Below are 144,179 nucleotides of genomic sequence, written 5' to 3'. Positions count from 1 at the left end.
CCGGGACTATGCCTCCGAGGGGCCATGTATATACTTTGTCTGTTCAGGAAAACTCTGTTCTAGAGGAGTATATTCAGGAGAATTTAGAAAAGGGATTCATCAGGAGGTCTTCTTTTCCGGCCGGGGCGGGGTTCATTTTCATTAAGAAGAAGGATGGCACGCTGAGACCTTGTATCGATTACCGAGGCTTGAATAAAATAACTGTCAGAAATGCCTATCCTATCCCACTGATTACCGAGTTATTTGATCGTCTTAAGGGCTCCAAAATCTTCACCAAGTTAGATCTCAGAGGGGCTTACAATTTGGTGAGAATCCAGCAAGGTCACGAGTGGATGACGGCATTCAATACTCGGTATGGCCATTACGAATACACTGTTATGCCATTTAGACTATGCAATGCTCCTGCAGTATTTCAAGAGTTGATTAATGAGGTACTTAGGGAGTTTCAGCATGATTGTGTTATTGTTTACCTGGACGACATACTAATACACTCTAAGGAGATTGAGACTCACCATAGACAGGTCAGAAAGGTGTTACACAAACTTCTGCAACATGGTCTATACTGCAAATTGGAAAAATGCAGTTTTGATCAGTCTCAGGTAGACTTTCTTGGGTACGTGATTTCTGGGGAAGGTTTTAAAATGGATCCTGGTAAACTCCAATCTATTTTAGACTGGCCTTTGCCCAAAGGACTCAAGGCTATCCAAAGGTTTATTGGTTTTTCCAACTACTATAGGCGCTTCATTAAGGGTTACTCCTCTATCATTGCGCCTATTACCAATATGACCAAACAAGGGGCTGATACTAAGTTCTGGTCTGAGGAAGCTCTTGGTGCTTTTAAGACTCTCAAGGAACTTTTTGCCTCAGCTCCCATTCTAGTTCATCCTGATACGACTCTGCCTTTCTTGCTCGAGGTCGATGCTTCTGAGACAGGAGTTGGGGCTGTTCTGTCTCAAAGGTTACGGGTGGATAAACCGTTACACCCTTGTGGTTTCTTCTCTAAAAAATTTTCTGGGCCTGAAAGCAGATATGACATCGGGGAGAGGGAACTGTTAGCGGTCATTAAGGCTTTAAAGGAGTGGAGACATTTACTGGAAGGGACACTACACCCTGTTACTATCCTAACGGATCATAAGAACTTGTCTTATATTGGGGAGGCTAAGCGCTTGTCCGCCAGGCAGGCTCGCTGGGCTTTGTTCCTCACTCACTTTAATTATGTACTTACGTATAGACCTGGTTCTAAGAACTCTAAAGCCGATGCTTTGTCTCGTCAATATGAACCATCCACTATAACTGAACCACTTCTGTCCTCCATAGTTCCTAAGGGGAATATCATCGCGAACACGAATCTCAGGATTCACTCTCCATTGCTGGCTGAGATCATGAAGTTTCAGCATTTGGCACCCAAACAGACTCCTGGGGATCGACACTTCATTCCTGCCGCTCTCCAACTGGAGGTGCTACGCTGTCTCCATAACAGCAAGGTGGCTGGGCATCCTGGCATCCGCAAGACTTATGCGCTGGTCTCTAAAGATTTTGGGTGGCCTGACTTACGCAAGGATATTAAAGAATTCATCGGGGCATGTGAAGTTTGTACCAAAACCAAGCTACCCCATTCGCTTCCATGCGGATTTCTGCACCCTTTAGAGGTTCCTGAAAAGCCTTGGTCCTGCCTGGCAATGGACTTCATTGTTGATTTGCCTATCTCTAAAAAGCAGACTGTCATCCTCACTGTGGTAGACAGATTTACTAAAATGGCTCACTTCATTGCCTTACCTAAACTCCCATCTTCGCCCGAATTAGCGGAGATATTCGCCAGGGAGATTTTCCGTTTGCATGGGATACCTTCCCAAATTGTCTCTGACAGAGGCTCTCAATTTGTTTCCCGTTTTTGGAGATCATTCTGCTCCCAACTAGGCATCAAATTGAATTTCTCCTCTGCCTATCATCCTCAGTCCAATGGAGCTGCTGAACGCACTAACCAAAAAGTTGAACAATATTTACGTTGTTTCGTTTCAGAACACCAGGACGATTGGGTCGGTTTGATTCCTTGGGCGGAGTTTGCACATAACAATCTCATTTGTGATTCTACACATTCTAGCCCTTTTTTCTTGAATTATGGCTTTCATCCTTCCATCCTTCCTTCGGAGTCTTCTTCTCAAGGGATACCGTCGGTGGATGTTCATGTTGCCAATTTAAGAGAGTTGTGGGATCAAACTCGACAAATTCTTTTGCACAATTCTACACTGGTTAAAAAACACGCTGACAAACATAGAAGGGCAGCACCGGTGTTTGTTCCAGGCGATAGAGTATGGTTAAGTACTAGAAACATTCGGTTAAAAGTGCCGTCCATGAAGTTTGCTCCTCGATATATTGGACCTTACAGGGTACTGTCTCAAATTAACCCAGTTGCATATCGTTTAGCGTTGCCTAATGCCTTACGCATTCCTAATTCATTTCATGTTTCCTTGCTAAAACCATTAATATGTAACAGGTTCTCCTCCACGATCGCCCCTCCCCGCTCAGTTCAGGTGGAGGGTCAGGAGGAGTATGAGGTCAATTCCATCGTTGATTCTCGAATCTCCCGGGGGAAACTGCAATATCTGGTCGATTGGAAGGGTTATGGTCCTGAGGAGAGAAGTTGGGTACCTCAGGAGAAGGGTGCATGCTCCCCGTCTCCGCAGGGCGTTTCACTCTCGATTCCCTTCTCGCCCTGGTGTATTCCGCCCGGTGGGCGTATCTGAGAGGGGGGGTACTGTCAGTGTACCTGCGGTCTCTACCTCCGAAAGAGGTAGAGACTTAGCTGTTCCTTCATCCAGACGGCCTGATGACTCCCTTTCCCACGGTCTATCCGGTCATGCAAGGCCGGCCGCGAGGGAGTGACTGCCTTTTACAGCATCTAGGCAGGAAGTTGTCATCAGGACACTCCTCCGGAACGACCTGTCACTCAATTGCTGCAGGACCAATCAGGAAGCCTCGGAGGCGTGGTTACTGCTCTGAACAGGGTATTTAACAGAGCTTCTTTCATTAGCTCATTGCCCTGTCGTGGTTCTAGCTTGTTCTAGTCACTCAGTGCTTGTGTATTCTATTATCCCTTTTGGTTTTGACCCGGCTTGTTTACCTTACTCTGCTTATCTCTGTTACCCTTGATTCGGCTTGTCTCTCGCTTACCTGTCTTCTGTTACCCTCGACCTCGGCTTGTCTTTGACCATTCTATGCTGTACTACTTACGTTAGTCCGGCCATTCTAAGGTCCGGTATACGTATCTGGCTACTGTTTGTACTCTGTGTGTTGGATCCCTGTCCCGATCCTGACAAAAGCGTCCTGTCCTTGCCGGCGTGGTCGTGGGAGGAGGAGGAGGATGACTTCCACCTCTCCCCCTGTTAGATTCCCGTTGTGCTGTGACATCACCCTTATACGCTGTGTAAAGCATACTTTTTAATTTATTTTGCAAATGCTGCATCCTTTCCGACTTGTTGTAATTCGGTAACATTTCCGCCACTTTCTGCTTATACCGGGGGTCTAGTAGCGTGGACACCCAGTACAGGTCGTTCTCCTTCAGCCTTTTTATACAAGGGTCCCTCAACAGGCAGGACAGCATGAAAGACCCCATTTGCACAAGGTTGGATGCCGAGCTACTCATTTCCCGTTCCTCTGTCAGGATCGGGACAGGGATCCAACACGCAGAGTACAAACAGTAGCCAGATACGTATACCGGACCTTAGAATGGCCGGACTAACGTAAGTAGTACAGTATAGAATGGTCAAAGACAAGCCGAGGTCGAGGGTAACAGAAGACAGGTAAGCGAGAGACAAGCCGAATCAAGGGTAACAGAGATAAGCAGAGTAAGGTAAACAAGCCGGGTCAAAACCAAAAGGGATAATAGAATACACAAGCACTGAGTGACTAGAACAAGCTAGAACCACGACAGGGCAATGAGCTAATGAAAGAAGCTCTGTTACATACCCTGTTCAGAGCAGTAACCACGCCTCCGAGGCGTCCTGATTGGTCCTGCAGCAATTGAGTGACAGGTCGTTCCGGAGGAGTGTCCTGATGACAACTTCCTGCCTAGATGCTGTAAAAGGCAGTCACTCCCTCGCGGACGGCCTTGCATGACCGGATAGACCGTGGAGAAGGGAGCCATCAGGCCGTCTGGATGGAGGAACAGCTAAGTCTCTACCTCTTTCAGAGGTAGAGACCACAGGTACCCTGACAGTACCCCCCCTCTCAGATACGCCCACCGGGCGGAATACACCAGGGCGAGAAGGGAATCGAGAGTGAAACGCCCTGCGGAGACGGGGAGCATGCACCTCCTCCTGAGGTACCCAACTTCTCTCCTCAGGACCATAACCCTTCCAATCGACCAGATATTGCAGTTTCCCCCGGGAGATTCGAGAATCAACGATGGAATTGACCTCATACTTCTCCTGACCCTCCACCTGAACTGAACGGGGAGGGGCGATCGTGGAGGAGAACCTGTTACATATTAATGGTTTTAGCAAGGAATCATGAAATGAATTAGGAATGCGTAAGGCATTAGGCAACGCTAAACGATACGCAACTGGGTTAATTTGAGACAGTACCCTGTACGGTCCAATATATCGAGGAGCAAATTTCATGGACGGCACTTTTAACCGAATGTTTCTAGTACTTAACCATACTCTATCGCCTGGAACAAACACCGGTGCTGCCCTTCTACGTTTGTCAGCGTGTTTTTTAACCAGCGTAGAATTGTGCAGAAGGATTTGTCGAGTTCGATCCCACAACTTTCTTAAATTGGCAACATGAACATCCACCGACGGTATCCCTTGAGAAGAAGACTCCGAAGGAAGGATGGAAGGATGAAAGCCATAATTCAAGAAAAAAGGGCTAGAATGCGTAGAATCACAAATGAGATTGTTATGTGCAAACTCCGCCCAAGGAATCAAACCGACCCAATCGTCCTGGTGTTCTGAAACGAAACAATGTAAATATTGTTCAACTTTTTGGTTAGTGCGTTCAGCAGCTCCATTGGACTGAGGATGATAGGCAGAGGAGAAATTCAATTTGATGCCTAGTTGGAAGCAGAATGATCTCCAAAAACGGGAAACAAATTGGGAGCCTCTGTCAGAGACAATTTGGGAAGGTATCCCATGTAAACGGAAAATCTCCCTGGCGAATATCTCCGCTAACTCGGGCGAAGATGGGAGTTTAGGTAAGGGAATGAAGTGAGCCATTTTAGTAAATCTGTCTACCACAGTGAGGATGACAGTCTGCTTTTTAGAGATAGGCAAATCAACAATGAAGTCCATTGCCAGGCAGGACCAAGGCTTTTCAGGAACCTCTAAAGGGTGCAGAAATCCGCATGGAAGCGAATGGGGTAGCTTGGTCTTGGTACAAACTTCACATGCCCCGATGAATTCTTTAATATCCTTGCGTAAGTCAGGCCACCAAAAATCTTTAGAGACCAGCGCATAAGTCTTGCGGATGCCAGGATGCCCAGCCACCTTGCTGTTATGGAGACAGCGTAGCACCTCCAGTTGGAGAGCGGCAGGAACGAAGTGTCGATCCCCAGGGGTCTGTTTGGGTGCCAAATGCTGAAACTTCATGATCTCAGAAAGCAATGGAGAGTGAATCCTGAGATTCGTGTTCGCGATGATATTCCCCTTAGGAACTATGGAGGACAGAAGTGGTTCAGTTATAGTGGATGGTTCATATTGACGAGACAAAGCATCGGCTTTAGAGTTCTTAGAACCAGGTCTATACATAAGTACATAATTAAAGTGAGTGAGGAACAAGGCCCAGCGAGCCTGCCTGGCGGACAAGCGCTTAGCCTCCCCAATATAAGACAAGTTCTTATGATCCGTTAGAATAGTAACAGGGTGTAGTGTCCCTTCCAGTAAATGTCTCCACTCCTTTAAAGCCTTAATGACCGCTAACAGTTCCCTCTCCCCGATGTCATATCTGCTCTCAGGCCCAGAAAATTTTTTAGAGAAGAAACCACAAGGGTGTAACGGTTTACCCACCCCTAACCTTTGAGACAGAACAGCCCCAACTCCTGTCTCAGAAGCATCGACCTCGAGCAAGAAAGGCAGAGTCGTATCAGGATGAACTAGAATGGGAGCTGAGGCAAAAAGTTTCTTGAGAGTCTTAAAAGCACCAAGAGCTTCCTCAGACCAGAACTTAGTATCAGCCCCTTGTTTGGTCATATTGGTAATAGGCGCAATGATAGAGGAGTAACCCTTAATGAAGCGCCTATAGTAGTTGGAAAAACCAATAAACCTTTGGATAGCCTTGAGTCCTTTGGGCAAAGGCCAGTCTAAAATAGATTGGAGTTTACCAGGATCCATTTTAAAACCTTCCCCAGAAATCACGTACCCAAGAAAGTCTACCTGAGACTGATCAAAACTGCACTTCTCCAATTTGCAGTATAGACCATGTTGCAGAAGTTTGTGTAACACCTTTCTGACCTGTCTATGGTGAGTCTCTATCTCCTTAGAGTGTATTAGTATGTCGTCCAGGTAAACAATAACACAATCATGCTGAAACTCCCTAAGTACCTCATTAATCAAATCCTGAAATACTGCAGGACAGAGGCGGCCCTCTAATTAGGCGGTTTAGGCGGCCGCCTAAGGCCTCGCGCTGGCTGGGGCCTCGCGGCCGCCTAAACCGCCTGTTGGCAGAGTGTGTCAGGTCCTCGGTCAGTGACCGAGGACCTGACACCAGGAGGGGGCCCGGCGGCTTGCCCGGTATGCCGCCGGGTGCGAGGCCCCTCCTTGCTGCCAGGCCGGCTACCATCGCAGACACTGGTCTGCAGCTCCGCAGTGTGCAGAGCTGCAGACCATGTGACTCGCGAGATTTGGCCAATCAGAGCGTTGCCGCGGGTTACCACGGCAACGCTCTGAAATCTCGCGAGATTACATGGTCTGCAGCTATGCGGAGCTGCAGACCGGAAGCAGTGGCCACCGGACCACCAGGGAACCCACTGGACCACCAGGGAAAGGTAGGCTCTCCCTCCCCATCCCCACCACCCTCACCCCCCACCACCATCACCACCCTCAGCCTCACCCCCACCACCCTCAGCCTCAACCCCCACCACCATCACCCCCCACTACCCTCAGCCTCCCCACCCTCACCCCCCACCACCATCACCACCCTCAGCCTCAACCCCCACCACCCTCAGCCTCAACCCCCACCCCTCCCCACCCTCACCATCACCCCCCACCACCCTCAGCCTCACCCCCCCACCATCACCCCTCCCCACCCTCACCATCACCCCCCACCACTCTCACCATCACCCCCCCCACCACCCTCAGCCTCACCCCCACCACCATCACCCCTCCCCACCCTCACCATCACCCCCACGACCCTCAGCCTCACCCCCCACCACCATCACCCCCCACCACCCTCAGCCTCACCCCCCCACCATCACCCCACCCTCACCCCCACCACCATCACCCCCTACCACCCTCAGCTTCACCCCCCACCACCCTCAGCTTCACCCCCCACCATCCTCAGCCTCACCCCCACCACCCTCAGCTTCAGTTCCCACCACCCTCAGCTTCACCTCCCACCACCCTCAGACTCACCCCCACCACCATAACCCCCCACCACCCTCAGCCTCACCCCCTACCACCATCACCCCTCCCCAACCTCACCATCACCACCCCCACCATCACCCCCACCACCCTCAGCTTCACCCCCCACCACCCTCAGCTTCACCTCCCACCACCCTCAGCCTCACCCCCACCACCATAACCCCCCACCACCCTCAGCCTCACCCCCCCACCATCACCCCTCCCCACCCTCACCATCACCCCCACCACCCTCAGCCTCACCCCCCACCACCATCACCCCTCTCCACACTCACCATCACCCCCCACCACCCTCAGCCTCACCCCCACCACCATCACCCCTCCCCCTCCCCACCCTCACCATCACCCCCACCACCCTCAGCCTCACCCCCACCACCCTCAGCCTCACCCCCACCACCCTCAGCTTCACCCCCCACCACCCTCAGCCCCACCACCCTCATCATCACCACCACCCCCCACCACCCTCAGCATCACTCCCCCCACCACCCTCACCATCACCCCCCCCGCTCCCTCTCACCTTCACCCCCCCCGCTCTCTCTCACCTTCACACCCCCCGCTCCCTCTCACCTTCACAACCCCCGCTCCCTCTCACCTTCACACCCCCCGCTCCCTCTCACCATCACCCCCCGCTCCCTGTCACCAGCACCCCCACTCCCTCTCACCATCACCCCCCTTTCACCATCACCCCCCTTTCACCATCACCCCCCTTTCACCATCACCCCCCTTTCACCATCACCCCCCTTTCACCATCACCCCCTCTCACCATCACCCGCCTCTCACCATCACCCGCCTCTCACCATCACCCCCCCCATACACACAACACACTTCAAGCAGCTACCCCATACACATAGGGTCTCAGACAAAAACGCAAACATGCTCACAGAGACATACATTCGCACACACAAGGATACTCTCTGTCAGACACACTCTCAGGCACATACACAGGTAGACAGTGCATCAATGTGTATATGTGACACTTTTTTGTTAGTGGGGCCTCATGTTTGCATTTCGCCTAAGGCCTCATAAAGTCTAGAGCCGCCTCTGCTGCAGGAGCATTGCATAGTCCAAATGGCATAACAGTGTATTCGTAATGGCCATACCGGGTATTGAATGCCGTCATCCACTCGTGACCTTTCTGGATTCTCACCAAATTGTAAGCCCCTCTGAGATCTAACTTGGTGAAGATTTTGGAGCCCTTAAGACGGTCAAATAACTCGGTAATCAGTGGGATAGGATAGGCATTTCTGACAGTTATTTTATTCAAGCCTCGGTAATCGATACAAGGTCTCAGCGTGCCATCCTTCTTCTTAATGAAAAAGAACCCTGCCCCGGCCGGAGAAGAAGACCTCCTGATGAATCCCTTTTCTAAATTCTCCTGAATATACTCTTCTAGAACCGAGTTTTCCTGAACAGACAAAGGATATACATGGCCCCTCGGAGGCATAGTCCCGGGTAGAAGCTTAATTTTACAGTCAAATGACCTGTGTGGTGGCAAAGAATCGGCATTCTTCTTGTCAAAGACTGCCCTTAAGTCTAGGTAAAGGTCTGGTATTTGTCTTTCTGTGGACTGAGTAGGATTCTCCTGTATGTTAATATTAGCTAATGGAGAAACCTTGCACAAACACCGATCCTGGCAGCCCTGGCCCCACGAGAGTATCTCCCCTAACTCCCAATCGATAATAGGGTTATGTTCTTTCAACCATGGATACCCCAGAACTATGGGAATGGAAGGAGACTAAATGAGCAGAAGAGATAACTTCTCCACGTGTAGGATACCAACATTTAAATCAATGGGTATGGTCTCACGAAAGATAACAGGGTCTAGTAGTGGTCTACCATCTATGGCCTCAACGGCCAAGGGTGTCTCCCTTAGCTGGGATGGGAAATTGTTTTTACTAGCAAAGGCTTGGTCGATAAAATTCTCAGCAGCACCGGAATCTATCAAAGCCATAGCCCTTACTACTTCCCTCCCGCAAGTTAAGGAAACTGGTAGCAGAAGCCTGTGATCTTTATAATTAGGAGTAGAGGACAATATAGAAACACCCAAGGCCTGTCCTCTAGAGAGACTTAGGTGCGAGCGTTTCCCGGGCGGTTAGAACAGTTCGAGAGTAAATGACCCTTAGCTCCACAATACATACACAAACCCTCTCTTCTCCTGTACTGTCTTTCCTCCTCAGAGAGGCGGGTATACCCTATCTGCATAGGTTTAGGAAGCAAAGATACCGTGGAGTCAGGACTTGGAAAAGCGGGGGCTAACCTAAAAGAAGGTCTCCGGTTCCTCTCTCGAGTGTTCTGTCCACCAGTGTTCGGTTCTCCTGTTTCAGACGCAACAGTAATCTGGCTGCATTAACCTTTCTACCTGGAGGGTCAAATGTTCTTCTAAAAGCAGCTACAAAGGCGTTATAGTTATAAACTAATGGGTTATCGTTCTCCCATAATGGGTTGGCCCATCTCAGAGCTTTCTCAATAAGTAGGGTGATAATAAATCCTACCTTTGCCCTATCTGTAGGATAAGAGCGAGGTTGCAATTCAAAGTGGATACTAATTTGGTTTAAGAAACCACGACACTTCTCAGGAGCCCCACCATAGCGAGAAGAAGCACCCACTGTGGCTACCTCTAGACCTGAACCGACAGGAGAAACAGGGGTATTACGTATCTCCTCTGGTGGGTTATTGGCACAAGATAATAGAGCCTGTAGCGCAAGCGCTATCTGATCCATTCTGTGATCCATGGCCTCAAACCTAGGATCAGGAGAAGCCAGCTGACTGTTTGTACTTGCAGGATCCATTGGCCCTGTCGTAATGTCAGGATCGGGACAGGGATCCAACACGCAGAGTACAAACAGTAGCCAGATACGTATACCGGACATTAGAATGGCCGGACTAACGTAAGTAGTACAGTATAGAATGGTCAAAGACAAGCCGAGGTCGAGGGTAACAGAAGACAGGTAAGCGAGAGACAAGCCGAATCAAGGGTAACAGAGATAAGCAGAGTAAGGTAAACAAGCCGGGTCAAAACCAAAAGGGATAATAGAATACACAAGCACTGAGTGACTAGAACAAGCTAGAACCACGACAGGGCAATGAGCTAATGAAAGAAGCTCTGTTACATACCCTGTTCAGAGCAGTAACCATGCCTCCGAGGCGTCCTGATTGGTCCTGCAGCAATTGAGTGACAGGTCGTTCCGGAGGAGTGTCCTGATGACAACTTCCTGCCTAGATGCTGTAAACTCCCTCGCGGCCGGCCTTGCATGACCGGATAGACCGTGGAGAAGGGAGCCATCACGCCGTCTGGATGGAGGAACAGCTAAGTCTCTACCTCTTTCAGAGGTAGAGACCACAGGTACCCTGACATCCTCCTCCTCACTGATGTCATTGAAGGTATGTTCTTCCCCCCAGCCACGTACAACACCACGGGTACCAGATAGGTGACAACGAGCACCCTGGGATGCCTGTTGTGTTTGGTCTTGCTCCTCCTCCTCCTCCTCCTCAAAGCTACATTCCTCCTCTGACTCCTCTTCCTCACAATCCTCTTCCAGCGTTCCAGCAAGCGATGCTGATAAGGCTGTTTCTGGTGGTGATGGTGACCACAACTCTTCCTCTTCCTCTTCACGCTCATCTACAGCCTGATCCAGCACTCTTCGCAGGGCACGCTCCAGGAAGAAAACAAATGGTATGATGTCGCTGATGGTGCCTTCGTTGCGACTGACTAGGTTTGTCACCTCCTCAAAAGGACGCATGAGCCTACAGGCATTGCGCATGAGCGTCCAGTAACGTGGCAAAAAAATTCCCAGCTCCCCAGAGGCTGTCCTAGCACCCCGGTCATACAAATATTCATTAACAGCTTTTTCTTGTTGGAGCAGGCGGTCGAACATTAGGAGTGTGGAATTCCAACGTGTAGGGCTGTCGCAAATCAAGCGCCTCACTGGCATATTGTTTCGCCGCTGGATATCGGCAAAGTGAGCCATGGCCGTGTAGGAACGCCTGAAATGGCCACACACCTTCCTGGCCTGCTTCAGGACGTCCTGTAAGCCTGTGTACTTATGCACAAAGCGTTGTACGATCAGATTACACACATGTGCCATGCACGGCACATGTGTCAACTTGACCAACTTCAATGCCGCTATCAAATTCTTTCCGTTGTCACACTCCACTTTGCCAATATCCAGTTTCTGCGGAGTCAGCCACTTTTCCACCTGTGCGTTCAGGGCGGACAGGAGTGCTTGTCCGGTGTGACTCTCTGCTTTCAAGCAAGTCAAACCCAAGACGGCGTGACACTGCCATATCCGGGATGTGGAATAGTACCTGGGGAGCTGGGAGGGTGCCGTTGATGTGGAGCAAGACGCAGCAGCACAAGAGGACTCAGCCGAGGAGGTTATGGAAGAGGATGGAGTAGGAGGAGTAGAGGAGGTGGCAGCAGGACTGCCTGCAATTCGTGGCGGTGTCACCAACTCCTCTGCAATGCCACACATTCCTTGCTTGTCAGCCGTCAGCAGGTTTACCCAATGTGCAGTGTAGGTGATATACCTGCCCTGACCATGCTTTGCAGACCAGGTATCAGTGGTCAGATGGACCCTTGCCCCAACACTGTGTGCCAGACATGCCATGACTTCCTTTTGCACAATCGAGTACAAGTTGGGGATTGCCTTTTGTGAAAAGAAATTCCGACCGGGTACCTTCCAAAGCGGTGTCCCAATAGCTACAAATTTTTTGAACGCCTCAGACTCAACCAGATTGTATGGTAAAAGCTGGCGGGCTAATAGTTCGGACAAGCCAGCTGTCAGACGCTGGGCAAGGGGGTGACTTGGTGACATTGGCTTCTTACGCTCAAACATGTCCTTGACAGACACATAACTGTGGGCAGATGAGCGGGAACTGCTCAAGGCGGGAGACGGAGTGGCGGATGGTTGAGAGGGGGCAAGAAGGACAGCAGTGGTTGACGTGGCTGAAGATGCTAGACCAGGAGGAGGATGGCGGCTTAGAGTAGGCGTGCTGCTTGTACTCATGTGTTGATCCCATAGGCGTTTGTGATGTGAGATCATGTGCCTACGCAAAGCAGTTGTACCTAGGTGGGTGTTGGACCTCCCACGACTCAGTTTCCTTTGGCACAGGTTGCAAATGGCATCGCTGTTGTCTGAGGCAGACACACAAAAAAAATGCCACACTGCTGAGCTCTGCAATGACGGCATTCTGGTGGTGGACACCGCATGCGTTGATTGGCGTGCTGTCGGGCTGACCCCGGGTGCCAATGCATGCTGTCTGACTGTGCCACTAGCTCCTTGCGACGACCCCCCCCCTGCTTCCAACTCGTCTCCTCCTCCTCTCTGTCTCCCCATCTGAACTTTCGCCCTGTTCTTCTTCTTGCCGAGCGGGCACCCACGTGACATCCATGGACGCATCGTTATCATCAACCGCTTCGCTTGTATCTGACAACTCAGAAAAGGAAGCAGCAGCGGGTACAACATCATCATCATCACACCGTACCTCCATGTGTTTAATGCTGCCTGCCTGATACATATCCCTGTTATCTACATCCTCTAGCAATAATGGTTGCGCATCACTCATTTCTTCAAACGGGTGTGTGAATAACTCCTCTGACATACCAAGTAAAGCGGCTGTGGTGCTAGTTTTGGTGGTGGCGGCAGGCGGGTGAGTGGTATCTTGAGAGGTGCCTGAAGCTAAGCTGGAGGAGGATGGTGCGTCAAGGTTCCGAGCGGAGGCTGTACAAGATTGGGTGTCCTGTGTTAGCCAGTCAACTATGTCCTCAGAACTTTTCAAGTTCAGGGTACGTGGCTTCTGAAAACTGGGCATTATTCTAGGGCAAAAGGGAATCACAGCACCACGACCACGACGGCCCCTGCGGGGTGGCCTGCCTCTGCCTGTCATTTTTTGGGGGATTAGTGGTACTATAAGTGCAAGCTACTGTGAGACCAGATATGATTGGCAATGTGAACTGTAAGAGTTCTGCAGAGCACACACTGTAGGCCTGAGACACCCGCTTGAAGACAAGTAACTGCTATTCAATCTATAACAGTGAAAAACAAATTTTGGTTTTAAAAGCACGCTATAGAGACACCAGATATGATTGGCAATGTGCACTGGAACAGTTCTGCAGAGCACACACTGTAGGCCTGAGACACCCGCTTGAAGACAAGTAACTGCTATTCAATCTATAACAATGAAAAACAAATTTTGGTTTTAAAAGCACGCTATAGAGACACCAGATATGATTGGCAATGTGCACTGGAACAGTTCTGCAGAGCACACACTGTAGGCCTGACACACCCGCTTGAAGACAAGTAACTGCTTTTCAATCTATAACAGTGAAAAAAAAATTTGGGTTTTAAAAGCACGCTATAGAGACACCAGATATGATTGGCAATGTGCACTGGAACAGTTCTGGAGAGCACACGCTGAAGGAAGGACTGACAGAGCCGCTTGAAGGACACTGACTGGCTGCTATTAGCTTACACTAGAAAACTTTTTTCTTTGTAAAAGCACGCTAAAGAGACACCAGATATGATTGGCAACTGTCAAAGCACGCTGGAACAGGTCTACAGAGCACACGCTGAAGTAGGCCTGACACCCAGACGCTTGCAGACAACTAACTGCTCTTCTATTACAGTGAAAAAAAAATATTTCTTTTAAATCTAAAGCTTAAACTATTGTAAAAACAGATATGAGTGGTGGCACTGGGCAAGAGGGCACAGTATCCACTGTGAACCTCACACAGAAGCTGGCAGGCAGGCAACTGCTCTTCTATTACAGTGGAAACAAAATTTTGGTTGTAAAAGCACGCTATAGAGACACCAGATATGAGTGGCAACTGTCAAAGTACGCTGGCAGGGTTGTGCAGGGCACACGCTGAAGGAAGGCCTGACAGAGCCGCTTGAAGGACACTGACTGGCTGCTATTAGCTTACACTGGAAACCTTTTTTCTTTGAAAAAGCATGCTATAGAGTCACCAGATATGAGTGGCAATTGTCAAAGTACGCTGGCAGGGTTGTGCAGGGCACACGCTGAAGGAAGGCCTGACAGAGCCGCTTGAAGGACACTGACTGGCTGCTATTAGCTTACACTGGAAACCTTTTTTCTTTGTAAAAGCACGCTATAGAGACACCAGATATGAGTGGCAATTGTCAAAGTACGCTGGCAGGGTTGTGCAGGGCACACGCTGAAGGAAGGCCTGACAGAGCCGCTTGAAGGACACTGACTGGCTGCTATTAGCTTACACTGGAAACCTTTTTTCTTTGTAAAAGCACGCTAAAGAGACACCAGATATGATTGGCAACTGTTAAAGCATGCTGGCACAGGTCTGCAGAGCACACGCTGAAGTAGGCCTGACACCCAGACGCTTGCAGACAACTAACTGATCTTCTATTACAGTGAAAAAAATGATTTCTTTAAAATCTAAAGCTTAAGCTATTGTTAAAACAGATATGAGTGGTGGCACTGACTGTGCAAATGGGCAAGGCATCCAACCTGACACAGAAGCTGGCAGGCAGGCAACTGCTCTTCTATTACAGTGAAAAAAAAGTATTTCTTTTAAATCTAAAGCTTAAGCTATTGTAAAAACAGATATGAGTGGTGGCACTGGGCAAGAGGGCACAGTATCCACTGTGAACCTCACACAGAAGCTGGCAGGCAGGCAACTGCTCTTCTATTACAGTGGAAACAAAATTTTGGTTGTAAAAGCACGCTATAGAGACACCAGATATGAGTGGCAACTGTCAAAGTACGCTGGCAGGGTTGTGCAGGGCACACGCTGAAGGAAGGCCTGACAGAGCCGCTTGAAGGACACTGACTGGCTGCTATTAGCTTACACTGGAAACCTTTTTTCTTTGAAAAAGCACGCTATAGAGACACCAGATATGAGTGGCAATTGTCAAAGTACGCTGGCAGGGTTGTGCAGGGCACACGCTGAAGGAAGGCCTGACAGAGCCGCTTGAAGGACACTGACTGGCTGCTATTAGCTTACACTGGAAACCTTTTTTCTTTGTAAAAGCACGCTAAAGAGACACCAGATATGATTGGCAACTGTCAAAGCACGCTGGCACAGGTCTGCAGAGCACACGCTGAAGTAGGCCTGACACCCAGACGCTTGCAGACAACTAACTGATCTTCTATTACAGTGAAAAAAAATGATTTCTTTAAAATCTAAAGCTTAAGCTATTGTTAAAACAGATATGAGTGGTGGCACTGACTGTGCAAATGGGCAAGGCATCCAACCTGACACAGAAGCTGGCAGGCAGGCAGGCAACTGCTCTTCTATTACAGTGAAAAAAAAATTATTTCTTTTAAATCTAAAGCTTAAGCTATTGTAAAAACAGATATGAGTGGTGGCACTGGGCAAGAGGGCACAGTATCCACTGTGAACCTCACACAGAAGCTGGCAGGCAGGCAACTGCTCTTCTATTACAGTGGAAACAAAATTTTGGTTGTAAAAGCACGCTATAGAGACACCAGATATGAGTGGCAACTGTCAAAGTACGCTGGCAGGGTTGTGCAGGGCACACGCTGAAGGAAGGCCTGACAGAGCCGCTTGAAGGACACTGACTGGCTGCTATTAGCTTACACTGGAAACCTTTTTTCTTTGAAAAAGCACGCTATAGAGACACCAGATATGAGTGGCAATTGTCAAAGTACGCTGGCAGGGTTGTGCAGGGCACACGCTGAAGGAAGGCCTGACAGAGCCGCTTGAAGGACACTGACTGGCTGCTATTAGCTTACACTGGAAACCTTTTTTCTTTGTAAAAGCACGCTATAGAGACACCAGATATGAGTGGCAATTGTCAAAGTACGCTGGCAGGGTTGTGCAGGGCACACGCTGAAGGAAGGCCTGACAGAGCCGCTTGAAGGACACTGACTGGCTGCTATTAGCTTACACTGGAAACCTTTTTTCTTTGTAAAAGCACGCTAAAGAGACACCAGATATGATTGGCAACTGTCAAAGCACGCTGGCACAGGTCTGCAGAGCACACGCTGAAGTAGGCCTGACACCCAGACGCTTGCAGACCACTAACTGAACTTCTATTACAGTGAAAAAAAATGATTTCTTTAAAATCTAAAGCTTAAGCTATTGTTAAAACAGATATGAGTGGTGGCACTGACTGTGCAAATGGGCAAGGCATCCAACCTAACACAGAAGCTGGCAGGCAGGCAACTGCTCTTCTATTACAGTGAAAAAAAAAATATTTCTTTAAAATCTAAAGCTTAAGCTATTGTTAAAACAGATATGAGTGGTGGCACTGACTGTGCAAATGGGCAAGGCATCCAACCTGACACAGAAGCTGGCAGGCAGGCAACTGCTCTTCTATTACAGTGAAAACAAATTATTTATTTAAAATCTAAAGCTTAACCAATTGTTAAAACAGATATGAGTGGTGGCACTGACTGTGCAAATGGGCAAGGCATCCAACCTGACACAGAAGCTGGCAAGCAGGCAACTGCTCTTCTATTACAGTGAAAACAAATTATTTATTTTAAATCTAAAGCTTAACCAATTGTTAAAACAGATATGAGTGGTGGCACTGGGCAAGTAGGCACAGTATCCAATGTGAACCTCACACAGAAGCTGTGTCAGGGTTTCTTTGCTGTTTTAAACAGCAACCCTTTTCTGTTTCAGTGATTGAGTTTCAGCTGCAATTACTATGAGCTCCTTCTGCTTGTTGCCACGGTTACTCACCTGTGAGTAGTAATCAACCCTGCTGCTAATCAGTTCTGCCTATTTAAGCAGCTAAGCCCAGAACCTCCTTGCCCTTGCGTGGTTTCCTGTTTCCCAGAAGTCTCCTTGTTCCTGTGTTTCCTGTTTGCTCCTGGTTCTTGACTCCGGCCTTGTTCCTGACTCCGCTGCTCTCCGTGCTCCTGATCCTGGCTTGTCTGACTACCCGCTCTGGTGACTGACCCCTGCTTGATTCCTGGACTTTGCTTTTGTTTATTATTTGTTATTTATTAATAAAGGTGTGTTTGCATCTACTTCTGTCTCTGTCTGGTTCCTGGTCCCTGACATTACGCAAGGGCCATGAATACAGATGGTACAGGCAAGACACCTATACCTAACCTGCTTACCCAGTGGGACCAGCAGAACCACAATTTGGACCAGTATGCCCATCTGGATCCAGTACCCGGCCAGCCTGCGATTGCGGCCGCCTCTGCCTCACTTCCTGTTCTAGCACCGGTTGTAGCCTCCAAACCTGTAGCGGCTAGAGAAATGACTGGGTCTGTCCCGCTCCCTCAGTATTTTGGGGGCAACCCAGCTCAGTGCAGAGAATTTATAAATCAAGTTAAAGGATACCTTAAAATCCTGCCCCAGGCATTTCCTACAGACAGTGACAAAGTTCACTTCATGATTTCTTTGCTGTCTGGAAAGGCCCTAGCTTGGGCAAAACCTCTCTGGGAGGCAGAGAGGCCTATTATTTACAATTACCCTGAATTTGTTGCGTCCTTTAAAAGGGTTTTTGATATTCCAGCTCGCTCCACCCCTACTGCCGAACTACTCATGCCTAATGCTCAGGGCACAAAAACTATTGTCGAGTATGCCAGTGAATTCCGTACCATGGCAGCAGAGGGTTACTGGAACAACGAGACTCTCGTGGCTGCCTTTGCACAGGGTCTCTCCGATGTGTTTAAAAATGAGATTGCAGCCAGAGAGTTACCTAAAGATCTCGAGGAACTGATCTCATTTGTCACCCTCATTGACATCAGACTCCGAGAGAGATCCTCATCCAGGGAGCGCCTGTGGAGGCCTCCTGTATATTTGGCACCAAGCTTTTCTTGCCCACCCAAACCTCCCTCACCTCCTATGCCTCCTGGGCCTGAGTCCTCTGTCTGTGTGGAGCCAAGGCGGTTAGGCTTTTCACGCCTCTCGGTCGAGGAGAGAGCCTTTAGGAGGAGGGAGGACCTGTGCTTATACTGCGGACACCACGGTCACATGTTAAAGTTTTGCCCGATCCATCCGGCAAAGGGGCAGATCTTGGGTGGTCTTACTGCAGACCCAGAGATATGTGTGGGCAAACCCTTGGTGCCTATTAGCCTCTCCTGGCCTGATTCATCCATTGAGACCTGGGCATTTCTTGATTCTGGGGCCGCAGGCTTGTTTATAGATTGTGCATTTGCAGCAAAGCACTCTATACCCTTACAGTCTCGCAACTTCCCACTGGCCTTCGAAGCCATCGATGGCAGACCAATACAGCCAACCCACGTGACCCAAGAAACCGTGCCCATATCTCTGGCTGTAGGGGCTCTACATCATGAGACGATCCAATTCCAGGTCATTTCCTCTCCATATTACCAGGTTGTTTTGGGATACCCTTGGTTACAGAAGCATAACCCCACAATTGATTGGCGCAAAGCTGAGATATTATCATGGTCCCAGCAATGCACATTGTCCTGTCTCCAGAAACCGGTCAACGTTTTGGGCGCATGTTCTGCCTCTTCCTTACCCGCTAAGTACCAAGAATTCCAAGATGTATTTGACAAGGGTCAAGCCAGCGTTCTGCCACCACACCGTCCGTATGACTGTGGTATCGAACTCCAACCGGGTACCAATCCTCCCCGGGGCCGGATTTACCCACTGTCTGTAGCAGAGAATCAAGCCATGGAGGAGTATGTTACCGATGCACTGTCTAAGGGTTTTATTCGGAAGTCATCTTCTCCTGCCGGGGCCGGCTTTTTCTTTGTAAAGAAAAAAGATGGCGAGTTGAGACCCTGTATCGACTATAGGGGTCTCAATCGCATTACTATTAAGAATGCCTACCCCATTCCATTAATCACGGAGTTATTTGACCGCCTCAAGGGAGCAACGGTCTTCACCAAACTTGATCTGAGAGGGGCATATAATCTCGTTCGGATAAAAGAGGACCACGAATGGAAAACCGCATTTAACACCAGGAGCGGCCATTACGAATACCTAGTAATGCCCTTTGGTCTTTGCAATGCTCCGGCGGTTTTCCAAGAATTTATAAATGACGTCCTGCGAGATATGCTGCAGCAATGTGTGGTGGTTTATCTTGATGATATTCTGATCCATTCCACATCTCTCGAGAACCATCACGAAGACGTTTCTCGTGTTCTACAGAGACTTAGAGAAAATAGTCTGTTCTGCAAATTGGAGAAATGTGAGTTTCACTGCAAACAGGTAACATTCTTGGGATATGTTATCTCAGATGCTGGATTCTCTATGGATCCGGAGAAACTTTCGGCTGTACTAAAATGGCCTCGACCTACGGGTCTTCGCTCTATACAACGTTTTCTGGGCTTCGCCAATTACTATCGGAAGTTCATACGCAACTTTTCTTCCTTGGTTAAACCTCTCACGGACATGACCAGGAGAGATGCTGATCCACAGCATTGGTCACAGGAAGCCATTACTGCCTTTGAGTCTCTCAAAGTCGCCTTTGCTGCTGCTCCTATACTGGCACACCCTAACCCTGCCTTACCATTCATTCTTGAGGTCGGTGCGTCTGAGACAGGAGTGGGCGCCCTCCTGTCTCAACGTCCTAACCCAGAGAGCTCCAGGCATCCGTGCGGGTATTTCTCGAGGAAATTGAACTCCAGATTGGTGATAGAGAACTTCTAGCCATAATTTTAGCTCTCAAAGAATGGAGGCACCTTCTTGAGGGTACTTCAGTGCCAATCCTCATACTCACAGACCACAAGAACCTAACATATCTTTCTGAAGCTAAGCGACTTTCCCCCCGGCAAGCTAGATGGGCTCTCTTCCTATCAAGATTAAATTATGTGGTTTCTTACTTGCCCGGTACAAAAAACATTCGGGCTGATGCCTTGTCTCGACAGTTCTCCCCTCCATCTAGAGAGGAGAGAACCCCTACTCCTGTGATTCCTCCGGACCATATACTGGCAACCATCCGTACTAACCTCACCTCACCCCTAGGCGAGGAGATTCTGGCTGCACAAAGTAATGCTCCTCCAGAGAAACCTAATGGCCGTTGTTTTGTACCTATTAACCTCCGTACGAAACTATTGAGTACATACCACGACCCCAAAGCAGCTGGACATCCAGGCAAAAAACAGTTAATCTGGTCCGTATCCCGGCAATTTTGGTGGCCTAGTCTACGTTCGGATGTCACCGCTTTTGTAGCTGCCTGTCCTGTGTGCGCTCAAAATAAAACCCCACGACGCCCTCCAGTGGGTCTCCTGCAAACCATACCTAATGGTGAACGACCCTGGACCCACTTGTCCATGGATTTTATCGTAGATCTTCCGGTCTCCCGTGGCAATACAGTCGTTCTCATGGTTGTTGACCGATTCTCGAAGATGTCGCATTGCATTCCCTTGAAAAAACTACCAACTTCCCAGGAACTTGCAACAATTTTTGGTCGGGAGATCTTTCGTTTGCATGGGTTACCCAAAGTGATAGTCTCAGATAGGGGTAGCCAGTTCGTGTCCAGATTTTGGAGAGCTTTTTGTACGCAAATGGGAATTCAGCTTTCCTTCTCGTCGGCCTACCACCCGCAATCCAATGGTGCAGCGGAACGATCTAACCAAACACTGGAACAGTTTCTGCGTTGCTACATTTCTGACCACCAGAACAACTGGTCTGATCTGCTACCCTGGGCGGAGTTTGCCCACAATAGTGCGATTAATGCCTCCTCCCGGCTATCCCCATTCCTGGCAAACTATGGGTTTCAACCGTCCATGTTGCCTGATACGTTCTTGCCACAGGAGATACCGGCATTGGAGGAACATCTCAGGGAACTCCGTTCCACTTGGGTGCAGGTTCAGAGTTCTTTGCAACGCGCAATGCAGAACTACAAACTCCAGGCCGACCGCAGACGCCTTCCTGCACCTACCTATCAGGTCGGAGAGAGGGTCTGGCTGTCTTCCCGCAACCTACACCTCCGTGTTCCCTCACAAAAACTGGCACCCCGATACGTTGCCATTTCGTATACTTCGAAGGGTTAACCCTGTAGCTTACGCACTTGACCTTCCTGCTAACATGCGCATCTCAAATGTTTTCCATGTTTCCCTCTTGAAACCGTTGGTTTGTAATCGCTACACCACCTCAGTTCCACGTCCACGTCCTGTTCTGATTGACAATCATGAGGAATATGAAATACGCAGCATCATTGACTCACGGGTCTTCAGAGGACAGATCCAATACTTGGTGCACTGGAAAGGATACGGTCCAGAGGAACGCTCCTGGGTTCCAGCCTCTGATGTCCATGCACCATCCCTCCTTCGTTCCTATCACGCCCGCTTCCCCATGAAGCCCGGACCCACCAACAGAGATGGGGGGAGTCGTTGAGGGGGAGGTACTGTCAGGGTTTCTTTGCTGTTTTAAACAGCAACCCTTTTCTGTTTCAGTGATTGAGTTTCAGCTGCAATTACTATGAGCTCCTTCTGCTTGTTGCCACGGTTACTCACCTGTGAGTAGTAATCAACCCTGCTGCTAATCAGTTCTGCCTATTTAAGCAGCTAAGCCCAGAACCTCCTTGCCCTTGCGTGGTTTCCTGTTTCCCAGAAGTCTCCTTGTTCCTGTGTTTCCTGTTTGCTCCTGGTTCTTGACTCCGGCCTTGTTCCTGACTCCGCTGCTCTCCGTGATCCTGATCCTGGCTTGTCTGACTACCCGCTCTGGTGACTGACCCCTGCTTGATTCCTGGACTTTGCTTTTGTTTGTTATTTATTAATAAAGGTGATCAGATGAGTCCTTCAGGATTGTAGTGGACACTGAATACCCTAGCCTAGCTATCAATTTCCCTATCTAATCAGCAGCAGCTAAACTTTCCATCCTCTCACTAAGCATGCAGCTTCAGAATGAATCGAAAATGGATGCTGGGAGGGAGGTTGGAGGGTGTGGAAGGGAGGGAGTGCTGCTGATTGGCTGGAATGTGTCTGCTGACCGAGAGGCACAGGGTCAAAGTTTGCCCAATGATGACGAATAGGGGGCGGATCGAACCGCCCATGTGTTCGCCCGCGGCGGCGAACGCGAACACGCTAAGTTCGCCGGGAACTGTTCGCCGGCGGACAGTTCAGTACATCACTACATACAAACATACTTACACTGACTGCTTAATAGATTCATGCATACACACTGCCTAGCATACAATCATACGCACAGACTGCTTAATACATTAACACACACACATATGCATATGTTATATATTTGGGGTTTTAATAAATTATTATATTATTATATAAGATGCCAAAATACAGTATGCAATACAAACATATAATACAATGGTGAGAGCACACTAAGCACATAAATATTACCACATATAAAAATGTGTATATTCCTGTAAATTAAAAAGACATTAAAAATGTTGGGTAATAACGTTAAAACAGTGAAACATTAATTAAAATCAGTCTCACTCACATGCTCATGAGCCACTTAAATAAGCCGGCTCAGACTAAAGGCATTGAATGGATAAATGTAGGTGGTCTCAGGATAAATAGCTGCAGCTTTCTTGTTGTTCTTATTTATATTCCCATAGAGAATCCAGGATGCAGGATACCGAGAATAAAATATTTATTTGAACATAAAATTTAACAAATAGCAGAAGATGTGCCTGAAAGTGAAAGGTGCAGGTTGACTGAGAATAGCCAGAAAATGGAAATAAACAGGGGAAAGTCAATAGCTAGTTAAAAAAAGAAAAAAAACAAGCAGAGCAGGGCATGCAAGTATATAGCTGCATATATGTATATATAAATTGATCCAATAAAGGTGAAATGAGAATATTGAAAAAAAAACAAAAAACTATATAAGACATTAAGATGTGTGTTTATAAAAAGTTTTGGTAGTATGTTATAAACACACATCTTATATAGTTTATTTTCAATATTCTCGCTTCACCTTTATTTGATCAATTTATATTTGCATGCCCTGCTCTGCTGTTTTCTTTTTCTTTTTAACTAGCTAATTGACTCTCCTCTGTTTATTTACTTTTTCTGGCTATTCTTAGCTAATTTGAACCTTTCACTTGCAGGCACATCTTCTGCTATTTGACACCCCACTCACTCCCTCTCCCCCCTTCTCTAACATCAGTTGTTTTAAGTGTTAAACTCAGATTGATCAGTATTGCTTCAGACCTGAGACCTGAAAACTCTGGAAATCTTGTCTTTGAAATATTATGTTAGTCCAATAAAAAGGTATCATTGCATACTGCAATACTCTGGTATCTTGTCTACTGGACTAATACGGCTAATCCAATCTTCACTATATTATATAACAAAAAAGTTATAGTGGGGAAACAATCTGCACACCAGTCAAGCCATAAGACTTGCTTTTCCCACAGAAATCACACATTTGCAGATTTGCAGTGATGTTACTACACGTCCAGTGTCAGTTAGGTGACCAAAAGTCGCCTAACCACACAAAAGTGTCTCTAGTGGAGACAATCTCTGGTAGACAATCACTAGAGGTGGCGTTAATCCAGGCTGGTAATTATTGCAGTTCATTAAAAAACAGCAATCATTACAACTGCAATGTTAAGGGAACTGGGACACTGCACCCAGTCCACATAAATTAGCTGAAGTGGTTTGGGTGACTGTAGTGTCTTTTTAACCTAACCCCTTGTCATCAAGGAGTTAATAAGTTCTGAAACCACATTTGTGTGACGGACCTCCTGGCACCCCGACCAGGTACCTCCGTCAATCGCTGCTTCCTAGTACTTGAGAGCACCATAAGCACTGTACTGGAACACCATAACCACTGTAGACCCCACGAACCACCGCTTCTTGGTTGGGGTCTCGACGTCCTCCACCCACCCTGGACCGATGACCAGGATCCAGCTTCCAGTGGGTAGATCTCTCCTAGTCCAGAGAGTGTAGCAGGAACAGCTCTTATAAGAGCTAGTGATTATACTGAGGGGAGTGTTGTGATATAGTTTTCCAATCCCCCAAACATGAGCCAAGACTTCATGAAGGGGTAAACAAATCTCTCTTTAATGGGAGCCACACTTGGCCTTATATGACAATCCCCATGCAAGGGGTACACCCACATGGACCTTGTGGGGGACTGATTTGCAACTTCACAGACCAATAACAATAATTTTACAAAGCACAACACTCCCACACAGTCCCTCCCCTCTGCTTGGGAGGTAATTGGATCATTAACTGTACTAATTTTAATTCAATTATCTCCAAGCACAGAAAAGAAACATACATTTTCTTTTTAAAACATCCCACAAGTACCCTAAAATACATAAAACCCCACAAATGTTACATCCTCTAATAGCCCTGACCTGGGTGACCAACATGTCCAAAAATCACCCAGATCAGTCCAGGGGTTCAGGAATTTCCTGGAAGTCATTTATTTGACCGACCGCAGGCATGGTCCCATTGCCGAAAATAGTTCCATAGAATCACAGCTAAGTACCGCTAGAGGACTGACCGGTGAACCGCGAAGTTTTCATGCCGAAAATAGTTCCAGGGTTTGCGGCTAAGTCCCACTGAAGTCTATTCGCGGTTTTGGTCCATGCGAACAAGATGGCTGCCACCTCGTGGTCGTCCATAGGAATTGCGGCCACACAGACGAACACTTAAACCACTGCAGTTTGTGCGGCTGTTCGGTAAGCAAATTATATAGTCCCAATTGTATGAACAGGGCCTGTTTAAAGTATTTTAGCCAGGTTTGTTGCAGGGGCCATAGTAACAAGACAGGAGGCTGGCAAAAAGGTCCCCTCCAAAAGCTAGTGGCGTAGTTACTTTCATCACAATTTGGAAAAAAAAAAAAATATTTTCTACTTTAGAAAATGTACCCATCAAGAAGTAAACAGAGACTTTATTCTCCTTCTAACTCTGATATAGGGACAAGAAGGCACACATTTCAAAATGGGTCTGAAGCCGTCCGTATGTGAGAATCATCAAGAATGTGAATTCAAAATGGATTCCAAATTTAGAGCAAAATACCACAATTGGAAACATTCTCCAAGTAAGCTATGATCCAAGTTCAGCTATTTTGCCTTTAAAATTTGAAAATACACTATGAATTCACTTTGACTTCTTGACATGTCTCATTTTAGCGAATGACCCTGTATGTGATCTATTTGCCAATGAAAGGAAATTCGTGTACATTTTACTGTACTTGAAAAATATTCTAGGATTTAATTAATGAACAATAATTTGAAAACCGACAGCAGCAATCTCTTAGCAGAGCAAGGATTTATTCTGCTTACTGAATAGCAATTTTCCCCTAGACGTCAATGGAGGCATTTCTCTTCAGTAATCAGACTAAACTCATACCCTGCTAAGAGAATCCAGACCATGCTTTTCAAAATACTTAAATTGTGTGATTATGGATAATACTCATTTAACTGAGTATTCTATTAAATTTTGCTTCCTTAATAAAAACTTCACTCTGTAAAATTTTACATTTTATCCACTCTCCTCCATCCTAATGGCAAGGAAATGTTTTGCTCTTTGCTGAATAGAAGATATTACCTCCTAATCTTTGTCACAGATCCATGTGAACATCATTATTTCAGCTCCAGGCTCTCAACGCTGGCTTAACACACTGTATTTATGATTTCTTCCTTCTCTGACATACTGTAATGGGTATAATTGAAGTCAGTAGGCTCCAACTGGCTACGTAAGATATGTCTTTGTTTCAGTGTCTGGGTCAGTGGACAACACACGAGACTGCTGTGCTCAGTGGCATTTCAAATGTTTCTTTGCGCATCTTTAGCTAATCATGTCCCTGGGGTCTACATGACCAGAATTTAGAATTTTAAAATCAATAAGGGCCTCGATTATATCTGTGTATCTCTGTCCAAAGTTACTGTATGTGATTAAGCCATGAACAACATCACTGTACAACAAACATGCCAGATTCTATTTAACTCTACATAATTCTACTTTCTCGTTCACCCTATTTTCTTCCCTCAAACATTATTTTTGGGTCGCAACTGAAATCAAAAAAAGAGATCAGGTGCAGTGGGTCCAGGAGTCAGTTCATTCAGAAAGGCTTATTCTAATGTATTCTGGTGATTCAGAAGGAGCACAGCACTTGCATATATGGGGTGTATGTCTTTAAATCTGCTAAAGGCAGAGTCAAATTTTGCTACACACCAAATAATATACTTTTGATTTAAAGCTCCAAACAGGAAAGGATGCTATAGGAGAACAGTATGAGGAACTGTTCCCTATTTGTGTCAAAAAAACTTGAAATAATTATATATGGTGTATACGTCTTTAAATCTGTTATAGACAGAGTTAAACTTTGTACTAGAGATATAAAACTCTTGTATTATGTATACGGTATATATGGCTGTATTCTATAATGTAATATAAACCATATCTCTTTAAAACCGTTAAAAAATATATATAAAAAAAGGAGAAAATGAATAAGTGAATAAATGCAGTAATGTGGAATTTATTGGATATAATTTTTCAATCAAAAGTAAAAACACTAGGAATTTATAAAAATAATAATTAGTATTAAAAGTATAAAAATATGAGCCAGGAACGTATAACAAGGATATTACCAGCAGTTTGGCAGTTCTAAAATCGAATAAACCGCAGGGACCTCCAAGGATGGATGTAGATACAGTGTTGCAAGAAACTGTAATCTTCTGGCTGTCGGCTGTGAGGTTGGCGTGCGTCCCAGACCTCACTCTGGGTAATGCGCGCTGTTGGCCGATTGGTCCCCAGATCTTAGGGTGCACACTCTCACTAGTCGGGAGAGGAGAGGGAATCCCTTGTTGCTGGTTTACAAAGTCCTGTGTCCGTATCCTGCTCAGTACTGGTGTGGTCTAACGCGTTTCGTGGGTGTTAGCCCCACTTCATCAGAGACAAGATAAAGATTCAATAGCCAGTAAAGGTTTATATATGTATCCAGCTGATTGTGATACGAATAAAACTTAGGGATCCCTCAAACATTGTTTATAGATTTCATTGTCACTTTTGCTCTTCTATTCTGTAACACTTGATACTTATTTCCATCATGTATAACATATTCAAGCCCACTATTGTATTGTAAATGATAGCTTTGTTACATAACAGGATGCCTCAATCATACTCATTGCAGGTCATATGTACAGATCCAATATCCCCCACCCGAAAAAAATAAAAAATAAAATACTAAAGTTTTTGACATCTGAAATATCAATAGGAAGCAATGTGTTATCAAATTCTGTATATCACTGGGTCTAAATATCCTACGAGCGGGACTTTCTTAGAAAAATAATGGTTACTCTGCTTAGTGAATAGCAATTCTTCCTCTGAAAGTCTATGGAGAAATCGTTATTCAATAAGCAGAGTAAACCCTTAGTCTGCAAAGAGAATCCTGCCATAAATCTTTTAGTAATATTAATGCAAAAATATACAGTTTTCCTTCTCAGCTTAAGTCTGCACTCTTATTTTCCTAATTTTAATTCTGTACGTTTGTACAGTTTGATGCTGCATTGGAGACTTTTATTTTAAGGCAAGAAGAGTGTCCGTTGCCCCTAGAGTTATTTAATAACACTGTACAATAGAAACTCCATTGTATATGCAGAAAATAAATCTACGTGAATGTGGACATTTTACCATGCGAATATGATAATTGCGTGCACATAGACAATTTTTAAATTATGTTAAATCTTAATAAATTGGTTATACTAAAATTATATCAATAATACATCTATTTATCAGATGGATGGGGAGGGTGGATGGATGGATAAATAGATAGATAGATAGATAAATATATATATTTAATGTTATATAACAGTGAACCATGTATTATAGGAAAATAGCATGATCCTGGAGACATTATAATAAGCTATGAGACTGAAGGTCGTGGTTTATACATTTCTCCAACACCCCAAGATGGTCTTATATTTTTGTTTAGTGTTAATATAATTATTAAGGGGTTAATGTTACTGTTAGTGTGCTAGTATGGTGTAGAGATCAATGTTTAGTGTAATGTTAGGGTCAATATTTTGTAATAGTGTTAGTGTAGTGTAGCGGATACTATTTACAAGGTTTTTTACTAAAGTGAGATTATAAAGTGATTTCAGTAGCCAAATTGAAAGTATAGGTACTTAGAGAATGTTTCAAGTTTGGCTATTTTGACCTTAAATTTGAAATTCACATTGCATTTACTTTGAATACTCACTTTATTTAATAACACTATCTGTGTTGAGTTAGGGGAGATCTTTACCAGTAATGGCAGCTTTTGGACCTATATACCCCAGTGCCATTACTAGGAGCAAATGTCTTGGGTAGCAGCTATTTAAATGACAGAGGCACATATTCACCAGTTAGCCTTGTGATTAGGTTTTCTACACTGCATAGAAGTGATCTGTGCATTATTTCATGTTCATTATGGGAATGATCTCACAAATGACATCACCATGCATTAGTTGTGAGATTCTAAAACATGCTCCTCCATTTGAAATAATGGGCAGATCGAATAATATATTAAACATATAATAATATCTATAATATATTAAAAAAAATTAAGATTAGTTTTATATATATATACACATACAGTTGTTTTAAAATTATTTAACCACTATTCAAAATCAGGTTTATTGTCAAAATTTACAGCCTTTCAGTTGTTTGCAAAAAAAAAAATCAAACAAAAACAATCAAAATGCTTCAAGTGGCTTTCTTAAATTTAAATGAAAATGTAACTTATAATGACTTCTCCAGTCTCAAAATTATTCAACCCTCTGAACAGAAAACCTCACAACAGCACAAATATGCAAAACAAGTGTTGTCTCTAGCAAACATGAAGCAACAAATCAAGGGCTTCATTAGTTGCACCAGGTGTGTTTGAGCTGAAACACTTGAAATACCTGAACTGGCTAGAAACATAGAATGTGACAGCAGATAAGAACTATTCGGCTCATCTAGTCTGCCCAATTTTTTTAAATATTTCATTTTTTTTTTATTCTTTATTTTTGTATTGACATAAATGTACAGACATTTGTTCCATAACAAAACGCCATATACAGCATAAACAGTTTGCGAACATCTGTCATACATAACCATTTGCTGGGCGCTACCCAATCTTATAGTACATGAGTGTATAATTGTCATACCCATTTCACATATCCAATGTGTGCGGCTCGTATCCATCTCTACGGTTGCTTTATGATAATCAATACTATTGTTTGTTTAATCTAAGACGTAAGAAGATAACTAAGCGGAAGGAGTTATCTAGCACCTTGTTACGCCTTGACCTTTATGATTCCACCGGGACTACTGAGAGCTAGGTCCATGCCATATGTCATCTCTGATGCTGTGTCTGAGCTCAATATCTGCATGTTTTACAGTTGGGTATCCCTTTGGTCGCACGTCAGCACTCTAGTCTTTTACATATCCTATGGTGGCTACTTGAATTCACTCTCTCCATAAGTGGAGAGCACTTGGTATGCCCTATCGGTGTTCCGTCCTGTGGTGCAATCTTTAGCCTGTGCTGGCTCTTCCCCTGAAGAACGTATTAAAGAAGTAAGGAAGGATAGCAAGGATAGAAAAGGCTGGGACAGAAAGAGAGGTGGGGGGTTGAGGTGGGGTGGGGTATGGGGCGTTCGATGAGTAGGGTAATAAATTTGTCTGGCTGGTCGCGCTCATGCCTAACTTCAGTTTTACCAAGGTTCCCAGATGGTCTGGAAATTTTTTGAGGTGCCTCTAATCCTAGCTGTTAGATCGTCCATTAAGTGAACCTCTTTTATCCTATTTATCACTCCTGCTAAGGATGGTGTGCCTGGTTTGAGCCACTTCGAGGTTACGGCTTTCCTCACTGCTAATGTAATTTTGTGTATGAGCTTTTGTTCGTACCTGGTCCATCCATCTATGGGCCTGCTTAATAAGTATAACCATGAATCTAAGTCAGGGGGTCTTGAAAAAAACCTGTGTCAGCAGGGCCTTTATCCGGTTCCAGAAAGTAGCCATCTGTGGACATTCCCACCACATGTGGATATACATCCCCCTCAATCCACAGCCCCTCCAGCACACATCCGTAGGAGTTTTTTCATTTGATATAGTTTGACTGGAGTGGTATACCAACGAAGCATTGTTTTGATTAATTGTTCCTGGAGGGTAACACACACAGAAGAGGTATGGTTAGCCTCCCAAATCTCCTGCCACTCTATACCCTCTAACACCTCCCCTAGGTCTCTCTCCCACTGATCTGCGTATGTCAGTTTACCCCAGTCCCTGGTGTCTGAGCAGAGGTGGGCATACATGAGTGTAATTAGGTCCATTGGTATGGTTTTATGTAGGCAAATACGTTCAAAGAACGACATCTTTTGTCGAGCCGCCACTCTTATATGTGGAAGTTTAGAAAAGTCCTTAATTTGGATATATCTGAAAAAATCAGAAGGGGTGAGGTGTCCCCTCTGTCTCAATGTGTCGAAAGGGTTGACTTCTGCCTCTTGGTATAATTGGCAGAGGGATTGTAACCCTATCCGCTCCAGGTTTTTGAATTCTCTGGCTGCCATTCCGGGGATGAAAGCCCCATTGCGTAGGTATGGCATATGTGGGGACGGGTTAGACGCTAAGTTGAATTTGTGGTTAAAGGAATCCCACACTCTCAGGGAATTAAGGATAGTCAGGCAGGTGGCCCTGATCATGGGTCTGTACTCTTTGGGTACCCACATGAGGAGTTGTGGCAGGTCTGTTCCTGTCATGAGAGATTCTACATCTGCCCATTTCCTTTCTCCTGGGGGGGAGTGCCACATTGCCATCTGTGTCAGCTGAGTTGCTATATAATAGTAATATAAGTTATGGAGGCCCATCCCCCACCTCGTCTTTGGTCTATATAAGATGTACCTCAAAATTCGGTGTATTTTATATTGCCAGACAAAGGACCCAATGGCTTGCTGTAGGGGCTGTAAATGTGATCTGGAGACGCGAATAGGCAGTGCCTGGAACAAGAAAAGGATCCTAGGCAAGACATTCATTTTAATGGCATGAATTCTTCCTATCCATGAGATAGGCATGTCAACCCACGTCTCCATCTCCCGGACCAGTTGTTTCATCAGTGGTGTATAGTTTTGGTCATATGCCTAGGTATTTAAGTGCCTGGTGTTCAATGCGTATGTGGTGTGTAGCATGTATCAATGTTGTTTCTGTTGCTGGTACTCCTATGGGGAGAGTGCTAGACTTTGCCATATTAGCTTTATAGACCGACATAGCCCCATAGTCCCGTAGCACCTCCTGTAAGGCCTCCATCGAGTTCACCGGGTCAGTGAGCGCCAAGAGCCCATCATCCGCATAAGCCGAGACCAAAAATTCCCTGCCTCCAACGTCGACTCCCTTTATGCCTGGGTGACGCCGCAATGTCTGAAGTAGGGGTTCTAGCAATAAGATGAATAGAAGGGGAGAGAGGGGACACCCTTGTCGATTACCATTGAAAAGCTGAAAAGGGGCCCCCGAGATCTTTACCTGTGCCCTTACATTGCTGTACATGGCCCTTATAGCAAGGCTATAAACTGTTCAGGGAAACCAAGGTAGTTCAGGAGCGTGAACAGGTAAGGCCACTTCACTCTCTCAAACGTTTTTTTCCACGTCGATGGAAACCAGCAACGTTGGGGTCTGTGTGGCTACTTGCTTCCATATCCACATTCCTTAGAGTATTTTCAAATAACTGCCTACCCGGTATAAAGCCTACTTGGTCGGCATCGATCATATTCGCCAAGAAGTGGGTTAAGCCTGTCTGCTTGTATTTTCGCTAGAATTTTCATGTAATGGTTTATGAGGGATATGGGCCTATAACTTTCCGGAAGCAGGGGGTCCTTGTCTGGTTTTGGCAGTAAAACAATAGTAGCTAAAGACATATCTAGGTTCGGTGTGCCTCCCTTCCGAAACCCATTAAATACTGTTGTTAAGTGAGGGATGAGTTCCTCTCAGAACGTCTTGTAATAACTGCCATCGAACCCAACTGGTCCAGGAGCCTTATTCCTTTTAAGGTGGTGATCGATCAATCAATTTCGTCCAGGGTGATTTCCGTATCTACTGCGTCCTGTGGTAACTTGGGCAGACCAAGGTCGTTAAGGAACCTACATGTCAAGTCCTCGTCTCTGAGTTTGGTAGTGATTATATAGGGATTTATAGAAGTCCATGAATACCTCTGCAATATCTTTGGGCATATTTTTAACAGAGTTATTGGGGTGTCGTATGGATGTAATGTGTCCTCATCTCATTCTGGGTTTAAGGACCCTTGCTAATAGGGTATCCATCGTATTGGCATGTTCACAAAACATCCTTTTGTACCATGTCATGTATCGTCTTATAGCATACGTTTTGTTGCGTATGTTGTGTCGCACCGCTTCCAGGCATCTAAATGTTTCGTCATCTGGGTGTCCTTTGTGTCTTTGTTCTAACGTCCGAAGGTTAGTCAGCAGTCTCTCCAGCTTTTGGAATTTCAGCCTCTTTTTAGCAGTTGCTATCTTTATAAGGGACCCCCGTATGACGGTCTTATGTGCTGCCCATATGGGCTCTGGCTGCAGATCCGGGGTAGTGTTGGTGTTGAAGAACTCCGAGATGTCTACACGGAGCTGCTCTACAATCTCAGGATCCCTCAACAAGGATGAGTTTAGTTTCCACGTCCGTGGTGATGTGGCACATAAATTGCCCAGTGTAAGGTGAACATCCGCATGGTCAGACCAGGATCTCCGAACCCGTGACCCGGGCCAATGTCCTGTCATTGATGAGGAACATATCTATTCTTGAGTAAGTGCCATGTGGGGCTGAGTAGAAGGTAAAGTCATTAGTGCTCGGATGATGTGCTCTCCAGACGTCCACCAACCCGGTATCTGCAATGAACCCATGGAGCAATTTATCCTGTTCCCCCGCCCTTGGGATCTGGGAACCCCTCTAAATGAGCTATCTACAGCAGGACTTGATATGACATTAAAGTCTCCTCCCATAATGATCAGTTCGTGAGTCAGAGCCTGTATTTTGGTCTTTAGCATGTCCCAAAATCCGGCGACGGATTGGTTCGGGCGTAGACGTTAATGAGATTGATTGTGTGTGAGAGTAATGTGCCTGATATAACGATGTAGTGTCCGTGATGATGATGAGGATCGCCACCCTGTTTGCAGTGCATTCTAGCTTCGTAAGTCACGCCGAATGCATGGTCTTCTAATTTGAATTTAACTTGTTTCGGTAGGTGGTTTTCTTGTATGAAGGCTACGTCGGACTTCATCCTTTTCAATTCTCTGAAAAGGAGACGCCTCTATTGTGTGTGTTGAGGCCCTTTACATTCAAGGATGTGAGTTTCAGTGCCATAATCTTGCCCCAAGAGTGTCGCTTTTTGTTATGCTCACTTCTGCTCCCCCAAGGCTCTGCACGCTCCAATTTGTGGGCTCCCACCCCCAGGAAAGGAAGGGAAAGGTAAGGGTGGAGGGAAAAGAGGGGATACAGAAAAGAAAAACATAAAAAGAAAGTTGAGCCCTACTGGTGCTCAACCATAGTTGTCTGGACTTACCAGTTGCCAGACCGATATAGGGTTCACGATCCCCCATCTCGCCCGCGGCCAGCACTGGAAAGAGATGTGAGTCCATGAGCCTCTAACCTTACAATGCTGCTTTGCCACTTCTTTTTTTTTTTTTTTTTTTACTCTTTATTTTTTCCAAAGCAGAAAAACTGGTACACAGCACACATAACAATATGAATACAATTTAAAGATAGGCATAGACGCAGCAATGTTTGGCTTACAACGGTATCCTTACAAATGCACATCCCAATTGTTATATATTACAGAATTTGTAATCATACAATGCGTTTTTGCCTGCAATTTCCTAAGTGTGGTTAATTTCTTTAAGTATCTCAAGACATCCCACATGGTGTTTTTATGTTAAGAAATAAAACATGTAACTATCGTGCTTTAACTTGTACTAAAAACAGTTAGGGGTACCATGTATAATCGCACTTGCTTCTCCAGCTGTACTGCGTACCCTTGATAGTCCCATTATGCTCGATCTTACAATTGTAAGGAAAATGAAAGATAGTTCAGAAGATTAAAGCTAGAAAAAGAGAAAGCATCCTCGAGGGTCCAAGGAAGTAAAGAAAAGCAGTTAGGGGTGAATGTGGGAAGAATGGAAAAAAGAGGGGGGGGGAGGGGGAAGCGGTCCAGTGAGAGCTACCGAACGAGAAGTGTCACAAGGATTGCATTGCCTTACTGACTATTAATCCTAATCACCTCTTTGAGTACCCTCAAAGAAAAATGGGTTTGGGTGAAGCGGTCTGAGACTTATCTCTTCAGTGCCCTTAGTGCTACGATTTTATGGTTCATGTGTTCAGTCCAGTCCGTGCTTTTAGTTACTAGCTGTGCTATTGATCCAAGGGTCCCAAATCTTTTCAAATTTCTTTGTAGTCCTCCTGACCTGAGCTGTCAATTTGTCCATTAAAAAAGTGTTGCTTTGCCACTTCTGTAAGCGAATATTGTGTTAGGAGAACTACTTTTTGCTATTGTGTAGTTAGGTTGTGAGTCGGTATTTACCAATCTACTACCATCATGTACAGACAGTTAAACATTTTTGCAAATGAGAAACAATAGGAAAACAACAATAAGAAACCATAATATATCATTTAACATGTCATAGCCCAGACAGAGTATCGGAAGCTTACAGTGCCATAATGGGTTCAGTCGGTCTATCAGTCGGTGGGGGCGATCCAAAACCCATCAGACAGTGACCTCCACACTTGTTATACCCCCACAGTTCCCTGACAATCGGTGGCTCTCACCTCCCCACCTTAACCTAGGTTTATCAGAGGCATCCCCCGGGGACACAACCGAGCAGTACAAGTTCGGCATTGAGATTCTGTGGGATGGCGGCGATGCATAGTGCACTAGTTACTCCCCTTCAAGAAGCCGTCATACTCGTGGGCAATATTTATCGTCCCCGCCAGGTGCTGCGGTCCTCACTGCACCCTCCTCCGATAGGAGAGCCGTGCACCTTCTCCTCTTGCATCCCCCATCTAAAGTGCACCTTCTCCTCTTGCATCCCCCATCTATCCTGACACCTCCTACCAATGGCTTCAACTCTTCTGTGGAGTGGCCCTCCCAATCGGCAGCAGGCATTCATATTGGGCAGGGAGTCTCAGGCCCGCTAGATGCCCCTCCAATTAGGCCCGATCAAGGGGGTATCCCGATCTATCCTCTCCCCCCTCCCCAACAACTGAAGACCACCCCCCACAGCTCACTCCATACAGCCCCATGACCCGGTTATGACCCAGGGTGATAATACAATACCCGCATCAGCCGTCAGCACCTCCGAGCTCCAAATTCCTGCCAGTCCGTTGGTAGTGGGCTCAGCTACTCTGTAGCCACCGGTACCGTGGATATCTGCGACCGGGGTGTTACTCCAAGGTCTCTCAGGTACCTCACTGGATCCCCGCCAGGTGCCAAGACATGGGCTCTCCCTTCCTGGAATGCCAACAACTTGAATGGGAAGCCCCACGCATATCGTATGTTAGCTCTTCTTAAGGCCTCCATTATGGGCTTCCACTCCCTCCGCCTCTGGAGGGTGCTAGGGGCCAGGTCCTGATATAGCTGTAGGTCCGACATTTTATTTTGGATCGCTTCCTCCCTGCTCCTCTGCACCAGGGCCTCCTTCATCTGGAGGAAGCATATGATTACATCCCTTGGGGTGTTGGATTCCGGCCTTCTAGCGTGGAGATATCTGAGGGCTCGCTCGATGTACCACTGTTCAGCCAGTAGGTTAGTCAGCAGCGGTTTAAATATGGCGAGGAGTATGTCCTGTAAGGGTCCCTCTCCTTCTTTCTCTGGGAGGCCCCTGAGGCGGAAATTGTTCCTCCTGGATCTGTTAGCCATATCTTCCATGGCCAGCTCCATTTCTGCCACACAAGCCTCGATCCGATTTACATATGTCACTACCAGATTATGTGCCCGGGAGGTGTCTTCCATATGGTCCTCCAGTCTTGCGGTCCTTGTGCCCAGGGTAGAGATCTCGGCCCGTAGGACTGCCTTCGTTCAATCTCCCCTGCCAGGTACGTTTGCACTTCGGGCAGCCTGGACAGGATCTGAGACGTGTCTGAAGGAAGGGTGGTTACCCTACTATATATATTTATTCTGTCCATATCCATGGTAGTACACCAATGGGTAATTTTTCCCTATCCCAATTTAGACAAAAACCTCTCTTATCTCTCCAACACTTTGTCAAGTGTTCCTGTCCTATCCCTGTACGACAATTTAGATCGTTTTGACTATTTTTACCATTTTCTTTTTGGCTTACCTTAGGGTTGTTACCCTCTGCCCCAAGGAAGTTCAGAATCTTTTCCTTGGGAAGCATCAGGATATAGCCCTGCACAAAGTTGTTCCCAATGAAGGCTCTGCTTTAGTGACCAGGGAATAGCTTGCAGCCGTTTATTCCCCTTTCTTTTAGTATTTACTTGTCCTTGTTGGTGGTCCTGTGGCTATACATTGTTTTCTTTGCTGCCGTTTTGTTGTATTGTTGCGGTTTCCCTGGGCCTTCAGGTCTCTGAGATCCGTTGTTTTGCTGCTACGGATAGGAGCATGATGTTGTTTTTGCGCAATGCGCAATGCGCAACTTTCAGACTGGTGGTCCTGTGGCTATACATTGTTTTCTTTGCTGCCTTTTTGTTGTATTGTTGTGCTTTCCCTGGGCCTTCAGGTCTCTGAGATCCGTTGTTTTGCTGCTACGGATAGGAGCATGAGGTTGTTTTTGCGCAATGCGCAATGCGCAACTTTCAGAAACTGCACATGCTCCATATCTTTCTCATTGATGGTAACAATTACATCATCTATGACATTATGGATCCTTTTTAAGCACTAATTAGGAGAGGTGTTGTTTGGCAAACATCTTGATGACTGTATCCTAAGAAAACTGATATTCAGAATCCCTCTACTAAAGACATCTAAGAGTTCTTACAGTCTGGTCTGGAAAAGGGTCTGAGTTAAAATACCCTGAAGCAGTGACGAAACTACCGCGGTCGCAGAGCTATAACCTCTGGGGCCGCGTTGAAGGGGCCAATCAGGTGGCCCATACTGTTAGGAACACCTGATGGCAATGAATTTCCAGGAGGCCCGGTTAGTGCTGCGACTTGGCCCTCTGTGATGAGGACAGAGGCTGCCCTGGTAACTTCCTCCCAGCTATCATAGAGAGCCGTGTGGGAAAAGGGAGGAGAGGAGGGAGTCAGAGTTCCCACTCTGACTCCTATTAGCCTGAGCCACCACTGGACCCCAGAGAAAGTCACCCTCCTGCACCTAAAAGGTAGGAGACAGGATAATGACTAAAACATTTTGCATGTGTGTGTTTGTGTATGTATGTGTCTCTGTTTTTGTGTGTATATGTGTCTATATGTATGAATGTGTCAGTATGTATGTGTGTGTATGTATGTGTGTGTCTGTATGTGTGTGTATCTCTATATATGTGTCGTGTGTGTCTGTGTGTGTGTGTGTGTCTGCATGTGTATCTGTTTGTCTGCATGTGTGTCTATTTGTGTATCTGTATGTCTGCATATCTGTATGTCAGTGCCTGCCTATGTATCTGTATGTGTGTCACTGCTTGTATCTGTATAAGTGTCATGCTGTTTGTATCTGAATGTTTGTCATTAAGTGTCTGTGTATCTGCATGTGTGTCCGTGTATGTATCTGTATGTGTTATAAGATGTGTATCTGCATGTATGTCAGTGTGTGTTTGGCTGTTTATCTGCATGTGGGTCTGTATAACTGTGACCCCAACACACACACACACACACACACACGCGGTCACCTCCCTTCACCCTGCCACACTCACAATAATTCCCCAATACTGTCACTCACCCATGCCATACTCGCCTCCCATCACTCTGCCATATTCACCCTATCACACTCACCTTCTCTAGCATTGTCACTGTTCACTTCCATTTTACTGTTCACTTCCATTCTCCATAACTCTGTCACACTCGCTTCCTTTCAACCTATCACATGAAACCTTGCAATTCTGTCATACTTGTCTTCCCAAACATGCCACTCTCACCCCTGTGGGCCGTGAATGAAACACATGGAGGGGCTGGGGGGCGGGGGAGTGGATGTGACACACGGAGTGGCTATGGGGTGAGGGGAGGGAGGAGAAGCCAGGGGCAATTTTTGCACTGGGGCCCCATAATTTCTAGTTACCCCATGGTCAATGGCAGCACATTACCCCATCCCCTGTTGAAAATTATTAGTGCCCACCCATACCCCCAGTTTTGACTGTGGTATCTTATGTGCCTTCTTCTATATATTGTTCCTAGAATCGCCACTGCTTCAATGGCTCGGTTGTGCCCTGTGGTGCTTTAACAGCGCAACTGGGTCCCTGTAATAATGTAATGACAGTGCTGGGAGGAAGTGAAAGCCAGTCACTTCCAATCAGCTAACACTGAGTTGCGCCGGATGGAGGGTGGAGTGGATTGGGAAAGAACCAGTGCCCAACTCCCAACAGCCTCAGCCAGCAGAAGCTGCCCTCCTGTGTCTAAAAGGTAGGAAACAGTAGGATGGCTGAAAATGTGAACATTTTAAAGTTCACCATTATATAAAACTACACCGCTGCATTCAAAAACCACACTACGCACAAACACACCCCTACATTCACTTACACATACTCTATACAAAAACACGCTTACATTGAAATGCACAAATACTGCTCGGTGCTAAATACATTTTAAACATTTGCGGGTGTTTTTTACATTTTAAAGTTGGGGAGGAGAGGGGGGGGGGGGGCAAAAATAGGACCCGCCCGAGTTCCAAATGCTCTAGGTGCGCCCCTGGTAAGAATTGAATCTTACACCTCTGGATCAGGTGGGATGTTTGAAGTTTATTATCGATCACAATGGCATATTTTGCAAAATCTGTTTGTGTACCTAAGGGAGTTAAGTAGGTACCAGACTCTTATACTTCCAGAAAGCCTGGGATCAGATTCAGGATGTGTGGGTAAAAGCCATAGTGTCATCCGGCTACACCCAGGAATTCAAAGATGATATTCCACCTCCTCGATTCATAAGGTGTACCTTCCAACCCTCAAAAGAAAGAGGTGTTATTGCATTACGTTTGGTCCCTTCTTCTACAAAAAGTCATACTACCAGTACCAAAAAAGGAAAGATTTCAGGGTTTTTATTCCCCTCTCTTTCTAGTAAAAAAAACCAGGAGGGAAATGGAGAATGATTCTGTATTTTCATCAGCTCAATCTCTTCCTCAGAATAAGGAAATCCTACATGGGGTCCTTAAGATCCATCATACCGGTGATTCATCAGGGGGACTGGATGATTTCAGTAGACTTAAGGGATGCATATTACCATATCCTGATTGCCAGTCCTCATAAGAGGTTCTTCAGATTTTGCATGTGCAACCATCACTTCCAGTTTCAGGCCTTGCCATTCGACATAAGCACAGCTCCAAGAACTTTTTTTGAAGGTTCTGGTTACGATTATAGCCTTGCTAAGGAAACAAGGGGTCTCAGTCTTTCATTACCTGGACGACATTTTGATAGCAGCATCAGAATACAACCTGTTGATTCAACATTGGTCCCTGGTTCTGGAGACTCTTTCTCATTACGGCTGGTTGATAAATAATGAGAAAAGCCAGCTGAATACATCCAGGGAACTGATTTTCCTAGGTACTCATTTCAACACCAAAACAGCAGTTGTCTCCTTAGCACACGACATGAAGATCAATCTGTTGGAGCGTGTGCGGCAGTTTCGTCAAAGATCATCAGCTCCTGCGAGGTACTTAATTAAGTTACTGGGCACTTTATCATCAAGGATAGGCCTTGTCAGGTGTGCACAGTGGAATACTCGTCCACTTCAAAAGTACCTTGTAGACCACTTCAATGCCAGTTCTCAAGAATGGGGGACTTCCCTTTCCATTCCAAGTCATCTGAAGCAGGATCTCGAGTGGTGGCTGTCTTGGACTCACATATCCTGGGGATTTTCTCTAACAAACATAGACTGGTGGATCATAGCTACAGATGCGAGCCAGTTGGGCTGGGGAGCACATTTCAGAAAAATGTTTGTCCAAGCATTACGGCCTCTTAATGCTCGTCAATTACCATCCAACATTCGGGAACTAAGAGCCCTTTTTTGTGGCTCTACTGCATTTCCAAAGTCATCTGAAGGACAGATGGGTGAAAATAAGGATAGACAACAAATCCGCAGCTGCTTATATCAACCATTAAGGCGGTACCAGGAGCACCTCACTGAAGAGAGAGATTCATCCTATCATGGCCTGGGCTCAGAAGAATTTAGCAGGAGTGTGTGCAGTTTTTCTCCCAGGGAAAGACAATATGGTAGCGGATTTCTTGAGAAGACACCAGGTAGAAGAAACAGAGTGGCAACTCTCCAAAAAGATATTCCTTCAACGAGTCCAAAGGTGAGGTCTTCCCTAAGTCGACCTTATGGCCACAGCAGAGAACGCTCAAGTCCAATCCTTCATCTCAAGGCGATTTCATCCCAGGGCTATGGCCGAAGATGCTCTCTAATTAGAATGGAACTTCGATCTGGCCAACATCTTTCCACCGATACCTCTGATCCAGATGGTGCTCAAGAAAATATCCAGGGAAAACTGCAGGGTGATAGCCATCCTACCATTTTGGCCTCAAAGGTTCCCCCTGTTGAAGAGATTAATGATGGACCATCCTTGGGAAATACCGATATCAGAGGATCTGTTATTGCAGGGTCCTCTTGACATCCAGAACCACACAAACTCAGGCTACAGACCTGGCTCTTGAAAGGCAATCCGTAATCTCCAAGGGAATTCCAGAACAGGTGGTGTCTACTGTGTTGTGTTCCAGGACAATTTCTACCTCTCACACATATCACAAGATATGGCAAAAATTTTCAGACTGGCTGAAGAAGGAAGTTCAATCCTTGGACGATGTCTTGACTATAAAAGTTTTGGGATTCTAACAATCTGGACCGAACAATGGCCTCAGTCTCAATATGCTTAAGGTGCATTGTTCAGCATTATCAGCCATATCAGGGATAAGATGGGCTGAAGATCTGATGGTAATTCAGTTTTTTTAAGGCTGTCATCAGACTCAGACCTCCAATCCGTACCTTATGGCCGTTGGGATCTTCCTTTGGTTTTTACACTCTTACAGACTCTCTTTTTGAACCATTGGATGAAATTTCTATCACCATGCGGTCTCAAAAATTTAGCTTCTTCTCACATTAGTATCAGCCAGGAGAATCAGCCAGAGTGATATTAAAGCCCTCTCCATTGAAGAGCCTTACATATCCTTCCTTCATGACAGTGTAATACTTTGTCCAAGACCTGAATTCATACCCAATGTGGTCACATCCTTTCATTTGAAACAGGAAATTGTCCTGCCCGATTACTTTCCTGATCCATCCTCTCCTGAAGAAGAAAGATGTCATATGCTTGATCTAAAGTGTAGCTTATCATTCTACATTCAACGTACTGCTTTATGGAGAAAATACAAGCAATTGTTCATCATTCCTTCGGGATCACGTAAAGTAGAAATCGCTTCAACTGCTACTCTCCATTCCTGGATTATCACAGCATTACTAGAGCATATAAGACACAGGATGTTCCAGTGCCAAAGGGGATCAGGGCTTATTCTACAAGGTCCATTTCTACTTCATGGGCTGCAGTAGCTGGTGTTCCAGCAGAGAGCATTTGTAAGGCGGCAAATTGGTCTTCACTCAAGACGTTTCTTTGGCACTATAGGCTGAATGTGGCGTCAGTGGCTGAATCTCAATTTGGTCTTTCTCATAGGCGTGCGCACGGGGTGTGCCGGGTGTGCCTGGGCACACTCTAATCCCCGCGGCACGCCTATGTATTGAGACCGGCAGGGGAGATCTCAGGATCTCCCCTGCCGGCTCATGCAGAGCCGGCGCTATCCGAGCGCCGGCTCTGCTCTCAGCCTCCCCTCACCGGCTCACTGGCATGGAGGGAGGCAGGAGAGGACTCGGGGAGCTATTGCCAGCAGCTCCGCCGGGTTCCTCTCGCGAGATCTGAGCGTTGCCGCGGCAACGCTCAGATCTCGCGTGAGTGAACTCTAGCCCTGCGGGGCTAGAGTTCACTCTCCACTGGACCACCAGGGATGGATGGCGGCAGCAGCAGCAGGATCCCCCCTCCCAGGCATAAGGTAAGAAGGGAGGGGGGATAACTGATCTGCCCCCACCTCCACTGGACCACCAGGGAAAGCAGCAAGGAAAGATCCCCCCTCCCTACATAAAGTAAGAAGGGAGGGGGGATATTAAGTAATGTACCTCCACCCCCCACAATCACCCACACACATACACAGCACCCACACACATACACAGCACCCACACACATACACAGCACCCACACACATACACAGCACCCACACACATACACAGCACCCACACACATACACAGCACCTACACACATACACAACACCCACACACATACACAGCACCTACACACATACAGCACCCACACACATACACAGCACCCACACACATACACAGCACCTACACACATACATACACAGCACCTACACACATACAGCACCCACACACATACAGCACCCACACACATACAGCACCCACACACATACAGCGCACACACACATACAGCACACACACACATACAGCACCCACAGACATACACAGCACATACACACATACAGCACCCACATACATACACAGCACCCACACACATACACATCGCCCACACAGCACCAGCACACATACACAGCACCAACACACATACAGCACCCACACACACATACAGCACCCTCACAAACACACAGCATTCTCACACACATTACACAAACAGCACTCTCACACTCACACAGCACACTAACAGTACCCTCACAAACACAAACAGGACCCTAACAAACACACACAGCACACTACCAGTACCCTCACACACAAACATCACCCTCACACACAGTACATTTACAGCACCCTCACAAGTGCACACACACACACACAAACAGCACCCTGACACACAGTACATTCACAGCACCCTCACAAGCACGCACACACAAACACCCACATAGTACACTACCAGCACCCTCACACAGCACCCTCACACAGCACACACACACAGCTTTGTGTCTGTGTGTGTATATATGTGTATATATATATATATATATATATATATATATATATATATACATATATACATACATACATATACACACATATATATATATATATACATATATACATACATACATATACACATATATACCGTGTTTCCCCGAAAATAGGACCTACCCCGAAAATAAGCCCTAGCCGAATTTTCGGGGTGGGCTGCAATATAAGCCCTACCCCGAAAATAAGACCTAGGCATTTTACCTTTGCGGCCCGGCGGGACTTCCATCTTCTATGAGGAGGAGGGGGAGGAGCGTTGCGGGCCGCGGCATCGCGCAGCATGATGACGACGTGCGCAGCGTGATGACGACGTGCGCAGCGCCGTCAGTCTGCCTTCACGGATCTTCAGCGGAAGGATCCATTCTGGGCGGTGAGGCACCCAGTGGTCGGACTCTTTGAACTGTGAGTAGATACCGGTATTTTATGTCTGGGACTTAATTAATTAAAGGGGGGTGAATTAATTAAAGGGGGGGGTGAATTAATTAAAGGGGGGTGAATTAATTAAAGGGAGGGTGGATTAATTAAAGGGGTGGTGAATTAATTAAAGGGGGTGAATTAATTAAAGGTGGGTGAATTAATTAAAGGGGGGGGTGAATTACTTAAAGGGGTGGTGGATTAATTAAAGGGGGTGGATTAATTAGAGGGGGTGGATTAATTAGAGGGGGTGTGGGGATTAATTAGAGGGGGGTGTGGATTAATTAGAGGGGTGTGTGGATTAATTAGATGGGGTGTGTGGATTAATTAGAGGGGGTGTGTGGATTAATTAGAGGGGGTGGATTAGAGGGGGTGGATTTATTAAAGAGGGGGGGTGGATTAATTAAAGGGGGGTGGATTAATTAAAGGGGGGTGGATTAATTAAAGGGGGGTGGGTTAATTAAAGGGAGGGTGGATTAATTAAAGGGGTGGTGGATTAATTAAAGGGGTGGTGGATTAATTAGAGGGAGGGTGAATTAATTAAAGGGGGGTGAATTAATTAAAGGGGGGTGAATTAATTAAAGGGGGGGTGGATTAATTAAAGGGGGGTGGATTAATTAAAGGGGGTGGATTAATTAAAGGGGGGTGGATTAATTAGATGGGGTGGATTAATTAGAGGGAGTGGATTAATTAAAGGGGGGTGGATTAATTAGAGGGGGTGGATTTTTTAAAGGGGGGGTGGATTAATTAGAGGGGGTGGATTAATTAAAGGGGGGGTTCAATGTACATACCGGTACCGTAAATAAATAAGCCCTACCCTGAAAATAAGCCCTAGTGTGTTTTGTGTGACTAAAATTAATATAAGACCCGGTCTTATTTTCGGAGAAAAACGGTATATATATATATATATATATACACGCCGCGTGTGCTTGTGCTTTAGGGTGCACACCCTAATGCAATAGGCTGCGCACGCCTATGGTCTTTCTGTTTTGAATTCTGCACATGTTTAATAAATATTTGGCATGATTACCCTCCTTGTAGTTTTTACTGCTTGGGTATTCCCATTGGTTAAATTCTGCCACGATTAGCCAGGATTAAAGGACCACTCTAGTGCCAGGAAAGCATACTCGTTTTCCTGGCACTAGAGTGCCCTGAGGGTGCCCCCACCCTCAGGGACCCCCTCCCGCCCGGCTCTGGAAAGGGGAAAGGGGTAAAAACTTACCTTTTTCCAGCGCTGGGCGGGGAGCTCTCCTCCTCCGATCCTCCTCTTCTCCTCCCCGTGGGCTGAATGCGCACGCGCGGCAAGAGCTGCGCGCGCATTCAGCCGGTCACATAGGAAAGCATTCACAATGCTTTCCTATGGACGCTGGCGTGCTCTCACTGTGAAAATCACAGTGAGAAGCACGCAAGCGCCTCTAGCGGCTGTCAATGAGACAGCCACTAGAGGACATAGGGGGAAGGCTTAACCCATTCATAAACATAGCAGTTTCTCTGAAACTGCTATGTTTATGAAAAAATGGGTTAACCCTAGAAGGACCTGGCACCCAGACCACCTCATTAAGCTGAAGTGGTCTGGGTGCCTAGAGTGGTCCTTTAAGGAAAATGTATCTATACTTACCGTCATTTTCTTTTCCTGGCTATTATTCATGGCAGCATTTAATGTTCCCTTAGGAACTGGGGCTGACAGGGATCATTATATACCTGCCCACTTAATTGTTTAATTAAGTTTTTTCCTGTCCTATTGGCTACAGAGAGGAGCTAACCCATTCCCATTGGTTTAATGCTGCCATGAATAATAACCAGGAAAAGAAAATTATGGTAAGTATGGATACATTTTTCTTATTTTCTTGTAATTTCAGTTCCTGTCTAATTAGGGATGGGGAGGAGCTACCCATTGTTGTGCTGCAGTGGTCTATGTGCAATGGATGGATTTACAGGCACTGGGCATACATGCTAGTGGGAATGGGGTATAGTGACACAAAAGGGTAGGGGTAGAAAAGTAGGTTGCAATAAAAGTATTCACTTGGTGCTTAAAGGGTTTATATAACATAATAATAATAAGTGTATGTATATATATATATATATATATATATATATATATATATATATATATATATATTGTGATGTAATTCCAGTAAAATACAAGTTTAGCAGGCTAAGATTGCCACAAGGCATATGTATGTATATGTGTTTGTAGTATCAGTTAGTTAATAACACGTAGCTAAGATACTGTCATCACTGTACTGACCAGGTGCAGGAATGTAAGAACTGGAATTACGCGTCCCTCTCCTTTGTATCAGATGAGCCACGTGGTTAGACCGGATGGATGAGTTTAGACTCTATTCATTAAATAGGTTAAGGGTATGTGTGGGTGTAGTTAATTGTGGGAGGAGCTACAGTGCTATATAAGGAATGTACTCTATGTATTCAGTACTCAGACTTTGCTGTATTTTGGTGACGCTAGTCCCTCTGAGTCCCGATCGGTGATCCAATAAAGAATCTCTTCCTTCCTGAAGAAACCTGTGTCCATCTCTCTGTGCTTGGCTTCCGTCAGTTTCTCCGGTATCATTTGGTGCATTGGCCGGGAAGCTCATCGTTCAACGGTAGCTGAGAGGCAGAGGCGTGAGACGGTCTATCTTTGCCCACGTTCTCTACGGCTGCACCCCTGAACTTCTGCGTGGACCTCCCTTCGTCTCGGCGCCACTGGTCTGTTGTCCAGGAGATCATCGGCCTCTACGTGAGAAGTGCTGGGGTGTCCCCGTCGATGAGTGTGAACTCAGGTTCAGGAACGAGGAGGTAAGATAACTGCTGTTTTAGACGGCAGGACCCACTAGGGGTATACCGATTGTGCGGTAGGCCCAAAGGGGTTTTGAATCTGTGTATCTGCCCCCTCTGTCGGAGGGAAGGAGCGAAGGCGCACCGCTCGATCGAACGCTCTTTAGTCAGACCGTTTGATTTGGTTAGTCAGGCGGGGTCCTGGTGTAAATAGCCCTAGCCGGACACCGGTGTCTTGTCTAGACTAGCGTTCTAGGGTGTATATTACGTTCGCTAGGTCGGAGGGACCGGGAGACTAAGCGGCGCCTGTGTAAATTCGGTTCGCTAGTTCTCATCCTATCTGGGCTAAGTGGGAAGGCGTGTAAATTTGGAACCCACTAGACTTTTGATAGTACGACTAAGAGGCGCCTGTGTAAATTCGGATCTCTAGCTCGTTGTATAGTGCGACTAAGAGGCGCCTGTGTAAATTCGGTTCTCTAGCTCGCTATGTATATGTGGTGATTGGGCAGTGTGGCTAACCAAAACGGGTGTATATAGTTTTAGGTAGTCCATTCAAGGTACTGGCCAATAGTTTAGTTGGGAATTGTAAATGTGTTAACGATTGTTTTAGTAAAGTGTATATCTTGTTAGATAGCGCGAGCTCAGCCGTCTAGCGAGAGTGTTAATAGTGTGTTGCTGTATTATAGTGCACGGTACCATAACCCTGTATATTTACTGACATTATATAATAAGTACTAATCATTGTCGTCCATTGCATGTTTAACACCATAACCACTAATAATTGTATTGTGACCTTAACTTGTGCTTTGACCTATGCTAACCGTACTGTAACCGCTATTTGTAAAAGACGATGTTACTGGGGTGTGTTATAGACGGGTAATTCGTATATAGAGAATTATAGCGTGGGTGACTGTATAGTTACGCCAAAGGGCATAATATTGATTATATAGTGACTGGTGTAGCAGCTGTGTGTGTACGGGAATTCCCTGAGTGTTTATTGTTATTGTGTACGTTTCACTTGGTAACCGTACCACGTGGTGCTGTTGCCAGAGGAAACGGGTGTGACTGTTGAATAGTACGCGTGTATAGTATTCGTTGTCGACGACGTTCCATTGTTAAGTATGGGTGCGTCGCAGTCAACGATTCCGGATCCCTTAGGATGTATGGTTAAGAATTTTAAAAAGGGATTCAAAGTTTGTGATTTTGGGGTAAAGATGTCTCCTGTACGTTTGGTCACTTTGTGTACTAGGGAGTGGCCTACTTTGGTTGCGGCATGGCCGCCACGTGGCAGTTTGGATCCAACTCTGGTACAGCGCTTACACGTGGCTGTATCAGGTAGGCCTGAACTTTACGGCCAGTTTCCTTATATTGATTGTTGGAGACAGGCCGTAAATGACTCGCCAAAATGGCTCCAGACATGCCACGAGGAGCAGTGTCGCCTCATGGTAGCTAGGACTTGCTCGTCCACTAGGACTGGTGTTAGGCCCATTTTGGACACGCCCCCTGAGTCCGAGATCCCTTTGCCGCCCCCTTACTTTCCGGTAAGAGGAAGTGACGCAAATACAGGAAGTCCTGTAACCCTTCCCTCATTACCCTCATCCACTTCCGCTTCCTCCTCCAGTACAGGATCCACCCCCCCTCGTACTAAATCTCCCCTTCCGGAACCAGAACCCACCCCCATTAGAAACGAATATCCTGATTTGGCGCCACTTCAGACTTCCGGTCAAGCTTCATCTAGCTCGGCCCGAAGTGTTCTATTTACCACCTTTTCCCAAAACCAACCTCCCACATCCCCATACCCTATCTCTCCCCGACCGGAACCCATGACTGACGCCCCTCCACGTAGCCCCATACAGACCCGACAGTTGACCGGTGCCCAACAATTGAGACACTATCAGATGCCTCTTCGTCTGAATCCCGGGTCAGCTTATATCGATGCCGCAGGTCAAATGGCACACGCTGACCCTGTCTTCGTATATGTCCCTTTCACCACTACCGACCTTTTAAACTGGAAGACCCATAATTCCTCGTATACTGAGAAACCACAAGCCATGACTGATCTGTTCACCTCAATAGTACAGACGCATAATCCGACATGGGCTGATTGCCAGCAGTTACTAATGACTTTATTTAACAATGAGGAAAGGACAAGAATAAATCAAGCAGCCATTAAAGCATTAGAAGATAGAGCCCGTGCTTTGAACCAAGCTAATCCAGCAGCATGGGCCGCAACACATTATCCCAACACTGATCCCGATTGGAACGTAAATGGTGCTGATATGGTTCAACTCAGAGCCTATAGAGACGCTATAATTGCTGGCATGAAAGCCGGAGGAAAGAAAGCCATTAACATGTCGAAGACAGTTGAGGTGATCCAGAAAAGCGATGAAGCGCCCAGTGTCTTTTATGACCGATTATTGGAGGCGTACCGCTTGTACACCCCCTTTAATCCGGAAGACGCAGACAATTCCCGAATGGTTAACTCCGCCTTTGTCAGCCAAGCTTACGGAGATATTAAGCGCAAGCTACAAAAGTTAGAAGGGTTTGCAGGTATGTCAATCTCCCAACTAATGGAGGTAGCTAATAAGGTCTATATGAATAGGGAAACAGAAAGCAAGAAAGAGGAGGAGCGCAAGATGCGTAAAAAGGCTGATATGCTAGCGGTAGCGATCGCAGGCGTAGATAAACGGGGCCCAGATAGAGGCAATAATAGATGGAGTAGGGAGCCTTTGAGTAGGGATCAGTGTGCGTATTGCAAGGAAGAAGGGCATTGGAGGAACGAATGTCCGCAAAGAGAGCAGTACGAGAGAGACCAACCCAGGGCAGGCTACGGAAACTTTAGAGGTAGAGCGAGAGGTAGAGGAGGCCCCGGAGGGAGTAATGGGTATAGAGGGAGTAATGGGAACAGAGGAAGTGTTAGGGAAGATAGGTATATTCCAGCAGCGCAAAGGTCCCGCGATAGAGAAGGTAGGGACTTTGTAGGATTGGCTGACACTGTCATGGAGGACTATTGATACCGACCGGGCTCCTTCCCCCTTGGTCGAGCGGAGCCTATGGTCGATGTATCAATAGGGGGGAAAAGGAGTGCGTTCATGATCGACACTGGTGCTGAACATTCAGTGGTGACTAATCTAGTTGCTCCTCCATCTGGAAGGACTATTACTGTGATAGGAGCAACTGGAAGAAGTGCTGAAAGACCGGTTCTTAAAAGTCGACTCTGTACATTGGGAGGCCACGTAGTAAAACACCAATTCCTTTATATGCCTGAATGTCCAGTCCAATTGCTGGGACGTGATATGCTATCCAAATTACAAGCGCAGATTACGTTCCTACCAGATGGAACAACATCTTTAAAGTTTAATGGACCTTCAGGTATTATGACTTTATCCGTACCAAAGGAAGAAGAGTGGCGACTTTATACAGTGTTGACTAGCCAAAACCCTAGGAGTGATGAGACATTGTTTAACATACCAGGAGTTTGGGCAGAGAACAACCCACCAGGACTGGCCCGCAATATTCCACCAATAAAAATTGAACTGAAACATGGGGTTTATCCAGTGAGCCTAAGACAATATCACATTCCGCAGAAGGCTAAGAAGAACATCCAATCCTATCTGGATAAGTTCATACGGTATGGTATCCTAAAATTCTGTACTTCCCCCTGGAACACCCCATTGCTGCCTGTTCAAAAGCCCGGCACAGATGAGTATCGACCTGTGCAGGACTTAAGAGCAGTCAATGATGCGGTTGTTAGTATACATCCAGTTGTACCCAATCCATATAACCTGCTTGCTTTAATTCCGGGCGGGGCTACTTACTTCACAGTCTTAGATCTCAAAGATGCCTTCTTTTGCCTCCGAATTGCCGCAGAAAGTCAATGTATTTTCGCTTTCCAGTGGGAGAACGCTGTAACGGGCTCAAAACGCCAAATGACTTGGACAAGACTGCCCCAAGGGTTTAAAAATTCACCTACCCTATTTGGTTCAGCCCTAAGTCAAGATCTATTGGATTTCGAGTCCATCCCAGGAGAGTGTGTATTGTTACAATATGTAGATGACTTGTTGATAGCAGCAGTTACAAAAGAAATCTGTCAGCAAGCAACGCACGATCTACTACATATTCTCTGGAAGGCAGGATACAAGGTGTCCAGGAAGAAGGCTCAGTTGTGTTTGCCAACTGTCAAGTATCTGGGATTCCATATCTCTGAAGGTCAAAGAATTATGGGGCCAGAGAGAAAAGAAGCTGTCTGCCAAATACCAATACCCAAGAATAGAAGACAAGTGCGAGAATTCTTGGGGGCAGCAGGCTTCTGTAGGATATGGATTCCCAGCTATGCGATACTAGCAAAACCTCTGTACGCAGCTATCAAAGGTACAGAGCACGACCCCTTCTTATGGACCCAAGAACAGCAAACGGCATTTGAAGATGTGAAGAAGGCTTTGATGAGTGCCCCAGCATTAGGTCTACCTGATCACACACGACCATTCTACTTATATGTACACGAGCAAAGAAGAATGGCTGTGGGAGTATTGACACAGTACTTGGGATCATGGCAAAGACCTGTTGCCTACATGTCTAAGCAACTGGATGCAGTGGCCAGCGGACTTCCACCTTGTCTAAGAGCCGTAGCTGCAGCCGCCCTGCTAGTAGCTGAAGCCGATAAACTCACTCTGGGTCAAGAACTTTATGTACGAGTCCCACATGCAGTACAGACGTTGTTGGATTACAAAGGAAATCATTGGTTTAGTAACAGCCGTATGACCAAGTATCAAGCAATGTTGTGTGAAAACCCAAGAGTGCATTTAGAGACTGTAAACACCTTAAATCCAGCTACCCTTTTGCCGCAACCTACTGAAAGTCAACATGATTGTTTGGAAGTAATGGATGAAGTATTTTCAAGTAGACCAGATCTTCGTGATTTTCCCATCCAGAACCCCGATGTTCAATATTACACCGACGGCAGTAGTTATGTGAAAGAAGGGATCCGCTATGCAGGATATGCAGTGACAACAATAGACAAGGTGATAGAAGCTCGGCCACTGGCAAAAGGAACATCAGCACAAAAGGCAGAATTAATAGCACTAACACGAGCGTTACAATTGGCTGAAGGTTTAAGAGTAAATATCTATACGGACTCTAAGTATGCGTTTTTAACCACTCATGCCCACGGAGCTTTGTATAAAGAAAGAGGACTACTGAATTCAGAAGGCAAAGAAATCAAGTACGCAGCTGAAATCCTACAACTATTGGAAGCAGTGTGGGAGCCGAAAGAAGTCGGTATCATACATTGTCGAGCGCATCTGAGAGGAGATGGTGATGTAACCAAGGGAAATCGGATGGCAGATAGTGCAGCTAAGCGTGCTGCTGAATCAGGAAGACAGGAGTATGTGGGGCATATAGCTGCTCTTATACCAACTCCACTGTCCCAATGGACTCCAGTTTATACAGCTCAAGAAGAGGAGTGGTTAAAGACTGAACCGGGAAAGTATCTGGAGAACAAGTGGTATCAGCTAGAAGATGGAAGAATAGTTATACCAGCATCGCTAGCGGTAGAAATTGTCCAAAATTATCACAACGGGACACATTCTGGGAGAGACAGTACTGAAGAATCTCTCAGGAAACATTTCTACATACCAAGATTGTCCAACTTGACTCAGGCCATTGTACGCAGATGTGTAACGTGTGCTAAGAATAATGCAAGACAAGGACCAGTAAAAGCCACCAGGAGTTCAGTTTATGGGGGGACTCCCCATGTCCGATCTACAAATAGACTTTACAGTGATGCCTAAGTCGGGTGGACATCGTTACCTGCTGGTAATTGTGTGCACCTATTCAGGCTGGGTAGAAGCATGTCCTACTCGTACAGAGAAAGCAGGAGAAGTTGTGAGATTCCTGCTACGAGAAATAATACCCCGATATGGACTACCCTGTTCTATAGGATCGGACAATGGTCCAGCTTTTGTTCACCAGTGCCTACAACAACTGACTCATATGCTTGGTATAAAGTGGAGGCTTCATACTGCATATAGACCCCAGAGTTCTGGTAAGGTAGAGAGAATGAATAGAACTATAAAGAACCAGTTGGCTAAAATGTGTCAGGAAACCCAACTTAAGTGGAACGTTCTCTTACCCATAGCTTTATTGCGAATCCGCAGTACCCCTACCAGAAGGATGGGCCTCTCTCCTTTTGAAATCATGTATGGGCGACCACCTCCCGTACTTGGTAACTTAAGGGGGGACTTGAGTCAGTTGGGAGAAGGAATTACCCGGCAGCAGGTTGTAGAGTTGGGTAAGACTATGGAGGAGGTACAGAAATGGGTACAAGATAGATTACCTGTGAATATTTATCCCCCTGTTCATAGTTATCATCCAGGAGATCAAGTGTGGATTAAAGAGTGGAATAATGTACCGTTAGGGCCCAAGTGGAGAGGTCCTTATGTTGTTCTTTTGTCTACCCCTACAGCAATAAAAGTAGCAGAAGTGACTCCGTGGATACATCACTCCAGGGTTAAACCAGCAGCAGTCGATTCTTGGCAAGTTACAGTAGATCCAGAGAATCCCTGCAAGATCCGGTTAAAACGCACTACTCAGTCGGAGTAACGAGGAATTATTGTGGATTACAAATTTTATTGTTACAGGTGTGAGTGAGAAGGCCATAATAAAGCCTGTCCGCTTACCATCACATAGTGTATAAGCCAGGCAAGTCTCGAAGGGACACCTGTGAAGATGAGCAGAACTCCATTCCCTGCAGCCCCTCACATCCTGGAAGCTGAGGCGCCATCGCACGGACGAAGACTGAGGATGACGGCGAAAGATGTGCTTTTGATAGTGTTTATTTATATGTGTTTTTATATTCAGGAAGGTAGAGGTACCGACACTCCTAGCTGTGAGGTATGCATTAAGACTACGAGAACAGGTAACCATATTTCCCAAACCCTAATTTGGCATTCACAATACGAATGTAAAGGAGATGTATCGAGATGTAAATACTTAAATATAGATTATAGTGTGTGCCATTTAAGAGTAGGAGAACCTAAGTGCTTCAGTCCGGAGTATCAGCCTCGTACAATCTGGTTGACTCTCAGGAATGGAGATCCTCAGGGGACCCTAATTAATAAGACGGTGTTAGAATCCGTACATTCTTCGGGTGTTCTGCTATTTGATGCATGTAAGGCGATATCAAGTGGTAGAAAACCGTGGAATGTATGTGGGGATCTTAGATGGGAGAGGACGTATGGGTCTAATGATAAATATATTTGTCCCAGTAGTAAAAATAAATATGTGAGTCCTAGATGCCCAAATAAAGACTATAACTTTTGTCCATATTGGTCTTGTGTGGGGTGGGCGACTTGGGGACAGACAGTAGATAAAGACATGATAGTGACTAAGTTGCCGACTAGCCCTTATTGTAAGTCTATGGAATGCAACCCAGTCCATATACTTATTAATAACCCCGACAAGTTCTTAGATAAGTATGGAAATTTATTTGGGTTTCAGATATACGGGACGGGTTTAGATCCTGGGACATTATTGTTTATAGGAATAGAGACTGATACGGTATCCTCCCAGACTCATCAAGTATACCATTCCTTTTATGAAGAGATGAGTATAGATAATAAGATCCCCCATAACGCTAAAAACCTGTTCATTGACCTAGCTGAAAGTATTGCCGGTAGTCTTAATGTTACCAACTGCTATGTGTGTGGAGGTACTAACATGGGAGACCAATGGCCTTGGGAAGCAAAGGAGGTAATGTCCGGTTCTGAGGCAGTTGACCAATTAATATCTACACAAGCCGATTATCATATGAGTGTTAGAGGTAAATCTGAGTGGAGATTAAAGACCTCCATCATAGGTTATGTTTGCATAGCAAGGAAAGGAATAATGTATAATACTTCTGTAGGAGAATTAACTTGTCTAGGGCAAAAAGCTTATGATGATGATACAAAGAATACAACTTGGTGGTCGGCTTCAAATGTCTCAGAACCATCTAACCCGTTTGCTAGATATGCCAATTTAAAGGATGTGTGGTTTGATCTATCCATCACATCTACCTGGAGAGCCCCAGCAAATTTGTACTGGATCTGTGGTAAGAAAGCCTATTCGGAGTTGCCACAGGACTGGGAAGGGGCATGTGTGTTGGGTATGCTCAAACCATCCTTCTTCTTGTTACCGATTGAAACAGGTGAGACTTTAGGTGTTAAAGTGTATGATGTGAATCATAGGAAGAAAAGGGGACCCATAGAGATAGGCGCCTGGGAAGATAATGAATGGCCTCCCCAGCGTATCATAGATTATTATGGGCCAGCCACGTGGGCAGAAGATGGTACCTTTGGTTATAGAACCCCTATTTATATGCTCAACCGTATTATAAGATTACAGGCGGTGGTTGAGATTATCACAAATGAGACATCACAAGCGCTCAATCTTCTAGCGAAGCATAACACCAGGATGAGGACAGCAGTGTACCAAAATAGATTAGCCTTGGATTACCTTTTGGCAGTAGAGGGAGGTGTATGTGGGAAGTTTAACCTGAGCAATTGCTGTCTTCAAATAGATGACGAAGGGCAAGCAATAGCTGAGCTTACTAGCCATATGGTTAAACTAGTGCATGTGCCTACTCAGGTATGGAAAGGGTACAATCCAAGTAGTTGGTTTGGTAGCTGGTATGAGTGGTTTGGAGGGCTTAAGGCAGTGGTAGGTGGAGTCCTACTGATTTTACTGTTGTGTCTACTCCTACCGTGTCTTATACCCTTAGTAGTTAGGTCTGTGCAAAGCCTGATAGGAAGTATAGCAGAGAGGAAGGCTGCTGCACAGATAATGGCGATATATAAGTATAAGGCTCTAGATCAAGGAGAACCAATGCAGGAAGATGAGTGTTAAAAGATTCACATCATAAGATAAGTCTGGTCTGGTTCATGGTAACCTGAGGTATATGCAAACCAAGGTTAAGTGATGCCTCAAGTAATTGTGAAATATCAGAGGCATCAAAGGGGGGAATGTGATGTAATTCCAGTAAAATACAAGTTTAGCAGGCTAAGATTGCCACAAGGCATATGTATGTATATGTGTTTGTAGTATCAGTTAGTTAATAACACGTAGCTAAGATACTGTCATCACTGTACTGACCAGGTGCAGGAATGTAAGAACTGGAATTACGCGTCCCTCTCCTTTGTATCAGATGAGCCACGTGGTTAGACCGGATGGATGAGTTTAGACTCTATTCATTAAATAGGTTAAGGGTATGTGTGGGTGTAGTTAATTGTGGGAGGAGCTACAGTGCTATATAAGGAATGTACTCTATGTATTCAGTACTCAGACTTTGCTGTATTTTGGTGACGCTAGTCCCTCTGAGTCCCGATCGGTGATCCAATAAAGAATCTCTTCCTTCCTGAAGAAACCTGTGTCCATCTCTCTGTGCTTGGCTTCCGTCAGTTTCTCCGGTATCAATATATATATATATATATATATATATATACATTTTTATTAATTTTTTTCTCCATTTAATTTTCTTCCATGTATCTCTGTTCCAGCTCCCTCCTTCTGTTTCTACTTCAAATACAAATTCTCCTTTAACATACCAATCTCCCAGTTCATTTTCATAGCTCTCTCTCTACTCTTTCGATATCTGTATATTTCCATAACGCTGCCAGCAATCTTTTCCCATCCTCCAAATCAGTTCTTTCCTTTCACAGCAGTCACTTTCTCATTAGCAATCCTCTTGTTCTTCATCATATTAGTTCCTATTCCCTCTAGAGTCTCCTCTACAGTTTATCATACTTATTAGTAAATCATCAATACTAGCTGATTCTTTCTGTCTGCTCCTGGTCTCTAAGCTGATAGTGTATGTACAGCAATGTTCTATCTATCTATCTATTTGTTTGTCTATCTGTCTGTCTGTCTATCTGCCTTCATCCATCTCTCCATCCATCCATCCATCCCGATTTTCTAAAAAATCCTGATTTATGTGGCTTTGTATAAGTTACTAACAAAACTAAACAAAACTAGATAACAACAATGTACACTATAGCCCAGCTCCATTACAATTAGTAACAAAACAAAAAGCTATAAAACATGAATGTATTTCTCTGATTTTCAGAAACACCTCACATTTCCCATGTGCATTCTCCACGTATATGTACATCAGTGCACGCATGTTTCTCATTGATGTAAATTAAAATGGTCGTGGAGCAGCTGCATGGGTCATTGAAAGGCCCTGAAGCATGTCAAAAGAGGATAACAGCAGTGTCAAGCTATAATTTACGAAATTAATTTAACTTTTTGCATCTGTCCAATGTCATTCCCACCTGTATAAAAACACAGTGCCAGGGCATCTATGCCAAAATTCAGGTCAATTCAGTAAAATCACAAAAATCATACTAGAGGATCCAGTCACCCAACAAAATTCTATTTACCATGTGTAACTGAGCTCCCTGTACCCCTGGCTGGGTACCTCCGCCAAGGGCCGCTTCCTAGCAGGAACATGGGACATACCACAGCACTTCTGCCCACAGTCTGGCTTGACTGGGGTCCTGGAACCGCTCCCTCATGGAGCCGAATGGGGAACTCACTCTAGCACTGAACGACACTCCTGGGAGCTTTAATCTGGCCAGATGGCCTGCTTTTATACAATTTAGACACAGTCTAACACGCCCATAACACTCCCACACAAAACAGGATAATCCCTCCCCCTGGATCTGAGAGGAGGCTAGTTACAAGCAAACATCTAACAAAATACCTCCCCGGTGCCTGAGAGATAAATACCTGAGCACACAAACGTATAATTGAATTATCGCTCAGTATAGAAACAGGCAATATAACAAACCCCCCAAAATACCCCCAAAACACATAAAAACCCCACAAAGAGTTACATCCAATGATAGCCCCAATCTTGGGGACCAACATATCGAAAAATCACCCAGATCGGTTCAGGGATTCAGGATTTTCATGGAAGTCATAATTTTGACCGACTGTGCATATGGTCCTATGCCCAATACAGTTCCTTTAAATCAGTGCTAACGGTCGATCAAGTTTGGTAGCCTTTTACAGGTTTCCCTGCAGGGCCCATAGTCTGTGGGCAGGAGACTGGCAAGCAGGCTCCTCCAGGAGCTCGTGGTAAACTCACGTGGGAAGTGGAGTTTGTCACACCACGTACTAATGTGGTACCAACCAATGAACAGTCTGCTAAGTATAGGAGTGACTAAAGATTCAGATAAAAAGAGCTAGGTGGAAATAAATTAGTCATTGATTTTTTACATGAATTTAGTAGTTGGAAAAAAACAATTTATCAGTAACAATATATATCTCAATTCATTACGAGGCTAAGAAAGCAGCTTCAAAATAGTTTACTTGGAAATAGCCTTTTTTCTGCAGACAGCACTGCAGTTAGAGATACCAGGTATAAGATCCAAATACAACAACTTCAAAATAAATGCACCCCTTCCATTTAAACTCTTGGTGACATGGTTACTTATTATCAAATCACTGTCAAATGACTGTCAAACATTCACACCTCTATATCAATCTCTTCATTGCTGTTCAAGATCATGATGCTATTTTCATGCGCAACAAATGCACAATCAAAATTCATTTTCTATTTCTTGAGTCAAATTTTAAAGCATTAATGGTTCCAACATCCTCACCAACTTATCTCTATCTCTTTATGACTCATCACATGGTACACATTGTCCCTTGTAACTGCCCCATCTGAATGTATCTATTCTTCTCCAATCTAAGTCCATTCCTTGTGCACATTTTTAACATCTATCTCTCGAATCACCGATAATCTAATTGACATATTCTATTATGCCTTTATAAAACCCAATCATGCTTCTTTTTTACTCCATCTTATCAGACACAGTTGCACATAAGTCATTGTTTAACCTTATTTCATCTAATGATCTTCATAATAATCTTCAGTTTGACTTTTGACCCCTTCACTTACTAGAGTTTTTTTCTGAGGTATTGTTTCTATAACTTATCATCTTTCCTGCTCGCTCCAAGGATCAGTTCATGACTTTTCTTTGTTTATACCTGTCCTACCCATAGCATTATAATATTTGTTTTTAAACTCCAACTCGAATATAATATTTACAAATTGTTTACATTTTTAACAACTTCTGATATCTCCCTACTAACCGAAACATGTAATTATTTTCAATGATATTATTAAATTCCAAGCTAACCCAGCATGATGTCCTTGATGGTTTGACTCAGCTGTCTCTTTTTTTTTTTTTTCTTTCTTTTTTTTTTTCTTGTGCATGGAGTTGACATTCTTGTACTCTGTGTACAGTAGAAGCCACAGGGAGTCCATCCCCTCCTCAGGCGATATCTTCATTGGGGCGAGGAGTAGAGGATACAATCTTGTTCACGTCCCAGGTGCGGTTCGGCCCAGCAGTGCTGTCTGGAGGTGAGGTCAGTCCTAAGTCCCTTAGGAAGGCTGAGGAGTCCTCTGCGGAAATAAGCTGGTAAGTGCGGCCTTCTCTGGTACCCGTGATGGTGCGAGACTGACCCCATTTATAGGAGATGTTCGCCGTTCGCATGACCATCGTGACTGGTTGAAAGGCTCGTCTCCAGTCTAAGGTGGATCGGCGTAGATCTTGCAGAAACTGGAGCTGCATTGTTTTGAATTGAAGTGGCGTTTTGTTTTTCACAGCTTCTTGGGTTGCTAGTTTGTCCCGAAGTGCGAGGAAGAGTACTAGGACATTTCGGGGGGCCCCAGCCGGAGCCCAACTAGACTTTGCGAGGCAGACGCAGCTATCAATTTGGATGCCCCTTGCAGAGCGTTGGGGCAGCAGAGAAGACAGGAGTCACCTAATTAGATGTGGCAGTTCTTGCTCATCAATCTTTTAAGCTATACCTCTAATTTTGAGGTTTTTGCGTCTCCGTGCATCATCTAAGGTATCAATTCTGATCTGCATGTCTTTGTTTGTTGCCAGGAGTTGTTGCATCAGCTCTTTGGTGCTTGTCTGCTGTTGTGGATGGAGTAGATGTTGTCCTCTGTAACCTGTACTCTGGCAGTGACCACTGTGATATCTTCCTGTATTATATCTAAGTCAGCATTGAAAAAAGGCATGGATGTTGTTCATTAGTGCCTTGATGTCTCCCTTGGTGGCTGGGGCTGTCAGATCTTCCCCTTGTTGTGGGGAGATTAGGCCCTCCGTGTGGGGTATTTCATCATAGGCATCGAGGGTTACTTCCTCAGAGGAGGAATAGCATGGGGCCAGCTGCGCTGCCATTTTGGGCCTAGGCCACAGCTGCCGGAGGACGCTAATGTGGCGGGAGCCTTCCCCTGCGATGGTTCGGAACATTTTTGCTCTCTTCCCCATGCTGCTGTTGTGTGCCAGTCACTAGCTCAGGTAAGTGCAGGGTAAAACACAGGTGAAATAGGTCTTTTTGAGCTGTGGGTAGCCGGAGCTCAGCCGACATGTGTCCGCTCCGTTCAGTCCAGAAACCACCCCCCCTTATCCGTCTATTTTATTCATTATACCATGTTACTTACCGAGGAGTGCTACCTTATGCCTTAATAAATATTTATCAAACATGCTAATTTCTTTCTAAAGATGATACATCTTTTTGCCATCCTTCATAGCATTGGGCACATTTAATGCTATAACAAATACTGCCACCTTCTCTATCTATATGTCATGTTTGTATACCCTTCCCATCTTTCTAACTTGACTTTTCAGCTTTTCCTAACTCTACTCAATTCTCCTCCTTTTCACGGTTCAACCTTCTGCTCTTCTCATGGTGTAAAGGTATTTCACTTTCTTATCAAATTGTGCGTCTCTTAGTTTAATTTCATGAGCTGACCTACATTTCTGGCAACCATTACAATGTGAACTTCCACACTCTCCTTCTCCACTTTCAAACAATTTATCAAAGTTAATGTCTTTCCTTCTACAGCATCTATCTCCACTGTCCAAATTTATATCCAGTAAATATGTTTGTCCTACATTTCACCAATGATACAAGTTCTTACTTGTCCAATTGTCCTTTTGACTAAATAGAGACAAGACTATTTAACCAACAGCATCAGTTTTTTGTCTGTTGTATTATATCTTTTATTCTGCATGACCTCTGTATTCCAGTGCTATATTTAACCTTGACCTGCAGAGAGTCCTAGGAGGATGCATTTCCCATGTAAGTAGATTAATCTTATAAGAGCAGGCATAAGGCTGCTAGAGTAGGACGATGTGGCAGGCTTTTGCAATGTATCATCATATACTGTAATCAAATCCCCATTGTTTTTTGCATAGTGTTTTTAAATAAAATATTACTTTCTGTGAGACTTGAAATTGCTGTTTAGTGAATGAGCGAGTGCGCTGGATTTTGTATATTCTGTATACCTAGCAATAAAAATGTTGGCAATAATGTCAGTTGTTAGTAAATTAACAAACAAATATTAAGGATGGGTTGATTGTTTTATAGCCTTTTGTGTAATGTGATAAGGTTCACCTTAGCATTGAAATAGTCAAATAATAATACACACTACTGAATTCAGAGCGATACATTGGTGCAGAAGGAGTACTGTTTATAAAAAAAAAAAAAAAAAAAATAGGAATCACGGTATTCTAATTTATAGCTGTGATTTAGGCCCTGCAGCTGTTTGGGTGTGGGTTTGTAATGATCCTTAGCAGAATAGCTCAAGGAAAGTAGAAATTAATTTTATTCTCAAGCATACATTATACATTATTTATTCAGTAATTCTTTTTACCAGGAAGCATAATTTGTGATTTCTCTCATTTTCATTGTATATTGTGGGATGCTCACATTTTACAGGCATTATTGGCTTACATATATTTTATACAGGATGCCTCTGATTTTAAATGCTTTAAATGCCCCCTTCTTGTTTTTTTATTAATTGTCTTTCCTTTATTCTAAACCACATATGTTTTAATTTGTTTCTTTTATATTTATTTATATTCAGTGAGTATATACTTAGAAGTGTGCATTTATAATATTTGTTTGAAGATATTCCATTAATCCTCCGTGTTTTTTTCCCCCACAAATTAGTTTATGCCAGTCAATGAGTTGTAAAGTTGCCTTTATTTTATTGAAACAGGCCTTTTTAAAATAAGATGTGTTTTAGCACACCCCATGCACCTTTACTTTTTTTTAGTTTACCTGTTTTAGTGTGATCTCTATTTCCCAAGTTTTCACTTTCTACAATGTTTGACATAAAGTAACATTGTTGATTGTTCTAGTTGGTGCTTGTACCAATTTTGACGACACAAATGTGCAATTTAACATGTTCAAAAAACATTTTCCCCCAGCTCAACCACAAGCCCCTCAATTCCGATTAATGTGTGGGTTATAAAACATTCCAATAATTAAAGTGTTGCCCATATGTGCAACTTTCCCAGTGTGTTCTAACAGCTGTTCCTTCTCATCATTCTCAATATTTGATATTCCAAATGTTTCCCCAAGCGTGCATGTACCCACAATGCTTCCACATTTCCTCCATCACTTGCTTAACCCCTTAATGCTGCAGCTTCAGATGCTGGACATATACTTAAGGTCACAAGCAATTTTTTCTGTCATATGGTGGCAGTCACATATGGGTTTTGCTCCTCCCTGTGGACAAGACTTTTAACAAGCTTATTAAAAAGGATCCTCCCCCTTTGGGTATAAAGGCTCAGACCGCAAAACCTACCCCAGTCTTCTTTCTTGTCCCGATAGGGATGGACAGGACTTCGTCGTTGGTGAGACACACAGGTTGCTGTCTGGGGGATCCGGTCCGAGAGCTGCCCGGGTGGTAAGCTGAGTGGCCCATGCTCCGTTTTCTTAATCGTTACGGAGCATACTGAGGTCTGTAATTTATGCCGAGAAAGTTTCCGGCAAATACTTCCGGGAGGCGGAGCTCGCTCTGAGCAAGCGCACAGCGGTGGAACGCACGCCCGGGTGGTGTTTGCGTTCCACCTAAGCTTCCGGGTGCGCAAAGACGCATGCGCAAACGGAAGCTTAAAGAGATATTGCAAAAAAAAAAAAAAAAAACGCGAAAATTTGAATTTAAAAGCTGTGCTAGTACCCACTGACAGCATGATGCAGATCAGAAGAGGTACGCCGTGTCACCTGCCCCCCCACACGGCTCAGAGGTATTTTGAGGTAAGATTTACAGAAAATAGATCTTTACTTTGAAATACTTTCTGAAGGAGAAAATACTTTCTAAGGAGTATCCGTTTAATTTTTTCAGATATGTCTAGTCCACCTGAGATGGATAAAGAGAAACTAACTCCCACGCCTAGAAAGGCTACGGTGAAGTCCAAACATATTGTTTGCAGCGAATGTGCAACTCCCCTCCCAGACGGGTCTAGGAAGAAAATATGCAGTCTGTGTACTGCAAACTCGTTGGAAAGAGAGAAGCAAAAGGATATGCAATCTTTCCTATCCTGGTTCCAGGAGAGTTTGTCCCAGACCTTGGACACGATTAAGGATTCTAAGAGGGTAGAAGCCCCCAGTCAACGAAAGATCAATAAAAGAAAAAGAGATTCCTCATCTGGATCATCTTCAGGGGAATGTTCTTCTTCTGTCGAATCAGAGGATTCGGGTTCCTCATCCAGTGAACCAGTGGGTTTTCCATCAGAGGCAATCCGTAAATTTGTTAAAGAAGTGAATCTGACCATCCTACCTCAGGGAGCAGAAAATCCTAAGAGAGGTTTTTTTGTACAACAGAGCCTAGTTGATTCTATTTTTAGGGAATGGAAAAACCCGGAAAAACGTGCCTTTATTTCCAGACACTTCAAGGACATCTTTAAGCTGGCTAGCGACGTTATGTGGGAAGATCTCCCAAAAGTTGATGTTCAGGTGGCACAGATTGCCAAGAGAACCACGATCCCTATTGGAGAAACTGCAGCATTAAAAAATCCCATGGATAAGAGAGCCGAAACCTCGTGTAGGCGAGCTTATCAGACAGCCGGTTTCCAATGTAAAGCCCTTCTGGCAGGGGCAGCAGCAGCCAGAGCGAATGAAGTTTGGCTAAATCTAGTACAAGAAAATTTTTCATCTGGCCAGGTCGTTGATCTTAGTCACATGTTTCAGAACATGCATTTAGCGAATGAATTCCTTTTGGATATGTCAGTAGAAGTGATAAAATTGGCCTCCAGGATCATGGGTTTGACTTCGGTGGCAAGACGTGCCCTATGGTTGAGGTCTTGGTCGGCAGATACGGCGTCCAAGGCAGTCCTTTGTGAACTTCCTCTGGAAAAGGCTAAATTGTTCGGCGCTCCCTTAGAGGAAATCATACGTCAGATGTCTGAAACCAAGAAGGCACTTCCTCAGGATCGAAAAATTTCCTGGAGAGCAGGCTACAGGAATTATCAATCCAGGGGTAGACGACCCTTTCAGGAAAGACCACACTATTTTCAAAGAAAAGAAAAGAACCGAAAATTTGAACAGAGTAACGAAGTCAAGAGAAGCTTCAGAGACAAAGGGAAGCGTTTTTGACGCCAGAGGTGTAGGAGGACGACTCCAATATTTTTTACCGACATGGGAACAGACCACAAAGGATCCTTGGGTTCTAAGGATTATCCGAAAGGGACACAAGATTGTTTTTCTGGAAAAGCCAAGATCAAGGTTTCTACTTTCATCCTACCAGTCCAGAAAGAAATCTCGAGCTCTAGATTGTCAGACCAGGATGCTTCTTCACAAAAGGGTAATAGAAAGAGTGCCACAGAAACGGGAATTTCGAGGAGTCTATTCAAGACTGTTTCTCGTTCCAAAACCGGACCACTCATTTCGGCCCATTCTGGATCTGAAGAGGATAAATCAGTTTATCCCTTATCACAGATTCCGTATGGAATCAATCGCATCAATTTTTCCCCTATTGCAAAACGGAGACGTTATGGTAAAAATCGACTTAAAGGATGCCTATCTACATGTTCCGATAGCCACTACTTCAAGGAAATATCTAAGATTTGCAATAAGAAGAAGAAGTCACACCGTTCATTTCCAGTTCAGGGCTCTACCTTTTGGTCTGTCCTCCGCTCCAAGAATCTTTACCAAAATCCTGTCTCCTCTAACTGCTCATTTAAGGGAAAAGGGTGTTTCAATTGTCCCATATTTAGACGACTGGCTACTGGTGGCACATACCGAAGATCAACTGCACGAGGATCTGCGGATCACTATAAAGTTTCTTCAGGACCATGGTTGGATTTTGAATCTAAAAAAATCAGTTTGCATTCCAACAAGAGTAATAGAGTTTCTCGGGTTCAAGATCGATTCAACCACCATGTCAATTTTTCTGCCCAGACGGAAGAGAATAAAGATCCGAAGATCGATTTCCAACCTCCAGAGAATGAAAAGTTGTTCATTCAGAGAGGCCATGAGTGTGTTAGGGCTTCTTATGGCCACTTTTCCCGCAGTCAAATGGGCAAGATCAAAGGTCAGACCTTTACAGTGGAACATCCTGACGTCTTGGTCAAAGAAGGAGGAAGATCTAGACGAAAGATTCCTACTGTCCCCTCAGGTGAAAAAGCAGCTAGATTGGTGGATAACCTCAGAGTGCCTGTTAAAAGGCTTGTCCTTTCTACCAAAGGTCTGGCTGATAGTCACCACAGACGCTTCAAACTCAGGTTGGGGAGCCCACTTGGGTTCCACCATGTTCCAAGGAAAATGGTCTTCCAAAGAAGCAGAGGAATCCACAAATTTCAAAGAATTGTTGGCGGTTCTGTATGCTCTTCATCACCTCAGACCTTGGTTACTTCAAAGAGCGGTCAAGATACAGTCAGACAATCGTACGGTAGTCTCTTATATCAATCGACAGGGAGGAACCAGAGCGAGAAGGCTTTACAGTCTTTGTACAGCCGTTATGGAATGGGTGCAGAGAAATCTGGAAGACATTACGGCGGTCTACATAAGAGGCAGCGACAATGTTATAGCCGACGATTTGAGCAGGGGAAAGTGGGACCAAAAGGAATGGTCGCTAAACCCGGACGTATTCAGAATCCTAACTGGGAAATTCGACGTACCAGAAGTAGATTTGATGGCAAGAAGATCAAACAAGAAGGTTTACCACCTCGCCTCCCTATTCAGAACGGATCGACCCAGTTGGATAGACGCTCTATCAATAAGGTGGGATTTTCAGCTGGCTTACATCTTCCCACCTCTGCCCCTGATCCCAAAGGTTCTCCTCAAGATACGAACAGACAGGGCAAGGATATTGGCAATAATCCCTTATTGGCCAAACAGAGTCTGGTTTGCCGCCCTAAAAGAGATGACCATCAGCTATTGGGAACTTCCAATGTCAGCTCATCTCATTGTGAACAGGAACCTACCCTTGAAAGTACTAGAGATGTTCAGATTGACGGCTTGGCTACTGCAAGGCTGATCCTTCGAAACAAGGGATTGCAGGATGAGAGAATAGCTGTCTTACTCCGCGCCACTAGAGTATCGACTTCTAGGATATACTTTAGAATTTGGTCCAAGTTTCTGCACTGGTGTAGGGATCACCGGTTCCCGATCTTACAACCATCAATTGATAACATTCTTCAGTTTTTGCAAGAAGGCTTTGACGCTGGCCTGGGAGTCTCAACTCTCAAGGTCCAAATATCAGCTTTGAATTTTTTTCTTCTAAAGGATCTGGCAGCAAATGTTTTTATCAGAAGGTTTTTTAGGTCTATCAGCCTCAGGAGGCCTCCTAAACGATCAGTGTTTCCATCATGGGACTTAGCCCTAGTCCTTCAAGCCCTTAGTGCTACCCCGTTTGAACCTTTGGAGGAAGTTCCTTTAAAAATTTTATCTCTTAAGGTTTTGTTTCTGGTGGCCATCACCTCAGCCAAAAGAGTGGGAGAACTTCACGCCCTATCCTCCTCAGACGAATTCACTATTTTCCATGAGGACAAGGTGGTTCTTTACCCGAGACCATCTTTTCTTCCTAAGGTTTTATCTTCAAAGAATGTGAATCAACCTATTATTTTACCTTCCTTTTTTAGTGCGCCCTCATCCCTTCAAGAACACAGATGGCAAAAGTTGGACGTAAGAAGAGCGTTACGTATATATTTAAACAGAACAAAGGAATTCAGAGTGTCGGATCACCTGTTTGTTAATTTTCAGGGTCACTTAAAGGGTAAGGTATCTTCCCGTGGTACTTTATCTCGTTGGCTTATTCAGGCTATCGATTTGGCATATTCTTCCTCAGGTCTTCAGTCGCCTGCTGCTATCAAGGCCCATTCTACTCGAGCTATGGCTACCTCATGGGCAGAAAGAGCACTTGCATCTCCAGAAATCATTTGCAAGGCAGCATGCTGGTCATCTTACAACACCTTTATCAAGCACTACCGGCTAGACATTTTCTCTGCCTCTGAAGCTGCCTTTGGGCGTAAGGTGTTACAAGCCGTCGTGGCATAGGTCCCGCCCAGAGGGATTCTTGCTATATCCCATATGTGACTGCCACCATATGACAGAAAAAACAGAAATTTTTACTTACCGTAAATTCTTTTTTCTTAATATGGTGGCAGTATTATAACCCTCCCTCTTTATTAAAGTAATTTTGCATTGGAGATTGGATTTGTCTGGTTTCTTTACTTGTCACGTACTGGGGTAGGTTTTGCGGTCTGAGCCTTTATACCCAAAGGGGGAGGATCCTTTTTAATAAGCTTGTTAAAAGTCTTGTCCACAGGGAGGAGCAAAACCCATATGTGACTGCCACCATATTAAGAAAAAAAGAATTTACGGTAAGTAAAAATTTCTCTTTTTTGCTCTTTGTGTTCAACCACAATTTACACTTTTCCTTTCATTTAATGCACCACCAAATATTATATACCGTTTTTTAAAGGACAAAACTGGCTTTATTATTCTCATTTATTATAAAATAAAAATGCAACTGTCTGCCTGTGATTGTGTGTGTGTGTGACTGTCTGCCTCTGATTGTGTGTGTGTGACTGCCTGTGATTGTCTGCCTGTGATTGTCTGTGTGACTGTGTGTGTGTGACTGTCTGCCTGTGTTTGACTGTCTGCCTGTGATTGTGTGTGTGACTGTCTCTGACTGTGTGTGTGTGTGTGACTGTATGATTGTGTGTGTGTGTGTGTGTGTGACTGTCTGCCTCTGATTGTGTGTGTGTGTGTGTGGCTGTCTGTGATTTTGTTGTGTGTATGTGTGACTGTCTGCCTGTGTGACTGTCTGCCTGTGACTCTGTGTGTGACTGTCTGTGACTGTGTGTGTGTGCCTGTCTGCCTGTGATTGTGGGTGTGTGTGTGTGAGTGACTGTCTGTGACTGTGTTGTGTGTATTTGTGACTGTCTGCCTGTGACTCTGTGTGTGACTGTCTGTGACTGTGTGTGTATGTGTGACTGTCTGCCTTTGTGATTGCCTGCGTGTTTGACTGTCTGCCTGTAACTGTGTGTGAGTGACTGTGTGTGGGACTGTGTGCATCTGACTGTGTCTGACAGTCTTCGCCCTGCAGTGAGCCGGCAGCCAGGATATGATGTCATCGCGGCCTCGGCATCATTACAGGGCGTGCGATGGACCTATGCAGAAAGAGCACAGAGATCCCAGCAGCAACCACTGACCACCAGGGACTGAGGATCCACTCCAGCCCTTCTAGAGCAAGGTAGGAAGGCTTGGTGGACCTCATAATTATTAAATGTGTGAATGTATGTGATGTTTGTGTGTGTATGCGATTGTGTGTCTGTGATTGTATGTGTGTGGGTCAGTGATTGTGTTTGTGTATATCTGTGATTATGTGTGTGATTGTGTGTATCTCTGCATATGTGTTTAGTAGATAGCTCCCTTATTTCCTGTCCTTAAATATTGCAGTCCCACCTAAGGATAACAAATAAGGGATTTATCTACTGAACAACTGAAAATAAGAAGAGGGCGTTTTTTTTAATTTTTTTATCCTTTAGCTGTTTAATAGATAATTCCCTGAATTGGTGCCCGTATGAGAGATTTCCATATTTAAAGATACCAAATGAGGGTGCTGTTTAGCAGATAGCTCCTTATTTGGTGTCCTTAAATATGGCAATCCCACAAAGGATAGCAAATAGAGGAGTTATCTGCTAAGCAAAGATTGACATTGAGAGGCTTCAGCCAGCCCACAACAAGAAATCTGGGTGGCTAATGTGAATTATATGCAAATGTGTAGTCAGATGCCAGCATGCAGAACACAGCATGCTGGCATCAGACAGCCAATGACAGCATATTACCCCATCCCCTAGTAAGTTTTACTGCTCCCCCTCCTGTTTTGACTGTTTTGACTGTGCCCCCCCACATATATTGTTCCTAGAGTCGCCACGATGTCTGCATGTGTATCTGTGTGTGACTGTGTTTGTGTGTATATGTATCTGCATGTGTGTATGTCCGTGTATGTGTATATGTGCAGACATCTAAAAATCTCTCCAACACTACACACAAATACACTCATGCATTTCAACGTTAACACTACATACAAACCCCACCATTATATATAACCATACCACTGCATTCAAATACCACACAACACACACACGCCAACACTACATACAAACACACCGCTACATTCACTCACATATACTCCATACAAAAGCATGCATACATTTAAACACACAAACACTGCTTAGTGCTAAATACATAAAAAAAAAATTTTGGTTGTTTTTATATTTAAAGTTGAGGGGGGGGGGGGGGGGGGGCAAAGGGGGGTGCCAAAAATAAGACCCGCCCCGGGTGCCAAATGCTCTAGGTACGCCCCTGCCAGTTAGTACCAAGTATAGTAGTACTAAGCATTTTTTTGTGTCTTTCTGTATCTGTATGTGTGCTACAGTATTTTTACCCCTAACTAACATTACACTAAACTCCCCAATTTTCCACAAAGTATGACCCACCCCAGTCAGAATTTTTAACAGAAGAACAACAATAACAAAAATATAAATTGCACTGAGAGCTTATTGACCCTGAGTATGGAATACTTTAAAGATCAGTTCTTTAAAGGTCACTCCCCTCTGGTAACACATCCTGCACCTGTTCTGGGGGGGGGGGTTCTTTTTAAGAGTTGGTGATATCTGAAAGCAGAAGAAAACTGTGCCAGCACCTCTGCTGCTAGGCCCTGGTGATGGTTGCCCACTGTGGCCTTAGTGAGCAACTCAGAAATAAGCTGAAACTAAAATGTGAGGAAGGTACATTTCTGTTCAGCATTTGCCTTTCTGAAAAATATGAAGGCATTGTGGGGTTACATACATACCCACATTTTTGTACCATGCCCTGGTCTTTCTAATTATTAGATATGACTGCAGCAGTTGGTCGGACATTTAAACTTCTCCCACGTGTACTGTTTAATGCAGACTGGCAGCAGATCAGCAACATAAAATCCTGTGAGCTAAAGTTGTACTGAATCCCTGAATTTCAGGAATGGCAGTGAACACAGGGATGCTGGGTATGAAATCTTTAGATGGTAACTAGTTATCAGCTCCATGATCAGGGGAATTGGCACTTTTCACATAAGTGTCTGGCAAATAGTCACCAGCTTCACCCTCTGAAGCAGTGTCTGTTTTCTCTGTGAGTCGGTCAATGCTTACACTTAGCAATGCAGAAAAACATGAGCTTCAACTAAATAACTTGTTTTTTTTAAAATAAAAACAACCTTTTTTAAAACTATTTTCAACTTTTTTTTTACGTTTTAAATTTTTTTCTAAATTTTTAAAACCGATTCAATCTAACATAAGATTTCCCAATTTTGTAAAAAAAAACAAGATTTCCATAAAACACAATGCTTAAACTTAGCAATGCAGAAGTGCTTCAAATAAGAACATATCTGTTTCTTTTGTAGTGTTTTTTTTTTACTTTTTGAATACTTTTTTTTACTTTTTAAAGCTTTCACAACTTTTTTAGTTTTGAAACCTTATTTAAAACTTTTCATCCATAACTAGCCTAACACTATGAACCCCTATTTCCCCGGATATATCCATGGCAGTACTACGTATGGGTATAGCTCCTCCCCTTCTCAATTGGACAGGAACACCTCCTAAATAAAAGAGACTCCCCCCTATACCCCCTCAGTCTTTTTTTCCTGTACACGTCTCAGGGACAGTGGAGGTTGCATCTCCTAAAATTTTTATTTTGTGACTTATTCGGGTCTAATTGTACCCCTGGCCCATGGGGAGTTCAGCCTCTCTCCCCATGGAAGCCTCAGGATATGGCGCATCACCAAGGGCGACCCCCTGGAGGATTCTCCCCTTAGCGACCGGGGAGCTATGCTGCAGTGACCCTATAGGTAGCAGCTGGATGTGCCAGACCCAGGGAGGTGGTAATTCCCACAGAAGGGTTCACCTAATTGCTGCAAAAAAGTGTTGGGCTTCTTGGCTTTCCCAATAATGATGGCCTGCCCTATCCTCAGGATGTAAGTGGCAGTGAATTAAGAACTTACCTGACCGGGGGTGGGCTTCTGTTTCCTTGTAGCTGATCCATTCCGGTCGTGGAACGCATGGTGGAACGCACGCCGATTTGCTAGCACTTCCGGTTTCGGCACTTCCGGTTTCGGCACTTCCAGTTTTTCGGCCTATCTTTTCCTTCTCTCCAGCAGTGGAACGCAGGTGGAACGCACGCCAGAGGAGGCCAGTAGCAAGGGATTTTACTTCCTGGTTCGGCATCCTATATTTAAAGGGTAAGCACCTTTTATTTTGTCAGTATGATGTTTGATGTTTTTCTGCATAACTGGATTAAACTTCTGTCTTCTGGCTGCAGGTAAGTTACATTTCTTGTCCTTTTATTATAGTTTCACTTTTCCCCAGTCCTTTACTAGGCAATAATTGGTTGCTGGAAATTCTAATATTTTTTCCAGCTGCCCTTACTATGGATTCTCCCGGTCAGGCTTCAAGAAATAGGTTGCAATCTAGAGGTTCTGAGTAAGTCACTATAAAAATTTTAAAGACACAATACTTAAAAAAAAAAAAAAAAAAAAAAAAGAGTGCATTTCAGACTTCTGACTGGAGGATTTTCAGTTCTGCCCACAGGTCCTCATACCAGAAAAAGAAGGATAAGACCCCCTTTTGTGAAGCTTGTGACGACAAGGTGCTTCCTGGGAAAAGACTCTGCTTAGCTTGTCTTAAAGCAGCAGCAGGCCATGCTGAACCGGATCCAGATGTTCTCTCTTAAATCCGTCAAGCAGTTTCAGAGGGTCTTCGACAGTCTGAGAAGGCTAAGAAAAGACGTAGATCTTTTAGCCCAGAGGAATATGCTGACTTAAGCTCTGACGAATATGTACCCCCGGTTTTTGAGCAAGACGAGCTGTCATCTCAAGATGAGGAATATGGGGCCTCTCCTGTCTTTATAGACAGTGTGAAAATAGAAGCTTTAATCAAGGCAGTCTGTGATACCTTGGAGCTTAATGATAAGCGAGAAGAGGAACCAGCTTCTAGTAAGCATTTTGCTGACCTGAGAAGGCGCAATCCTACTTTCCCATTGCATGAGACCATTGAGGACCTCATTAAGCAAGAATGGAAGAAGGCTGAAAAAAGAATCACTGTTCAGGGTCGTTTTTCTAAACTATACCCTTTTAAAGCTACGGACAGTAACCATTGGGACCTTGCCCCCAAAGTCGATGCAATTGTCCGACTAGCCAAAAAGACCACCCTTCCATTGGATGATGCCGGTACTTTAAGAGATCCAATGGATAAACGTATGGACTCAAATTTGTCCAAAGCCTATATAGCCTCTGGCTCTGGGCTTCGTCCTGCTGTAGCCTTGACATCTGTCTCTAGGGCCTTGAAGCAGTGGATGGATGACCTCGAAGAGGACATATCAAGTGGAGTCAGTAGAGCCAGGCTGCTGGAATCCTTAAGGAAAGTTAAGCTGGCTATTGATTTTTCATCAGAAGCTTCCATAGATTTGGTTAAAACCATCTCCAGAAGCATGGTCCTTACTGTAGCATCAAGACGTGCTCTTTGGCTACGTAATTGGGTGGCAGATAATTCCTCAAGAAATAGCCTGTGTTCCCTTCCCTTTCAAGGAGAGATGCTCTTTGGCAAATATCTGGACGAATGTATAAAAAAGGCAGTAGAAGGACGTAAGGCCTTTCTTCCTCAAGATAGACGTCCTAAAAGATCCTTTCCGCAGGACAGACGTTCCTTTTGGGACAAGGACTTTAGACAATACAGACCTGGTAGAGAGTTTTCCAGATTTCAATCCTGGAAAAGTGGTCTCTCCTCTTCCAAAACCACCCGAGGACGTGGTGGCAATGGTAAGCCTTCAAAGCAATTCTGATGGGACGCCAGTCCAGCCCTTGGGAGTAGGAGCAAGACTTCTTCACTTCTACGAGGTCTGGGCTCCAGCAATACAGGACAAGTGGGTTTTGAAGTCTCTAAAATCCGGCTACTACCTGGAATTCTCGACAATCCCTTATCCCCGGTTCATGTCTACAAGCATGCCTATGGAAACAGAGAAAGCAATGGCCATTCGGTCTTTTGTTTCTTCCCTTTCAGCAGAAGGAGTTATATGTCCTGTTCCTGCAAAAGAAAGAGGTTTGGGGGTTTATTCCAGACTATTTCTCACTCCGAAAACATCAGGGGAGTGGAGACCAATTTTGGACCTTCACGAATTAAACAAAAATCTGTATGTGAGAAAATTCAAGATGGAATCCGTAAGTTCCATTATAAAAGTCATCTCCCCTGGCGACTGGTTAATCTCCATAGACCTTCGAGACGCTTACTTTCACGTTCCCATTGCTCCACCACACCAGAAGTTCCTGAGATTTGCGATTCACCATCAGCATTTTCAGTTTCAAGCCCTTCCCTTTGGCCTGAGCACAGCTCCCAGGACTTTCTCAAAGATTCTGGTTGCCTTAATAGCACATATCCGTCTGGAAGGCATCTCAATATTCCATTATCTCGACGACATCCTGATTCTCTCACACAGCAGAGATATTCTCCTTCTTCATCGAGATCGGGTTCTTTTAATTCTTCAAAGATTTGGATGGTTGGTAAACCTCAAGAAGAGTCAGCTTTCCCCCTCTCAAGTTATGATATACTTAGGGGCAAGATTCGACACAATCCAGTCACAAGTCTCCCTATCCTTGGACAGGGGGCTTCGGATTCAATCAAAGATCCTTCGTCTTCTGCCTCTGAACTCCATCCCGGCCCGGGAATTTATGAGCCTCCTGGGAAGTTTGTCCTCTACAATAGGCCTTACGAGATGGGCCCAGTGGCATATGAGGATTCCACAAGAAGGGTTTCTATCCCAGTTTGCAAACAAGGATCTGAATCAAGCAATCTCTTTATCATCAGAGATCAAGAAGGAACTGGCATGGTGGCTGATGAACGAGAATCTATATCAAGGGTATCCTCTGAACAATATCCCTTGGGTTACTCTCACGACGGATGCTTGCCAATCAGGTTGGGGAGCTCATTTGGACCTTCTTCATGTTCAGGGGCAGTGGGAAAACAAACAGTATCCTCTATCCTCAAATGTTTTAGAGTTGCAAGCAGTCTTCCAGGCTCTTCTGCACTTTCCTTGTCTGAAACAAAGTTGGGTGAGAGTAAGGATAGACAATACCTCTGCAGTTGCTTACATCAATCATCAAGGAGGTACAAAGAGCAAACGCCTATTGAAAGTGTTGTCCCCACTTATGTCCTGGTCAGAGAAGAATTTGAAGGGGATAAAAGCAGTTTACCTTCCGGGAAAGAACAATCAAGTGGCGGATTTCTTAAGCTGAGTAACCCTGGATCCCACAGAATGGGAGTTAGCCCCTCTGGCATTCCAAAGCATAGTCCAGAAGTGGGGTTTTCCTCAGGTAGATCTGATGGCCACAGCGAAGAATCGCAAAGTGGGAAGGTTCTTCTCGCGTTACTTCGATCCTTTGGCGGAAGACCAGGATGCTCTCTGTTGCGAGTGGAAGTTCCATCTGGGGTATGTTTTTCCTCCGACTCCTCTGATATTACCCCTGCTAAGAAGGATCCTGCAGGAGCAAGCGACGATTCTCGCAGTGATTCCCTTCTGGCCCAGACGGCCTTGGTTTCCTCTGCTGCAAAAACTCTCTCAGGACATACCTCTGAAATTCCCAGATCAACTCAGTCTCCTACAACAAGGTCCGATCTCTCACCCGTCTCCTCAGTCTCTCAATTTAAGGGCTTGGAAATTGAGAAGCAACGTCTCTCCAGCAAAGGCTTCTCATCTTCAGTAATTTATACTCTTCTGAATGCTAGGAAGAAATCCACTTCTTCAGCTTACTATCGTATTTGGGACATCTTCTGTAGCTGGTGTTTGGCACATAATGTTTCTCCTTTGTCTCCCAGTATCTGTGACATCCTTCAATTTTTACAGGACTGATTTGACAAGGGTTTGAGTCGCAGCTCCCTAAAAGTGCATACTTCAGCTATCTCTGCTTTGTTAGATCGGAAATTGGCATTTGATCCAGATATTGCCAGATTTTTTCAAGCCATTCTCAAGCTGCGCCCTCCAGTACGGTCTTGCTCCCCTCCTTGGGATTTACCTCTGGTTTTACAGGCCTTATCTGATTCTCCGTTTGAGCCCTTGGAGAGTGTTTCTATACTTACTCTTACGTTGAAAACCGTTCTGTTGGTTGCCTTGACCTCAGGTAGAAGAATCTCGGAGCTAGGCGCTCTCTCCTGTGAGTCTCCCTTTTTGATTCTTCAGGAAGGCCGAGTGATCCTTCGTACGATTCCAGCTTTCAGACCCAAGGTGGTTTCTGCTTTCCATATGAATCAGGATATCATTTTGCCAGCCTTTTTCCCTCATCCCTCATCGGTAGAAGAAGAGAAATGGCATTGTTTGGATCTGGTGCGCTGTTTATCTACATACCTGAACCGGACTTCAGACATAAGGAAGACATCTAGACTGTTCATTATTCCTTCAGGTTACAAGAAGGGTCAAGCCGCTTCTTCATCTCAAATTGGCCGATGGATCATCTCAGCCATTGGTCAGGCCTACTCAGCCTCCGGAGTTCCTGTCCCTCAAGGCATTAGAGCTCATTCTACCAGATCCTTGGCCGCTTCTTGGGCAGCTGCAGCCAACATTTCTGCGGATCGCATTTGTTCGGCAGCAACATGGTCCTCCTTCAACACGTTTATCAATCACTATCAGTTATATGTAGTGCGCTCATCTACCATAGAATTTGGTAGAAGTGTCCTCTCTGCTGCCTTGTAGTTTATGGATCAATAAACCGTATTTGCATGGATTTATGTGTTGTGGTGATTATTCTCCCTCCCTTACTCCTTTCAGCTTGGGTATAACCCATACGTAGTGCTGCCATGGATATATCCAGGGAAAACAGAAAATTTATGCCATACTTACCGATATTTTCTTTTCCCGGATGTATGCCATGGCAGCACTGCGATCCCACCCTCTTCTGAAATCTTATGTTGTTTCGTGGCTTTAAACTAAGACTGAGGGGGTATAGGGGGGAGTCTCTTTTATTTAGGAGGTGTTCCTGTCCAATTGAGAAGGGGAGGAGCTATACCCATACGTAGTGCTGCCATGGCATATATCCGGGAAAAGAAAATATCGGTAAGTATGGCATAAATTTTCTGTTATAGCAAGCATGCTTAAACTAAAGAACAGATTTTATTTTTTTAAAACTTTTTTAAACTTTGTGACTTTTTCAGTTTTTAAAACTTTTTACCCCTAACTAACCTAACACTAGATTCCCCAATAACTTCCACCCACGCCAGCTAACTAAATAAGTTAATTAAATTTATAAAACATTAGATTCAATAAATGTAACCCCTGAGCATTAAAAAATAATAATAAGTTAACTCCTGAGTGTTAAATCTGATGCAGGTAGATATGAAAGAGTTAATAATGGATAATCATTTCTAAACAATTGGGTAAAGGAGGTTTTGATATTTTTTAAACACTTTTTCTTTTTCAGGGACACAGTGTAACAGAACAATCTGTCTATTTCCACTTCACAGCATACACAGAGGTTGAGGGAGGCAGATCAGGAGCACAGCGATCGCTGTGACTGGCTGTCACAGCAATCGCATGTTCTAGGACAGCTTGATTGGCTGCTGCTGGTCTGCCTTAGACACGGAGGCAGATTGGCTTTAATCTTGACAGAAAATTTTCATAGAGCATCGCAAAGGGGTAATATTTGGCTTTAACTCGTAGTTGGCATGCAAACATACCGCATCACCTTCCTATTTTTTTATCCTTTCTAAACAATGTGTAATCATTTAGTTAACTGCCTAGTCATGTTTCTCTTCCCACCATGTTTCCGTTATGCCGATTATGTCCTATTGTTCACTGCATGTTATTTCCTCTAGTTCTCCCATTTTGTTATTTATGCATTAGTAAGCACATATTTAATATCGTCACAGTCCTGTATGTAGATTTATATTAGATACTTCCTCTGTTTTGATCTTACTCCTCCATCCATGCATTAATCTCCCAAATTACATACTGCCTTTCAGGGGCGGACTGACCACTTGGGCAGATCGGTCATGGACCGAGGGCCCGAGGCAGTCAGGGGCCCGGCTGGCTGCATAAACATGCTCTGGCTGGGGAGATCAGATCACATATCTCCCCAGCCAGAAACAAACAGAATTGTACATATTTTAGCGATAGGTTGCTCCTGCAACCTCTCTCTTTCTGTTTCCCCCCTCCGCCTCCGCCTCCCCTCCACCCCCACCTTCTGAGACCTGGCAGTGATCCTGCAGCTCCTGCCAGGTCTCCTCCATGTAATGACTGCAGAGCTCCGTGTGAGGGGAAGAGGTGGGGCCGAAAGAGGGGAAGTTACCTCACTTCCTGTTCTGCAGAATCTTATAAGTAAATATTTTTTTTTAAAGCTAATATCCCCCTTCACCCATCCCAGCCCCTGTGCCCCCTTCACCCACCCCAGCCCCTGTGCCCCCTTCACCTATCCCAGCACCTGTGCCCCTTCACCCATCCCAGCCCCTGTACCCCTTCACCCATCTCAGCTCCAGTGCCCCCCTTCATCCATCTCAGCCCCTGTGCCCCTTTTCACCCATCCTAGTACCTGTGCCCCCCTTCACCCAGCCCAGCACCTGTACCCCCCTTCACCCAGCCCAGTACCTGTACCCCTTCACCTCTCCCAGTACCTGTACCCCCTTCACCCATCGCAGCCCCTGTGCCCCCTTTCACCCAGCCCCAGTGCCACCTGCACCCATCCCAGTGCCCCCTTCACCCATCTCAGCTCCAGTGCTCCCTTCATCCATCCCAGCCCCTGTGCCCCTTCACCCAACCCAGTCCCTGTGCCCCTTCACCCAGCCCAGCCCCTGTGCTCCCTTCATGCATCCCAGTACCTGTGCCCCTTCACCCATCCCAGTACCTGTGCCCCTTCACCCAGCCCCTGTGCCCCTTCATCCAGCCCAGTACCTGTGCCCCCTTTACCTATCCCAGCCACTGTGCCCCTTCACCCATCCCAGCACTGTATAAATACCAATAATAATAATAATAATAATGATAATAAATAATCAGATTTGATCATTCAACTACAACTGTCTACCCGTTGCTGGTGTCAAATTCATTGTCTAAAGTTATCAAATTTCTGGATCGCATGTTGCCATCAGACTGGCTTTCCTAAATTCTTCCATCACCTCCACGTATCCCAGAGATTAAAGGGACACTCCAGTGCCTAAATACAAGTTTTCAAAATCACTATTTAGTAGATATACCCTGAATGAAAATATGCATGCATTTAATTAGATGCATTTTTTTTTAGTGGAGGATATCTAAAAATATCTTGCAAAGCAGCAGTTTTCTTGTCTCTTGCATTTGCAAGCCCTCCCCTTCTTCCCTAGTCCAATTACAGACTTTCCAATGCACCTCAATAAGATGTCTTTGCAAGGCAAATGTTCTAGACTATTGCCAGTCCCTTGAGTCTAGCTCCACCGAATTAAACAAACCAAGAAGTAACAGGACCTGTTGTCTGCTTGAAAGCCAAAGGAGTGTAACAAAGTTAAGATATAACAGTGTCAATTTCTATTACAATCCAAACTTTTTGTTAAATGAAAAAAGGAGGATGCATTCATCACACATAAACCACAGCCTCAAACTCGATTATAACTGGTTTTTCTTTTTACATCTTATGAACATCCTAAATATGCATGATCCAAAGGACAAGACTATACTATCCACTTATCTACCAACAATTTTCTATCATGTATTAACAAATTTCTGTTTTCACCTCTCTTTAACACTGTGGCCCCCACTTTGATTCATATATCTGAGCATGCCGTAATGGAATGTTGATATTAGCTACCCTTATGCATTTAGTCAACCGAGGTTTCCCTCGCACCTCACATACCCCTTCTTGATTCGAGTTGTTTTAAAAAAATAAAGCAATATAAGAAATGTTTGGCTTTGGTGCTGCTTATGACACCGCAGCAAAGACAAATAATAAATGTTCCTTGTTTTGCTGTTGTGCTTTTAATTTATCCTTTCTAATTCCCAGCTAAAATCTCTGATCAGTACGATGACAACTGATGTGTCTTGTCCACATTAGAGAATGCTAAGATTGAAATGTTGTTGAAATGTTGCTTGCCTGCTTTACTGTTAAAGTCAAAGATCGGTATCTCCCCGTGAACAACAGTTAATGAGTCTTTATTCTGGGCATATCTGGGAGTTTCTCCTCTGACACACTCTGTGCCTGCTCACGAAGTGAGGAAATGCCTTGAAGCGGGTGTCAGACACAGTTACTGTGACACATGATATTTATAACAAAGTGCGGAGTAAAATGTCTCTTTGCATTAGCGTAATTCTCCACAATTGGATTCACGAGGTGGGATTTAAGGATGAGGGCTTTGTGCCATTGCAATGTGATAAACAAGAGGTGAGTAAGTGCCAGTGACACACCTAATGTTTCAGTCCAGGTTAGCATAATCAGCTACCAAACACGTGGCTACTAACTTGCGATTACCCAAGCAGAAAAGCAGCATTCCTCCGTCTCTGGGTTTATGACAATTCTATGTCATCAGACCATAAAATGGATTCCATGAAAACCTGACGGTTATGCATCAAGAATGTAACATTACACTATGCTCATCATTGGGAGAATTGTCACAAGAAACATATTTATTATACAATAATTAGAATAATGTTTTTTTAAAAGGAGCTTGGCATTAAGATAAAACTGCATGTCATACGTTGTAAAATTTTGTATCTCTTGCAGCTTGTGTACAAGAAATTCACAAAGCTCACAAGAGTATGAATTTTCAAACTGAACAGACAGATATTTTACTGGTGTTTCTCATGAGAGAATAGCTTAAGGTTTTATCAACATGTATTCTTGTATTTTTTGCCAGGTTTTATTTTATCTGTCTTAGCACATTTGTAATATCGGCAGCTATTTTTCTTTTTCTTTTGCTTGAAAATATGAGTCATCAGTACAGATAACATCTTAACTTATAAAGATTTCAGAGAAGAGGCTGAAGAGTACAACGGAAGGTTTTTATATATTTTTTCAGCCAAATGGTTAAAATTATGTTAGAAATCAAGCATTGAAATAGAAGATGTTTTTCAATCAATTTTGGAGCAAATTGGCTGTGTTTTGTGACAAATTAAAGACTTCATGAGCCTCGTGCAGACAATTTAGTTTTTTTATAGAAACGTATAAAATGAAAAACACATTTTTTTAAAATGCAAGCTACAATTTCAGTTATGTTTTGACATAATAGAAACTTATTACTGTAGTAAAAAGTAGCACTGTAGTGGTTATGATGTCAGTCGTGCTATGGCACAGTTCCACCTTAACCTGTCAATATGCTTTTTCATGGTGTGATGTTTACCTGGGAGCATAGGCGTGCGCACAGGGTGTGCTGGGTGTGCCTGGGCACACCCTAATCCCCGCGGCACGCCTATGGATTGAGACCGACAGGCTAATGCTGAGCCGGCGCTATCCGAGTGCCGGCTCTGCTCTAAGCCTCCATGGGCCGGTGGGGAGATCAAAGATCTACCTCATCGGCCCACAGCAGCATAGAGGGAGGCAGGAGAGGACCCGGGGAGCTCTAGCCAGCAGCTCCGCCATGCTCCTCTTGTCAAGCCGGAGCGTTGAGTGAGAGTGAACTCGCGAGAGTGAACTCTAGCCCCGCAGGCTAGAGTTCACTCTCCACTGGACCACCAGGGATGGCACATGGCAGCAAGGATCCCCCCTACCTACATAAGGTAAGAAGGGAGGGGGGATATTTACTAATCTGCCCCCACCTCCGCCCCCACAATCCCTCCAAGCATACAGCACACACACAGCACACACACAGCACACTAACAGCACCCTCACACGCACACAACACACAAACAGCACACTCACACACAAAGCACCTACACACATACAGCACCCTCACAAAAACAGCACCCTCACACACACACACACACATCACACAAACAGCACCCTCACACAGGACCCTAACAAACACAAATACACAAACACCCTCACACACAGCACACTAACAGCACCCTCACAAACACACACACAAACACCCTCACCCACATAGCACACTAACAGCACCCCACACACAGCACCCTTACTCACACACACACACACACACATACAGCAGTGTATGTATGTGTTTGCGTATATATATGTGTGTGTGTGTATATATATACACATATACACGTAGCGTGTGTTTGTGCTTTAGGGTGCACACCCTAATGCAATAGGTTGCGCACGCCTATGCCTGGGAGTCGCTGTGAGCTCACACTGCTCGGTTCTCTAAAAGTTAAATGTCAGTTTTGTGCAAGATAGGATTTCATTCACTTGCTGAGAGCATCAGCTGATACTATATAAGCCTCTACCTTACACAAAGTTGATATTCAGCTTCTGCAGGTTAAAGACTGCAAGCAGTGTGGGTCACTGGCGGATCCAGGGGGAAGGGGAAAGCACCAGGACAAATGCTCCCCGTGAAATGCAAGGGGAATTTATGTGTGGCTTGTTAAGAGGTCACCAACACTTTGTTCGCAAATGTCTGCATCCAATTTGTTAAAAAAGTGCTAGGGCCACCACTTGTTAAGATTGCTACACATACATGGAAAGGAGGCATTTAATTGACATGTCAGGCAGGAATCAGGGGATCAGTGTCAGTGTCACAGGAGCCTAAATAAATGTAGGTATTTGAAGCTATTCATAATGTAAATTTGTAAAATTATTTTATGGAATTGTGATATCCCACTTGTCCCCAGCAGGACTCAGGCAAATGCCAAAACATAATAAAACAGTTTGACAGATTAAGGTGGTGTATTCAGTGTATTTGAGTGAGTGTTAATGCAATTAATGTCTATGTTCAGCAAGTATGAGAATTCTTAGGATGAAAATATAATGTCCTCGCTTTATAAATCACTGGTAGGAACACACCTTGAATAATTTTGGGCACCTGTTCTAAAGAAGGATATTATGGAACTAGAAAAAGTGCAGAGCCAGGATACAAAATGAATGAAATAAATAGAGCCTTTTAGTAATGAAGAAAAGCTAACAAATTAAATCTGTTTAGTTTAGGAAAACTGTGCCTCAGAGGCAGGGCCGGTGCTTGGATTTTTAGGTACATAGGCGAAGATGCATTTTTCCGCCCCCCCCCCCAAAAAAAAAAAACATCTTCACCTATGTGCCTCTTAACCATCCCCTCTCCCCTCCCTGACCATTAATGGTCCCTTCCCTGTCCCTTAGTGTTCTTCTCCCCTACCCCCTCTTTTCCCTGTCTCTTGGTGTTTCTCTCCCATTCCCTCCCTGTCCCTTGGTGCACCCCACACCCCTTTAGTGGTCACACTCCCCTTCCTGGTGTGTCAGTGTGTACAGAGTGGAGCGGAGCGGAGCGCGGTACAGGAGCTTCAGTTTTCTGTACCCGGCCGAACTGACAGGGAGTGCTCTCTCTGTGAGCACCTCCTGTCAGTCTGGCCAGGTACAGGAAACAGAAGCTCCTGTACCGCGCTCCGCTACACTCTGTACACACTGACAGTCACACAATGACAAACACACAGACGTCACTGACAGACACAGACTCATTGACAGACACACTGATAGTCACACACAGACTCAATGACAAACATACTCTCACTGATTTGACAGACACACACTCATACACTGACAAACACACCCATCATACACTGACAGAACCACTCATACACTCACATGCATACACACAGACGCACTCACTCACACACACGCGCTGTCACTCACAGACGCACACACTCTGTCACTCACAGACACATACTGTCACTCACAGACGCACATGCTGCCACTCACAGACGCACACACTGTCACTCACAGACGCACACACTGCCACTCACAGACGCACACACTCTGTCACTCACAGACGCACACTCTGTCACTCACAGACGCACACTCTGTCACTCACAGACGCACACTCTGTCACTCACAGACGCACACGCTGTCACTCACAGACACACACGTTGTCACTCACAGACGCACACGCTGCCACTCACAGACGCACACGCTGCCACTCACAGACGCACACTGTCACTCACAGACACACACTGTCACTCACAGACACACACACTGTCACTCACAGACACACACACTGTCACTCACAGACACACACTGTCACTCACAGACACACACTCTGTCACTCACAGACACATACACTCACACACAGGCACATACACTCACACACAGACACATACACTCACACACAGACACATACACTCACATACACTCAGACACAGACACATACACTCACACACACACAGACACATACACTCACACACACACATACACTCACATACACTCACACACACACATACACTCACATACACTCACACACACACATACACTCACACACATACACTCACTAATTATTTTATAAATAAATATTTTCCACCCAGCCTCCCTACCTGGAGAGCTGGTGTGGATGATGAATCCTTCCCTGGGGTCCAGTGGGGCTGCTGGGCGGCGTGCGGCTGTGCTGTAATCAGACGCGGCGAGGGAGCTCTAACCTCTCTGCTCTGCTCCCTTGCGTGCTGTCTGCTGATACCGCGGGAGCCGGAATATGACGTCATATTCCGGCTCCCGCGGTATCAGCAGACAGCGCGCGAGGGAGCAGAGCAGAGAGGTTAGAGCTCCCTCGCCGCGTCTGATTACAGCACAGCCGCACGCAGCACCAGGGGCCGAGATGGTGGCCCGGCAGGAGGGAGAGCTTCCCTCCTGCCGGTCACTGAAATCTTGCGCCCCCAGAGCCCGTGCGCCCTAAGGCGGCCGCCTGTGCCGCCTTATGGACGCGCCGGCCCTGCTCAGAGGGGTATGATAACGTTATACAAATATATGTGGTGCCAATACAAACCATTGTTTGGAAATCTATACCCAGAGAGGACTATGCACAGGACATGAGGACATCCATTTAGACTGGAAGAAAACAGATTTATTCTAAGGCAAAGAAAATGGTTATTTAAAGTAAGAACAATAAAGATGTGTAAACAATGACTGGATTAATTTTTGCAAAATTATAAAATTTAGAGAAATAATATTTGTTAAATTTAATATATGGGTTAACAACTTCCTGTTCTAAGGTGAGATTGGACTTCCATTCTAGGGTCAAGGATACATTTTCTTCCTAGTTTAGTGAAATACTGCAAAGTGTTTACATTTTATTGCATTATTTTGTATCCACAGCAGAAACATGAGAAAGGCTGAACTTAAAGGACCACTATAGTGCCAGGAAAAAAAAACTTGTTTTCCTGGCATTATAGTGTTAATAGGTCCCCCCCACCCTCATGGCCCCCCTCCCGCTGGGCTGAAGTGGGAGGAAGGGGTTAAAATCTTACCTTTCTCCAGCACCGGGTTTCCTCGGCGCTGGGGACTCTCCTCCTCCTTCCGACGTGGCAAGAGCCACACGCACATTCAGTCAGTCCATAGGAAAGCATTCTCAATGCTTTCTTATGGACGCTGGCGTCTTCTCACTGTGAAAATCACAGTGAGAAGTGCGGAAGCGCCTCTAGCGGCTGTCAATGAGACAGCCACTAGAGGCTGGATTAACCCATATGTAAACATAGCAGTTTCTCTGAAACTGCTATGTTTACAGCAGGCAGGGTTAACCCTAGATGGACCTGGCACCCAGACCACTTCATTAATGGCCACATGTATTTTTGTAATTGTTTCTAAAAATAATGCAATGTGTTACATTGCAGGGCAGGGCCGGCGCTACCATTTAGGCGAATAAGGCATTCGCCTGGGGCGCCGGCCTCTGGGGGGCGCCCACTGGGAGGTTTCTGCTGTCTGGGGATGCTGTGCTGGGCGAGCAGCTCCTTAGCCACCCCCCCCAGCGCAGCCATTCAGCTGCTGGGCTCCCTCTGCAGCCGATTACCTGCTCAGGGAGTGGGGTTTACTGTAACCCCATCCCCCGAGCAGAGCACTGTGCTTCCTGCAGGCTGGGGGAAGCCGGTATGTGAACTGGTATCCCAGCTGCCCCCTGTCTGTGAACACAGGAAGCACTCAGAGGGGAACAGGAAGCAGCCTGTGCTCACAGTGCACGACTCTCCTGCTCCCCCAGGAGAAAGAAGAGCAACATCCTGGATCCTGCTGCCTGGAACTCTTCACAGCACCCAGGTATGGCATGGGGGATTGTTTATAGTATGAATGTTTGTAAATTGGTGCGTGTTACATTACTGTGTTTGTGTGTGTAATTAAAGTGTGACTATATGTAGAGTGGTGTGATTTTGTGTGTGTGTGTTAATGAGAGTGTGCAAGTGACACTGTGTGTGTGTGAGAGTGTGCAAGATACTCTGTGTTAGTATGTGCAAATGACACTGCGTGTGTGTGAGAGTGTGCAAGATACTCTGTGTGTGTGAGAGTGTGCAAGTGACACTGTGTGTGTGTGTGTGTGTGTGTGTGAGAGAGAGTGTGCAAGTGACACTGTGTTGTGTTAGTAAGAGTGTGTAACTGGCAATGTGTGTTGGTGAGAGTGTGTAAGTGACACTGTGTATGTCAGTGAGAGAGTGTGTATGTGTGTTAGTGAGAGTGTGTAAGTGACAATGTGTATGTCAGTGAGTGTGTGCAAGTGACAATGTGTAGGTCAGTGAGAATGTGTATGTGTTAGAGTGTGTAAGTTAGTTAGAATGTGTAAGTGTGTATGCCAGTGAGAGAGTGCATGTATTAGTGAGATTGTGTGACACTGCAAAGGTAATTATTGCAATTTTTAAGAAACTGAAATAATTACTGTCCTGGGTTAACGTTAACTCCTCTAGTGGCTGTGCATTGAGACGTCCAGCGTCACGCAAAACCTAGTGTCTTGGAAATACCACTGCGAGCGCGGCTATTAAGGAGCGAAGGCGGACCCAACCCAGCACGAAAGACATTGGTGCTGGACCCAGGTAAGTGACAGAAGGGGTTTTAACCCCTTCTGCACCACAAGGGGGGTGCGTTTGACAGAGGGGGAAGCTATAGTGCCAGGATAACAAGTTTTTTCCTGGCACTATAGTTTCCCTTTAATGCCTACTCAGTGCGTCTCTTTCCCTACATGTCTCTTCACTGTAATTCAGAGTTTAGTGAATAAACATCTAAAGGGAATGTAGTTGCATTCATGGGGGGGCGGCAAAATGGATTGTTGCCTAGGGCGGCAAAAATACTTGCACCGGCCCCGTTGCAGAGTTAAATGACAGGAACATTATACCCAGATCCCTTCATTGAAATTAAGTAGTATGGGTGACCTTTTTCTTTAAGGTGTTAAGAGGTTATAGTGCAAGAATAAAAAGCAGTAAAAAACTGTAGAGGAACCTACCACATCCCTCTACCCAATGGAAATTAAATGACCTTCTACTAAATGATGTAGACAACATAACATGAATAGAAAGAACAGCTATCGCCTACTTTGCAGAGAAAACACAACCAGATACAAATTCACCTCTCATACGGGAAGCCCACAAAGCGGTAATGAAGGGGGAATTCATCCGAATTGCCTCCTCCTTTAAACGTACAAGGGAACAAAGAATTTCTCAATTGACACAGGAACTAAAGACACTAGAATCTACGCACCATGACCACAACTCACCCCTAGACACTTATAAATCAATCCTATCAAAAAGATTTGAGCTCACGACCACACTACAACTCCATGCTAAACGCAGAGTCTCCCTTACAAAAGTACTACACAAAAGGAGGAAAAGCAGGCAGGCTACTCGCGCAATCCCTGAAACAAGACAAACAATCCACCTTTATCTCAGAAATAAAACTAAACTCAGGGAAACTGACCAAAAACATGCCGGATATAATTAGTGAATTCCATAAATTCTACACTAACCTCTACAACATATCAAAAGTTCAGCCGTCCACAGAGGAAATTCTCACATATCTACACCCAAGAATTAGGAGAACGATCCCACTCAATGAAGTAGCCTTCTTAGATGAACCAATTACACTAGAAGAATTCAGTAACGTAGTCAGGACGCTACCCACAGGTAAAAGTCCCGGGCCGGATGGGTATACCGGGAAATATTATAAAACTTTCGCCCCGATCCTAGCACGCCTCTTCACTGAGGCGTTTAACACTCAAAAACTATCTCAACAAATACCCAGGTCATCTCTGGAAGCAACAATCACTCTCATCCCGAAACCGGGTAAAGACCCAGCAGTGTGTGGCAACTATCGACCAATCTCCCTCATAAATATCTGTAGCGGAGGGCAGGTATTAAAGACCACAATCTCCGCTGGTTCCACGAGTACATCCACAGTCCGCGCTGAAAAGTAAGACAAGTCCCCAAACCCTCCCAATAACCGGACGAAACACAGTTTGGGAGTCAACTAACTCGTTTATTCACAGCTGGCATATTTATACAGTTCCCCATGCAAGGGGTTTCCAGACAGTAAATCCAGGGGATTTCTCCCATCATACATTGTAACTTTCCCAACAGGCTGTGCTGCACGAGAAGGATACTCCCACTAAAATGGACGATTAAGTGGATTATCCCCTCGTGCAGCAGAACTGACAATCTATATTAAAATACGGTTTTCACATTTTATTCGGTAGATTTAAACGACCGAACGTTCGGCAGGTAGCTGGGGTCTGAGCGCACCTTTCGTGAGAATACCGCTCAGATCCCGGCGAAATTGACCGAACGCCGCACAAATATAACTTTACATAGAAGTTCCCCTCATTCTGTCTAACATATCCAGAGGAACGATTCTACCGAAAACCGGGCTCCCGAATGGCTTGGAAGTGCAGCGGTGTTCGCATCATCGAGTAGCCGTTTTTGGTTCCAGGCACTCGACGACCAAGCACCGCTGCCAAATAGACTAATCCAAGATGGCCGACCGCCGCATGGTCGGTAGTCGAACGACGGCCACCCAGAATAGTCTATAATTACCGATTGCAACATTGTTGCAATCGGTTACCAAGTGCCATACGACCATAAGTGTGTGGTCTATCAGGGGAGCCCTTATTCGTTCGGCGAACGGCTTAAATCCCTGCTGTTCGTCGAACGAAGTACTTGTAGGCTGGTAGCTTACGGCTGCCAGCACGCGAATCACCATAACATAACACATACACAGCAACTATACATGGCACATAATACAGCCTCCGGACAACCTTCCCATTATATAGTCCCACAGTGGCTAGGTTTGCCACAATGCTCCCCCAAAATCAAGCCGGCATACACAGTCTGATCCCAACGGATCGGCTTGGGGAGGTCCGGGAAAATACTCACAGATCACTTTTCAAGTTCAGTTTGTCTAGATAACCCGTCGGCGTTACCGTTTTGCTTCCCTGGGCGATAGTGTATTGTAAAGTCAAAGGGCTGCAGCGCCAAACTCCAGCGCAGCAGCCGGCCGTTGTCTCCTGCTACACGGTTAAGCCACACCAACGGGTTGTGATCTGTGAGTAGGGAGAAAGGTTGTCCGTACAGATAGGGCTGTAATTTCTTAAGGGCCCACACCACGGCCAGGCACTCCTTCTCAATGGCGGCGTAGCTTACTTCGCGGGGTAATAGCTTTCGGCTCAAGTATGCTACGGGGTGTTCGCCGCCATCAGTTCCAACTTGGCTCAGCACTGCCCCCAATCCAAACATTGAAGCGTCTGTGTGGACAAGAAATCGTTTAGTTGGATCAGGAGCATTCAGTACTGGAGCATTGATTAGTGCCGTTTTTAGTTGTTGGAAGGCCTGGTCACGCTCTGGGGCCCAGATAACCTGTCGAGGAAGATTTTTACGGGTCAAGTCAGTCAGGGGTTTGGCCAGGGCGCTGTAATTGGGTACAAACTTCCTATAGTACCCGGCGGTACCTAGAAATGCTAACACCTGGGTTTTCGTTCTAGGGGTTGGCCATTTAGCTACCGCTTCTACTTTAGCGGGTTCAGGTTTCTGTCGCCCGCTTCCCACCCTGTGGCCCAAGTACTGCACCTCGGCCATCCCTATATGGCATTTACTGGGTTTCAGCGTCAATCCTGCCTCTCCAATGCGATCGAGAATGGCCCCTATGTGTTGTAGATGTTCGGTCCAGGTCTGACTGAATATAGCTATATCGTCTAAATAGGCACAGGCGTATTCCTGGAATCCATCCAGTAGCCGATCTACCATCCGCTGGAAGGTTGCCGGAGCGTTTTTCATCCCGAATGGCATGACCCTAAATTGGTACAAGCCAAACGGGGTGACAAACGCCGACTTAGGGATGGCATCCTCGGCTAGTGGAATCTGCCAGTATCCTTTGCATAGATCTATGGTAGTGAGATACTGACCCCGTGCCATCTTATCCAGCAGCTCGTCTATCCGGGGCATCGGGTAGGCATCAGACACCGTTTTGTCATTTAGCCTCCGGTAGTCGACACAGAACCGTGTCGTGCCGTCCTTTTTGGGTACCAACACTACCGGCGATGCCCAGGGGCTATCGGAATGTTCGATCACCCCTAGCTGTAACATTTCCGCTATTTCCTTTTCCATGTGAGCCCTGACGGCTTCAGGAACGCGGTACGGAGTCTGCCGCATGGGTAGCTGTCCTGGGGTTTCAACTCGGTGGGTGGCCAGCTGAGTGTACCCTGGTAAATTGGAGAAGGTAGCCCCTTTCGCTGCGATCAACTCTTGTACCTGGGCACGCTCCTGTGGGCTTAGCCGCTCCCCCAGCTGAACCCCCTTGGAGGGCTCGGTCTGCTCCTCTGGTTCCAATAGGTCGGGTAGGGGTAAATTCTCCTGATCCTCCGAGGCTGAGGCGCATATCGCCGCCACGTCCTCTATCCTCTCATGGTAGGGTTTGAGCATGTTCACATGGAGCATGCGTCTCTTCCCTACCCCTGAGCAGGGGCCAATCACGTAGGTGGTGTCACACTTCTGTTCCACCACCTGGTATGGGCCTTGCCAGATGGCCTGCAGCTTGTCTGTGCGGACCGGTTTTAAAATCAAAACCTTCTGTCCCACCTGAAAGCTGCGGTCCCTGGCTCCCTTATCGTACCAACGGCGCTGGCGTTGCTGGGCCGCCTGAAGGTTGGTGCGCACCTCCTGAGTCAGCGCCTCCAGACGGTCCCTGAATTCTAGCACGTAGGATACGATAGGGGTTCCATCTGGGCTACTCTCCCCCTCCCAATGCTCTCTGATGAGATCTAATGGTCCCCGCACCCTCCTCCCGAACAACAATTCAAACGGGGAAAATCCTGTGGACTCTTGGGGTACCTCTCTATAGGCAAAGAGTAAATGGGGTAGAAAACGTTCCCAGTCTCGGTGGGCCTCCCCAAATGTACGGAGCATTTGCTTTAACGTACCATTAAATCTTTCGCATAAACCATTGGACTGGGGATGGTATGCGGAATTTATTATGGGCTTAATGCCACATATTTTCCATAGTTGCTGAGTGACCTCGGCGGTGAATTGGGTGCCCCTATCCGATATTATTTCTTGGGGAAACCCTACCCGGGAAAATATTTTCATCAATGCCTCTGCTACTGTCTCGGCATGGATATTTGAGATAGCTACGGCCTCGGGGTATCGGGTGGCATAGTCTACTACCGTCAAGATATACTTTTTACCGGAGGGACTGGGTTTGGATAGTGGCCCCACTATGTCTACGGCCACTCTACTGAACGGTTCGGAAATGATCGGGAGGGGACATAATTTCGCTTTGTGGCGGTCACCTCTTTTGCCTACTCGCTGACATATATCACAGGACGTGCAGTAGTGTCTCACATCTTTAGAAATCCCTGGCCAGAAAAATGCATGTGTCAATCTATACCGGGTGCGAGTCATCCCTAGATGTCCGGATAAGGGAATATCGTGCGCAATCTTAAGTAGCTCGGGCCGGTACTTTTGGGGTACCACTAACTGTTTGGTAGACACCGTGGCGGACCCCCCCACTGCTCGTTCTGCAATGCGGTATAGTATCCCTTTTTCCCACGTATACCGCTCCCCCTCTGTCCCCGCTTGGTCATTGTGTACCCTGTCTCTATACACCTGCAATGTGGGATCTGCTTTTACCTCGGCTTCAAACTTAGCTGGGGTATCCCAGGACATACGTATCGGGTGAGGGTGGTCTTGGTCTCTTACCTGAGCCTCAGAGTGTGTAGGTGGAGCCGTGGTGCGGGCTTGTTGCCGGGTGGTGACTGGCTGTGCCTCTTGGTAGGGAGCTTGGGGAACAAAAGCAGAGGTCATCTGTCCCAGGTCATTCCCCAGTACCACATCCGCAGGTAGGTTTTGCATGAGACCTACTTCTACAACTCCCTCCCCCACACCCCAATTCAAATGTACTTTAGCAGTGGGCAAACGGTACACTGCTCCCCCTGCCACCCTCACGGCCACTGATCCCCCAGTGTGCGCGGTCCCGGAAACTAGGTGGGGTGCAATCAAAGTGAGGGTGGCTCCGGAATCGCGAAGCCCCTGTAACTCTTTCCCCTCCAGCGTTACCAGCTGCCGATGATGTTGTCTGTTGTCAGTAGCTCTGACCGACATCACCTCATGTAATACTCCTAGTGGTTCCTCCGGTTGAACACTCCACAGTTCTTGGGCCGCTGGTTCCCGCTGATAACAGTGGGCTGCAGCCCTTGGGGCTGGGTTTGGTCGGGCTTGGTTCCAGGTGGGTCTGCCCCGGTTTTGGGTGCATTCCCGAGCTATATGCCCCCACTGTTTGCAAGAGTGGCACTGGATATTGGCACGGCCGTTGTACCGGGAAGCTGGTGGTACATTCCCTGAGGCCGTGCGAAAAGGGATTGTAGTGGGACTTGGGGTAATGGGGATGCTGGGTGACCCCGTGGGTCGCGGCCAGCCCTTGGAGAGGGTTACCTGATGTCTCCTTGCGTCAAAATGCTGGTCGGCCAATTGTGCCGCCTCGGTTAGGGTGAGAGGTTTCCTGTCTCTTACCCATTCTTGGGTCATTGGGGCTAGTCCATCAAAAAATTGCTCCAGCAGCAGTAACTGCCGCAATCCTTCCATGGTCGTGGCTTGGCTCGCTTGTATCCACCCTTTGGACGCTTGGTCTAACTTGTGTGCCCACTCGGCATGTGAGTCTTTCTCTGGTTTCTTTAGGTCTCTAAATTTTCGCCGGTAGGCCTCTGGGGTGATGGCATACCGGTCTAGTATCGCTCGTTTTACTTTCTCATAGTCCTTGCTGTCCTCGCTGGGTACAGCGCGGTATGCGTCGGCTGCCCGCCCTGCTAGTCTGCTTGCTAGCAGGGGGACCCATGTGGGCCGTGCCAAGTCATGTAAATCACACAGCCTCTCAAAATCTTGTAAAAACCCATCGATTTCTTCCTTCTCCTCGCAAAATACTTTAAATGCTTGATAAGGAACTTTGGGTGGTACCTGGCTGTGTGATGACTCCGTCGTGGTCCCGGTCCGAGGGGTTGCATACTGTGGGCTGTGTGCCATCACGTACTCCTGCACATTCGCCATTACTAAGTTCATCATGTCCGCGGATATAGGCTGTGGTAAAAATGCCAGCCTGGTCCGCATTTCTCTCTCATAGAGTGTTTCTTCCATGACTACTGGGGGTGTAGCGCTGCGGGCTTGGTCTCCCTCCATTAGCTCGGCAATTAGTACAGCCTTAGGTTTGCTGCTGGCTACTTTACCCCTGGCTTCCAGTAGATCTTTTAGTGTCTGTCTCTTTAATTTAGAATAATCCGTCTCCATTCACTTCGGTAGTCGGTTCTTTCGTTGGGGTCTGCTTGCCATTCCCTTTTCCTCTTTCGGCAGTTACGATTTGCACGAATTGCGCTCTTTCGGCTGTAAGGTCGGATCCCGTCGCTTGCCACCAATTGTAGCGGAGGGCAGGTATTAAAGACCACAATCTCCGCTGGTTCCACGAGTACATCCACAGTCCGCGCTGAAAAGTAAGACAAGTCCCCAAACCCTCCCAATAACCGGACGAAACACAGTTTGGGAGTCAACTAACTCGTTTATTCACAGCTGGCATATTTATACAGTTCCCCATGCAAGGGGTTTCCAGACAGTAAATCCAGGGGATTTCTCCCATCATACATTGTAACTTTCCCAACAGGCTGTGCTGCACGAGAAGGATACTCCCACTAAAATGGACGATTAAGTGGATTATCCCCTCGTGCAGCAGAACTGACAATCTATATTAAAATACGGTTTTCACATTTTATTCGGTAGATTTAAACGACCGAACGTTCGGCAGGTAGCTGGGGTCTGAGCGCACCTTTCGTGAGAATACCGCTCAGATCCCGGCGAAATTGACCGAACGCCGCACAAATATAACTTTACATAGAAGTTCCCCTCATTCTGTCTAACATATCCAGAGGAACGATTCTACCGAAAACCGGGCTCCCGAATGGCTTGGAAGTGCAGCGGTGTTCGCATCATCGAGTAGCCGTTTTTGGTTCCAGGCACTCGACGACCAAGCACCGCTGCCAAATAGACTAATCCAAGATGGCCGACCGCCGCATGGTCGGTAGTCGAACGACGGCCACCCAGAATAGTCTATAATTACCGATTGCAACATTGTTGCAATTGGTTACCAAGTGCCATACGACCATAAGTGTGTGGTCTATCAGGGGAGCCCTTATTCGTTCGGCGAACGGCTTAAATCCCTGCTGTTCGTCGAACGAAGTACTTGTAGGCTGGTAGCTTACGGCTGCCAGCACGCGAATCACCATAACATAACACATACACAGCAACTATACATGGCACATAATACAGCCTCCGGACAACCTTCCCATTATATAGTCCCACAGTGGCTAGGTTTGCCACAATATCGATCTAAAAATCCTGACAAAAATCATGGCGACCAGACTCAAATCATTTCTTCCGACCTTGATCCACCAGGATCAGGCTGGATTTGTTCCAGGCAGGGAAGCAAAAAACAACATGATGAAAATAATAAACCTGATACATTGGGCCCAAACACATAAAACCCACAGCACACTTCTGGCAATAGACGCCGAAAAGGCGTTTGATAGGGTCAATTGGTTGTTACTCACACACACGATGCACGCTCTGGGTTTTGGGCCACGGTGGATGGAGTGGCTCGCGGCAATATATTCCAAGCCTACGGCACGCCTACGTTTAAATGGACAGCTCACACAACCGGTCACAATCACACACGGCATGAGACAGGGTTGCCCCCTCTCACCCCTCCTGTTCATTCTCGTCCTTGAATCATTTCTCCAAGGGATACGGGACAATCCAAATGTTAAAGGCCTCCGAGTAGATAACCATGACTATAAGGTCATGGCGTTTGCCGATGACCTCCTTTTTACCATATCCAACCCACTTACAACAATACCAGCTATTATAGCCGAGATGGAGGTCTATGGCAAAGTCTCCAATTTCCAGGCCAACCTAACGAAATGTGACCTGATGCCCACTGCACAAACTACCTAAACACCCAACTAAAAGGGAGGTTTCACTTTGCATGGCAGCCCACCTCTATCAAATACTTGGGGGTCCACATTCCACATAAACTAAAACTCCCCTGAACTTCCACAAATTGCTTGCAGAAATTACAAAAGATTTACAAAAATGGCACAAACCTTGCTTCGGGTGGTTTTGTAGAATTAACATAATTAAAATGAACATCCTACCACGTCTGCTTGACATCCTTCAGGCCCTCCCAATTCAAATACATTCCGGGTTCTTCTCCAAAGTTAGAACCCTATTCACGAGCTTTATATGGTCCTACTCTCAGCCGAGAATAGCTCATGAGACTCTAATCAAAAGTAGAGATAAAGGGGGGTTGAATCTCCCAGACATCGATACATATCACAAGACGATCCATTTAAGCAGAATATATGAATGGACACGACCTGAACCAGTGCACCATTGGGTACAATTAGAAAACACGTTCTCAGCCATCCCCCTGAAAGACCGCCCGTGGTTACCCAAACGGCTCCCTCACGCCCTACACCACACGGAACCACACCCAACTATCAAAGCCACAATCCAGCTTTGGCACAAACTAGTAAACACTACTAAGATCTCTCCTTACCCATCCCCTTTATACCCGCTCACCAACAACCCGACATTTCAGAGAGGTCAATCAGGGTTGGCCTACGACAATTATCACAGAGGAACCACACTACTGTTGCGCGATATGATCACAAATAATACATTGAAAACGTTGCAACAGATTTTCCCTAATGTACCCCCAACAGGGAACCAACTACTCCATTATACTCAGCTAATACAATTCATTAACACCCAAGATCTGTTGCCTAACGGAAACTGTCCTTTGACGGGGTTCGAAAACCTATGCGTGAATCACCAACTCACGAAAAAGGTTCTGTCCACGCTATACCAGATGATTAGGGAATCACGATCCCCAAAACTCCCGAAATGCACCCAAAAATGGTCACACGAACTACAAACTGAGATCTCACAAAAACAATGGCAAGCTATATTCATGTCTTCGCACAAAGCTTCCATCTCTCTAACAGCTCAGGAGAGTAACTACAAGCGTATCTCCCTTTGGCACTACACTCCAGCAAAAATCCAACGAATACATAATGCAGATAATGATAAATGTTGGAAATGCAATAGCACAGCAGCGCATCATGCCCACATTTGGTGGCAATGCCCATTTATCACCAAATACTGGAGCAGAATACACACATTCATCCAAATGATAATGGGCATTACATTTTCCCTATCACCATTGCATCTTCTCTTCCTAGAACCTCCTCCGAGTTTAAGCAAACCACATACACATACTGTTTAAACACTTGTCTATGGCAGCTGCCCAACTGATTCCCAAACTCTGGAAACAGTCACAAGCCCCTACCATTAGGGAGTGGATCACGGGGGTAGAAAGCATTAAACAACTAGAAGTAATTACCTATGCTATATCAAAAAAGTACCAATACTTCACCAAAATATGGGAACCTTGGGCTCAATTCATGAGGAACACCAAGGAAAACTAAACCTCCCCCCTCCCACCTCCCCCCCCTCATCAAATTTCCCCACAGGGAAACTGAACCATTCCACGAGCACAAACTGTAGGCTGTAACGTTTCGTTCCCTAATTAGACACAGCGGAATCAATTTTTCATTCTGTTACTTAATTACGAATTTAAGTATAACTTTTACATTCTTTGTATAACTTATATGTCTTGATGTATTACTATGTACTATCAGATTTATGTATTATCAGATTTTTGTACTTACCCACCAATTACATGTTGACATTGTGAATAATTTTCTTGCAAATACAAAAAACAACAACTTATAAATTAACAAAAAAAAAACTGTAGAGGAATGGACCTTGCTACAGTACCCCTATGCCTGCTCTGGGCTGTCCATGCCAGTTCCCCCCCTCTTCGTTGTTCCCTTATGTCTGGGGCTTACAGTCCATGTGTGAGGCATATTCCCCTCTTATTGAAAACGTTCGTTCAATTCCGTTCCCTTAAGTTGTTCCCACGGTTCTGGTCGACAACCGAACAAACTACAGAACAGCAGGCTGCCCAGATGTGGAGTGTGCAGCTCATTAACACCAATAACACCATTCACACCTCCACAAACCGCAACTACATGAACCTTCCAAGTGGTCAGCTGGGTGGTCGCTGTTCGTATGTGCGAACGCGTGGCGGCGGCCATCTTGGAACACGAACAGCAGAGACAGCAGTGTTCGGTCGTCGTGTGCATGGAACTAAAATCAGCCATTCGACGGCGCAAACACAGCTGGGACTTCCACCTTCTGTTATCCTCACGGAAAATTATACGAACAGAGCGGCATTCAGGGGGAACAACCTCCCGAACCAGATTTTCATGCAAACGGACGCACGAACAGTTGCTATTTTGTACTCCCAAAAGAGATCGACCGCACGGCCTATTTTCATGGAACTGTTTTGGGCAGGTGCCTCGTGTGCAGTTGGTCTAAACTATACCCCGTGGCATTTCTGCTAAGTTCGTGGGATCTGAGCGCTTTTCAGATATCTTGGGTGCTCAGACACAAGCTATCTGGGGATGTAGTACTTGAGGGGGTACCTTATGGAGAAATGCATATTTTGGGGTGTTAAGATTTTACATATCCTGGACCTGAGAGGTAATGTAATTATATGTTGTACTTTGCTTCAGTCTACTCTCCAGTGGGGAATGCCCCTGGAATACGTATTTGGAAACCCCTTGCATGGGGATTCTCATGAAAGGTCAGCTGTGGCTCCTTAAAAATCAGTTATACCCCCAGAGCTGTGTCGTCCAGTTGCTGGGGAGGTGTTAGGAGATTCTTGGATTACTTTGCAGGATTTGGCTGTTCCCTTGGAGTAATTTACTTGTTCTTGAGTACATCTTGGAGTAACCAGCAGAGGAGAAAGCCTGATAGGACTAGCTCTCCGCTACAAAAACACTTAATGCGTTTCACCAGTAGAGGCTTTTTCAAAATTATTACATGGACTTCACAGTATTTATAGGAAGCACATTCAAATCTGACACATTACATCATAGATCTTGTGTTTAATTATGCAATTAAGTGACTATCCCTTTCAGCCAAAATCAGAGCTCAAACATAAGAAGTTACATTGCTCCTATGTTCTTACATTTAAGCACTCATTTTGGCTAATTTTAAACTCTATCCAGTCCCCCCCTCCAGCAATCTCTCCCTCAGAGAGTATAAGTTTTTTTACTTATTTATTTTTATGTGAGCGGGCCTAATAGCGCCATTTTGTTTTTAATGGTTTTTGTAATAAAGTTTATTTATTGTGTTTTAATGTTCATTTTTGAACTTTTATATTCATTATAATAATGCTTTTTTTATATGTAACATGCTTTGTTTGGTATTTATTTATTTTAAAGTGATATTTAAATGCACAATAAATCACATGATCGATGATGTAATGTCAGGTTTGAATGTGCCCCCTATAATTACTGTGACCTCTCTATTGGAGCCTGGAACCACATATTCCTTTGGTGGGGAAAATACCACCTGAGAACTATGGATGAGTAAAATCTCTTGCTCTTCACTTGTAAATAACTCTCCTATTTTTTTTTTTGTGTACATGAATATTAGTGAGCACTATATTTTTTATTTTATTTTTTATATAAACTACCAATTCATCTACAAACCTTCAAGGTTTGGAGTGGATATCATCCGAAGTCAACATATCTGATTGGAGGTCCTTTGCCTAGAAGCACTTTAATAAAGCAGACATTGAATATCCCTAGGTGCGGATTGTACTGCTTAAGCACATTTAAGTACCTTACCTAATATCTGAAGGTGCAATTTCACCTCTCCTATTTTCATTTTATGTTGGATATACTTCACTATATTTTGCTGCATTCTTCTGTCTTGACATATTCTACTACCTCTGAGAAAATACCTACCATCAAGAAATACATTAAGATGCTACTATCTCGTCATATTTTACATCACTCTTCACATTGATCGTGACACTTGAGCCCACACACAACGGGAGAAAGTAGAATGGTGGTATAAATGTGGTCTTAATTCAGAGCAGTAATAAGCATGAGGGGTTACCAAAGAGAGTAGTAAGGAATGAAAGACAGGACCAACAATGATGCACAGGGACAATCCAAGAGAGTAGTCAGGAACAAAAACTGAGCTCTGTAATAAGGATGAACAGGGTAATCAGCAGGGGCGGGCTGGGAAGGGGGGCAGGGAGGCAATTAACCCCCCCCCCCCCAGGCCACCCTAAACCCAGGGCCGCCCGCACCCAGCAAAAAAAGGAAAAATCTGAATCCACTGCCTCTGGCTCTGGCCCTGTGTCTGGCTGAGGACTCAGATTTTTCAACTTACCTCTCTCCCTGCAGCCTGCAGCCAGTGAAGTCAGTTGGCCTCTCCTGATGATGTCAGGAGGAGGGTGTGTGATTTCCACTGCTCTTCTCCCAGGACCACTGGGGAGACTGGAAGAAGAGTAGAGGAAGTCACGCCCCCTCCTCCTGACATCATCAGAAGAGGCCGACTTCACTGGCTGCTGTTCCTGCTGGCTGCTGCCCACCCCTCCCTGGCCTAAGGTAAGACTCAGGGAGGGGGGAAATACATTTTCTTTTTTCTTTTTTTATTCCCCTCCTCAGCTCTGTCCCCCCTCCTCAGCCCTGTCCCCTTAGCCAGCCCCTGTCCCCTTAGCCAGCCCCTGTCCCCTTAGTAAGCCCTTGTCACCTTGCTCAGCCCCTGTCTCCCTTCCTCAGCCCTGTCCTCTTAGTCAGCCCCTGTCCCCCCTCTTCAGCCCTTTTCCCCTTAGTCAGCCTCTGTCCCCCCTCCTCAGCCCTTGTCCCCTTGCTCAGCCCCTGTCCCTTTCCCTTTCTTCAGCCCTGTCCCCTTCCTCAGCCCTGTCCCCTTCCTCAGCCTCTGTCCTCTTTTGCCCAGCCTCTGTCCCTTTACTCAGCCCATATACCCTTCTTCAGCCCCTATACCCTTCCTTAGCCCTTATCTGCCTTCCTCAGCCCCTGTACCACCCTTTCCCTGCTCATTTCCCCTTTCTCAGCTCCTGCACCCTTCCTCAGCCCCATAACATCCCCACTACAGCTCCTCTCCCACAATTGCAACCCATATCACCCACACCACAGCCCCTTTACAAATTGTAGCCATCAACCTGCTTCAGCCCCTACCCCCCTACATTTCCTAAACCCCCAATTACAGCTTATACCCCCCACTACAGCACCTGTCCCCCCACTACAGCCCTGCCTCCTTACTCAGCCCTGTCTACTGGTTTTAAAAGTGTAAAGTTTGGGTGTATGTGTGTGTATATGAGTAGGTCTGTGTGTGTCAGTATGTCTCTGTGTGTGTGTCAGTATGTCTGTGAGTGTGTGCATCAGTATGTCTGTGTGTGTGTGTGTGTGTGTGTGTGTGTGTGTGTGTGTGTGTGTGTGTGTGTTAGTATGTCTATGTGTGTGCCAGTTTGTCTCTGTGTGTGTGTCAGCCAGTATTCCTGTGTGTGTGTCAGTATGTCTGTCTTTCTGAGTCAGTATGCCTGTAACCGTGTGTCTTTCTGTGTGTGTCTGTGTGTCTGTCAGTGAGTGTCTGTTTAGGTGACTGCCCCCCCCCCCCTTTCAATCACATGGGAAAGGTGTTTTGACTCTCCTTTTAGTGCAATGGGCCACTTGACTGGATTTGCCCCCCAGGCCTAAGGCTGACAGCCCTCCCCTGGTAATCAGACAGGTAAGTTTGGGTCCACACGAACTAAGACATAAAGGGAAACAAGATTAACACTTCATCTGCCAATTTCTCTTCGGTGTTATTATTTATTTTTGCAGATATTCAGTGTACCTAACATTTTTATGTTGATATGTAGTATTCACAATTGGGTACCCTATGGGTTAATCTTGGATCACAATTGGGTACTCTATGGGTTAATCCTACAATGCTCTCAGTCCACCCGATCGCCGAATGAGTCACGCAACGGAGCTTCTAGACACGCCCCGTTTGCGTTATTAGCAGGACGATCGGTGATTGGTGGACTTACCGATGCCGGTCAAATAAGCAGGGTATAAAACAGACTGCTGGACTAGCTGCACTTGCGTTACCCCTGATGACGGCGTGTGGAACACGCTGAAACGCGCTACTTCCAATTCTAATTCCAACTCCAATCTTGGAGAACATTCCAACTTTAATTCTAATTCATATTCAAAATTTAATTCATACTCCAACTCTAATTCAAATTCTTATTCCAATTCAAATCCTAATTCTAATTCATATTCTAATTCTAATTCATATTCAAAATCTGTCTCCAAGAAACATAGTCCACCTTGTTCTTCTAGTAATTCCTTTTCCAGAAATGACAATCAAGAGATTTTTTTAGACAAGGGGCGAGACCTAAGGTCAGATCGAAATTATACACTCCCAACCCACAACAGATTCCAAACATTAAGATCTCCAATAAAAAAAAAGACCTCACTCAGAGGTAGAGGAGGATCAGAGTACATCAGTACATCTTCCATACAGACAGAATTAAATAAAACCGAAGGTATTTTTAATCTGTCTCAGGTCAATTTCACACCAGATGAACTATCACTCCTTAAGAAGGGATTGAAGTTTGCTCCTGCATCCAACTTAAATTCTTTCAATTTATATCTCGATAACCAGAAATTTCTTAAAAAACTAACCATTAAAAGATTCTTTCATAATAAGGATACTGATAATACACAGATAATTTTACCAACACAGTTTGATATACAAGAGGAACTGATAGATGATCCAGAGTCTAGAGGAAGGATCACACACACCCCTTTCAAGCCTAAGTCACATTTTTATCCCTGGTCAGCTAAAAGTAAATACTTAGACATCTTCAACGAATTAGTTCAAGCAGATCTAGACAAATTAAACGACCTTAAATACCATTCCAATTTAAACAAAAAAGAAAGATCAGCTCTAAAGACTCTTATTGAGAATCCTAACATAGTAATTAAAGAGGCGGACGAAGGGGGAGGTACAGTCATTATGGACAGATCCTATTACATGGAGGAGGCTTATAATATTCTTTATGATCTAAATACATATGAGATTCTATCATGTAATCCCACTCCTATGTTTTTGCAAGTTTTGAAAGAACTTCTTGATCTGGGCTTAGAAAAAGGGATTTTAAATAAAAAGGAGTATGATTTTATTTTTAACCCTAAATGCAAAACTGCTACCTTTTATTTTTTGCCCAAGATTCATAAAAATCTCCAAAAACCTCCTGGCCGCCCTATAGTGAGTGGTATTTCCTCTTTGTCATGCAATTTGTCAGAGTATATTGACTTTTTTCTCCAACCTTATGTCTCATTGAGTGATTCTTATATTGGGGATACCAGGCACATTCTGCAAGATATCAACAATATGCCATGGAAGTCTACATATATCCTGGCTACGGCCGACATTACTGCCCTTTATTCTAATATCCCACATGAGAAAGGCACTTCCGCTATACAGGACACACTTGAACATCATAAATTTCTTCCATTGACTCAAATTGAATTTCTGATGCAATGTATCACATTCGTATTGACCAAAACATTTTTTTGGTTTAGTGGCCAATATTTTTTGCAGAAGTGTGGCGTCGCCATGGGTACCAAATTTGCCCCCAGTTTCGCCAATATATACGTTTCCCATTGGGAACAACGTCATATTCGGCTGGGTGCCCATTCTGGGGGCAGTTTGGTCCTATGGCGACGCTACATTGATGATGTGTTGTTGGTAGGGGAAGGTTCTGCTGCAAGTTTGGAAATGTTTTTTGAATTTGTCAATTCTAATAATTATAATCTCAAATTTACCCACAATACCAGCCCAACTTCACTAGATTTCTTGGATCTTTCCATTTATATAGAAAACAATCAACTTAAAACGAAAACATTTTTTAAACCAACAGACTGTAATACTGCTATAGATCTGTCTAGTGCTCATCACCCTCCCTGGCTTTCAAAAATACCAAGAAGCCAACTAATTCGTCTTAGACGAAATTGTTCAGACGATATAACTTTTTTACAACAAGCTCAGTTAATTAAGACACGATATTTGGAGAAAGGTTATAACCAAGTTCAAATTGATTCGGATATACAGAATATATTGGACACAGATAGAACACAATTTTTGATAAATAAAAATAAAAACAAAAAGCGATTTGACAATGGTTCAGGATCTCAGAAGAGCGATTTTCAATTCGCTTTTATAACCCAGTATAATCCTCATGCCAAAAAGATTCAAAAAATTTTAAACAAGTATTGGTATATCTTGCAGAGAGACAGTGTACTTAAGGAGATCATTCCAAATAGACCCAAGATTATCTACAAGCGAGCATCTAATCTTAAAAATAAACTGGCCCCCAGCCTTCTTCCTATACATTCTGTACCTACCCCTAGTAGCTCTTTTCTCCAACCTCTAAAGGGCTTCTACTGTTGTGGCCACTGTTCCACATGTAAATACCAAAAAAGGAAAATAACCAGCTTTATGAGTACTCAAACTAAGAAAACTTATGTAATTAAGAAACATATTCAATGTTCCACCACTTTTGTCATTTATTTACTTCAATGTGGGTGTGGAGCCCAATATGTAGGCCGCACCACTAGAAAACTCCATATTAGACTTTTGGAGCACTTTAAGTAAATTGGATCATAGCATGTCAAAACATTGCAGTACCTGTCCCCTTTTTCAGTGGGAACAACTACAAGTGTTTGGTATAGAACACATTACATAAGGATGTAGAGGAGGAGACAAACTCCAAGAATTAATACGCCAGGAAGCGTTTTGGATTTACACCCTTAAAACATTACATTATGGTCTCAACGCTGAAATAGACTTGTCAGGTTTGATTTAATCTGATATAGTTATTATTGATGTAGTATTCTAGGTATTCCTCTTTTTTCTCTCATCTTATGTTTTTCATTTTTTATGTATTGTTTCTTTAGTATTATTACTTATTTTTAATTTGTATTCATGGCCTTTTTAGGTCATTATTAATGTACCCTGGGATTGTGGTTATTGTTAATACTGGCTGGTCAACCCTGTTTTATACTATAATATATCCATATAATTATTTCAAGAATATTGTCATTTGTATGGTAATTTATCTTGACTGGGTCATTCTGTGTTTTGAACTATGTTATTTTAGGAGTATTTCATCTGATATATACACCAATATAGTGATTGGCATTGTGACATTCATTTTGGGTAGTGGGATTTCTATACCCCATATGTTTGTCCATTTGCTTATCTATATTCATGTATACCATTATTATATAGTTTTATTTTATATCAATTTTATTTCGCGGCGATTATTTGCCGTTTTCCGTTTGTTTTTATTCTTCATTAATCTCTTTGGCGACATTTCGCCTGTTGTATATGCACTTTTCTCTACCATTTAGATTTCCACGCATGCGCATTTAGGTGCCGGTTCTTTACACACGTTTAGAACTCTTTCCTCGATCACGCATGCGCAATTCAGACGGATGGACGTCATAGGAAGTACAATTTTGCGTTCCAGTGTGGAACACACGCTGCCGGTGAACGGCATTAAGGAAGATGGAATTGGATATAAAAGTTCCTACACATTCGAATCTACTCATATCCCTGAAGAAGTCCTCCATTTACCACGGACGAAACGCGTTGGATATTGAACTTTTTCGGACTGTTTCTTGATTTTATTTGTTTTAAGTTCATTTATTGTTCCTGTACTCTGCTACTCCGATTGGATCTGTGTCTGGTATTTTCTACTCTGCCTTCCAGTTCCACTGAGAGTGGAGACATGCTTACTACCACTTTATGTCTGTAAGTGTAACCAATAAATTCTCTTTTGATATTTTTATACATACTTCACTATGCATGGTCCTTTTTTCCCATTTCTCTGAAGACATTCTGATATCTGGATCTACTATCAAGTCCCATACTACATATACCCCAGGGGGGTGAGAGGCCTGATTTACACTTTTGTTTGTGAGTGCATTACTTACTCCACAATTTATTATTATAATATTACTGTGTTACGCTATGATATACACTTTTTATCATTCCAGATTTTATTACATGCTTATATAGAATATTCCAATTTTGGATATATTCCTCAGGTTGTATCTTATTATTTTTTGTGAAGGTGGTTTCCACTTTATTGCTTCCTGTTTTCTACTTTTGGTGTTAGTGAGGTTCACCTGGAACCACTTTCAATTTAGCAGTTCTATTGCTTACGGTTAGTGGGTATACTACTGTCTTGTCACTAAGATTAACACTTCATCTGCCAATTTCTCTTCGGTGTTATTATTTATTTTTGCAGATATTCAGTGTACCTAACATTTTTATGTTGATATGTAGTATTCACAATTGGGTACCCTATGGGTTAATCTTGGATCACAATTGGGTACTCTATGGGTTAATCCTACAATGCTCTCAGTCCACCCGATCGCCGAATGAGTCACGCAACGGAGCTTCTAGACATGCCCCGTTTGCGTCATTAGCAGGACGATCGGTGATTGGTGGACTTACCGATGCCGGTCAAATAAGCAGGGTATAAAACAGACTGCTGGGCTAGCTGCACTTGCGTTACCCCTGATGACGGCGTGTGGAACACGCTGAAACGCGCGTCGGGTTTTAGCCATCACTTTACTCACGATTTGAGCACCTTGCACGGATGATCTTACACTAATTTAAACTCTTGGAACCTTCTCTATTTTTAGTTTGAGCTGAGATTAGAACACCCTTGAAGGTGTTTCTTTAGGAGTATAGGGTTTAGCACAGAGAGTGATTGTTTGCTGGGAGTTTATAAGTGGGGGGAGAGGTTTAGACCTTATGGTTGGTTTTTATACTTAACCTATACGCCTATACATGCCTATGTACCTACCTCTCTCCTTTATTTCTCCCCTCCTCTCTTACTGCTGGTATACCCTTAGCCTAAGCACCATTTAGCATACCTCCTTTCTTTTTTAGAAAGATAGTTTTTTAGTAGGCTATTATCTAGCCACTTTTCTATTTTGTGCTTGGTTTCTCCCTTTTCTCTCTGTCTCTCTCTATTTAGATTGGTTTCCATTAGTTTTTATATATTTTTCAGTTTTGTGTATTTTTCTATTATAGATTGAGTCTAGATCAGAACACCCTTGAAGGTGTTTCCCAGGAGTGTTGGGTTGGAGCATAGAGGGAGATTATCTGTGGAGGAGTCTACTATATGTGGGGAGATGTGAATACGATACTATGTTTTTTTCCATATTCAACCTACACATTCTATTACCCACTTCTCTCCACCTATTCTCGCTACCCCTATTAGCGCTTCTATACCCTCAGCCCAAGCATCATTTAGTTATTTTCCTCTCTTTTTAGAAGGATTATATATAGTAGGCTATTATTTAGCCACTCTCTCTATTTTTGATGGTGGGTTATTCTTTCTTTTTTGGCTGACTCAATCTATTTAGATTGGAACATAATGTATACATTGTACTATATACCTTAATAAAGTTATTTATTATTTTTTTCCCTCTAACATTTACCATTCGAATTGGACTGTGTACCTTTCCTCATGGTTGTCTCTTAGTTAGACAACCTTTGGATTTATTTTCTTTATTTTGTCTCATTTCCCTAGGTTTACCCCCTTTTACCCAGTCTAGGTGACCATCCTTTACCTAAGAGACGGTAACAGGGTAGAGTTTTTCCTCCCTGTTTTCTGGTCCCTCAAGGTCTCATCTATACTAAGATTAACACTAACTGAGCCTGCAAAGCAACATGGTTGCACACGGCAAGGCACACTAGATAGACGTATTAATCAAGCAATGAGCCATGCCATGGTCAATGGTTAAATGAGCAACCAGTAACTACAAAAAACGGAACCAGAGACTAGACTTTTGCACAGTGGGAAAGTTTAGTTTGGCTGAATAATTTTTCTCAAAATGTTAATTTTGTTCAGGATATCTAACTCTTGTTCGTGTGACAGTTCAGTATGGCTGAATATCATCCGTGAAAAACATATTCAGGTAAGCATTAAGACAAACCAAAAAGGGATTAAAAAAAAATACAGTGTACGGCAACATATATACATAATATTAATGTTATGCATTTATTTTGCAGTAAACTGATATGCGCATTTTCATGCCACTTATTTCACAAATCAATTAAATTAGAGGGGAAAAAAGGAGTAGTACAAAATCTATATTTACTTATTTTTTTATTTTTTTCCCTCTGTTGGTCACTTCTCACTTGGCCTGTGGTTGTCCTCTAGCTATAAATCATCTTTTTCCCTATTCATCAACTCTTTTTGCCGCCACGAGCTGAACTCTAGATAGCGAATCAAGTAAACATATTTGGCCATGCGGCTAGTTATTTGTTCAGGTATACATTCATACAGCACTTCGGAAATATGGAATTCAGCTGAACAGCAGATGAGCCAAACTTCTGCCAAATTGCAATTCAGACGTGTCAATACTCAGAAAAAATATTAAAGAGCATGCTATTTTCAGCCACCATCCTCTTTGTTTACCATATTGCTGCAGCTTTCCTTCAGTTCAGAGGGGATGGAGTTGTGCAGTTAGTGCAGAATCTCCCTCCCATGTGGCTTTCATAGAGTGCTTAGAGGAAGTGAGGGAAGAGAGGGAAGAGAGGGAAACAGACAAACAGATACAAACACTGCCACACATGCAGATACACAAATACAAACAGACATACATACAGATACACAGCGCCGCCATCAGAAATGTTGTGGCCTGTAACTCAGCTCAGGGTCTGGGCCCCCGGGGGACCACCTCCAAGCCCGCCCACAGGGCCCGCCTCCAAATTCCAACCATAGGAATACACACACAGACACACACACGCACTGTTACAAAAGGACAAAGATACACACACAAAGATATACACATACTGACACACACACATACATACTAACAGACACACATACTGAAACAGACATACACATATAGGCATACATACTGACACATTCATACTGAGACATACACACATATACAGACACACAGACATATACTAACATACATACAGACACACACATACATACTGGCATACATACACACGCATACATACACACACACACATACATTCATACAGACATACTGACATGCATACATACAGACATACAGACAGACAAACTGACATCATACATACATACATACATACATACAGACTGGCATGCATACATACATACAAACAGACTGACATAATTTTATACATACTGACGTGCATTCATACAGACATACTGACATACATACATACTGACATACATGCTAACATACAGACATACATACAGACATACATACAGACAGACTGACAGACATGTTGATAGACATACATACAGACATACAGACTGAGATACATGCTGACATACAGACATGTGGGCATACATACAGACATACATACTGACAGACACACTAACATACATAAATGCATACTGACATGCATACATGCTGACAGACATGCATACTGACATACATACATATAAACAGGCAGACATACATACAGACATACATACATGCAGACAGACAGACTGACATTAATTCATACATACTGATGTACATTCATACAGACATACGGACATACAGGCATACTGACATACATGCTAACGTACAGACATACATACAGACAGACATAGATAGATACATGCATACATACATACTGACATACATACTAACAGACATGCATGCATACTGAAATACATACAGACATACAGACATGATGAAAGACATACATACATACAGACATACATGCTAAAAAAAAGACATGGGGACATATATACATACATACATGCATACATACATAAATGCATACTGACATACACACAGACATACATACTGACAAACATGCATACAAACATACATACTGACAGGCATACTGACAGACATACAGACTGACAGTCATGCATACTGACAGACATGCATACTGACAGACATGCATACATACATGCAGACATTCATACAGACAGACTGACATTAATTTATGCATACTGACGTACATTCATACAGACATACGGACATACAGGCATACTGACAAACATGCTAACGTACATACATACATACATACTGACATACATACTAACAGACATACATGCTGACATACATACAGATATACATACAGACAGACATACATACAGACAGACATAGATAGATACATACATACATACATACTGACATGCATACTAACAGACATGCATGCATACTGAAATACATACAGACATACAGACATGATGAAAGACATACATACATACAGACATACATGCTAAAAAAAAGACATGGGGACATATATACATACATACATGCATACATACATAAATGCATACTGACATACACACAGACATACATACTGACAAACATGCATACAAACATACATACTGACAGGCATACTGACAGACATACAGACTGACAGTCATGCATACTGACAGACATGCATACTGACAGACATGCATACATACATGCAGACATTCATACAGACAGACTGACATTAATTTATACATACTGACGTACATTCATACAGACATACGGACATACAGGCATACTGACAAACATGCTAACGTACATACATACATACATACTGACATACATACTAACAGACATACATGCTGACATACATACAGATATACATACAGACAGACAGACATACTGACAGACATACATACCTCATTTTTCAGCTACCCTCCTGTTTACCTATTCCTTGAGGATAGTGGCTGGGGATGAAGGAAGTCAACGTGGCTGTCCCTCTTCACGGCCTGGCTGTCTCTTCTCCCGCGTGGAGTGAGCTGAGAGTAAGTGACCAGCCGCCACTTCCTCCCAGTAGCACTTGCGGTGCAGCTGCAATTTTATTAAAGGGGCCTGGTCAGGCGATTACACGGGTGACCCTAAGTGCGTGGGCAACCCGATGGGCCCTATCAGCGTGTGGGCCCCGGTGCAGCTGCACCGGCGGCAGTTCCACCGCTACACATGGTTATCACCACCTAATGGCAGCCCTGCAGATACACATATGCAAACAGTAACACACACACACAGTTGCACAGACACACTGATGCACACACACACTGGCACACATGCAGATACACAGATATAGAGATACAAACACTGCCAAATACAAGTGCACACACTGCCACAGGCACATACACATATTGACACACACAGAGATACACATAGACACAGATACAAACACTGGCACACATACAGATACACAGACATGCAGATACAAGCACACAGATTCATTATTAAATGCATGTATTAATTTAAAAATACAGTTTGAATGAAATATGTATATATATATATATATATATATATATATATAAAAAAACTATCTATAGACACACTATCTATCTATCTATATATATATATATATATATATATATACACATACAGATACAAAATTAAACAAACAAAAAACATGCAGGTCAAAATTTTAGTCACCCTCCAGTTTCCTACCTGTTGGGGAGCAGGAGGGTGGCATCTTTTGGCCAAGGTTGTTGGACTTTAGGGGCTTGATGCTCTCCCAGTCCGCCCACCTCTTAGTCTCTACTAGCTGGAAGAAAGTGACTGTCTCTCAAATCCTTCCAGCTCTCCCTGTGGATCACGCTGTTAAAGCACCCCAGCACATGACTGGCCCCTCATGACACATGTTCATCAGGTGGTCCTAATTGCTTGGGCCACATAAAGGACCTGCTCATCCTGCAGTTTTCAGGACCGGTTTACTGAAATCCTTTTGCGTACTGGATTGTACCTCAAGGGGTGCAGTACATTATTCCATCATTCAAACCCAACACCACCATCCTAGTACCTTTACACACCATGTTTTACCCCTCAAACTTAAAATCAATTGCATCTTCTCAACTAGCATGTCATTATATAATGTTTTCCTATAAGGAAATCCTAATCTAAGCACAGCCAATAGTGCATGCGCATTAGGACTCCACTGCTGATTGAAGTCAGCGGGGGAGGAGCAGAGGTGGATGTGAGCCAGCGCCCAGGGACATTGGTGCTGGACTGAAGTAAGTGATAGAAAGGGTTTCAAGGGGGAAGCTATAGTGGGTTCCTGGAAGCTAATGCACAAGGAGCTGCAGAGGACAGGCGGGAAAAGTATGGCGGAGGCAGGTACAGGTAATGAGGGACAGGATCAGGTAATTATAACTCACCTTCCTCTGCACTTCTTGGCTACCGCACTGCCAGTGGAAAAGATTACCATCAGGGGCCTTTGCAATAACAGTTTTGACATGGCAAATACAACTTAATATTAAATGAAAGAGAATCACATTTCAATGAGCTCAAGTGCTCTGGGTGCCTAACAGCAGGTGTAAGACAAGGTTGCTTTCTAAACACTTTAATTTATATATTTTGTTTGGACCCTTTCTTGAATAAAAAAAAAGTCAACAATGTATGGGTTTAGGATTCAGTTAACCCCTTATGACCGGAGGGCGTACTATTACGTCCTTTTAAAAGCGTCTCTAAACGCCGCAGGGTGTAATAGTACGCCCTCCGGTTTTTAGTAACTTACCCGGTCGCCGGCGGTCCCACGCCGGCGATCGCGGTTGGGGGGACTCCCAGGGAGCCCCCCCGCAGCACTTCTTCCTCCTCCGGTCCCTCCCGGTCATGTGAGAGTGAGGTCCTTGCGAGGACCTCACAATCACATGGCCGGGATAGCTGGCTTCTGTATTGCCAGCAGGGGGACCAACTGTAATGACAGTTGGTCCCCCTGCTGGCTGGAAATAAAATTTAAATAAGTTAAACAAGTGTAAAAAAAAAAAATATATACTTAGATCATATATATATATATATATATATATATATATATATATATATATGATCTAAGTATATATATACACATATACATACACACACATACACCGTCTAGGTGTATTTTAATATTAATATGTATATAATTATATATATATATTAATATCAAATTACACGTAGACTGATACTGATTAAATATATATATATAATTATTGTTATATATATATATTTATAAATAATATAAAAAAATATGTAAATACGTAAAAAAATAAAATAAAAAAAATAATTAAAAATAAAATATTAAAAAATATATAGATGTGTTTTATTTAGTTCTAACTGTATTGTGATACCTACAGCTCTGGTAACCTGTGATGTTAAAAGTCTCTACACCATCATACCCCATATGGGGGGGATACAAGCTATGAGACAAATACTTCAGGACTCAACGAAATATGAGGGACCCTCCATTGACTACGTGTTGGAAATTTTGGAATTAGTCCTCACGCAAAACTACTTTCGTTTCGAATCAAGTTGGTATAGACAAATAGCGGGCACGTCTATGGGAGCATCCATGGCTCCAATGTACGCCAATGGCTATATGTTTTGCTTTGAATCACGATATATTCTGGAACCCTTTCGGGACAACATCATAATATACGGACGATATATCGATGATATTTTTATGATCATCAGGGGAGACATCAGCACTGCAGAGATTATGGTGCGAAATATCAACTCATGTACGCCTAATGTACAATTGACAATGACCGTGGATCCGTTGACTGTAGACTTTTTGGATGTACGAGTTTACAAAGAAGGCAACAAGCTGGCTTACACACTATATTCGAAACCTACGGATAGGAACACGCTCCTACAAGCTAGTAGTTTCCATCCCAAAGCATTGAGGGAATCGTTACCATATTCGCAATTCCTTAGGGTTTTGAGGAATAACTCCAACAAAGTGAAGGCTGAAGCTCAATTGAGTGATATGTGGGACAAGTTCCGACAACGTGGTTACAGCAATTACACACTACAGAAGGCATTGGATAAATGCCAACAAATTTGTCCTACATCGGATAAATCAACCATGGAGAGATTGGTGTTCCCAACAACCTATTCAACGGCTTCCTTACAATTTAAAGAAATTATTAACAAGAATTGGAGAATTTTGACAAATGACGTCACACTGCCGGAGCAGTTTCGGCACCTGCCAATGATGTGCTATAAGCGAAACAAAAGCCTTAAGGACCTATTGGTCAGAACGGATCCTACGCATTGTTATCTACAAGAAGAAAAAGTGATGAACCCAGGTTGTTACAGATGTTTAGGATGTGTCACTTGTGGACACATGCTACCCGGGAAATTCTTCACCCACCCACACACTGGAAAAAAGTACAGTATCAAGCATCGATTGACTTGTACCACCGACTTTGTAGTGTACAAACTAAGCTGCCCGTGTGGGTTAGCGTACATTGGGAAAACCGACCTACCATTACGTGAACGTATCCGTAATCATAGGTCAAGTATCAGAGTGGCATATAGGGACCAGAAGTCAGACCTTCCTGTGGCAAAACATTTTTTGGAACAGGGACATACGTTACCAACTCTAAAATTGATGGCCATTGATCACGTTCCAGTTCCACAGAGAGGAGGGGACAGGAAAAAAATGTTGCTCCAACGTGAACTTTTTTGGATAAGGACTCTGAGAACCGTATATCCAAACGGCCTTAATGAGAAATATAGCTTATCGGCATTTCTATAATATGTGGATAACATGTGATGCCCACCCTGGGGGATAGGCATACATGTATAAATATCTCCACTGTACCATTTTGTATTATATATAAGGATTGATGGTCACGAGTGAGGGGAGATTGTGAGCCCACCCTGGGGGAGAGGCCGATCACTTACCTTTAGTGACTTGGTATTAATGGTATTTAATCGTTATTGTTTGGAATTAGGAACATGTGTCATGTATATTTACCATTTTTTATGTCAGGTGCTCAATGTATAGAACTGCAAATATGGGTCTAGTTGGGCTACAGTCTAGGGGATAGACTTCATGAAATTTTGACCTTTAATTAGGTTAAGGCAGTATAACCGTATTATCAAGTCATCCTTGTGAGACCATATCAAATGAGTAATCCTCCATATTGTCCAAATCATGTAAATTGGTTAAGAGATGTATAGAATGATCTATTTATTTGGATCATGTTACAATTAATTTTCGGTGGAGTAGATTATGGAGCAGGATGTATATTTATCTATGTTTATTATGCAGTACAAGGGTATTTCCATTATATGGTAACGACCAATGTCTGTTACTGATATGCAGTCTGCATTCACGGTTTATGTTTAATTTGTGGTTAAAGGATAACTGTTGGATGATTAATAGGTAGTTAATTAGAACTTTTTGAGAGGATGGGAATCATGGAGTAGGAGTCCGTTGTTTGGTCTGGTTGCAGCATCATGGCAGCCATTATAAAACATTGACAGTTTTCCCTTAAATTATTTAACTATCCATGCAGTGCACACAAGTAACATTTAATTTATTTAGATTCCTTGTTTTGCATTAATTGTTATGTATGCTCGCATAGCATTACTATGACTATCTTCCTTGATGAGTATTAGAATGTGGTTACTCTGAATCAGAGTATGTTTAAAGGTTTAATTTTGCCATCCGAGAGAATATATATGCCTGTTTAGGATCCCTATCAACAGTATAGTTGCAGCTTCTATTATGATTTAATTTACAGGGTTGTTTTTAAAGTTTTTTATGATCTGTATATGTAGGTATCCATGGCAACGACTCCGGGGTCGCGTCATTGAGCGCGACACCACGTGGCTTGCGACTCGCGTCATCAGCCCGCGGCAGTCTCGTTCCGGTCGCCCTGAGAGTCGGATGCAACACAGGTGGGGGTAAGTAAGCGTTATGTTTTATGCTATATATTGGGTTATTGTTTGTTGTGTGATGTGTCCTGAGGAAAGCCTGAGTATATCGGGCTGAAACGTTGACCGTTTTATTTTTGATCGAATAAAGGTTATATTTTAAAGAAGTCCTTGGAGTGCTTTCCATCTTCACTTTGCTTTATATTTCTATGTTTGGATTTAGCACCGGGCATTATACCATTTTGTTTTGGGTGGAGTGCAGGATTTTTTGGTATTTATATATATATATATATATATATATGATCTAAGTATATATATACACATATACATACACACACATACACCGTCTAGGTGTATTTTAATATTAATATGTATATAATTATATATATATTAATATCAAATTACACGTAGACTGATACTGATTAAATATATATATAATTATTGTTATATATATATATATTTATAAATAATATAAAAAAAATATGTAAATACGTAAAAAAATAAAATAAAAAAAATAATTAAAAATAAAATATTAAAAAATATGTAGATGTGTTTTATTTCGTTCTAACTGTATTGTGATATTAATATATATATATTTATATCAAAATACACGTAGAACGAAATAATATATATATCTATATACATAAATATATACGTATATATCACTATATATATACCTATATATAAATAAAAATATTTAAAAAAATATATATATATATATACGTATATATACACATATGTATATATATATACATATATTAATTCTACACATATATTTATGTAATAATTTTACATAATTAGGTATCCTAATTAATTACAATTAGCGGGACCTGCCTGACCACCCATGCCGAAAGTATAGGGAATTTAATTTGCTAGCACTATATTTAACCCTATAACTTTCCAAGACACCATAAAACCTGTACATGGGGGGTACTGTTTTACTCGGGAGACTTCGCTGAACACAAATATTAGTGTTTCAAAACAGTAAAATGTATTACAACCATGATATCGCCAGTAAAAGTGACGTTTTTTGCATTTTTCACGCACAAACAGCACTTACACGGACGATATTATTGCTGCAATACTTTTTACTGTTTTGAAACACAAATATTTGTGTTCAGCGAAGTCTCCCGAGTACAACAGTACCCCTCATGTACAGGTTTTATGGTGTTTTCAAAAATTACAGCGTCAAATATAAGGCTTGTGTTTAATTTTTTTCACATTAAAATTCGCCAGATTGCTTACGTTGCCTTTATGACCCTATGGTAGCCCAAGAATGAAAATTACCCCTATGATGGCATACCATTTGCAATAGTAGACAACCAAAGGTATTGCAAATGGGGTATGTCCAGTCTTTTTTAGTAGCCACTTAGTCACAAACACTGGCCAAAATTGGCGTTTTTTGCATTTTTCACACACAAACAAATACTAACGCTAACTTTGGGCAGTGTTTGTGACCAAATGGCTACTAAAAAAGACTGGACATCCCTTATTTGCAATACCTTGGGTCGTCTACTATTGCAAATGGCATGCCATTATGGGTGTAAATGTATTTCCTGGGCTACTATACAGTCTCAAAGGCAACGTAACCAATCTGGCGAATTTCAATTTCAAATGTAACACGCTATATTTGACCCTGTAACTTCCCAAAACACCATAAAACCTGTACATAGGGGGTACTGTTTTACACGTAAGACTTTGCTGAATACAAATATGTGTATTTTATTGCAGTAAAAGCAAACAGTATTATGACATTGACAGTTAAAATGTTATGTAGAACGAAAAAAATCAAAAAAAAAATCTTATTTTCTCCCATTTTTTTCATATTAAATTATGTTTCATAGCTAAATATTTGATATTAAATGAAAGCCCTGTTTCCCCTGAATAAAATGATATATAATAAGGGTGGTGCATTTAATATGAAAGAGGTGAATTACGGTTGGACAGACATATAGCGCAAATGCCAGGTTTTGTTTACGTTTTGTTTCGTTCACAACTTGTACATTTGGCTGCGGTGTTAAGGGGTTAATTTGAGTAAATCAAGACGTGTGCCAATACTGATGATGCAACTGTGTTTTTAACAACTGAGCAAGTTAATCATGATTTGCAAAAAGAGCTAGCTTGTTTCTAAGAAGTCTCTAATTCACCAGTTAATAGCAATAAAAGTGTAGCTTTATGAATTTGTGATATGGGTAAACTTACTCCCTTTTAAATTAAATAAAGGTAATATAAAACAATCTTGATGTAATATTTAGTGAAAATGAAAATTAGATTTCAACTGGGAAAAACAGACCATAATTTGTTCTCTTAAAATAAAATGAAAACAATGGAAATTGTCAAACTGGGAAAAAAAAAAAAAATTGAAACATGTTCTGGTTCTCGGTCCGCCCCCTATTCGTCATCATTGAGCAAACTTTGACCCTGTACCTCACAGTCAGCAGACACATTCCAGCCAATCAGCAGCACACCCTCCCTCCCAGACCCTCCCACCTCCTGGACAGCATCCATTTTCGATTAATTCTGAAGCTGCATTCTTTTTTTTTTTTTATTATTATTTTTTTTAGACAGAAGTGTGTTATATTTGAGCATGCTAGGCTGAACGTGCGTATATCATGGCTAGTTGCACTGAGGGTATGAGTATATAGCAGTACATTGTTGTGAAAGATGGCTGTCATGTTTAGGGTGTAGCTTGCACCACTGGCGGATCCGGGGGGGGCAACGGGGCAATTGCCCCCCCCCCCGAGAATCCGAGGTTCTCCCTCTCCCCTGCCGACTAATGCAGGGCTGGCGCTATCCAAGCGCCAGCCCTGCAATGTGCCTTCATGGTCCGGAGAGGAGATCAGAGATCTCCCTCTCCGGTCCGCAGGTACTGTTTGCTGGCCGCCGGCAGGGGAGGGAGAGAGAGAGGACCCGGGGGAGCTCAGTCTGCAGCTCCTCCAGGTCCTTCTCTCGCGAGCACGGAGCGTTGCCACGGCAACGCTCCGGATCTCGATAGAGTGAACTCTAGCCCTGGAGACCGGGGCTAGAGTTCACTCTCACCACATGGACCACCAGGGATTCCCCATGGACCACCAGGGATCGAGAAATGCCCCCCCTCATCCCTAAACAAAGGTAAGAAGGGAGGGGGACGTTATGTATATTTTAAATAAAAAAAATAACAATAATTTTATCAAATAAAAAAAACATATAAAAGCCCCCCCATCCTTATCACACACACACCCCCCACACACACACACACATACACTGCCCCCACACACACACATTGTCCCCCACATACATAGACTGCCCCCATACACACACATTGCCCTTATACACACACATTGCCCCCACACACATACACTGCCCCATACAGATACACTGCCCCCATACACACATACACTGCCCCAAACACATACACATACACTGCCCCCATACACACACATTGCCCCCACATACATACACTGCCCCATACACACACATTGCCCCACGCACATACACTGCCCCCACACACATACACTGCCCCCACATGCATAAACTGCCCCCACACGCATAAACTGCTCCCACACGCATAAACTGCCCCCATACGCATAAACTGCCCCCATACACACACACTGCCCCCACATACATACACTGCCCCATACACACACATTGCCCCACATACATACACTGCCCCATACACACATTGCCCCACATACATACACTGCCCCCATACACTACTGCTCCCACACACATACACTGCCCCATACACATATTGCCCACCTTACACATAAACTACTGCTCCCACACGCATACACTTCCCCCATACACACACATTGCCCACATACACTGCCCCCAATACACACACACACACTCTACACACACATTGGCCCCCCACACACATACACTGCCCCATACACACAAACTTCCCCCCATACACACATTGCCCCCCACTCACACTGCAACGCACACACACACACACTGCCCCCCTAACACACACTGCCGTCCTCGCGTACACACTGCAACTTTCACACACACACACACACACTGCTCACACAGTCCTTCTTACACAAACACACTGCACCCCTGCTCCTATGCCCTAATGTAGCCCCATTTCCAAGCAGACCTCAGGTAAGTTGTCAAACTGTTCTTAAACGGTTTGACTACTTACTCTGGGAGGGGGTCCTGGCACTACTGGCACCATAACCACTACACTGAGCTGTAGTGGGTATTGTGTCTGGATTATTTCTCTAAATAATCTGCAAGTGCCCCTCCCGAGGTCAGGCTCTGGATCAGCCACTGGCTTGCACGTTATCAACTGTGTATTTATATCAGCAGCTCCACCACTAGTTATAAATCAAGTGTGAGTTGCCCCATGAGATGAGACTAGTGAATAACATAATACATGAACGGTTAAGGTAAAGGCATGTAAGGAACTACGACAATAAACTCTTTAGGAGGTGAAATAATGACATGTTTAAACGCTTGCTACTTTACGATTAGTTAATGTGCAGAGAGCAGTTCATGTGATCAACGGCATGGTGTGGAGGATCGGCTATAGTGGGATATGCTTGGCAGGCTGCTGTTTACTGCTTGTGCTCATCCGATCCCTTCTGGGCACCAGGTGCAGACCCTGGGAGTCCCTGGTACCTGGAACAACAAAGGCAAGTCTCTGGCTGAGTGCCGGGTTCGCGGCTTGAGGTGGTGGAAGCTTGTTTTGTTGGGTGGTCGGATCTGTCCCGGTGGTGCTTCACGTCTTGTGCGGGATTGTGGTGGCTTAAGGTGTAGGCGAGTGCTTGACGTGGGGCAGGCTCTGCATTTCTGTTTGTGCCTCCGGTCCCATCTCCGACGCCTTTTGCGTTGGTGGATTTTAATGGGGACTGCTTCGCTTAGCTGTGGTGGAGCTTGTTGGGGCTTCCGGCTTGTTATTTGCTTCCAAAATTGATTAAAGAGTCTGTCCAGCTTAGACTCAATTTCCTGCCATGCTTTGCTGGTACCAGGAGGACACGCGGCTGCCGCCATATTGGGAGAGTCACAGATGAGTATGTCAGCCTGGGCGGCTGTGCTCTGTGCGTCCATTAGCTCCAGACAGCCTCTCAGGGGTGGACCGGGATAACCCCCACCAGTCCGAGGGGGGGGGTAACGGAGCTCCTGCCGGGAAGTAGCTGCTCCTGGGAATCCCAGGATCGGGAGATCGGCTGCCTCTCCCGCCCGGTGAGCACCAGGCCACACTTGCCACGTGGAGGTAAGTAAGTAACTGTCGAGTTGCTGACCGCTATTAAGCATGTTGGGTCGGTCAGGTAGGAGCAACATTGCTGGGTCATCCCCTTCTGGGGTGAAATTTGCTTGTTGATAGCTGCTTAAAGTGAGATTGAGGGAGCTCACACGAAGTGCGTCTTTCCTCCATGACAGCTAGGCCCCGTCCCCCGGAAGCTGCATTCTTAGTGAAGGAGGGACAGTGTAGCTTCTGCCCGGAAGCTGCATTCTTAGTGAAGGAGGGACAGTGTAGCTGCTGCTGATTTAATAGGGAAATCGATAGCTAGGCTAGTGTATTCATTGTCCACTACAGTCCTGAAGGACTCATCTGATCTCTGCTGTAAGGACAGCACCCCAAAAAGCCATTTTTAGGGCTATAACATCAGTCTGCTTTTTTTTTTTTCCCTGTGTAATCTAATTGCAGTTGCCTGCCTGCCAGCGTGTGTGTCAGGCTCACAGTGAATACTATGCCCACTTGCCCAGTGCCACCCCTCATATCTGGTGTCACAATAGCTCGCATTTAAAAAAAAAAACTTTTTTGACTGTGAAATAATAGCAGTCAGTTTCCTTCACACGTCTGCGTTTCAGGGCCTGCCAGGGCACAGTGTCACACCAGTGCAACTCATATCTGGTGTAACAGTAGTGTACATTTAAAAAAAAAAAAACAGGGGGCTTGTTGTCACCTTTCAGGGACCCTTGGTGTTGTACGTGGCAGGGTGGAGGAAAAGAATTTCAATGACATCAGTGAGGACAAGGAACGGGACATGGCTAGCTTGGTATCCAACCTTGTGCAAATGGGGAGTTTGCAGTTGTGCAAATGGACTGTTTGCGTTTGTTTGCGGTGCGTTAAACGGGGAGTTTGGTCTGTCACTGTGAAGCGGGCGTAACCCTTACACTACCTGATTAAATGTACACTACTGTTACACCAGATATGAGTTGCACTGGTGTGACACTGTGCCCTGGCAGGCCCTGAAACGCACACTCGTGAAGGAAACTGACTGCTATTATATTACAGTCCAAAAAGTGTTTTTTTGTTTTTTTTTAAATGCAAGCTATTGTGACACCAGTGAGTGAGTGGTGGCACTGGGCAGGCCCTGAAACGCACACTAGTGAAGGAAACTGACTGCTATTATACTACATTAAAAAAAGGTTTTTTTTGTTTAAATGCAAGCTATTGTGACACCAGTGAGTGAGTGGTGGCACTGGGCAAGTGGGCACAGGATATGCTGTGAGCCTGACACACAGGCTGGCTGGCAGGCAGGCAACTGCAATTACATTACACAGAAAAAAAAAGAAAAAAAAAAGAAGCATACTGATGTTCTAGCCCTAAAAAGGGCTTTTTGGGGTGCTGTCCTTACAGCAGAGATCAGATGAGTCATTCAGGACTGTAGTGGACACTGAATACACTAGCCTAGCTATCAATTTTCCTATCAAATCAGCAGCAGCTACACTGCCCCTTCTCTCACTAAGAATGCAGCTTCACAATGAATGTAAAATGGATGTTGTCCAGGAGGTGGGAGGGTCTGCTGCTGAATGGCTGGAATGTGTCTGCTGACTGTGAGGTACAGGCCAGGGTCAAAGTTTACTCAATGATGACGAATAGGGGGCGGACTGAACAGCGCATGTGTTCGCCATCCGTGGCGAACGCGAACAAGCGATGTTTGCCGGGAACTATTCGCCAGCGAACAGTTCGGGACATCACTAGTCATGACAGATATAGGTTTGCAGTTTTCTAACCATCTGGCTTGACTGGTGTATTAACTTAATTAAGTATTATTTCCTTAAAACTTTTAAAAGCTCATATTTTAACTATTTTCTAGTACCCCTGTTTCCTACTGAGAGAATCAATGATATTTTCAGTGGGTTTTACACTTGTAAGACACTCCTCTGCTGCACATCCATGATTGGGAAGTACATATTTGCGTTCAATAACTAATTAAAAGTTCCAAGCACTTCATGTTGGCTTTTTGTAAATAATTCTTGTCTGGTCATTTTTCCATTTTCAGATTGCCTGTTTATTACTGCTGCAAAATATTATGTTAGACAAAAAGGAAATGGGGGGCACACCCAAAACATGTATTTCGCAGAGGTGTTGCGGCCATAAAGCCACAAAATACAGATTAAGGAACAGCGCACATAAATAATCTTAAAAAAAACTTTATATTTTACAAAGCTTTTCAAACCATCTATCTTAGAATCTGTATTCTGCAATAAATAATTTCAGCTGTTTCCACTGCTGGTGCTGCTCTCATATAGAGCCTGCCTCTCCTCCCTACTTCCCCTTGCAGGCATTGCTTTCCTTAGGCTGAAACCAAACAGGAGAGACACACAGTGAAGAGTTTCCCTGATAACAGACATGCAGAGCAGAGCCTTTTTATTTCTATGCTGATCAGCACAGAATCAGCACAGATTGAATTGACTGACACAAGGGATTTAGGGTAGTTTTTTAATCTCTGATTTTAGAGAAATCTAGACATGTACTAGATATTCTGCCAGCATAATGTATAGACAAAATTTGATTCTCTGTCATTTAAGATTAAGTTGTATTTGTCATGACAGGTACCCTTTACAATGTAGGAATATAAATCATAGACACTGCAAAAGAGACATCTGGGATTATTTCAGAAACTATGCACCATTTTTTTTATAAGTATATCCTTATTCTATATCAACAGGGTATATAATAGCAGAAAGGTATTAAAAACTTTCATCTAATAAAATTGTTTCAATATATATTGCTTACTTCACAGTTTTCATATAACGTTCCCCTTAATAATCTGAAAATAGTAAATCTGCCTTATCTTCTAATATTGGAATAGGCTATATTAACTGGCACCAGTAACTAATATAGTGTGGTGCAAACACTATATTACTGATAGAGGATAGGATATATATTATAAGATTAGACAGGAAGATGTACTATTTCAGATTATTAAGGAGCATGTTAAATTGAAATTGTGAGGTCAGCATTTTATTTGTTTTAAGTTTTAAGTTGTAGGTTTGTCATGGAGAGTTCCTCTTTTGGTCTAGCTAGTATCTCCACAAAAACATGATTTTTTGGCTTAATTTTTCTCATGAGCATTAGGGGTTATCCCCCATAATTTTAAAGCTTTTTGGTGTTTTTTTTCAAATAACATAACATTTCTAAAAAAACATCCTAGGGACATATTTTCATCAAATCACATCACATCAAAATGTGTACTATGATTATTATTTTGTGTTTTCTCTCTCTTCAATCTGTATCATCATTAGGCATGTGCATGGGGAAAATTTTCGGTTCGGCATTCTGAAATTCGGAATTTTCGCAATTCGCCAGTTTGACACTTCGGAAATTCGGCAACTTCGGAACTTCGGCACGTGGCTGCTCACTGTTTAAAAAAAAAAAAAATAGCCCCCCCCCCCCGGCGGGTGGGGGCCCTTAAGTAAAATGATGGGGGGGACTTATTGTCCTCCCCCCCAGCCTTTAACCTGAGTGTCGGGTGGGGGCCCTAAATACTAATAAGGGGGGGACCTAATGTCCTCCCCCCGGCCCCCACCCCTGAGCGGCGGGTGGGGCCCGTAAATTGGTATAAGGGGGGGACCTAATGTCCTCCCCCCTGGCCCCCACCCCTGAGCGGCGGGTGGGGGCCCTAAATACTAATAAGGGGGGGACCTAATGTCCTCCCCCTTGCCCCCACCACTGAGCGGTGGGTGGGGGCCCTAAATTGGAAGAAGGGGGGGACTTAATGTCCTCCCCCCTGGCCCCCACCCCTGAGCGGTGGGTGGGGGCCCAAAAGAAATGTCCCCTCCCCCCAGGTGACTAGGGGTCCCCAAACACCTTGTCACCCCCTCCCCCCTGAAAAAAATTATCCCCCTACCTACCCCCCTCACCCTAAAAATAATGAGGGGGGTACCTTTAACTAAGAACCTGTAAACAAATTAATAAATAATAAATAACTTACCATTCAATGTTTTCTTTCTTCTAAAATCTTCCCTTTTCAGCCCCAAAAAAGGGCAAATAAAAAAACATAATAACCTACGCAATTTAAAAAAAAAATCCTTCTTCACCCATGGAGGGGTCCGCGCAGACTGAGCTCTGCAGGGTGGGGGAAGGCTTTTAACGCCTTGCCCCACCCTGCAATTAGGCTCAGAGCACTCTGATTGGTGGGTTTAAGCCATCCAATCAGAGTGCTCTGACAGGAAAATGAAGAGACTGACAGGTAAGTCTCTACATTTACCTGTCACAGCACTCTGATTGGTTGGTTTGAAATCCACCAATCAGAGTGCTCTGTGTCATTTTACACAGCGTGGGAAAGTTCTTTGGAATTTTCCCACGCTGTGTAATTTGACTCATAACTCTCTGATTGGTTACTTAATCCACCAATCAGAGAGTTATGAGTCAAATTACACAGCGTGGGAAAATTCCAAAGAACTTTCCCACGCTGTGTAAAATGACACAGAGCACCTTTTTTTTTTTTTTTTTTAACAGTGAGCAGGCTGCTCACTGTTTAATAGACCATAGGCTGCTCACTGTTTAATAGACATGCCCCTACTTGCGGTATAGCGAGTAGGGGCATAATTTACTAATACTAAGTATTATTTACTTAGTATTAGTAAATTTGGCTGAAAGACCAATTTAGGTCTTTCAGCCTTTTAGTAGATAGCTCCCTAATACCGTGGGAATTAGGGAGTTATCTACTTATTCATTCCTGTCATTACATTGACTGGCCAAGTAACTTACATTTTATATGAATGTATGTTACGTGATTGTTGTAAGTGTTGCAAATGCTTACAGGTGAATCCTGGCTATGTTTGTATACTTCTTATTTAAAATTGTATACAATGTAACATTCTTCTTCTTTCACTGTGTTAGTATATTAGTACTTAGGCAATACTGTGCTTTGGCAATTCGGACATTCGGAACTGCGGAAGTACCCGAATGTCCAAATTTCCCGAAATTCGTCTGAATTCATATTCGGACCAAAATGAATTGCACATGTCTAATCATCATATCTTTCCTTTTTTGCCAGATAAACCTATCATAACATAACCATGGTTTAGAACATCATACTTGCACATGTTTTGAAGCTTCAGTTGCATATGTTAAATATTCAGGCACAATGTTAGAAATTTGCAAAGGTATTGCACTTTAGATGTGTGCTTTGAGTTTCAAACAAGTTGTAATTTGTTCACATTTTTACCTTTTTTGTGTCACAAAAAAAACAACATGGACAATAACTTATAAGGTTAATTTTCTTTGTGATGTGATGTTCCGACCATGGCACCGAAAAAAAGTTGATTGATGGCTAGAGGATAGCCATTCAAAAAAATTAAGAAATAAATACATAAATCAGATAAAGTAATAAATACTAAAGACATAAACGAGGGCACTAGTCAAACCAAATGACTAAAATAGGCAATTGAATGCTCAAAATTAACCAGATGCTGGAATTGTGAATGCTTGCCAAATGTGGACTGACTTTAAATAGTAAAATACGATTCTACTTGGTAGGAATTTGATCAGCCGAATTCTGGCCAGAATTAGCTTAATTAAATGGGCATGAAAAGCAGCCTATTACTTTACTGCAAAATATATATATATCGTTAAATATCATGGATTCATTTTACAGTACAGTGATAGACTAATTTTTCTTGCCTTTTCGGTTTGTCTGAATACATTTACCTGAATTGTTTGCATGGACAATATTCAGACAAGCCGAATCGCCATTTTGACCATTTGTTCTGCTGGCACAAGTCTGTTGCTCTTATATTATGATTTTCAATAAATATATTATTTAAAAAAAAACATAATTATCTTTCAATGTATTACGACAGGTTTTTGTGTATGTGATTTCAAAATTGCATGTAAAATACAACTGTGCTCTAATCTAAACCATTAAAATGCCATTAACAATGTACATCATTAACTCTCCTTTTTGTTGCAAACAACACTGTACAGTTCTATATACATAACATCATCTGGAGAACAATATGTTAAGACCCATCTGGATAATTCTAGAAGTAAATTAGTAGATATTGCTGACTTTCAGAATGCTCAGTTCATTCAAGCCCAGCATTTTCTGCTAATGTTTTTGCCACAAATCAGATAATTCCTTTGGGCTTTACATTAGAATTCACAGCGGGATGTAAGATATTTTCTGCATTAGTAACTAAGGAAATGAAAGATAAAATAAGTGAAATATAAATTAAAACGAGATGAACTTCTAGAAATAGATTGCACTACAGCATTTTGTAATAGTCGTGAATCAACTTTAACATTTTTTGTGCTAGTTCCCCCTTCATTATATTTTGACCCTAATAATCGAGAATTATGCTCCATTATATTCAAAGGCTGCTGTTTCCAAACAGAAAAAAAAAACCAGAAAAAGTCACTGAACCTGGTGTAAGTTTATTGAAACTAGTGAAACTCAAACTCTAGTTTATGAGTCTTTTATAAAACCACTATAAAAAGCATTAAATAAATCCAATAGGTACTACAATTATTTTGTCTTATTGAATTGGTTATAGTGTCTGGAGTCCTCTGGCAGTGCCCCTCCATTTTGAGCAGTTTAACATATAATGAGGGTACCTGGCAGCCAACAGCCCAGTCTACATTGGAGTTATGGCTAAGGCAGAGATTAAACACTCCCTTAGCCACAGTAATGCATACCAGCCAGGGCCGGCCTTAGGCATTTAGACGCCCTGTGCGAAAAATCTTCACAGCGCCCCCCCCCCCCCTGTCATCCATGTATGCTGTAATGTTTGTGTTGTCTGTGTATGTGATAGTAGGTATGATGACTGTGTGTGATATGTATGCTATGTGTGATATTTGTAATGGGTGTATTAACAGTGTGTGATATGCGTGTATTGGTTGTATGTGACACACACACACACAGTCAGACGGCCATACACACACACAGGCAGACAGTCATACACACACACACACACACACAGAGTCAGACGGCCATACACACACACACACAGGCAGACAGTCACACACACACACACACACACAGAGTCAGACGGCCATACACACACACAGGAAGACATCCACACACACACACACACAGGCAGACAGTCATACACACACACAGACACACAAAGACAGACAGTCTCACACACACACACAGACACACACAGGCAGACAGTCAGTCATACACACAGACACAGACAGTAATACACACAGACACACACAGAGGCAGACAGTAATACACACAGACACACACAGTCATACACACAGACACACACAGAGGCAGACAGTCATACACACAGTCATACACACAGACACACACAGAGTCAGATGGCCATACACACACACAGGCAGACAGTCATACACACACACACACACACACACAGAGTCAGACGGCCATACACACACACAGGAAGACATCCACACACCCACAGGCAGACAGTCATACACACACACACACACACACACAGACACACAAAGGCAGACAGTCACACACACACACAGACACACACAGGCAGACAGTCAGTCATACACACAGACAGTAATACACACAGACACACACAGAGGCAGACAGTAATACACACAGTCATACACACAGACACACACAGAGGCAGACAGTCATACACACAGACAAACACGCAGACAGCCATACACACAGAGGCAGTCATATACACAGACACACACACAGAGGCAGACAGTAATACACACAGACACACAGTGGCAGACAGTCATATACACACACACACACACACACACACACAGGCAGACAGTCTCACACACACAGACACACACAGGCAGACAGTCAGTCATACACACAGACACAGACAGTAATACACACAGACACACACAGAGGCAGACAGTAATACACACAGACACACACAATCATACACACAGAGGCAGACAGTCATACACACACACACACACACACACACACACACACACACACACAGGCAGACAGTCATACACACAGACACACAGAGGCAGACAGTCATACACACACAGACAGTAATACACACAGGCAGAGAGTCACACTCACCTGACAATCCCACAGTTACCTGTGGAGTTCATTGTGGAGGCAGTGCAGCTCCTGGTGACTGTTTGGTGGGGAAGCAGGAACTCCTTCCTGCTTCCCCTGCAGCAGTTTTCCGGCGCTTTTAGCTCCGCCCCCGCCGCACGGTAAGCTCCGCCCCCGATGCAAATTGGAAAAAAAATTAAAAAAATATATATATATTTTTTTTTTTTAAATCCCAGCCGGCTGTGCGGCCGCACGGCGCCCCCTGCTACATGGCGCCCTGTGCGGCCGCACAGCTCGCACACCCCTAAGGCCGGCCCTGATACCAGCAATGGGCAGCTGTGATTGGACAGATGCCACTCTCAGTCAATCACCATCACCCATAGCTGATCTGACTAATGCTTTCTCATTGTCCCAAGCTGCACAGAGGGGGTGGGCTTCTGGGGTCTTTCATTTAGCATTAAACAATTTCTGACTGCAATGACAGTAGCCCTACAGAATGGAAACTTGTCATTATCATCTCCCTCCGTCTTTGAAACTGCTATGTTTATAAACTCAGACTGGTCATATTTATTTAAAAAGTTGTAATAATAACTAAATGTATCCATTTCTGTGATACCCCTGGTTTAGTTAATAAAAAAGTCTGTATATGCTGAAACTTTGTATGTGGTGTCATTGTTACTTGTATCCTTGATAGAACAAGATCTTTTTTTAACTTCTTTATTTATATCATTCCACATGAGATTAATACGAGTGGGCTAATTCCAAGCAGAACTGACATATGATAGGCAACAGACAATAATTAACAATATGTTGAACACATTCAGAATGAGGTTTTATGTAAATAAGAGAAAAAAAAATATTATAACGAGAAAATAACAAGCTTTGAAACCCACTAGGGCACATTAAAATTGCTCAGAAAATAAAGAAACATGCTTGGGCTTAGGTGCTCCATGGGGCCACCCCCTCCATGGACTTAAATAGCATAAAAACATATCACTCAATTAGTATTTCTAGAGGAGGTGTGGGGGGAGGGCGGGGAGGGGGAGATATTAGAGCCAGCTATTATAGAGGAATTTGGAGGAGACAACTGCTAGGTATGCAAATACATAGACATGCATAATTCTCTGGTTATATAAAGAGAACAGTAAATGAGAAGTGTAAAATCTCACACTAAGACATCAAAAGGCAAATAAAAAGGTGAAAAATAAATAGGATACTCAAAAGTAGTATAGCAATGTGGGCTGTATAGGCTTGAGCCTTGTTCATGGTGGCGGAAAGCGTAGTACCCCTAAGGATTAGCAGGTTGCGGCTCATTGAAGAATTCTCAGGTGGTCTCCCCCACTGGTAATGTGCCCCAAAACTATCTAGGGACAAACTTCACCACTGTAGAGGGATACAATCAAGATAGACTGGTGCCGTTCGCTTGCTGTGGTTCCTTCAGGTCTAACTGCATAAGTGGAAGTCCAATTCCGGTGGGTTTCTGGGCCGATAGTAAGTTCCTTGGTATGCAAGTGAAAGAAGCCTAGGCACTCCCCATAGGTAGGGAATACCCTTGTATCAAAGGCACTGTAGGTATGGTTGAATTGTTTTTCGCCAACTGAGGATACTCCTTGTAAAATTTGGGAACAGCAACAGATGTCCTCGAATGAGAGTGGAGTTCTCCCTTGGGCAGCTGTTAACAGTAATGCTTTATCATGGAGGGATTGAAACCAGACGATAAGGTTTGTAGTGGCAGTAGGGGGTGCATTTGCCAGTTTTGGAAGGCAAAACATTCCATCTATCTTCCCATTTTACGCCTATTTAGGCGGTAGCAGTGTAGTGAGTAAGCATCTGATGAGGTGTGGGAGGGGAGCGAGGCCTATGGTGTGTGGGACCCAAAGGATTTTTAGGTCATATCTCCATCTCTGGTCTTCCAGGGTCTCCACCTTCTCAGCTGTGCTGTATTGCTGTTTTTGGATGTATGTAATTTTCTGTTCTATTATGGTTAGTTGAGTGTCTTGAGTGTTTGCTAAAGCCTCTTGGAGTGTGAGCCTCATGGTGGCACCTTTAAAATGGCGCCTTTGAAATAGGCCATGTCTGCTGCCAAGTTCTATCGAAGTTCAGCAAACATACTTTTTAGCAAGTCTACAGTAACTGGTTCTCTTGGCCTTGTGCACATATGGTAGGCCCAGGAAAGCTCCCTCTATGGAATCAAGAGAGGCATCCTCTGACGTATAAGAGGAGCCCTGGTCCCCCAGCACCATCTTCTCCCTCTGTGAGCTCTGCAGAAGAGCCAAACACCATGACATGCAATAAGGCCTGAAGGCAGGGCAAGTCCATCTGACTGAAGATCTTCTCTTAATGAGTTTTTTATTGTGTGTGTCTTTGTATCTACATGAGTGTCAGTATCTCTGTGTGTATGTGTATCACAGTGTATGTGTGCGCAGCAGTATATGTGTATGTGTGCATACACCTCAACATTCAAACACTACACACAAATACACCCCTGCATTGAAACTTCAACACTACATACAAATACACCATATATTACCCACCAAAATGTTATATCAACACACTCCTGCATTCATAAACCCAAAACTACACATAAACGCATGCATACATTCAAACGCCAACACTACATACAAACACACGCCTACCATCACACAAACATATTCCTTGCAAAACAGTCTCATGCTCAAAAACAAAAATACAGTGCTGATTATAAACCACCAAGATTGGGAAAATAGTAGGTATGTGCATGTCCAAAAAATTTGGTTCGGCATTCCGAAATTCGGCACGTTGGCAATTCAGGACTTCGGCAATTCGGCACTTCCAAAAATCGGAACTTCGGCAATTCGGGACTTAGGGTAACTGCATAAGTGGAAGTCCAATTCCTGTGGGTTTCTGGCCTGTTAGTTAGTTCCTTGGTATGCAAGTGAAAGAAGCATAGGCACTCCCCAGAGGTAGGGAATACCCTTGGATCAAAGGCACTGTAGGTATGGTTAAAGCGTATAGGGGTAGGGTTGAGTTAGGGGTAGGGTTAGGAGTAGGGTTAGGTTAGGAGTAGGGTTAGGGTTGGGTTAGGAATAGGGTTGGGTTAGGAGTAGGGTTAGAGCTACAGTTGGGTTTGTGGTTAGGAGTAGGGTTAGGGTTGGGTACGGATTAGGGTTAGGAGTAGGGTTAGGGTAGGGTTAGGGTTGGGGATAGGAGTAGTTTTAATAAATAAGCACACAATAATTAGTATTTTGCAAGAAATGTGATCATTGTATCAGCTAGTAAAAGATTAACAGTTTTACACTCATCATCTTCTCCTGAAATTTGTTATGGCCTAGGCAGACGTGTGTTGTAGAACTGCTACTCCCAAGATGATCTGTCAGCTTTTAATCCCCCCCTTCTCCTTTTACTGATAAGCTGGTAGTGAAGCTGAAGAGTCAAATACAGTGTGATTTAGTACTGAACTGAGTTCAACAGAGTTATTGACAAAAATGAGAATTGTTGGGAATGCAAAGTAAATTTCTAATTAAGGCCAAAGTAGCTGAATTGGTAACCCGAAGAATATGTAACTTTTCCAAGTTGGAAATGTTTAAATTTCAATTAAAATACATTTTAATTCAGTTTAGATTCCTGACAATTCTCACTTTAGCGAATCTCTGCGTTGTCTTTATGTTTGATAGAGGATTGCAGAAAAATGATATAAATAACATGTACTGTAAAATGTCCTTGTAATTCTCTCTTTGAAAGGTGAATTAACATTTTGAATTTGAATTAAAGATTTCTTTTCATGTTTATATAGAGATTTCATTTTACAGAGCATTTCATGATTCTAAACAGAAGCACTATTTTCTACATACCGGTAAAAATAAAATAACAGTGTTATGGTCTAAGAAAAGATACAAATAGCAACACAGGATTAGACATGGACTGTGAGATGCTGAAAGCTTTTTTTAATCCCCTCATTAGCAGAAAGATCTGTTTACTGCAAGAAGAAAATCTCCATTAAACATCTATTAGAGGTAGAGAACTTTTATTGTCAGACAACCTTATCATACACTGGCCATCGGAAAATCCTATTTGTTAGTTATGAAAAGAGAAAAACACAAAGTTAACCTTGACTGTGCCAGAGAATAAAACAAAGCATTGCCTTGAACAAAATGCCTTTTTAAATTCACTGCAATGCGTAATGCTTTACTTATATTGAGAAAGTAGACATTGTTAAAAACAATATCAACATTATAGGCAGAGATGTATTTATGGTGAAAGTTGACTGGTTGAGGAATCTCCACGACTACATACTACTTGACAATAGTGCAGGGGTTCTCAACCCAGTCCTCAAGGACCCCCTACCAGTCCAGGATTTAGGAAAAGAAAAAAAAAACACTAAAGACACACCCAGGTAATCCCTAAATCCTGGACTGGGTTGAGAACCACTGTTTAGTGTATTTGTCTGCTGCGTGAAATTAAAATCCAGGTGCAGTTATAATCTAGCTCAGGGGTGTCAGGGTCTTACCTGAGTTGGGAGTCTGTAGCGCAGATATGTTGCTCACCCTTGCAGATAGCAACAGGCCAAGGTGGTCAGGTAAGAATTCACCCGGCCTATGGGTCTGTGCATGGGGGCTGTGCAGGATGAAGTACCAATACGCAGTACATGCAAGGACTGAACCAGCAGGATTGTCGAGGGATAGCCGAGGTCAAAGAATGCCAGAGGACAGGAACAACGAGGAGTAGCCAAAGTCAAGGGATGCCAGAGGTCAGAGTAAACGTAGTCAGAAGCCGGGGTCAATAATACAAAGCAGATGAAACAACAGGAACACTGGTACGAAACAGGATCAAAGACTGAGCACAGGGCGAGGCTGAGTTTAAATACCCTGCTGATGACTGATCAGGGCCAGGTGAAACACAGCCAAGTCAAGGTGCAGCCCCCAGCGTAGTAGACAAGCCAGGATGAACTGGACCGGAATCAGTTGTCACTGTCTAAAGCTGCTGTGGCTCAGAGGTAGCAAGCAGGACTGAGAAGTTCCCTGGTTCAAGTCCCCTGTTGGGAACTCCAGGAACGACCACGTCTGTCTGTCTGGTGAGAACCGTGACAGTACCCCCCCCCCCCTTCAAAAATAGGTTCTCCGTCATAATAGTACACCTCTCCAGGGTCACTATCTGAATCCAGTGAGTCCCCATAGTCAAAGTCCTCAGTGTTGGATCCCTTAACAGCTTGGGATTCACTAGTACCAGCTTCTGGTACGGCTGAAGAACTGTCCAGGTCTTTCAGGATCTTGGTACAGGTGGTAAGCACTTCCATAACTTTGTCAGGAGCAGTGTTCGTAGCTAACAATGATTTTTCGAACATTTCAAGGTCTTCTGTACGGACTGTAGTGCCATTAGAAGCAATGGCACAATCCACAGGTAAATCATTTTCGGGCGGGCAGGAAGTAGTGATGGTATCACAGGAAGTAACTTCGGGAGTAGATGCAGGCGGCTCTGGAGCAGGGGATGTAGTTTTTCCCGTGGAAGCTTTTTAGGCTGGTATGCAGTGTACACAGGGCGAAGGAAATTAGTACCCAGTCGGAGAGCTGGAGGTCTAGGAGGACGAATAGGACAAAGCGTGATGAAATACCCTTTTTCTCCACAGTAGTAACATAGGCCATAGCTTCTCCTTCGGTCTCTTTCCTCAGGTGTCACTTTGCAGTGGACAAGTCCTAATTGCATAGCTTCATCAGGGTCAAGTGGAACACAGGATACCTCTGGAGTCTTCCTGGGAACTGGATTATAAGGGGGCATCACTGGGGTGTAGTGATGGTACTTGGTTCCTTGGTTACGAAGACTCTGCGATTTTTTAGTACGTGGAGCTGGCTTGGGCATAGTGGTCTTGCATTGCGAGTCCATAGCAGTACAAAAGCATTCCCAACGTACAAGGACAGGACTCTTCGTCTGCAACATTTGGTGAGCCCAAACTTTGATGCGTCCAGACAACAGGTGATAGCCGCTCTGACCTGGATGAATTCTGTTGCATATGTTCGAGGCTTTAAAGAAAACAACACCTCGCAATCCATCTTGAAGGACTGAAAGGACGTGCGGCTACCATCAAAACGGTCAGGCATGATGACAAACGGTTCAGGATAAGCCGGTTCCGGGGCTGGATGTACTGCGCCTTTAAGAAAAAAAATTCTTGCTGCAGCTCCGAAACAGTCTGGGCCAGGCTGGACACTTGCTGGGGCTAGGGTGAGCACATCTCTGCGGACTCCATATTGGTCAAGTCTTTTGTCAGGGTCTTACCTGAGTTGGGAGTCTGTAGCGCAGATATGTTGCCCACCCTTGCAGATAGCCACAGGCCAAGGTGGTCAGGTAAGAATTCACCCGGCCTGTGGGTCTGTGCACAGGGGCTGTGCAGGATGAAGTACCAATATGCAGTACAGGCAAGGATTGAACCAGCAGGATTGTCGAGGGATAGCCGAGGTCAAAGGATGCCAGAGGACAGGAACAACGAGGAGTAGCCAAAGTCAAGGGATGCCAGAGGTCAGAGTAAACGTAGTCAGAAGCCGGAGTCAATAATACAAAGCAGATGAAACTACAGGAACACTGGTACGAAACAGGATCAAAGACTTAACGCTGAGCACAGGGCGAGGCTGAGATTAACTACCCTGCTGATGACTGATCAGGGTCAGGTGAAACACAGCCAAGTCAAGGTGCAGCCCCCAGAGTAGTAGACAAGCCAGGATGAACAGGACCGGAATCAGTTGTCACTGTCTAAAGCATCTGTGGCTCAGAGGTAGAAAGCAGGACCAGGACTAAGAAGTTCCTCTGTTCAAGTCCCCTGTTGGGAACTCCAGGAACGACCATGTCTGGCCGTCTGTCTGTCTGGTGAGAACTGTGACAAGGGGTGCCCAAAATGTAGATCCCCCAGGTGTTTTAAAGCTGCAGCTTTCATAATGCTTTGTCATTCTAAATGTAGCATGGGAGTTGTAGTCCTACAACATCTGGAATTTACCTTTTGGGCACACCTGGTCTCGCTGGTATCATCCCTGAGAATCTATTTCTCCATAACATTTTAAACCAAACAAAGTCTAGTCATGATGGAAATACACGAGATTGAAAAATTCTCAATTTTTTTTTTTTTTTTTACTCAGATTTATTAATTTTCAGTTTTTCTTTGGTTACAAAATGTTGAAAACATAACATGAGTCTTATACATAGTTTCCAATATAACATGTGTCTTATACATACTTACATTGCTTAATCTAGAGTATCAATAGGCAATGGTATCGATATACAATCATGCTTTATGAGAAAAAACATGGGACAAGCAATCACATAATTTCCTTCACTTAGTATATTTATCCCTTTTAGTTGATGTGTGTTATTGTTATTAGTGACATCCCCAGTGTAAACTACTGACATTTGTTATTCAATCTGTGTTAGCTTCCCTGAAGGCCATTTTACTTGGCCCTTATGTATAGTTCTAGATCCTCTCTTGAGTGGTCGGCCTAGTTTAACATAAGCCTTTCTCGTCATTTTTTGTTTTTGTTCCCCTCCTTTATATGGTATATTTTCTTGTTGTCTGTCCGGTTTGTGTGTTCATCTGTTCCCTGTTCCCCCATAAACGATACCCATGGGCTCCAAATTTGATTAAACTTTTTGAAATTTTTAGAGATGGCATGAGATATTTCCTCCATCTGTTTGATGTTCTCTACTTTTTGGACCCATCCCCTAATGGATGGAGGGTTGTCTTGTTTCCAGTGAACTGGTATGAGGTGGTTGGCTGCCATGATTAGTATTGAGAGTAGACTACACTCCTTTCTATTTAGATTTGGAGGTGGAAGTAGGAGTATCATGTGTTCTGGTGCAAAGGGGAATTTTGTGTGTGTGATGGTTTGTATGAGTTTGTGAATCCGGATCCAGTATTTCCTGATGATTGAGCAATACCACCAGATATGTGTTGAATTTGCTCCCCCTTGTTTGCATCGCCAACAAGTGTCTTGTGTTCCTGTGTACATTTTACTAAGTTTGGTTGGTGTATAGTGCCATCGGGTAAGACGTTTGTAGTTACTCTCTTGGAATACAGTGGCTGTAGATGATTTGTGAGTTCTGGTAAATATCTGAAGCCACTGTTCTCCTGTCAAGTCCACGTGCATTTCGTTTGTCCACTGAGTGGTGAATCTTGGGGATTCCGGTGCTAGTGTTTTTAGTAGAAGTTTAGTAGAAGTTTGTGGATAGAAGTTTACGTTATAGTGAGTTTGTCTGGTAAATATCTGAAGCCACTGTTCTCCTGTCAAGTCCACGTGCCACTGTTCTCCTGCCAAGTCCACGTGCATTTCGTTTGTCCACTGAGTGGTGAATCTTGGGGATTCCGGTGCTAGTGTTTTTAGTAGAAGTTTAGTAGAAGTTTGTGGATAGAAGTTTATGTTATAGTGAGTTTGTCTGGCATAGTTGTTCAAACTCTGTGAGTTTTCTATTGCCCCCCGGAAGGAGTTGTTGTTCCCCCACAAAGTGTTGTAGTCTGTTATAGTACAGCGGTTGTATACTTGTGGGTGGTTTCCCTAGTGTTAGATTTTTTAGAGTGATGAGAGAGTCATCTTTGGTCACGTCCTATAGTGTTATGGAGCGAGTGCCCTGTAAGTGTAGATATATTTTCCCCACAAAGCCAGTTGGAAGTTGAGGATTATGTGATGCAGGATATAGTGGTGACGGGTGGGGCGCAATATTGGTCCGTTAATCTTGTCCATATTTTTAAGGTGGCCGTGATGGTGGGGTGTTGTTTGTGATGGGTATGAAATGGCGCTCCTGTTTTATACCAGGGGAGAGAGTTTAAAGGTATTGCAGTGAATGCGTTTTCAATTGATGCCCATTGTTGTATCTTATTTTCCCTTGTCCATTCGTAGAGTCGGGCCATGTGTGTGGCTTTGTGATATGCTTCAATGTCTGGGAGGCCCACTCCACTCCTATCCCTTGGCCTAGTTAGAAGGGAATATGCTAGTCGGGGTTGTGATTGTGACCAAATGAAAGCTGTTATGGTCCCTTTGATTGTATTGAAGAATTTAGTTGGGAGCGTGACTGGAACTGTTTGTATGACGTACACGATGCGTGGTAGCACATTCATTTTAATGATACTAAGTCTGCAAAACCACCCAAAGCTAGGTCTATGCCACTCTTTCAGATCTCTTGAAATAGCATCCAGAAGTGGAGGGAAATTTAGGTCATATAGTTGATTTAACTGGTGAGGGAGGTGTATCGCTAGATATTTTATTGATTTATTATTCCAAGTGAAATTTAAGTTTCCCTGTATGTATTTCTCTGTGTCTTTCGCTAGGTATATTGGGATTTCGCACTTTGTTGGGTTGGCCTGAAAGTTCGAGATTTCCCTATAGGTTGTCATTTCTGCTAAAATGTGTGGGAGTATAAGGTTTGGTTTGGTAATTGTGAAAAGGATATCGTCCGCAAAGGCTGATACTTTATATTCTACATCACATATTTTTACACCCTGAATTTGTGGATTATCCCACATACCTTGCAGGAATGGTTCCAGAACCAAAATGAATATTAGGGGCGAGAGTGGGCATCCCTGTCTTGTTCCATTGTGTATATGTACTGCCTCCGATAGTTGGCCATTTACGCGAAGTCTGGCCCTATGTGTCAAGTATAATTTTCACAACCATCTTGTCCCAAAGCCCAGGCATCGCATCGTGGGCCAACATCAGGGACCAGTCCACCCTATCAAATGCCTTTTTGGCATTAATAGCGAGTAGGGCGCTTTGGATTTTGTTTACTTTTGCCCAGTGCATTATGTTTATAATCTTAGTGGTGTTATTTTTTGCTTCCCTGTCAGGAACACACCGGCTTGGTCTTGATGTATAAGTCCCGGCAATAGGGGTTTTAAGCATGTTGCTAGGATTTTAGTAAATATTTTAAGATCCACATACATTAATGAGATGGGCCTATAACTCCCGCAGTTCGTGGGGTCTTTACCTGGCTTTAGTATTAGGGTTATTGTGGCATCTAGGGTTGCCTGGGGCATATATTGTGTTTCCTTTCGGAGATAGAAGGCACGGGTAAATGGTTCGGCTAAAGCTGCGACATGACTTTATAGTACTTGCCTGTGAAGCCATCCGGCCCAGGGCTCTTATGAGTTGGTAGTTGTTTAACCACTGAGTGAAATTCCTCGGTCGTGATAGGGCTATCCAGGAATTCAGCGGCATTACGTGGGATGGTGGTGTGGATTCTTTTGGACAGGAATTCCTGGATTTTAAGTGTTGGGGTTGGGGCGTCCCTCAGAGTTTATAATTTTGAATAATAATTGTGAAAGCCGACATAATATCCGGTAATAATTGTGTCAGGGAACCGTCAGGTTTTCGGATCTCTGAAATAAACATTGTGTGCCTTTGCTTTCGGAGGGATTGTGCCAATAGTTCTCCACATTTGCTTCCTTGTGTGTAATATGTGTGTTTTCTTATATGTAGCGAGCGTTTTGCATGTAAGTTTAATATGGTCGTTACTTCTGACCGTTTAGTTGTCAGTTCTTTATAAGTCTCTAGTGTTTTGTCTATATGATGTCGTGCTTCAAGTTTCTGTATGTCTCTTGTCAGAGATTTTATGTTGGATTCCCTCTGTTTTTTCTGGGCTGTTGCCAATTTGATTATTTCTCCTCAAAGGACACATTTATGTGCCTCTCATATTTGGACTGAGTCTGTGTCTTTTTTCGTGTTAACCTCATAGTATGTTTGAGCACAGTCTTTAAGTTTAGCTATTATCTCCGTGTTGTTTAGGAGAAGGTCATTTAATTTCCTTTGTGGGGTGATTTGCAGTATAGTCGATATCAATAAGGCTATTGTCAAGGGTGCATGGTCAGACCACTTAATTGCCCCGTATGAAGCTGTTTGAATTAGGTGGAGGTGTTGGTGTAGAAGGAAAAGCATGTCTATTCTATTGTATGTGCCTGTGGGTGGTGAATAAAAAGAGAAGTCCTTGTCAGCAGGGTGTAGTGCTCTCCAGCCATCATATAATCTAGCCTCGTGGAGGAGTTCTGTTAGTCTTTTACGTGTTGGTTCTAAGTAAGTGCTAGAGTTTGATGATGTGTCCATATCCCCGTCCAATGTGATATTTAGGTCTCCTCCCACGACCAACAGACCCTCTTGGAATAAGGATAGTTTTGATAGTATTTTTCTCAAGGCCTGTACCTGTTTCTTGTTCGGCAGGTATATGTTTGCTAGTGTGATTGCCGAGTTTCCCCTTGATGAACAGGAATCTGCCTGCGTCATCTGTAAGCTGTTCCCTGACAGTGAATGGTACCTGACCTCCCGTGTTTATGTGAGTGTAATGTCACCTGCGGTTTGTTCTGTTACTTGTGTACTCGTTCTTGTATCCCTTTCCTTTTGTGTAAAAGACAACATATGTATTCTCCGCTGTGTTATGTAACAAGTATAACCAGTGGGTGTTTCCCACAACAAAAAATTCTGTTCAAATATCAGTTATATCAGGTATAACTCTATCTAGTAATATAGGCCAGTAGCAGGAGCCCGAGTGGCCCCGAGTCTCAGATGATCCCCAACCAGTAGTGGGTGAGGGAATCTCTGCCACCTCGGGGAGGTCCGTAAGCCCCACGGTGCTCCGCCCCTGTACCCAATCCTCTATCCCTCTAACTCGAGGGTGTGGAACTGTAGTAAATATTTATAAAACAAAGTATAACTTTACGTTTTTCTATTCTGTCTCCGTGCAAGAGTCAGAACACAATTTCTTTGTGTGCACTGCTTGGTTAGAACCCGAGTAACACAATCCATTTACAAGTTGTGTATTGGAATGGAGATTTCGTGGAAAAATGGGGTGGGAGGTGAGGGGGGAGGAAGAAAAAAAGGGGGGAGGGTAGATTAATGAGTAGCTGTCTGATGATTTATCCCTTGCATCCATGCTTTCAGCCCGTAATCGGACCTATAATTAGATATATACTTGTCCCCCTCCCCTCATGGTACCATGTACACTTTTCTACACACAGATGTCAATAACCTATCTACTTTTCAATGCATACATTGTATTAATATACGACCTGAGGTTCATTTTCTGCGTGTTCGCCATATGTCCCCTTTATAAGCATCGAGTGTTCATTTAACCTTCTCTGGGTAATAATGAAGGAGACATTTAGTTCTCGTCTGTGCAGCTTCATCACCACATGGCGCCAGTAGGACATATTCCAGGCTAGGTTGTTCGGGCATAGCGTACTGTGAGTTCTTCAGGTGAGTGTCTCGTAATCCCATGAAGGTCTGAGCGATAGACTTTACTGTCTTGGGTGAGATTTATAATCCAGTAATGGTCAAGGGAGTCTGTGGGTTTTGCGTATGAGTGTAGCTTTATCCTCCAAAAGTACTCCCATGGTCCAATGGGGAATTATTTCTAGTCCATCTTAGTTGCCGTCGGCATGGCTGCCAATGGGGCATCCTCTAAAAGGTAGTGCCTGGGCATAGGATGGTGGCTGATTAGTGAGCATGGCCTCCTTGGTCTGCCTGGTGTCTCCTCTGGGGGGAGAATATTCTTTGGTCTGCTCTGCCCTTTTTGGCTGGTGTATTCCAGCATTGTCTTTGTGGTATGCTGGTAGGTGTTTGATTGACCTGCGGGAGGTACCAATCCAATATGTTGGTGTCTGGCAGCTCCAGGTCCCTCAAAAAGGGTTTCACATCTAGGTGTGATGCTATCAAGTGTAATGTTCCCTTGTGGTTCACTATTAATATGAAAGGGTATCCCCATCTGTATTTGAACTGGTTTAAGCGCACGTCTGGCTTGTAGGGTAAACCATGATAGGTCTGGGTAAATCTGGATGTGGTAGTCATGGAATAAGAGAGGTTGAGATGTCTCCCGCAGTGCTCTTAGAATGTTGTCTTTCACCGAGAAATAGTAGTCTAAATATAACATCTCTGGGGGCATCTGAGGCTGTACCTTTGGGACATAGTGATCTGTGTGCCCTATCCATTATTATAGGGGTGTCTGTCAGCTCTCCTAGGATGAGATTAAAAAGTTCTGATAAAGTAGATGCCACATCTTCCCCTTGTGTCTCAGGTAGTCCCCTGATTCGCAGATTATTTCTGTGGCTCCTATTATCCAAATCGTCTGTCTGCCTTTGGATAGATGATAGAATTCGGGAGTGTGCCTCCAATGCAGAAGAGTTATTTGTTATGTGGGCCGTGATCACGTCCCTCTCTTCCTCTAAGTCGGTAATTTTCAGATTTGCCTGCTGTATCTCTGCGTCTACCGTGTCCATCTTAGATTGGAAGGATGACTCCAGTTTCCCAATGATGGTCTCTAGGTTAGCCTTTGACGGCAGATTCCGTAGTAGATCTCTGATCTCAAGGTCTTGCGTTATGGTTTGTGATCTGTATGATCCTTCTGAGGGTGCCAGGCTGGGCGGCGGGGATTCAGCTTGGATGTTGGAGGACGTCATCTTGGATTTCACGGCCTCCCCTTCGCGGTCCGCAGTATCTCTAAAATAATGGGTAAGAGCGCCCGTTTTTGATGCTGGGGTTTTGCCTGTGGTCCCTTGAATCATAGATATCTTTTTAGGGTTCCCCATTTCCACTCTAGATCTCCGATTGCTATGGATTGCATCTCAGGGCTCCGGGAGCTGGGTTAGTGCACGTCCATTCAGCTCCTCGTCAGGCCACGCCCCTGTATTTTTTTTTATCACAAAGTGTGCAATCCTCTTTTCAATTAAACAACATTTCTCAGTTTTAATAAATAATGCCCATTAATATGACCAATTTTATGGACACAATCGCCAATCATCCCTGAGAATCTACATCACATTTTAAATCAAATCTATTCAAGATGCAAACACACCTGAGATTAAAAAAATCTCCAAATGATTGATTTTATTTCAAAATGTGTGCTCCTCTTTTCAATTAAACATCAATTCCCAGATTTAATAAATAATCCCCAAGCCTAAAGTCCTTTAAAAGATCCCTCTCTACATACCTCAAAACAGAATGCACGTGTCATGGTTGATTATATATTTCCTACCAGTTCTATGTTCAATTTTGTATATATTGTGTATTAATATTGTTTTGTATTTTATTGTACCCTAATGTATCAATGCAATGTTTTGTGGACCCTGGACATACTTAAAAACAAGATAAATCTCAATGTATATTTCCTGGTAAAATATGTTATAAATAATAAATAAATATTGACAATTTTATGGACGCACTTGCCAATCACCAACAGAGCACTTTTTTTTATCATCTATGCACAACCTGTTGAATAAATAGTAATCAAGGCATTTTACGAGTAGCAAACAAGTAGATCTCCTTCTGCAGCCACACAGTCCCCACTATCTGAACCCATACAGAAGTGCACATCACAGTTCAAATAGCATCCTATGTAAAATATCTCTTTTACATTGTAGAAGTTAAGCCACAATTCATACTTAAAGGAGCACTATAGGGTCAGGAATACAAACTTGTATTCGTGACCTTATAGGGTTAAAACCATAATCTAGCCCCCCTGGCCCTATCATGCCTCCCTAAATATAGTAAAATATTACTTGTATTCAAGTCTGCAGCGGCTTATTTTGTCACTGTTTTCTTTAGACCTGCCCACTGCCTGCTGACATCATCAGAAGTGGTAGCCTGATGCAATCACAATGCTTCTCCATAGGATTGGCTGAGACTGACAAGGAGGCAGATCAGGGGCAGAGCCAGCACAATTCAAACACAGCCCTGGCCAATCAGCATCTCCTCATAGAGATGAATTACTTGTATTCAAGTCTGCAGCGGCTTATTTTGTCACTGTTTTCTTTAGACCTGCCCACTGCCTGCTGACATCATCAGAAGTGGTAGCCTGATGCAATCACAATGCTTCTCCATAGGATTGGCTGAGACTGACAAGGAGGCAGATCAGGGGCAGAGCCAGCACAATTCAAACACAGCCCTGGCCAATCAGCATCTCCTCATAGAGATGAATTGAATCAATGAATCTCTATGAGGAAAGTTCAGTGTCTGCATGCAGAGGGTGGATACACTGAATGTTTGGATGCATTTTAGGCAGCCACGACCCAGGAAGGATCTCTAACAGCCATCTGAGGAGTGGCCAGTGAAGTTAGCACTAGTAAACACTCAATTTTCACTGTAATGTATGTAACGGACCGTTTCAGCATAAAAGGGGAAAAATCCATTTAGGCGATAATCCCCTTTAGATAGACCAGCAGCTACCATAAGCACCAACTTCCCGAACTCCCAAACTGCACGAATTCACCAACTCTCGAACAGCAGACACACTAACCCTGGAAGCAGCCGAACAGGAAAAGCCATATGAACAGCTTACACTCCTGGCAGTCGGCATACAGTCCCCTTTCCCCCCAAGAAAGAGACACACTCCAGCTTCAGGGTTAAACAGCAACAACAACTGATTTATTCACACACAGGCTTATATGAGATTCTCCCATGCAAGGGAGGGGTTTACAGTACACCAATCCAGTTTAAGGTACAACCCACACATCTCCTCACTCCAACATATCTGTTAACACAATTAACAGGGACATAGTTTTACCCAAGTTTTGGATGTACCCTAAATACTTGGGGTACATCCACAAATCCAATATCTCCAGATAGCCCTAGTCTGGAGGAACAACATATGTTAAAATCAGCCCATTCGGATAAAGGGTTCGGGAGTTATGTGACTTTAAAGTATTGACCGACCGCATGGGTAAAGTATCCGAAAACAGTTCCATGCATTTTGGCCCTGCGGTCGGTCCCAAACAGGTGAATGAAACATACGAATTACTGGTGTTATAGAGACTAAGGGGAGTTCGTATGAATCCCCTAGTTCGTACGTTTCTTTCTACCGAACGGCGGGCCGTTCGGTAGTTTCCCCACGAAATCCTGGAAGTCTGGAGGTCTCAGCGGTGTTTGCCTAGTCGAGTGTCCGATTTCAGTTCCAGACACTCGACGGCAGAACACCGCTGTTCGGTAGTTAAAGATGGCCGCCGCCACGTGTTAGTTTCCTGAATGGCGGCCACCCAGAGGACAAAGACCACACTGCACTGATTGCCAATTACCCGTTTGCAACATTGTTGCAAACGGTAATTGGAGGCACACTTAGTCCTGGGTGGTCTGGTTGTTCGGTAGTTTCCTCAATACAAGGAATGGAGTGATTCTACCGAACAATCAGATGAAGGCTGCATATATATATAACCCAGGTTAACTGCATACATAAATACATATACAATATACAGGCAGTACAATAGAATATGCTTCACAGTCTTAAAGGGACAGTAGTCCCAAAATGTCCATCGCTGATTTTAAAGGGCCAGTAGCAGCAATATAAATTATTACATGCCCAAATATAGTCTTTAAAGTGCAATATGTCCAGGGGCCATAGTCAGCGGGCAGGAGGCTAGCAACCAGGCTTCTCCAGTTCACAGTGGCGAAGTTGGTTTCGCCACAATGTAAACAGCTGAATTTTCAATGAAAAGACGGTGTTTACAGCAAATAGCCTGAAGGTAATGATTCTACTCACCAGAACAAATTAAATAAGCTCTAGTTGTTCTGGTGACTATAGTGTCCCTTTAAAACTGAAGAAACTTGGAAGAATTTTCCTGGCATTATCAGCTAATATAATGCTAGGAAAATGTCATGAAAAATATAATCACTACTATATCTTTGTGTCATATTGATCCAGTGATTGGCTAGAAAAAGAAGGACTTTTGTGCAATCTTGCAGCACGTGTACAGGATTGAAGTTGATAGATGGTGATAGTAATTCATTTGAGTAGACAACTGGCTGCCCTGCAGACTACATGTTCTTAACCTGCATCAGTGACAACACTTTTTCGCAATGCAATGTTATGTGCCTTTGTGGAATCACCACATGTCATTGTCAAATGCATATAATAGCAGCACCCTGGAGAACTGGTGCAGAAAGAATGATTGGATGGAACTCTTATCACCTGGAAACATAAATAGGAATACTTGATTTCTTTAAAGGTTTTCTTAGGTATAGCGATAATATGTACTTTTGATAATTTATATACATCGTACGGATAGTGAAGCAGTTCAGTAAATTAAATGTGAACAATACAAATTATT

Source organism: Pelobates fuscus, chromosome 11 (genome assembly GCF_036172605.1).
Source record: "Pelobates fuscus isolate aPelFus1 chromosome 11, aPelFus1.pri, whole genome shotgun sequence".
Lineage (NCBI taxonomy): Eukaryota > Metazoa > Chordata > Amphibia > Anura > Pelobatidae > Pelobates > Pelobates fuscus.
Note: the sequence above shows the minus strand (reverse complement) of the source record.